The 144,179-nt window shown below is 29.3% G+C and overlaps 4 protein-coding genes across 4 annotated transcripts; 1 reads left to right on the top strand and 3 right to left on the bottom strand.

Moving 5' to 3' along the window:
- Positions 1-32,082: 32,082 nt before the first annotated feature.
- On the bottom strand, positions 32,083-42,436 carry LOC107453212 (uncharacterized). The gene is made up of 7 exons (XM_043043208.3): positions 42,297-42,436; positions 39,980-40,028; positions 39,790-39,892; positions 38,781-38,884; positions 37,397-37,482; positions 35,794-35,900; positions 32,083-33,805 (listed from the first exon to the last, which is right to left on the bottom strand). The coding sequence occupies exons 3-7, from the start codon at positions 39,797-39,799 to the stop codon at positions 32,499-32,501; spliced, it is 1,614 nt and encodes a 537-aa protein (XP_042899142.2). The 5' UTR covers positions 39,800-39,892; positions 39,980-40,028; positions 42,297-42,436; the 3' UTR covers positions 32,083-32,498.
- A 2,293-nt stretch (positions 42,437-44,729) lies between these two features.
- Positions 44,730-52,300, bottom strand: LOC147806484 (corepressor of RBPJ and splicing regulator-like). The gene is made up of 3 exons (XM_087169226.1): positions 52,114-52,300; positions 47,530-47,624; positions 44,730-45,054 (listed from the first exon to the last, which is right to left on the bottom strand). The coding sequence occupies exons 1-3, from the start codon at positions 52,183-52,185 to the stop codon at positions 44,931-44,933; spliced, it is 291 nt and encodes a 96-aa protein (XP_087025352.1). The 5' UTR covers positions 52,186-52,300; the 3' UTR covers positions 44,730-44,930.
- Positions 52,301-52,545: 245 nt separating this feature from the next.
- On the top strand, positions 52,546-58,438 carry JTBR (jumping translocation breakpoint protein JTBR). The gene is made up of 4 exons (XM_016069955.4): positions 52,546-52,746; positions 53,642-53,804; positions 56,763-56,845; positions 58,102-58,438. Exons 1-4 carry the CDS (start codon positions 52,691-52,693, stop codon positions 58,262-58,264), a joined length of 465 nt encoding a protein of 154 aa, XP_015925441.1. The 5' UTR covers positions 52,546-52,690; the 3' UTR covers positions 58,265-58,438.
- Positions 58,385-102,336, bottom strand: LOC107453196 (focadhesin). Its single transcript, XM_043043207.3, has 34 exons — positions 102,119-102,336; positions 100,257-100,328; positions 98,683-98,837; positions 96,968-97,063; positions 96,774-96,875; positions 95,447-95,606; positions 95,134-95,349; positions 94,831-94,930; positions 92,351-92,853; positions 90,282-90,386; positions 88,007-88,233; positions 84,748-84,874; positions 84,588-84,646; positions 83,520-83,736; positions 81,017-81,161; positions 79,749-79,934; positions 79,232-79,541; positions 78,955-78,996; positions 77,421-77,646; positions 75,931-76,173; positions 74,874-74,938; positions 73,523-73,667; positions 71,625-71,744; positions 70,643-70,765; positions 69,932-70,009; positions 69,632-69,797; positions 67,700-67,780; positions 66,595-66,717; positions 66,396-66,511; positions 64,323-64,472; positions 62,185-62,492; positions 59,896-60,070; positions 59,636-59,812; positions 58,385-58,566 (listed from the first exon to the last, which is right to left on the bottom strand). The coding sequence occupies exons 1-34, from the start codon at positions 102,170-102,172 to the stop codon at positions 58,417-58,419; spliced, it is 5,322 nt and encodes a 1,773-aa protein (XP_042899141.2). The 5' UTR covers positions 102,173-102,336; the 3' UTR covers positions 58,385-58,416.
- Positions 102,337-144,179: the final 41,843 nt, after the last annotated feature.

Below are 144,179 nucleotides of genomic sequence, written 5' to 3'. Positions count from 1 at the left end.
CATCATTGTCTTGTTTGGAAAATAATTAATTATCTTTTCCATCAATATTAAAAACATCTCTATTACTAAATCCGAAAGTAAATTTAGAAAGATTGCTTTTATTAGAAGTTCACACATTTGAGAGAAGAGCAGAATTTGCTTCATTGTAAAGAGTCCAAAAAAGCTTTTTATTTTAGTGTGACAAAATTATAGTTATTGTGTAACCCCATGTTTGTTTGAGTCCAGGGCTTTGTTTAATAGGTTGAGTTTTAAAAATAATATTTTTGGAACTCAAAATTATTAGACAAGCTAAATGTGATAATATGTAGAAAAATTCCCTGGTGCAGGGTTTCTTAGAATTCAAGCGAAGGATCTTCAGAAGTTGCTGAATTTATAGAAAAAGAAGTAGAAGGTGAAGCATTTTTTTGAAAAAGTAAGTAATTTTATCTTTTCCTAGCTGTATAAAGCTGTGTGTTTGCTTTATTAATGATAAATTTAAATATGCTAATTAATTTGTGATGATGATATTTTAAATTACTAAATCATTCACTAAAACGTACTTCATAACGTTTAACACTTTTTTTTGAAGGATTTGAATTTTTGACCTTCAAAATTGAGGGACGGGTAGCGAAGAATTTCGGCAATATGGACTTGAAAGTTTTTCTTGGAAATAGAGTAACTAAGCTCATCAGATGTTTTCAATTAAAAACTACCTGTGAAATCAACTTCTTGAAAACTATTAGTTTGCAGGAGGTTAAATAAGAAAAGAACATACTTGAGATCAGTTGAACAAAAATGTGTTTATTATTTTTAAAACTTATATTTATACTGCTAGATACTCGCTAAATTGTTATTAGATTCTCGCAATAAATTTTAGTTGGTAACTATTAACAGAAAGGATTAAAAAAAAAGAAAACGTCGATATTGTTACATAATATGCTGTTTGAAAAAATCTTCCAAAAGAAATGGAATTTTGAAAACAACATAAGAATGGTGTATTCATCCTCTTTTTTAGGAGAAGTGAACGACTTCTTTTCTTTTGTCACTAATTCTTTGATAGAACACAAATGTTGTTCCATTTTCATGTGCTTTTTTCATCAGAAATAGTGAAATCATAAGAAGAAATGTCGGCATCTTCTGCTCGAGTCTGTATTGCATACTGCAAAAACAAAGAGGCTAACATAAGCAATAATAATAAGGCAGCACAATCACAACGAGATAGATTAACAAAGCAGATGACATTTGTGGTCAGGCAGAGTTATTGGCAATCAGAATGGACTAAGGAATAGCAAAACTCTCTACTTATGACGACACGAAGGAACCCGTTTAAGAAAGGAAGACATTCTAAGAACGTGAAAAAGTTAGAATAATATCATCGCTCAAAGAATATCCTAAAATTTCATTAGCTCTTATATCTTTGCAAGAAAAATTTCACAGATAGAATTGTTAGCTACTACATTTTGCTAGAAATTGTGAAAACCTTTTTGATATTTTAAATAAAATGCCATTTTTATAAAAACTGATTCTTCAGTTCTAACACTCAGTACAATACTAGTCGTTTCGGCACTCTATTACAATTTGTGGTAGGTGAACTAAGTGACCCCGATATTCCTATAGTTGGCTAGGGGACATTGCCCAGCTAAAAAATTATATGAAATCAGAGTAAAAATTTCGACAATCAAAATTGAATATCTTAGTACATATTGTTATTAAAAAAATATTTCTCAAAGCATGCAGTGACCCCAAATTGCACTGTTTTTGCAACACCCAAATAGTTAATCTTTTAAGTTTGTTTTCATAAAATTGCCAACAATGTTTTTAACAAATAAATTCTGTTCTTTTTATTGTTATTCATACATATTAAGTTTATATATATATATATTTTTTTATTTTGTGAGGCAAACTAGAATTTTCTTTGTATTTGCACTGTAAATATACATTAACTAAGCAATGTTCATGTGCATAAATAAAATTTATTGCAATATTAAAGGCTAAAGCATTAGCTACAGTGTGGATTAAACAACATATAAATGTACTATCAAAAAAATAATAAGAGATACATTTTAACTATTTTCTGTGTTTGTGGAAGACTTCTGAAACTTTTGCAGCTGATGAAGGTTTAGAAATTCTGATTATTAAGAGAAGAGCAATAAGAATATTCATCTCATCTCCAAGTCAGAAAAATCGGAAATCAGGTAAGCATAGTATAGCTGAAAATAAATTTTTTTTTTTTTTTTTTTTTTTTTAGCTTTCTTTGAAAATATTTCTAGAAAACTCCCACTATTAAAAATCTTCAAAACTATTAAAAAACTTGAAAACAAAGAGTAATAGAAGGTGGTATGTTAATTTCGAAGTATCTAGAAATTTTGTACTGAAATTTGGAAATTGTGAGCAAGAATTAACAAGAGTTGTCAAAAGATAACGACGTACGCTGTACAGGGTTTATAAAATAAATACATATGCTTCTTGAAAATAAAATTTTGTAAAGCAAAGAAAACAGTTTTTGGAAGGTTTAAAGTACTACAAAGCTTCAGTCATCGAAGCATAATGTACTGAAACTTCTTAAAAGAACACTATGCCTTGGGAGAATCCTTTCATGTTTAATTCTCTTTCCCTGTATAAGTTATTTAAAGTATAGAAAATGAGAGTGAACCAAAAGCAAACCATGAATCAAATGATGAAAATATTTTTTTCCAAAATATCAAAACGCAAACAAACTATGACAGGATTACGCAGAGGAGAAGTAAGCTTGCAGTAATTTGTTTGCATTTTGAAAACGTTTTTTCAATCTTTGAAACTATTCTATTCTATTTTATGGTCTATTCTAGGTTTACCTGAGCATATAGTTTTCTAAACTTTAAATTAACATCTGAAAGTAAGAGATAAGAAGCCATTGTTTTCTACCGCGTTTCGTCATCTTAATGCGATTTCAGCTTGCAGTGTCATCTGTTGGCGATTTTGGTTTTTTAATTTCTAAATTTCAGATTTATATTCTTAGAGCTTTCGCAATAAACTTAACTGCTTGTTTCATTCGTTGTCCTTTGTTTTGGAGATTTTTCTTAAAAACCAGGCTGTCATTGTTCTGGTCTCCCTGTAATTTAAACATATTTTTTATATATGAAGTATGGATGTAAAGTGTGATTCGCGATCAATAAGCGAAACGAATATTGGGTAAAAAGGATGTCTAGTTTTTAAACCGAAGAATATTTAACTGATTGAGTGTGATTTCTATATCATAGAAACAAAAAATAAAGTTACCGCTTGAATCACGATTTCTAATAAGAGCATAAATGTATTTTTGTTCTGAAAGAAGTCAATGTAAGTTTATCGAATTTTTTTTTAAGGGTGAACGTTGTGACTGTAAGCGTCCATAGATGGAATTAAGAAAGAAAGCTCACTTTCCTCGTACACTATGAAATTTGTTTCCCACATTGCGAAATTGCTACTGTGGACGTCGCTCAAGCCTATTAACTAACTTCGATTAATTAGAGCAGGCTATATTTTAAGTTACAATATCAGCAAAGAAACGTTATTTCTCTGAATAAACATATCTTTCTTTTTCGATTAGCTTGGATTTTTGGTAGTCAAAATAGAGGAGGTGGTAGCTAAAATGTAAAGAATGTCCTAATTATTAAATCAGAGCGGTCGGACGAAAGTTTCATTCCCTTTAATATTAATTTCGCGTTTTTTCGCCTTTTCTCAGTAAGAGTCGAAGCAAAACGGAAATTTACTGTTGACAATTATAGAATTCGCTGATGCAAACGAAATTCCTCGTAAAAAAAAAAAAAAAAAAAAAAAAAATTCTTGTAATTATTATTTTGCTTACTAATGGTCGATATAATTTTGAATTGTAAAGGTTTTTCAATTGTTCTTAAATAAATCAATCAAAAAATTTTCAATTGATCTTAAGAAAATAATAATAAATAAATGTAAAAAAAATATTTTTCACGTTTAACTATCGATGTCATATTTTCCAGATTATGGAATATAACATATATACGGAATATTATTTCAATAACAAAAATCCAAATGTGTCGAGAAGAAAAACAAATTTATTCAGAGAAAGTACGTCTGGTGTGATTCTGTAACTTATTTAATAAAGAGAGCTGAAATTTATTAAAATATTGAGTTCATTCTTTTGACACATTAAGATGTAAGCACATAAATTGCAAAAAACCTGGCCATTAGCGCAAGAGTTATCCAGGACGATTTTTTTCGAATCTAATCCGCAGTGTCCTGCCACGTGCCGGTGAGATTAAATTGATGTCCTCCATTTATTTTATTTTAAAAACGTCGTTGAACAGCCTACCCAATATTGAGTTTACGATTACCAACATTGATTCCGTAGCCTTGTAATTTGGAACCCGATCCAGAAGACAAGGGAAATCCTGAATCAAGTATTGGGTGAAATTTGCTTTCGTGGAAGACTTTTTGATGGAACTAACCAGCATTTGCGTTACATGGGGAGGAAAACTTCCCACGTTTAGACTAACGGCAAAGCCATCACTCTAACCAATGATCCCTCTACCACTGAGGATATTTTACGTCAGCACTGTGGTCGGTTCGATCGAGGTGCGGAATTTCATATCGGCCCGCCACGTATAAATGTAACATGTGCCAAAAATGATCTTACAAATGGGAATATCTAGTGTTTTATAAGGATATTGAATCGGAAAAGAAAATGACAACTAACATATTACTATTTTCTTTCTCGCTTTCTTGTTTGTTTTGTTGAAATGAAGCAATCGAAATTTAGCAACTTTCCTACTAACCAAAGCACACAAATCTCTACTGGATCACCATGCTTGATTACAATGCAAGTTTGAATCGTTTTCAGACCGCTTCTAGAAATACCGACAAAAATTACTTATCGGCAATTCGAATTGCAACCACTTTCCGACTTAACTAGTGGCAAAGCTAATATTTTAGCATTACCAAAGCTACCACAACCTGTTTACACAATTTTTTAATGGTTTTGCCAAATAATCTCTAAAAGTAGCTGTATAAAATCATTTGGAATGTAATTAATTACATTATAACACTATCCCTAAATTAAAATCAAATAGAAATCATAATTAATTAGTTAGTTATAATTAATTAGATTATAACACTTTCACTAAATTATAATCTAATAGAAGTCATTATTTACTATTTATCTATATATATCCACTCCTTGAAACGCGCTTTTTATAGGTTTTACAGATAGATAAGTAAGTTGTAGCCATGATATTGTAGGCTATGTAGCATGAGAACCTTCGCATACTGCAAATTAGGCAGTTTAGATGTTCTTGTGACACTTGTACCGCAGCGCTATTTGTTTGTTCTGGATGACTTGTGGGTTGGAAATTTCAAGTTATGCTTACCCTCTTCAGAGCGTAATAGGCATGTTCATTAAAATTGAAGTCTGATGATCTGGCTGGCCAATACATTCGACGAATATCTTTACTTTTTTGGAAATTAAAGCTCTGTGTTTGAACGTGTGGTCCATTTAAATAAGATCAGAAGCAAGGATAAGAAAATCTGCAACGATGGTCGAATATTTGCTGTGATTGAATTGAATAGTATTTATCCTTTATTATTGTAGAATTGTGAAATCCAGTCGGAATAAAATTGTTTTTTAAAACAAATATACTTGGATTTGCAAAAGGTTCTTTTTTCTTCTATTTTCTTTGAAAAAAATTTAATCATAAACCTTGACCGATATATTTCTAGGTACCCAATGAACGATAATCTGTTTTCATTGCTTAATTCTGAAGCAACTTGCAATAAAAGAAATTTTAAAAAAAGGTATGTATTGGTAGTTGAAACTGTAAGAGCTTTATAGAAAATTTTCGAGATCAGTTTCTAAGGTTGCGAACAGATGACGACTTAAATAAACGTTTGAATGGGTTCAATATGCTGTTTTTACTATTTCCTGAACCAGAATGGTATAAATGATTCTTTAGAGCGTAACTCAAATTTCAATGCGGGATGGACGGAGGCTCTTAATTGTTTCGTCCTCCATTTAAATATTTTCTCCAACTTGATCTTCGGGGCGACGAACGAGGTACAACCTAAAGAGCTCTGCTTGTTTGTGTATGTACGTGGAACAAGCACTCTCCTAAACCGGTATTTGTTTACATTAAAAAAAAATTATGGCAAATGTTTATGTTTTGTATACAAACTAGTTTAACAGTTAAATTTGATAAGTCTCAAGGGGAAAATATATGAATACAATTTTGTGAATGTGATCCTTTTTTTTTTTTGTCATTGTGCCTTTATATGAACACACTACAGCAACTCGTGTAACTAATTTTGAAAATGGCGTGTAAAATTCTTACGGATATCCTTATAGTTATACTGTTCATTTTATCCCCTAATCTCTAACTGTTTTTGAATTTTTAAATCGGGTACTCTTTTGCTGTTACTGTCTAGTATTCAAGGCAAACGTTTTCCATATTCACTAACTAAGTTTGTTCTATAATCAGTGTATTCCACTTACTATGATTTCGTTAATGTAGGAATTCCTTTTCTCCAAATATAATCCTGATGCAATTTTAATGTTGTGACTTCGTATTTTTTAATTAAAAAATGGACATCAATTTATTGTTTTAATTTTTGTTATAACAGACTAACCGAAAGGAAAAAAAACAACCTATTTTTCCCTCACCTTTCAGTTGAAAGATCAAATCAATAGTGTCTTGGAATACAGAAAGATATCTATTATTGGCTTTTTATCAATTAAACTTTACCGAAAGTCGAGCCAAATCAATGACACCAACATGTCTATTTAAATAGTTGAGCAAACGATGACAACCGAAAACTCTGAAATGTTCAAATGGTATTGATTTTTATGTTAATGTGTTAGCATTTATCGAAGTGAAATATAAATAGAATTTGAATTAGTTAAGGTATATATACAGGGTGTTTATAAAGTCCCGGACCCATTTTGATGTTTAATAACTCATAAAATAGTAAAGATAGATTAAAATTAATAACATAAATGGTTAGATAGACTCAAAAAGTTTCACGACCCTTGTCAATGAACTTCCACGTGTGCCCCCTTCGTCGCAAGGAGAATATCAAGTCGATAATCAATTTCACGCCAGGTAGCGGCAAGCTTTCATGTTTCTGGCATTGTTAATCGCCATAGTGTGCGCATATGGGCGTTTGAAACCCCCCAGAAAACCGTGAGACATAAAGGGATTCCCCGAAGGTTAATGTGTGGTGTGGACTAATGCACGACCGAGTCATTGGGCCTTTCTTTTTTACAGAAAAGACGGTCTCATCAGTCGTATTTCCACAACTAGAAGAGCTTCAGTCACATGTCTTTTTGCAACAAGATGGTGCACCACCTCATTGGGGTATCATCGTTCGTAGTTCTTTCCATGACCATTTTCCAGGAAGATGGATTGGGCGAGGAGGTTCAATTCCTAGGCCACACAGATCACCTGATATAATGCCACTGGACTTTTTTCTTTGGGGATTTATAAAGGACAATGTTTACAGGAGAATCGTGTCGAACATTGATGACCTAAAAGCCAGAATTACAACCGCAATAACCTCTGTGGATGCCGACATGCTTGCCTCTACCTGGCGTGAAATTGACTATCGACTTGATATTCTCCGTTACGACGAAGGGGGCACGTGTGGAAGTTCATTGACAAGGGTCATGAAACTTTTTGAATCTATCTAACCATTTATGTTATTAATTTTAATCTATCTTTACTATTTTATGAGTTATTAAACATCAAAGTGGGTCCGGGACTTTATAAACACCCTGTATATCTGATGTAAGATGCAAATCGGCAATCAAGTGTTTCGATTGCATAGTATGAAGCAATGCACGCAACAGTACTGTTTGGGCAAAGATGAGCTGTGTCAGTGACACTCAAAATAATTTCTATATTATTGAGATACTCCTTACGGCATCCTATTCACATGAAAGAGAGGGAAAAAACACTTCAATTTCCAAATCCGGTTCGTTTTTTTGAATGGATTTTCATTTGGGGCTTCGGGCCGATGCATTTTGGAGTTGATTTTAAAATTTAAAGAAAAAAATATAGGTTTATTGTGATCACTGGTTACCCATTGGTCAAATGCTTTTTTTTTTCTGGTTTGACTCCGATAAACGCCACAACATTTCAAATCATGGGTTGTAAAAACTGTCTCAATTGATATTTTTCGTCGGATTGGTTTTCATATCCTAGCTATATACGTGTTTTAAAAAATACCTTTCCTTCTTTAGTATTCATATCTATAATAAAATCACCGTCAGGACAGTAATTATAAGTTAATAATATAAAGAATATAAAAATACTTTAAATTATTGTTATGTAAATACATTACGAATGGCTGCTGGTGAAAATAAAAAGAATTCTAAAAAAATTATCAAACAGCAGCGGTCGCCATAGCAATGCATGCAATGACGACGCATGCGCACTGTTTACTATTACTCTTGAACACAGTTGAAAAGTGTAATGACGTCGAAAAAAAGTGCGCGCCATAAAACCTAAAACAAGACCCATTTTACCAATTGGTAAAAAATAAAAACCGTGAGCCAATAAGAGTCGCATGTAATTTTGAGAAAAATATGTTTTGTAAGAAATTAAAAAGAAAAAAAAAACAAACATAGGATTTACGCACTCGAAATGTGATCCTTGAAATCATAGCCTTTAATTGTCATAACTAGTAATATTATCCACAAGTTTGAAAAAAACAAAAATTTGTTGGTTACGACAGGGTTAATTCGTGTCTTTGCCATCGCCGTGGACTTAGGAAGTCCAATCATGCTTGTAATAAATTTTGAAAAAGAGTTTATTTCCGGTAGAATGAATGCAAGACGGTTTTCTTCGAATGTATGGATATTTTATCGAAAATTGCTCTCTATTTTAGTCCTCTATCTTTTACGATTTACTGGCCGTTGTATAATTCCACACTCATAAAGATTTTTGATATTTTTATCAAATAGAAGAAAAAATATTTGAAGTAAAGATTTAAACTTCTCAAAAGTTTTTAGAGTCCGAAAGAAGTAATAATCTGAAAGTGCCAAATCAAGCAAATACGGTTAGTGGGGTAGTACATCCCATCCAAACCTTAAAAGCTTGTGTGATCGCACTATCTTGGTGCAGCATTATACCGCTACTGTTCATCAATTTTAGTTTTTTCTGCCTGAGTGCATCATTCATTTTGACCAGTTGAGAACAGAATATTTCAAAATTATCCGTGATATTATCCTTTACAAGCTGGGAAAAAAACCATTCTCTCGAAAACCTCACCAAACGTTTCCATCTTTGACGGGGCACCAAACAAACACTACTGTGCAGAATAAAACTTTTTCACGAACAAGCCTTGCTTTGCCAATCCTTTGTATGACGTCGGTCATTTATCTAGGAAAAGCATAAGTGTAGGAAATATCGGAGAATAGCGCTTTACCTGAAAATAAATCAACCGTGTAGAGCAGTGATTTCCAATTTTTTTTCCTGCTACGAAGTTCCAATTTAATAAATAAAGTTTATTAGCAGTTGTAAGCGTATTAACCAAAGAAACATTGCTAATTATTGGGAGTAAAAATTAGTTCGATCCTTTTTTTTGTGGTCAAAAATGCATTTATTTCAGAGCAAAATGAATGAACAGATTAATCAAAGTTTTGTCCATCGCTGGCTACTACTTTCCCCCTCCTCTCAGGCAATTTTCGAATTCCATCTCGAAAAAATGTCTCGTCTTTTGAGGCGATGCAAGTTAGGAGCCAATTTTCGATTACTGCGAAAGGAGCGAACCGGTGACCTGCCAAATCGTGCTGCATCCGTCAGAAGTACCAGTAATCAGAAGGAGCTATGTCCAGCGAATACGGCGGGGGAGGTAAAATATCCCACTGGAGCGTTTCCAAATTATATTTTGCGACACGAGGCCGACCGTTATCATGCAGAAGAATAACTTTGTCATGTCTTTGCTCGTATTCCAGCCGTTTCTCTCGTAATGCACGACTGAAACGAATCAATTGTAGCCTATACCGATCGCCTGTAATGGAATCGCCAAGTTGTAGCAGCTCATAGTATACAACACCATTCTTGAAACGTCGAAACCATTCCCTACTTGATTTATCAGTTGGAGCATTGTTACCATAAACTAGTATTCGATGGTCTTCAGCTTCATTTTTCTTGCAATTAAAGCAGAAACATAAATCCTCCTGCAGATGGTGCTTAGTTACCACAAAATTTGACATATTCAGCAAAGTAAAAACAGTGTTTTGGTATGAAACTGAAAACGATATAAATTGAATGTTATTGGCAGATGTCTAACCTCTCTGAGACCACCGAAACCAGCTGTCACTGAAACATTCATAACAGCCAGAGCCATCTTCTGAAAACGGACCGAAATAATTTGTACTCCCAATATTTTGAAAATATTTAATACAAAGAATTAAATTAATTATTTAATCGTTATATCATTAATATAGTCTTGTTGTTATTGTTCTCATCCCCGTGACCAGCAGAGCTAGATCAGGTTCATGAGCTCGTTCACTCTGAGAAAGTCTAGCACCAACAGGGGAGCTTGAACCAGGTCCTGCCTGATAAATCCCAGACAAGATAAAATGTAATCAGGGGAGGCCTGAGCAGCTGAACACTTAGTGCAAATTTAATATATTTATTAATAGTTTAAAGTTAGATAGTTGAATTCGCAGGTCTGGAGCGACTGACTCTCTAATTTTAGGGGATTTAGTTTACACTCTGTTGCAAGTTAAGAAAAAACCAGTATCCCTATGCGGAGAGCCTGTTTGCATCTTGGTGCACACCAAATAAATGCCAAGTTCCTAGCACGAACGTATATCAACCTCGCCAACTCTTGAAACGACAACGTTGCACAGCCTTCTTTTTGCTTGCTTGCTTAAATCATGAGAAATGAGGAAAACAAAACTTATTGAATAAAAACTATTGTATTGCTTCTAATAAAATAAGAGAGTTGTAAAATCATATTTACATAAAATAATATTAAAATAATACTTTCTGTTCGCATTTAAAGAAACGGATGAAAGAATAATAAACATTGTTTCTTGCTGACGATTTTCTTCTACTGCGAAACAAAAGTGATATGGTGAGATAAATCTCTCATTTGATTTGTTAAAGGCATGCCAGTGTACAACGCGCCATTTTTAGTAATCCAATCAAATCCAATGTCCTGACTATGTCATACAGCTGTTTCTTTTTCAAGAACAAATATTCTCCTTATATTATGTGTCGGCAAGTCTAGGATTCCAGTAAGACTACGAAACTATAACCTTTTTTCAATAATTCTATGATATATATCTTAAAAGATAGCAGGAATTATGTCTTAACTTTTAAATTGCTTTGAAAGCATAGTTGTATAATTTGATAACGATATAAAACGGAACTAAATGGAGTCGGGGATAATTACTTATTTAAACCCTATGCTGCAACGGTCTATTATAATTTTTTTTTTTTAGCTTGCAACGGTGTAGAGTTCTGTATTTGTTTTTGATGTTAGCATAAGCTGCAAATAAATAAACTGAATCATGGTTTTCGTTTGAAATGAAAAAAAATGGCTATGAGAAAAAACTTTTTTTGTCCCAATTGAATGGGAAATACTAGTGCGATTATTTTTACTTATTGATTTTTTTTTTTGACTGGCATTTCGCTTGAATAATTTCCTTAAAATAACCGAAATAGTAATAGAATAAATAACAATTTGATACGAAATAGAGTAAATAACTATTTTATATAAACATAATTACAGGTTTAAAAAACCATTGCTGGTTTGAGAAAAAAAAGAGTTCTAACTCTCGGAATCCTGCAAACCTTCCAAATGAGTGAATATAAGTGTAATAATAAAAGAAATTATAACCGAATGTGATGAACTTGAAGCCCCGAAATGTTGTGAAATTCAGTTAATGTACATGAAATAAAGTGTTTGGTTTTGAATTTCCTAAATCAAACATAAAATCCGTCAGCTATGCTTCATCTACAAAAAAAAAAAAAAATAAATAAAAAATAAATATCAATTCCAGTAAGGATAGCAAGCCTGTAATTGAAGGGTCGCTCCAAAAACGCTGTTGGTTTCTGAATAATTTTTATGTTGGTAAACAAACATGTTTTATGCCTCCTTTCAATTTCATTTTTTTTTTCAAAGTTAGTTTCAAAAATTAGATTTCTAGCTATAAATACATTTATGAAAATAAATCTATGTTAAATTAATAAATCCCTAAAATCGGTCAGACAAATGGAAATACGAACACAAATTTAGACAATTTCATTGGATTAATTTTAGTAGCTTGCCGTTGTACATTGAAAAATCGGAAGAAGGATATAAAAAAAAAGGAGTACGGGGATATGGGTCAATTTTGGTGGTTTAAAGAGATGACTTCAAATATTCTGTTTAATTATCAACATCGGCCGGGATAGCCTGGTTGGCAGGACGCTGGACTCACATTTGTGAGAGCAGCAGTTCAATTCCAGCCGACCGAAGACTCCACGTGTTGTAAATGGTGACTGGTGCACGTTAAATCTGTCGGGACATAAAGTTCTCCATGTTCCCATGACGAATCAAAACCTCTGGGGGTACTGAATTGGAGATTGATCGTTCTCTGGTTCAGACCAAAATTACGATCTGTGGATGTATGAATGGGTCCGCTCTATAAAAGAGTGTGACGTATGGGCATGGGTGCAAGTCTTCCGTCCCCAGGACGGATTTCCGTCTTTCGAAAATGTCCGCGGACGGAAGTAAGACGGAAACAAGACTGACTCGAAGACGGAAATCGGAATTTTTTTTTCTTTCTGTCCATAAAAATATTTTGTAGGTCTACGTTATTGGTCTACTTTCTTATGTCCTGTTGTTATTTTATCAAAAGACAGATGAATAAATATTTTTTGTACAGTATTTAAACTTGATGTATTATGGTAAAGCTTTCTTAGACAGTTTGCATATGTCGAGGGGGTATTGTGTATGTTAGGTATTTCAGTTAAAAAAATTTCAGTCTTGGCCTTTTTTCAAACTTGCACCCATGCGTATGGATGTGGCAGAAGTCAAATTCTTAGCCGTAAATGGCACCCCTGGATGACAATAGAGCAATCGCACCTGCCTTAATGACAGACAACAAAAACAATTATTAACATCAACGGAATCGAACACAAAAAAGTACTTTCTCTGAATAAACATCTTTTTCCTCGATTGATTTGGTTTTTTGGCTCTCAAAATATAAGCGATAGCCGTTGTCTGGGAAATATTGGCCTAATAGTTTAAGTAGTTGAAAGTTTGGACACCTTAATACTAATTTCACTTTTTGCATATTTCGCCGTAACTCGTTGTTTACATTATGCATTTTTATATGAAGAAATACAATATTTAAGCGAAAACGGTCCATTAGCCTTAGTTAAAATATTAATAAAAAAAAGCTGCATTTTTCAGCCTTCAGTTCTCAAGAACTATACGACCGATTACGCAATATTATAAACTCCTGTTTGTGAAAATTGCAACACCATGAAGGAATCATCATAATTGAAAGAAATTTAATACACTGTCGAGTGGTAGTGGTACAAATAAATGATTAAACTTTCAAAGCAAACAAACAATAACAAGAGATCGAAATCAGTATTTTGTGTAACCACCACGATCCGCAATAAGTGCTGCTACACGACGTGGCATGGAGTTAAGCAAACTTTGAATGTCTGTCTGAGGAAGAGAATTCCATACTGTTTGTATGCGTACGCAAAGTTCGTCTGTAGAAGCAACAGGGCGAGGATTACGAGCGAGACGCCGACCAACGAAATCCCACACATGTTCAATCGGCGACATATCCGGGGAATACGCCGGCCAAGGAAGAAGTTGTACCTGTCGCGATGCAAGGAAGGATTGAACAGTCCTAGCAATATGAGGGCGGGCATTGTACTGTTGAAATACAGCACCTGGCAAGGCTTGAAGGAAGGGAACAGCTTGGGGCTGTAGAACTTTACTGATGTACCGGTTGCTGTTCAGATTACCCACAATTCGTAGCAATTGAGATCGTCCATGATATGCTATGGCACCGCAGACCATAACTTCGGATGTTCGTCCACTGTGGCGTTCGATAACGCACTCCGGAAGATGGCGTTCACCGGCATAGCGTCTGACACGAATGCTGCCATCATGGTACCACAAATTGAAGCGAGATTCATCAGAAAACATGACACGCTGCCAATCAGCAAACCAGTCCCTATGCTGGTTGGCCCATTGCAGTCGCAGGCGGCGAAGGTTTAACGTGAGGGGGATCCTGTATTAGGAAGTCCTTGCGCGCAGTCCACGCTGCAGCAGACGTCTACGAATTGATGAAGCACACAATGAAACACCTGTAGCTATTGATCACCGTGCTGCCAGTTGTCTAGAGGGAGCCGTACGGTCCGTTAGCGCAACGCCGAACTGGTGTCTATCATCGCGAGCTGACGTGACATTTCGGGGTCCACTCCCGGATTTCCGAGTTGTCCGACACTCGTCCATCAACTGCTTTCAAACACGCATCATTGTGCTGCTACTGCACGATAAGATAATCCAGCTTCACGAAGGCCGATGATTCTCCCCCGTTTAAACTCCGTAAGTTGTTGAAATCTCGCTCTCTTTCGTCGAATAGGCATAAGTAATGACTAAGCTAACATTTACCACTAGCAGATGACCACCGATAACCATACTCGCTTGGCTACAGCCGTCTATTTATTCGGATCCATCCGCCGTTCAGAGGGCGCTGCTCAGCATACGCAAGCGCTACGGGTCTGAAATTCTAATCATTTGCATATCATGCTCTACTTTGCTTTTCCTGAAAATTTCAGCTCACTCGCGTAAGTCCTTCATGGTGTTGCAATTTTCACAAACATGAGTTTATTTTGTAACTTAAGTTTCAATTTAATGATTAAATAAAAATTTACATATCTTACAATTCAAAATTTTTTCGATCTTTATTAAATAAAATAATGAAAAATAATAAATATTGATTAAAATCTATTTTTAAAGTGATCATTTTTAGATAAATGAATTTTATAATTGCTTTTAAACCTTTTTCGATTTGTTTATTACCTTCCCGAAGTATCGGAATATATGGAAAAATTGAAATCGACATTAAAAGATTGAAACTTTCTAACGCTCTATAGATTAAACTATTGGGACCAAGTTTGTGTCCCTTAAATTTGTGGAAAAATTTTTTACTTGGATTTAATCTTCCGTTTTCCCTACTTTGATAGACCAAAATCCAAATACGGCTTGATTTTTCAAAGAAAATTAGTTTTTGTGTCCGATTCCGTAACTTAATTAATAGTTGGCACCTATTAATTAAAATTGTCACTTCGATGAACCATTACGATTGGCACATAGTTCGTGAAAATCCAATTATTTAAACAAAATGATTTAGGATGATGTCTTTATTTTGCCATGTGTACATGATCAGAAATTTTTCAATTCAGATTGTATCAAAATAATGTGATTTTTACAATCTTACATGCTCCCTCTCACATAACATTTCGCACGCTCACGTACGTAAGATCTGTACGTACGTAAGCGCAGTTACACGTAATAACCTCTGTTCTGTACTGAGTCAGTCTGGAATTTACAATCGCATCGCATGTGCGGATCGGATGCTGATAGAGCTTTTACGAATTCCATTGGTTGTACGCCTTTACATTATTTTTGCGCACAATTATAAATCTTATGGTTCAAAAAGTTGACCCAAATTAGGCTATTAAATTAGTGCTAACTATTAATTAAGTTACGGTATCAGACACAAAAATATACCTTTTTTGAATAAACATAACTTTTTTTTCGACGTATTTGTATTTTTGGTTATCTAGAGCCCCTGAATTAGACAGGCCGACTTATCATTTATTTTTGGAGCAAAGAGCTAACATAAGCACATAACATAACTAATACTAACATAACGTTAACTTGCGAACTTGTTTGCTCCAATATTGCTTGATAGGTCAGCTCTGAGAGTATAGGAACCTTATGGTAATCGAAATACTGGGGTATCCGTCAGTTAAGGCAGTAGCGCGGTCGAAAGTTCGTGTCCCTAAAATTCGTGGAGATACTTTTTGCTTGGATTTAATCTTTGGCAAAATTAATTTTATAATTGCGTGTTTAAACTTTTCAAATCGCTTAACAAGTTGCAAAGACAAGGCGAAATATTTAAAAGATGAAATTAAAATTAAGGAGTCCAAATTTGCAACCGCCAATTGGGTTAACACAGTGTTTCCCAAACTTATGACTTTAGTGTACCCTTTCTAAATTTTTCGTAACGCTGTGTACCACTAATAAAAAAAATGAAAGTATTTTTTACTTTAAAAAAATTTCACAAAAGTTAAAAATCACAACTGGCTGTTGATACCACTAATTATTAACTGTTAACTCTGCAAAAAAATAAGACAGTAGAAAAATGCGTAATCGTAAATTTTCATGGCCAGCTTTGTTTTTAAATAAAATTTTTTGAAATTTTCGTTTGTTGCAAGTTATTTCGTATGAGAACGCTAAACTGTTCCTGAACCTATGGGAGTCCGCGTACCACACTTTGGAAAACACTGGGTTACCATAACTATTGGAATCATATTTTCCAGACTGCAGCTACCCCCATATTTTGATATTCCAAAATTTAAATCTGTCGATAAAAATGTATGGATATTCAGAAAAAGTACATTTTGTGTTTAACCCCTTAACGATCGATTAATTTTCAAGAAAACGGTCATAAGAGTGCCTATTTTTTTTATCCCTGAAAATTGATTAGTGCTGACATTTAGTTTAAAATTACCTTTAAAATATCCTGGTACTGCCATCTGGTGTGTAAAATGAGAAATAAAATGTTTTCTGAGAAAAAGAAATGAAGTAGTTTTATTCTTATTGGCGTGTTACTACTGAGCACTCCAGCCCGGGAATATCACGGGTGCGAGAAATAGAGGGCGAAACCTCACCCCGTCATTTTCACTGGAGCGAGAAGGAAAGAAGTTAATAACGTAACTTAGTAGTACTAGTTTATTAGAACATTTGATGTTAACATTTTCAACAATTAAGATCGATTTGTAATACAAGAAAATCCCATCATTTGAACACAAGTTATATCCTTTCTGTTTCACTGTACGCATTGCATGAGGTATGAATAAAGGCTACCTAAGCTGTTGCAGCGTTGTGTTAAATATCAGTGAGTTAGTGTTACTCGATAATGACTTAGTGGTATTCTCTCTTGCACATGCTGGTTATAGTGTGTGGTATTCAAATTTGAGTTGTTTCGCATTTCATTTCACGATGGATTCCTCTGAACCATTGTAAATTTGCTGTCATCTAATTTCTTCACATAGAAGGGAAGCATGCTTAGATAGAAGGGAAGCATGATACGTGAAAGTAGTGCACAGAGAGCAGTGTCTCTAATGGTGCACTGTCTTCTAGTACTCTTACCGCTATTACAAAATTGTTGGATATTCTCCATTTAAGATGGTATAAGTTGACTGCAGTTACTTTTATAGTACAGGAAACTGCATGCTGCAGGTTATTATGAATATGAAAATTACAAGGCCTAGAGGAGCGTTCCTACTGTCTGCGATTAACGCATGCGCGAGCAGTTCATCTTACATGTAGTCTCTGTACATCCACCATTTTAAATGGCATAAGTTGAGCGCAGTTACTTTTCTGTTACTGGAAATTGTATGCAGCTGGTTATTATGAATATGAAAAGTATAAACTGCATGCAATTAACAAGCAAATAATGCGATTGACGCATGCGCGAACAGTTCATCGTACGTGTAGTCTCTAAACATTAGCACGCGTGTCTGGTGCAATAAGATGCTGTGTAAATGGTTCATAATTCAACTCACTCAAGATTTTGGGTGCAAAGCAAAGGCATAAATATACAGGGATTGGACAAAATTATGAAAACACTTCTATTTTAATTCTATGCAATTAATCTTTCTCTCAGAAGTAAATGTTTTGGAAGATTTTACATAGAAAAACTGTTGGCGCAATTTGAAAGATCGTGCTTGAAGCTTTTAGAAATGATGCTATTTTTACCCATGCAAAATTAGGAGAGGAAGTTGATAAGTTATTTCTAATATTAATACCAACAGTTTCAAAATTATTCTGTAGGATTGAAATATTTATATTCGAATGCTTTTTTATTTTTATTTTAGTGGTATTGAAAAGGAAAGTAACTTTTAACTTCATGAGCTCATTTTGGTCGATGTACCTTTCGCCTATGTAAAAGAGACACCATTTCTAAAAGTTTTGAGCATAATCTTTCGAATTGTGCAATGTAAAATTTTCCAAAACATTTGCTTCTCACAGAATTTAGACACTCATAAAAATAAAGTCAAGTAAAATCGGTAATTAAAAAAAAAAATTTTTTTTTTCAATTTAAGTTATTTTTCAAATAGAAAACTTCATATTCCTCTAAAATTTAAGTGGGGGGTTGAATAATGTGCTTTGGCCCTTCTGATATTTACTCATTCGCCAAGACAAAGTCTAGTAATTTTAGAGAAAAAAAGAGCTATTATTTCTCAACTTTGAAGCTATACACCAAGTAGGAAACTTTATTTTATTCAGAAATTAAATTAAATGGGCGAATAATGTGCTTTTTGACATTTGGAAAAGTAATGTAAAAGTAGAAAAAATATTTTATTTCTAATTTTCACTCTATTTTCCGGGTAAAAAACTGTTTTCTTCTGAAAGAGTAATGAGAGGGCGAACAAAGTGTTTCGCCCCTTCTGAAATTTCGTCATGCGCAAAAATTAAGTCAAGAAAAATTGGTAATTAAAAAAAATTTCATCTTTGAATCTATTTTCTAAATAGAAAACTGTGTTTTCTTTTGAAATAAAAGTGAGGGGGCGAAAAATCTGCTTCGCATCTTCTGAAATTTAGACATTAGCAGAATAATATCAGGTAAAGTTGGAAATTTTAATAAAAAAATTGTTTTGTTTTATAACTTCGACGCTATTTTCCAAATAGAATTTTCCTCTTAAATTATAGTGAAGAGGTAGAAAACTGTATTTTCTTCTGATATTAAGGTAAGGGGAGAGCTAAAAATGTGTTTTGTATCTCCTGAAATTTAGACATTTGCAATAATAAAATCAAGTAAAGTTGGTTATTTAAAAAGAAGAAAAAAAAAAACTTTGAAGCTATTTGCTATTTTCCTAAAAGAAAATTTTATTTTCTAAATTTTAAGAAGGCTGCCAGAGGTTCACTCAAAGCTAAAATCTATTAAATCAAAATCACAACTGTAATGCAAAATCAGTATGAAAAAAATTAGTATAAGTAATAGATAGATTTGATGTGTAAATATTTGCTGTATAGTTAAAGGCAGCAAGATTGAAAATACGTTGAAGTTACTTATATGACAGCACATAAAAGTTAACATCAACATCTTTTAGACAAAATTTAAAAAGGTAAATCATTTAAGCATATAAAATTTTGTTATCGAGAATCTACAATTTACATTAAATTATCGTATTAAAATAAGAATTCTCATTGTAACAATTGTGATTTACAATAACACGTTTTAAGTCTTATACAGTAATTAAATATGTACCACAATTGAATAAACAATGATAATAGAAATATGACTAATGCAATAACATAGCTACGTGAAATGATCACAATGATATATCCTTTGGTTTGGTTAAAAAAAAATTAAAGATTAATTTGAAACCATTCTCGATATTTCGAATGTTCCAAAACTTTTAGATAGTTGTGGAAAGTAACTTGCCTAAGTCTTTTATATTGAGAGCAGTTCAGGTGTAAGCGTTCCAATGTAAGCAGTATTGGCCTCTTTAGAAAATTCTATATTAATATTTGTTTGAAAACTATGGTTAGTCAAAAATTGATTAATGAAAAGTCTACATAAAGATGTTTCTCTGAAACTTTTTTTCCTTGTAAACGTGTGCGTAACGGCTTTTTAATTGATCGGCATCATATCAAAATTGCCATTTCTCTTTTTGAAAATCGAGTCATTTCTGTAATTAAAAAATATTTATCGCAGGCATATTTGTCCCATCTGTAGACCTCTTCATTGCCTATCGTCCCTAAATACGCTTTGGTCTTGCTTAGTTTGTCAACAGTTTGGTAATTTTCAATCAAGCAGACCACATATACCTGTTGACCTGGACATCTTAGGTCTTGAAACCCTGATAAAGCATCAGAGTTGATAATAACCTAACATCTGTTAACTTTCACCCATAATAGTGCTTGATACATTTCCCGAATTCAGCTCAGAATGAAGATGCTTCATCTGAAATAAGTTGAAAATACATCTTGTCCATCACAATATACAACAAAAGCACATCCGATTCAAGCTAGGTTCTTTTTCTGAATTTTTGAACTATCGGTATGCATTTCAATACCTAGATTTTTGGGGTTTTTAAAACCATCGTTAATTGACAAGATTTTAAAAGAATGTTTATTAGGCAGACCTGGTAGAGATTAATAAACCTCATCATGGTACTGATGAAGGAAGATCCTCGATGTTTCTGCTTCATTTCCTGGGCATTAAACCTCGGGGCTGAAGAGAATAGAAGGGCTAGTTCACTCCGCTATTAGAGCTGAAGCTACGATTTCCCTTCTCATGACGTCACTGTGTCCACAGATCTCGGAGATCGCAAGCAAAGATATTATGATAACTTTGCATCTTTCTCTTTGTAAAAATTAGTTAAGACTTTTTCTGGTGATTAGCTTTCCAACTTCACGTAATTAACAATTATTTCCGTTCATAAACATAGTTTAAAAAAACTTTCTTGCCCATTATATTAAAAAACATAAAATTTTAAACTTATAAAAATAGTTTACTAGTTGGCGAAAATGACACTATGAATACTTTATTTTAAAAAGTTCAGTTTTAACTTTAATTATTAAGAAAAATGAAAGCATATATCGACACTTTTTTATCTACATATTCTTTTATAACAATAAGTTGAGTTAAATTTAGAATCCCTGATTTTAAAATATACCGCGGTATATTTTAAAATCAGGGATTTTCATACTTAGTCATTAAGAAACATCAACCTTAAAAGCTAATTACTGAAACAAAATAATAATTTAGGTTCATAATGACATTAGAAATTTTTCAATTGTTTATAGATATTTGAATTTACGATGATATAATTCATAGATATTTAAATTTAAGAGAATATAATTTTTTAAAAAAATCATAAATATTTAGAATAACTACATTAAAAAATATGTTATGAAATCAGGAGAATTCCAACTATATACTATATATTTTATTTATACTTTTTATTTAAATTTTAATTTCCTTTGACTTTATCCAATTTTTAATTTTTTTTCCACCTGCCTTTCTTTTTGAAGTAACGAGGCGGTTTCTATTTAGATAATGAATTTTTATAAAAGTTCTTAACGACAGAATAAACGTATTGCTGTTTTATATTAACTGTGTCATTTCGGAACCCATTTTTTGCATAGCTGTTCATTTACTTTAGGGAGCACGCGGAAAATTATATTTTTTCCTTTTGTTTTTCTATCAGAATTTTTTCAAGTTGCAATCGCGCAAACTGGCATTTTGATAATAGTTTTAAATTCTTGTAAATTCACTGCAAAAACCGAGGAAAGTCATTATAGAAAATAACAAATGTCTTAGAATATCTCGCAAAAGGAAATGCTCTAATATTAGTTAGAGCCAGTCAGGCCGAACGCTCCGTTCTTGAAGTTAAAGTGCGAGCTTTGCGCCAAAGTGACGTCACTAGAGAAAATCGGCGAGATTGGCGCGGCGAGAGCTACTTCAAAGGAGTGAACCAGCCCTTCTATTCTCTTTAGCCCTGATTAAACCTAGGTAGTTGTCGGTTGACGTTATTCGATAGGCTTTTGTGATCGAAAGGACTGGAATTCTTTCGAGTGTACGGATTTGATTTACAGTTCTTACTTTCTCGTAAATCCAAATGCATTATCGTTCTTAATTTATTATTTTTGTAAATATACATACCACATCAAATTAATCTGTACAAGGTACATTCTCCCTAAGCCTGTGCTCGTTTACAAGCAACAGTGTTACAGGCAAATTAAACGCACCAAGATACACTCATGTTGAAACGTTAAGGAACAGCATTTGTAGAAGTAAATCAAGAAATAGTGAAACTGAAATTTTATGTTATAATACATCAACAAAGATGTAACAAAAATTAATGAAACGAACGCCAGATGATGATTTAATAGGCATCATTGCAGGATAACCCAAAAATCATGTGGTGGTACACATAAAGGGATTAGGATGGGCTAAAATCCCTCTAAAGCAATACAGGTCTCACAAAGAACTATTGAGGGATATTCGAGGCTAACGTATGTGTTGGGATTTCTTGGAGGCACTCTTCCTGCTTGTCATTAAAATTATGACTAATTTTGGTTTGTTTGAGCATTTAGTTGGCGCTGATTGGTTTAGCTTCTGGGAAACACCTTTTTTTAAAATTTCTTTTAGCGTTTGCTGCGTCCAGATCTAGCTAAGCATATTTTTTTCTGGTGGAAAGACTCAGAAGTGGTCTCCCATCGTAAAAATGGGTTTAATCAAAAATTCTGCGAATTGCATCGTTAAATTCGCTTTCAGAAAATTTTCGTTCTTCTGCGGTATCCTAATTGTTGGATTTGATGAAATAGAAACCAACAGAATTGTGAGATAAACGTTATTGGTGAAGCGATTTATATATTGTATTTTTATGCAAAAGTTTGTCTCGTACAATCTTTTTATCAATTTTAAAATAGCTTAGAGGCTTATCGGTGCTATGATTGGTCCATAGTGACAAGGATTCTTAAGACACGGTTCCCTGTAGAACATCGAAGTCTAGCATCACTGACTGGGTGACTTCTTCGATCAGCATTCAAAGGGGTTCGAGGGTGTAAGGTATAGGTCCTCGTTAAACTGTTCTACCGTGAAGTGCTCGACTTTGCTCGCAGGTCGTCGGACTACCGAAGCAGCAAATTGTGATGGCAATGTCTTCGGATCATCCTCAGTAATGTTTCCCAGACTGTCGCCAACTTCCCATTGTGCAGCTCTGGTGTGACTTATACCAATTACAACGAAAGTCTTCAAACAAATCCTTTTTTTTTTAATCGATTTATCAAATAAAATTTGACTTGATTTGGTTCTATTTCTTGAGTTATTTGCAAAAATTAGCTTTTTTTTTTTTAAGTGTTGGACCTATGTGTATAATTTTTAAGTAAGTAAAATTGATTCGTCTGAGGACACCGAGTCCTCGTGGGTTAAATTACTGGTTTCTAGATGATTTGAGCTGTATGCGGGACTATGAATAATTATACTGTGTTTTTTTTTCTGAATACCTCATTGTTTAAGCATGCTTGTTGTGCTTCGTGAAAGCTTTGGACTAGTAAAGTGAAAGCAGGGTAGAAATTCCCTCTGCGGAGCATCGAAATTGGGAAGGCATGTCTTCGGATCATCCTCAGGGATTTTTCCCTGACCGTCGTAAATAGCCTATTGTGCAGCTCAAGTGCGACGCAAATAAAGTACCTACCTACCGATAAAAAAGTGTCAATGGTGCTATTTCTAACCACTTAAGTGAACTATAATTTTATTATGGTCTTACAATGTTTGTAGAAGGGTGATAACATGATTAAGGTGGAAGTACGATCACCAAGAATTGATTCATATTGCTTCTATCATGTGAGATCGTTAGAAAACGGGTTAATTAGTAGGATTATGGCCGAAATTTGTCGAAGAGCAGAGTGAAATTGAAATATGCTATTAAAATATTTATTTTTAAATTCAGAGATTTAATACATACAGGGTGATTAAAATTAGACTGGCTGTACTCAGAAACTCAAGGCTCCGGTTCTGCTTAATAATCCAAGCAAAACTTCAAATAAATGTTGAATTAAAAAATAGTTCTAAATTTTGCCGATAGATGTCTAAAACCATTTGCAATTGAGTAGATCCTGCTATTTAGAAAGCGCTTGTGATTCCACAAATCAATCACCTGCAGTGAGCATACCGCTAAACACGAGGGAATGCGCATTGTTCGCAAACCCTTTTTTTTCTTAATCAGAAGAAGAGTAACAATTCTGCAGCCCTCTGTACTTATCGGCGGACTACAAAGTTAAGACTATGTCCATAATTGCAGTTGAAAGCATATGTAAGTTTGACAAAACTCTACTTATATGTTGCATCGGGAATAGGTTAGCATTGCCGGGATAGCCTGGTCGGTAGGGCGCTGGGCCCATATCCAAGAGGTCGTGGGTTCGATCCTCGCCGGCCGAAGACTCCCCGTGTAGTAAATGGTGACTGATGCACGTTAAATCTGTCGAGTCTCAAAGTCCTCCATGTTCCCACAACAAATCAATACCTCTGGGGGTACTGATCCAGGAGTTTCCTTGTCTTCTGGATTGGTTCAAAATTACAAGGCTACGGAGTTGAACGTAAGTAGTCGTAAACCCATGAAATTGGGTCGGCTGTTCAACGACGGTTATAAAAAATAGGTTAGCATATGTATAAGCCAGCAATAGTAAAAAAAAGGTGGCTAATACTAGCTCTTCGACTGCGACTGTAAGTTGTAATTCATTAACTCGAACGTTATACATTCTATGGACAACCGTGTGCATGATTTTGTGCAAAGTTCTCAAGTTGCCCTAACAAGGTGCGCTCTGAGCAACTATCGGAATCGCAAGATTGCGTGTAAAAAAAAAATTCTGCTGGTGTGTAAAAAAAAAATTCTGTTCTTGTAAAAATTTTTCAGCTGCTAACTTTCTCTATAATTCGTTGTAACGGAGAAAAGATGTTGCCAACAAGTCGTAGTAATGCCCTTCATTCGATTTCATTCGCAAAGTTTCATTTCGTTCCTTTTTGTAGTACCAACGCTATAAACCTTTGAGAATCGCCAGTTTCATTTAAACCATATTGTACTTTTAATTTTTACACTTAATAGTTTTGTCATTTTTCGTTCTTAATAGCAAAAGTCTAACGGAGAGAGTTGTAAAAAATTATATCAAAATTGTATTGGCCTTTTACATTTGAGAGTGTACTGGTGTTCCAAATTAAGATAATTTTCTTGCTTCGTCATTAATTCTAAAGCTAATGGACCGATTTAAATAAAGTTTGGTATTGTGATAGGTTAATATAATACTTAAAAAATAACCACTCAACAGTTATAATGTAAACACTTACTCATGCGTACTATCCGTCGGAGGCGATGATACACGGGCATGTTTCATGTTGGTATGAAATACGGGTTACAGAATCGAGCAAAAAATAAGTTAATTAGAAATATGGTTTCCTCCTATTTAGTTTTCAATGACAAACAGGCATCACATTGAGATTTTGTTTTGAAAACAAGGTAGTTTTGAAAATACTATGGCATTTAGTTTCACCGTATCTAAGGTCACGGTACCACTCACTCAATAACGCTGTTTTCATTCCCTTGATGGTTGTGGAAAGGACATTCTGAGTTGCAGTTGTACTTTCCAGTGTGTAAATAGAGTGCTCACCTTATACATAGAATATGCGCCAGACATACTCAGAGTATTAGTTGAAAAGAAGAAAAAAAAAGATTTAGCTGTGGCCAGTATATACGAAAATCTTTTTATTCCTGAAAATCGACGACAAGATGAGTTACAAGTTGCTACGTTTTCATTATTGTTCGCTAAAATGAACTTAGCGTAAGCAGCAGTCCTGAACAGACGAAGACCTCATACCCATATTCGCATCTATCAAAGTGTCTCTTTCAATGAAAAATATGGCATTTGACCATCCAACATGAAACATGCCCACAACATCAAAACTCTTATGTCATAATGATCCCACAGTGGACTGATTGTAGAGACAGGGTTCTGGGGTATAATAACGCAATCAATCGTCACAGACACTTGACTTAAAATCATAGTGAAAAAACAACATGGCTTAAATTATTGTAAGGAGCTATATTGTCGGTTTGAATTTCGTTTCGTTTGTCATTGTCACAAAGAGATGATAAAAACAGAGATTTGATCAAACCTCTAAAATAGATGACCAATTCACGCCATGATGTTAAAATAACTATTGTGTGGGATAATTTCCCTTCAGAAATAAGGCATCAAATCCCTTATCTCTTTTAGTGAAACGATTACATAATGTTGTTTAGATGTTATGGTCAATGTAATTAATCAGTAGTAACGCAATTCCCTTGATTAACCTGAGTATTAAAAATACTAAACAGCGATTATTATCAATCGTTGCAATCCATACACTAATATTTCATTTATCGAATGGGAGTGGAGAGCTTAGGGGGAGTGGTAACAACAGAAACATACAGCTGTGAGAGTTCTTGACTTGTTTATTTTATCTTTTAACTAAGGGATTTAATCAAAACCCTTACTTTGTTTAAGGAAATCATTCTACATAGTTGTTATTTTAACATTTTGCGACATTTTTTTAACAACCTGCCACATCAACCCGATCGACCATGCCAAATCATCACGTCGTGCAGATATAGCAAATGTGGCGAACTTATAGTGTTCAAATGACACAGCGAGGCATTATACGACGCGCATCCAGAAAGTAAGTTTCCCGATGTTTTCCCCATACGTAATTAGCCGTGTCAATTGCGAATGCGTAACAGATCTATGACGTATCAATCATATTCCAGCCGGAGAGTTCCGGCTCGTGCCAATAGCGTGGTAGCAGTGGTCCGAAATGGAAGCTCTTATTCCTTCTCCTGCTGCCACATACGGTTCGACGCACAGCAGCTGTTTTGACGGAATTTGGCTGGGAGTTGTTTGATCATCCACCCTACAGCCCTTGATCTTGCTCCCAGCGATTTTCACGTTTTCTTGCCCCTCAAGAAATTCCTGTCTTCCGGTGAGCGTTTTGGCAATAACGAAAAGCTGAAGACGTCTGTCACACGCTGGCTACATTCACAGGCGGCAGAGTTCTACGACAGAGGAATACAAAAGTTGATCCCACGGTACGAGAAGTGTCTCAATTCTGGTGGTGGCTATGTTGAAAAATAGCTGAAACATTACTGTACTTGTTGCAAATAAATATGTTCCTGAAATTGCGAGTTCTTTTTTTAAATAAATAGGGAAACTTACTTTCTGGATGCCCCTCGTATTTCGTGTGGCAGGAAAAAGTAATATTCAATACATCGTGAATGATTCGGAGGTTAGCGAGCAGAGACGGTGCCCCCAAGTACATCGTATTTCATGTCTGTAAAAGTACGTTCTAACAGAAACGGTATTCATTAAATGGAATTTATTTCCTACGTGATTTCCTCCTAATTTAGATGTGGGTTAACGCTCTGAGGTTTTTTTAAAAAAAGGAGTCAGATATGTGGACTCGATACTTTTCTAAAGACATTATGGGGATTTAAAAATGACAGGAAATGTATCAGAGCAGAAGGTATTTAAAGACCTTATCTATTTCACTGAATATGCATACTGAACTATAATTGTGAATTATGAACATAAAAAACTCCTCACTCAACTTGAATACATATTAAACATACAGTATAAACGCATTATTACAAGTAATGGGTAAGCCAATTCTCTTTTTCTTACATTAAATATCGAGTCTTTTTTAAATATAAGTAGCGTCGAGCATTTCTTGTCCTTTCTTTTCATTTAACATAACATGCATTTTGCATATTATTAATTTATAATTTGGTAATTTTCATTTGTTAATATATATTTTTATAGATTGGTTATCCTCAAAGAACAGAAGAAATTCCCCGATGTATGTCTTGGGCGGGTTTGGGCTTTAAGTAATCCTATACCTCGTGCTCAGATTATAAATCTTTGAGTTTGGATCTTTAAAAGTGAGTCCGAACTCATCTCTAACAGAGACCTATTTTGTTGTCTAGTATTATGCCCAGATGGCAAACTTATATTACAAATATACGTACAGCTCGCTCAATTTAAATTTTGACCGAAATTTGATTTCAAAATTTATATTGTTTCGACACCTCTGTTAATAATATTTCTCAATGTTAATAATAATTCTTAAAACTCAACAGATGTCGCTCTGCTCAGTAATGTAAAATCATTAATTGTAATCAGTTTCTACTATGGCACTGTATCGTGAACATCTTGCATGTTCTTGGTATTAAATATATTATGCTAAAGGCGTTTGTGATGATTTAAACTCCGACATCATCGTATTTAACAACCTCAGCATTTACTAAGGAAATAAGCTTCTAATATTTTCTATCGTTTTGATCAAATTTAAATGTGTTCATTTAAAATAAATTAATAGTTTAATGTGTCAATTTCAATCCACCTGTGTCTGTTTTTTCACCAATTCGTCTGAGATTCACGTGGTATTCCTTGCAAAAGAAGCCTGTTGTTTGCGAGGAGGGTGAATAGTAGGCAAAGAAAGAGCTATGCTAATAAAATTGCCCTTTTTCAGAAAGAAAAAGAACAGTGAAGCTAATTATTACTAATATTAAAAGTATATTGTAAAAATGTGTTATGGCATTTGTCTGTTTTCACTTGATTCCTGGAATTTTTCTCCATTCAAAATAGTAATTGCTATTAAATTTTATTTCGATCTCGGCTATTCTTTCTAGTTAAAAAAAAAGTTACAATATAATATTGTAGTGCTTCGTGCATTACGGATTGAGCCATAATCCTGTAAGTTTTAAAATTTTGCAGAGTTGTTGGATAGAGTATATTAGAGTAATGAAAGTTATCCTGGGGCAAGTTCATTGGCGATGTCTTTTCGACGGTCGATGAAAAGTTTTCAATAAATATTACAAAAATTACTGTTTCTGGCTAAAATAAAATAAATAAAAGGCACAACAGAATCAGACTGAGCCTCCTCACTGTTTTCGTTTTAGTTCAAAAATTTGCCTCATATTGAGGTGATCTCCGAAGCCAGAAAAGAGGTTCAACTGATTCTATTACGTAACGAGCTGTGCTTTGTTTATGAGGAATACTTTTTCACACGTTTCAGAACTGATCTTTGTTCGTTTTCAGAGCTAAGAATGGGGCCTGGATGCGGTAAATATTTACGTTTTTCCTTTTAACACGGTGAAGAAACTTAGCAGCTACGTCACAAAATGAAAAGTTGACTAGTTGTCCATTAAAGAACAAAATCAACCATGTAAATTTTTTACAAATAGTTTAAAAAACAAAGGGTGTGAGGAAGCGAAATATTGTCTTTTATTTTATAGTTTTCCATAAATATACTTATCGTTAATTTTCAGACACATAGTGCAAAAATATTTGGTAATTATAAAATTATTATATGTTAAGGAAATATCAAAATTGTTAAAACTTTTATGTCCCCAATTGAGGGAGAGACTTTAACGACTCGTTCTCTTTTTTGGGGATTCTCTTGGTTGTAGTTGGTAGGGATAAAAATGCAAGCTTTTATTTCTTTTAAAATTTGTTGCCTGAACTAAAAAAAAGTCAAGAATGCAATATTTATTATTTTCTTTTACTTAAGAAAATGCTTCACAGGAGAGCGGGTCCTTAAACGCATAAAATCGCGGACGGGACCCGTAGCTTAAGAAACTCTGTACTAAAGTTTCTATTTAAATCCTGCTTATGCATGTATTACCAGTAAAGATTGAACTCAATTTCTGTCAATAATAACGTTTGAGAGAAGACTTTGGCTCCATAGGTACTAAATAGTTAAATTTATATTTGTGTGAAAATTTTAGATTTCCCCAAAAAATAATTTCAGGAAGGCAGAATTTTTTGTTTTGTTCTGGTAATTGATAATTCATACCTAATACATTTTTACTTGTTGCTTTTTATATAGTTGAAATACTATTTTGAAAGTAATATTATTTCCTCGCTTTAGCTTGTTGTTATCTGCTGCTCAATTATTTCCCATTGGTTTTAATTGAAAATCCTATTCTCAAAAACTGGTTGAAGCTTAAGATTGATTACTGGTTGATATTGATTACTTCTATGTTACTTTTCTCATCTAACCAACTGTAATGAAGCAACAAGTGATTTTAGAAGTGAAAGGTAAGTGATTTTACAGATCAAGGAATTTCTTACCTGCAAACTTTTTGATCTAAATGGGGAGTAATGTTACTCGCGTCCGTAGCAATCTTTAAGCTACACGTGCTCCCTGGGTAGTGCCAAATGAGTAACAACCATCAAGTTTTGGCTTTATTTCTTTTGTTTTCATCATTTGCTGTTGGAGTTTGTATGAAGATAGTGTTTAACGCCAAAATTGCCTAAGTTAACTTTAAAGATAAAATTAATCTTATAAATAATGTGGATAGAACACCAACCACGAAGAAAAATATAGTGTTGAAGTATCAGAATGAACACATATAAAACACTAATTATTTTTGAGGTAACACAAGGTAATGAGTTAGAATAGTGAGGTTTAGCTGCTACTAGTAACAAAATATTGTACTTTTATATTGGGAGGTATTAAACTTTTTGTTTACTAAATTTGACTGAAAGTAATGCTGTCACTTTATAGGTAGTAAGAAAAATTGAACTAATGCAATGATGAATTTGGTCAAAGTTAAGTACATAGAACCATTTAAGTTCTTGCCATTTTTAATGACCAGACAAATAATGACTTACACAGAAAGTATAGCCATTTATTAGACCTAGAAGTAATCTCCATCAGCACTTAGTCCATTCTGTCAACATGTTTCCAACTGTGCAATTCCCTTGCAGTAAAACTTGGGAAGAGGGTTGGGACCCAAAGTCCATGCTCTTGGCACAAGCCAGCTTTATCCTCCAAGGATTTTTTGACAAGATGATTGTTCAGGGATTGGAAGAGGGGGTAATCTGGTGTCACAAGGTCAAGTGAATAAGGAGAATGGTGTAAAATTGCCAAACCAAGGAGTTGTATGGTATGTCTGGAGGTTGTCATGCAAGAAGAATATACTTTTGCAGTTCTGGCTACTTCTGTTACTCATGCTCCAAATACAGGTCTGTTGTGACCGTTTGGTTCATTGTTTACAGCTCATAGTGAACCACTTGATGACTAGTCTACTAGACATAAAGCATAATCTTGCGTGGATGGATAGCTGTGAGGGACTACATCCTGGGGTGACAACTAATGTTCAAAGTGTTTATTAGTGTCATACAGGACCCACTTTTCATCGTAGTATTCGTTAGATTGAATAAGAATGCTGTAAAGTGGCTAAAAATTAAAAATATACAGGCTGCCACTTGTTTCTTGTGGTCTTCTAACAACAGCACACGCAAAACTTAGTCTTAGCTAAGTGGTGCAGTATGTCTTAGCTAAGTGGTGCAGATGAAGTCTTAACTGTTTCATAAGAAACCTTAAACTGTCTTGCAAGTTCACTAGATGTTAAACTACTGTATTAATCAATGCCACCTGCAAAACTTCATTATCTAAGCTCTGCAGTTGCTCACTGCAAAGATCATACCAGAGGAACGAATCCCCTGACGCAGATATTTGAAATCAAAGCCTTAATATGTTAATTCACAGCACTATCCCCAAACACTTGAATACTCGGCAACTTAGATGCAGCCGTTATTAAGTCCACTTTGAAGTTGTAAAGAAAACAATACTGAATCAGCTCTTTTGACAATTCCATTAGTTCCATCAGTTATGATTGATGAAAGCGTGCGATGGATCTGCTTTTATAATGATCTATGTCTATGTGATACACTAATTTGCGTACTTATTCTGCTTCCTTCAATGGAAAAGCTAAAATGGCGAGAACTTTAATTGGTTATTTTGTACTTTAGCGATAAGTTTATATCATATTTAATAACAATTTAAAATTCATTGCAAAGTCAGTGAAATTTATCAGAAAAATATTATCTTTGAGGTTAATAAAACAATTACTATATTCGTATCAGACAATAAATATTTAAAGTTTTTACTTATTAAACCTGTTTTTGTAAAATATTTTATTTTAGAGAATTTTTAGCCTAAAAATATTAAAAGCAAAATGATAAACAGAAAACCAACACATTTTTTACTTAAAAAATCTATAATTGTATACATTCAACATTTAAAATCCTTTCTCTTTACATATTAATCTACATTTGGTTTACATTTTGATGAAACAATTAATTTTAAAGGCAGAAAGAATAGCATAATTTAGTTTAGAAGCAGCAAAAGGGTTAATTTTTTTTTTTTTTTTTTTTTACTACAAACAAAATTATTACCAACTTTTCTTTTCTGCCATAAAAATCCCAATTCACATATACAAATAAAGGACAAGGACAAACTAAAGTATATATTCTGTCAAATAACATTTTAATAAAATTTAGATATTATTTTTCTTTATACAAATGATATAATATATGCATTGCATCTAATTACAATACTGGAGGAATAAATCGAAATGAAACAATTTTACAATAATGCTTGTATTATAACAAAGCATAAAAATCTAAATAGATATTCATAGTTTGCAAAATATTGGTTCAAAATTACATTACACTATTAGAGTTACATTGATTTCATATCATCAGCAAACAATAACACAATTAGAGTTGCATTAGTTACTGTATAGGTGCATTTTTACAAAATGGAGGCTTCAAAGTTTGATGGATGAGCTATTCTATTACTTGCTTTGTCTTAGTTTTACATAATGGGCATATTTTTTGTCGTATTTACAGTCTCATCTAAAATAAGATAGAGTTAACTTGGATTATGTATTGTACTTTTGCTTTACAGAGGGAGACCTATCTTCTCTATGGTGATGACGAAATTCATCATGAATCTTTCCGACATATTCCTCACTAGGTAGTAAGTAATTTGTTTTAATGTGTGCTTGAGGACAAAGATGGCTGAAACTGTCAGGATGATCATATTTGACTTTTTTTACAGTACTGATGTTTGAAGTATCTTCTGATGTAGGTGTATCACGCTTTCTTTTCGGAGAGACGGCATCAGCATCATAACACATTTCCTTGTTTAAAGCTTCATATTTTTCTGATTTTTCAGAACTACAATCAAGATTTTTCCCTTCCTTTTCTGTTTGTGAGTCCCTTATTTTGTGTTTAGTCTCAATGGTTTTGTTATTACCTTGGTCCGAGGTGTTTGGTCTTGAATCACTTTTCTCTTTTTTATGTGTAATGTCTTCTTTACATAAAAAGGTTTCAGATTTTCTTTTTGGTGGAGGTAGGTCAACAATGTCACAAAATTGTCCACTCTTTGTTGACTGATATTTTTCTTCTTCAGAACTACTATTAAAATGTTTTTTCTTTTCTGTTCTTGAATCCACTGATTTTTCTTCAATTTTATGCTTATGGTTGGAAGACTCCTTCCTTGGTTCACTTACTTTTTTATGCATAATGTCTTCTTTGGAAGTATATCTATTTAGATTTAAATCCCCTTCACATGTTTCGCTGCTATATTTTTGAGATTGATGTTTGGTCCCCATGCTTTTATGCTTACTATGATCAGAAGACTCACTATTTGGTTCGTGTTTTACTTTTTTATGTTGATCGCTTTCTTCAGAAGCAGATCTTTTGTATTTTTCCTGAGGCTGATGTTTGGTCGCCGTAGTTTTATTATTTTCATGGTCAAAAGACTCTTGTTTTGGTTTATTTCTTACTTTTTTATGTTCATTGTCCTCTTTGGAGTCTTCCTTGCACATTTTCCTATTGCATTTTTCCTGAGATTGATCTTTGGTCTCAAAAAATTTATACTTATCATGGTCAGATGACTCTTGTCTTGATTCTTTTCTTTCCTTTTTATATTCATTGTCTTTTTTCAAAGCAGATTTTCCTAGATCCATATCTTCTTCAAACACTTTTTTACTGTGTTTTTTTTCTTGAGACTGATGTTCTTCTCCTTTTGATTTTTTCTTTTCAGATTTTAAATGCTCTTTGGGTTCTAAATGCTTACTTTTCTTACTGTGTCTTTTCTCACTCTCATCACTTGATGAATCACTATCTGATGAACTTGATTTTTTTGACTTTTTCTTTTTAGCCTTCTTCTCTTTTTCAGAATCTAAAAGTACATATTAAAAATTAATTATGAAAATACTTAAGTTTCTACAGATAATAAAGAATGGAAAAAAAAAGCTTTATCAAAATTTTCTTAAGAATAATTTACAAAAAACAAAAATAAGATACAGTAAAGTCCCAATGAGGTGCAAAACAAATTCAGAAAACTAAAACACTAGGTTAAAGTGCAAATTATAAGAAAATTTAAAAGTTAACAAACATAGAAGTTATATAAATACATCACAAACAATTAATTTTGTTATGAGAACTAAAGGGATTTTCTTTGAGAAAGTGCTTTATTGATTTTTGGTTTACATTACTTAATAGTTTTTCTACAGCAGTTTCTCACACTAATTTTAAGAGTAACAAAATTGCTGGTTTCGCTTCTTGTTGCTGTACAGCGCACAAAAAAGGAAATGCACTACCCTTAATAACTTTGAACCAATAATTATTAACCAATGATTGGTTCTTCATGTTCTAAGACTCATTCTTACTGTTTTGAGAAGGTGACCTTAAATATACTAATTAATTAGTGCAGATGTTTTTTTATGCATGTAAATCAGACAGAAAAACACACTTTTTCTAAATAAAAATATCTTTCTTTCTGGGGTATATGGGATATCTGGTCCTAATAATTTAGTTAGGAGAGCAATCCTAAGTTTGAACCCCTTAATGTTAACTTTACTTTTTGCCTATTTCACCATATCTCCAAAAATTTTAAAGCTAATTGAAAAATTTTCCCACACAATAGTAAAATTTATTTATCCGAAGATAATTCCATGTAAAAAATAACTTTTAATAAATATTTATTATTTTATTTATTATTATAGTCAAAATTTTTTTAAATAGGTTTTGAATTGTAAAGTATGCAATTTTTTACATCATTTTCAAGAATACAATTTTATTAGGCAAAATACAAAATTTGAGTAAAATAGTTCCAGAGAAATGGAATTTTTAAAATATAACTTTTTTTGAAATTCGATTTCTTAGAAACTATTACATCGATTTCACTCAAATTTTGCATTTTGCAGTGTAAAATTATATAATCTTATATAATTGTAGTGTAAAAAATTGCATACTTTACAATTAAAAATTTTTTTGACTTATATTCACTAAAACTTTTTTTTGAATGGAATTATCTTTGGATAAATGAATTTTATACTTGCGGGCAAAACTTTTTGGATTTGCTTAAAAAGTTCTCGGGATGTAGCAAAATATGCAAAAAGTAACATTAAGGAGTCCAAACTTTGCACCACTCTCCTGAACAAACTATTGGGACCATATTTCCCTGATTGCGGTAACCCCCATATTTTGGGGGTCAGAAAACCGAATCTGTCGAAAAAAAGGTATGTTTATTTAGAGAAAGTACATTTTTGTGTCTGATTTCGTAATTTAAAATATCGTCTGCGCTAATTAATTAGCATGTTTGAGGTCATCCCTTCAAACCATTAAGAATGAGTCCCAGAACATGAAGATTTGATCATTAGACCAAAAGTTATTTAGGGTGGTCCGTTTTTTATTTTGCACACTCTACATTATATTCAATAGCAATTTTGATAACTTTTAGTCCATCAATCATTCCCTGATTTGGTCATCATCACGTGTGATTCCAGGTAGGGTAATATGAATAGAGATTTACCTTGACCTTCAATGTTGCAATACATTACTTTTAAAAGAAAAACGGTCGAAAGGTGTGTGATACAAAAAAAGTAAAGGAGTAGTGTTTAAGGATTTTGTTTTTAATTTTTTTAGTACTTTTAAAAATAGAAAATGGAGAACATAAAGTTCAATAAATATTTGATAACTTTGTTAAAGCAGAGGCTCAGCTAATCAGATAAGAGTTTTACTGTATATACTATATTAAATTCACACAACTATTATACATTAAAATTTTTTTTTAGTTATTATAAGGAAGCATGATTACTAAAATCCTAACAAAGAAACACAAAAAGAGCAAATTACACACAAAAAAAGTAAATTCAAATATTTTACCAGACGAAAAAGATGTCCTTGATTTTGATTTTTTAGTCTTTTTACTTTTCTTCTTTTTCTTACAATTGGAACTTCTTTCTTGCTTTTTCGATAACTTTTTTAGTTTTCTAAAAAATAAAGTAAATCTTAAGCATATTTCAGTCTAGAAAAAGAAATTTTTTTTTGCTAACTTTTTTAAACTAAAACACAAGTAAGCATTTTGTAATAAACATTGAGAAATCATACACTTGAAAAATTAATTATTTTAATTTATTCATTTTTTTTTTTGAAATATTCAATTGTTAACCCTCAGAATGGTTACACAAATAAATCATTACAAAAATACTTTTTCATATTTTTATCAACAGAAAACTAATGAATAATTTGGATTTTAAATGGTATTTTTTAATGCTGCAGCATTTTATTTTCAAGAAAAAGGAAAATCGACAAAAATGTATAACTATTTTTGTGTTGGAAAAAAAGGTTCTTTATAAGGATTTTATCAAGTGACACTTAAATACATGACAATTATACTTAATGTTATATTAATAATACATGCCAAATATAATTTTGAAGCCAATTACTTCAAAAAATATCAGTTAATAGTGAATCAAATTAAGAAAAGCTATAAATGTCAGATGCCAATGAAAAAACTCTGAGTTTCAATAATAGATAGTTTTAATTTTATTTTATAACCATCGTTTGAACAGCTGACCCAATTTTATGGGTTTACGACTACTGATGTCCAACTCATAACCTTGTAATTTTGAACCCAATCCAGAAGACAAGGGAACTCCTGGATCGAGTATTTTCCCTTGTGGAGGACTTTTTGATGGAGCTAACCTGCATTCGCTTTAAATGGAGAGGAAGACCACGAGAACCTCCCACGGTTAGCCTGACGGCAAGGGGACTCTAACCTATGATCCGCCTACCACTGAGGATATTTCACGTCAGCACTGTGGTCAGTGCAAACCGAATGCGGAATTCGTATCGACTGGGATTCGAACCCGGTTCGCCTCATTGGAAGGCGAACGCTCTATCTCCTGAGCCATCGCGACTCAATAATAGTTGGTTGTAGTTAAGTCCCAACATTGTAATTTTCAAATCAACCTTCCTTTTAATTTATGAGTTGATGCTTGCAGTGATTACTATTTCCAGCCTACAGATGTATAGACTTATATTTAAACCACAACAAAAATATATTTGATGGAAATCTTGCTTTGAATTAAAGAACAGTTTTGCTTTATATTTTTTTACTTAATGCATTTTTTTTTTTGTTAGTCTGATTTGTTTCATAGACCTTTTCCTTTTTGGTTTAAGGGTGGGGAAACATGTCTTATTGCATACTCTTTCTACTACACCTCTAAATAACACATTAATATTTTGCTTACTGCTAGTACAACAGATGAACTAAAATGGCATACTAAGTAAAAAATGTATATCTGACTGAAATATATAACTTTTCTATTAAAATTTAACTATTTCATATAATAAAAGTATATAATTAGAAAGTTAGTTAGCCTATTTATTAGATAGAAATATAGAATTTTTATTATTAAAAATGTATGAATAAGTATACAGGAGTAATGGGACTAAATAGAAAATATATCTTTAAGGCACCTACTTTAACAGTCTCTTCTTTTCTGCAGAAGAAAGGGACTTTAAGAAATCAATTTCAGGATCACTTTCCTCATCACTGGGAATAAATTGCTATGACAGTTTAAAACAAATTTAGAATCTTAAAATATTAATATACTTGAAAGGGATAAAAAATACAAAATATTGTTCGTGGAAGAGTAAATATACAAATATAAATAAAAATATTTAAAAATTAATATTCACAACTTGGTAACAATACATTTTAGACTTTTACAAATTAAGATTATATATATATTTTTTAAACATGGAATCAGAAGCATCTTAAAATGCTAAATCATATTCAAAATGTTTTATTATGTTAAAAATATGTATTTTTTTACCGAACTCTGGTTCTTGGAAACTTTACTTTTATTTGTATTTAGAAACCAACGGAGTGGATAAAGTGTTACAAACTACTCTGCATTAATGAAGTTAAGAGAAAACTGAGATTTAACAAATCCTTATTTTTTGTATATTTTTTTTTTAAAAAAGAAAAAAAACCATACTAATTTGTTTTTGTAGGTTAGTGTTGACCACAGCCTGAGCTATAAATTTTTTGCAAATAACTCTGTTGCTAACTCTGTTGTAAGCGAAAAAAGTTTTCTTAATCTAAATTCATTTTTTTAATTATGACAAATATGGTGACTGACTTTTTTACTTGATAAAGTCAGGTATGAAGTCAGGTATACAGAAAAGAGAGACATTTATATATTACTTCTTTCAAATAATTTAGATGTGTATTTCTAATAATTTTAACACCATATATCTTTTGCAGCTAACTACGTTGTAATAAATTAAGTCTGTTGTTGATTTGTAAGCGAGATAAGTTTGCTTGATCTAAATCCATTTTTTTTAAACAAAGACAAATACCTTTTTGTTTAATAAGTCAGATATAATTTTACAGGAAAGAAAACATTAAGATATTACTTCTTTCAATAATTTAGATGCCATAAAATTTTTGTAGCTTATTATAGTGTAATGAACTCTGTTGTTGATTTGCAAGCTAGATAAGTATTCTTGATCTAAATTCATTTTGTTTTAATCTGGCAAATAGAATTATGGTCTTTTTACTTGACAAGTCAGTCAGGTTTATTTTTACAGAAAAGGAGAACATTAATATTACATCTTTCAAATAGCTTTGATGTGTTAGTTTGCTTTTGTGAAACAGTTTTAGCCTATGTACCAGCATATTGTTTAACAAGGACTACTATGTTTTGGTATCTAGTAAGTAAGTGCAGTGAGAATGTATCAGAATAATTTAATAGGAGCTACAAATGTTGATCCAGCAGTGGTTGAAAAGCAATAGTGTACAAGAATGGTAAATCCCTAGCACTTAAACAAAATACAAATATATGTTTTACATCATTTACCTGATTAGCAGCAGCAGGATTTAATTGATGACCAAGAACATTTTCTTTTAAACCAAAACCATCTTCTCTCATTTGTTTCATAAGTTCCATTGGATCCATAGATGCTAAAATTAAAGGTTAGATGGCTCATAAAAATTTTCTTTATTTACATTTCTTTATCTTAAGCAAATTTTAATATTTTGATAACTGAGAAAATATCAAATAATGCATATATTAAAAAAATTAAAATTGAAGGTGAAAAAAAAAATGAAAACTGCACAGCTCTCAAAAAAATCAACATGCATAACAGAATTATGCAACAACTTTTTGACTAATCACAAAGCGTGAAAAATTTTGTGGAATAAAAAGAAATTGATTGCTATATTTAGTTTTCCGGCATTCCAGCACATATTTTTTATAATTTATATACTATAATATTATAAATATAAAATAACATTAACATCTAAGAAGCATATTTGTAAAAAGTTAATACGTATAACATGTTATATCACATGAGCATGGCAAAATATTGTATTTATTATTTATACAACTAAAATATAAATAAAATAAAGAACACAAAGTTTAAAGGGAAAGAAAGATGTTTTTTTTTAATACAAATTATGACCTTTTTTTCTTATCTAAATTTAAATTCTTTAATTTTTATACAATTTCCTAAAGTGTTTTAGAGATTTCATTTCCTCCATTAAATTCGCTGGTCCTTAAATAAAATTTTCTCCAGAAACAAAACTTTTTTTTGTGTAGAGAATTTTTTGTCAGTGTGCCAGAATGCCTACATTGATCTGAGCCATTAACAATTTAGTTGTTTTAGAGCAGTGAAAGGCGGTTTTTGATTTATATGTATTGATGTATGTTATACCAGCTTATTTAAGTTTTTATCTAAAGTGTAAGATTTACCAATACCAATTTTACATGTTATTTCAGTTTATCAACTTTTGAATAAAATAAAATAATGATTTGCCACATAAAATCTAATTGTTTTGTTGTTAATATTTGATAATGACAAACATACTTGTAGGCATTGAGGATGTACTGGCTTGATTGTAAAGAGGACATTCCTTGTCTGTGTTGATATGTCCCCACTTGTGGCATTTTATGCATCGAACATTTCTCACCTATGTTAAGAGGAAAAAACTGCTGTGTATAAAGTGATAAAAAATGTACAAAATTTAACTACAATTATTTCAGATGAGAGTGCTTACAGGAATGCCGAAAGGTTGATCTTTGATATCTTCATTGCCTTTAGCATAACTAAAATGTGAAAAGAAAATAAACAAATGTAGACAAACAATTTTAGTTTATTTTATACATATGCATAATTAATAAAATATATTAAACATACATTTGTTTTCAAATTAAAAATAAAATTTACGGAATTAAAATTGTGTAGATATATTAGATATAATAATATTATACACCTTTCTTTTTTTAAAATTTCTCTTCAAAAACAACACTTTTAACATTATTTAAAAATCTCCATCATAAATATCTAAAGTTGCGATTTATATGCATTTTTTTATAATAAATACATATAAGGAAAAAGGTTTAATTTAAAATTATACTTTGGTGATGATGCTAAAACAGTTATTTGCTGCAATCTTTATTTCATATCAATCTCATTGCATGTAATTAAACAATTTTTGTATAGAAATAAATATTTGATAACTGAATGTACACTAGTTTACAATGTTAAAAAAGTGGACAAGAGTCATCAAAAGTTATTTTTAGTGACTTCTTTAAAAGTTTAGTTTTATAAAAATCGATTTAAATATAACACTGGAAATTTATACAATTATTAAATATATACTTGTGAGTATATATATACAGTGAAACCTGTGTATAACGATACAGTCTATAACGATAAACCTGTCTATAGCGATATTTCCTTGAGGTCCCGGTGAAATTCCTATTAACTCAATGTATTTTTAACCTGTTTATAGCGATAACCACTTTTCAGTGAAACATGTCTACAACGATAATTTTTCCTCTTTTGATAGTTGATAGTTCCATTCCGATTTTTCTACCGTTGGAAAACGACTCCCCATCGAGCTTAAATGTGAGATAACAAAATGTTTTTTTTTTATCTCCTTTGTATGTAATATTCTTCCGTTGTTTCTGAGAAAAAATGCCACTTTTAGGGGAAATTAGAGCAGTAGAAATGGGTGAAGGGGTATTGTAGGAGGGAGCTTCGTCAGAAATGCTGATGAAACTGGCTTATTTTATCAGCTCATGCCAGATAAAACAATGGCATTTAAGGGAGAAAATTGTAAAGGTGTAATTGTAAGGCGGTAAAAAATCAAAACAGAGGTTAACTGTTCTACTTTGTGCAAACAGTACTGGAACAGAAAAACTGAAGCCGTTCGTTATAGGCAAATTCGCTAAACCTAGATGTTTTAAGAATGTGAAAAGTTTACCAGTTGACTACAAGGCAAACAAAAGAGCCTGGATGACAGAAGAAATATTTAACAACTGGCTGCTTGATGTGGATAAGGAGATGAAAAGAAAGAAGAAGAAAATAGCTCTCTTAGTTGACAACTACACTCCTCACAACAATCCTCCAAGTTTGAAAAATATAAAATTGTTTTATTTTCCCCCAAATTGCACGTCGATTCTACAGCCATTAGATTTGGGAATAATAAAATGTTTCAAAGGATACTATCGAACAAGATTAATTCAGAACGTTGTTTATAATCTGGATAATAAACTCCCAAATCCTTATGCAGTTGATGTGAAAAATGCATGTGATTGGATTTCCGGAGGGTGGAATTCATTGACACAATCCACCATCCAAAATTGTTGGAAGAAAGCTTCTTTCTTTGAGGATAAAAGCAACGGAAACACAGAAACTGAGCTTACTGAAATCACTGATGAAAAAGAAAAATGTGTGGCAGGCTTAAATTCGATTGTCAGTGATTTCCAAAGATCATCTAATACATCATTTCTATTTAGATAATGATGTGTTGGTTTTCAGTGGTGCAAGTGATGAAGAGATTTTAGCAGAAGTTATCCCGGGTGATCAAAGTGATGAGGAAGAAGCAGCTGACTGTTCTCAAAACAGGACTCAAATTTCTCCTGAGAATGCCATATTGCTAATTAACACTTTGCAAGATTTTGTTGCAACATTATCAAATGTAACTGATGTTCATTTGAATTCATTAGATGGACTGAAATGTATGAGCATGGAAATGGCAATTGCTTCCAAAAATAACCAAACAAAACTAACCGATTATTTTTCTAAATAATTTCTGTTTTGATTCATAAAATTGTAAGTAAATTTTTCTTGTGTGCTGTTTCATAATTCTAAGTAAAATTTTCATTTGGAGCCTATAAAAAAAGTTTAATTTATCATAAGTTTTAAACGTATACTTTTAAATTTCAAACCTGTCTATAACGATAACCTGCCTATAAGAATATTTTATTTAGGTCCCTACAGTATCGTTATAGACAGGTTTTACTGTATATATAATACCACTGATTTGTTATTTATGTGTCTAGCAATTATTATAAATACAGTCTTACTCTTCTCTGGGAGCATTATATTTTCTTTGCCACTCAAATTTAAATTCTGGTTCATCATCTTCTTTCTAGAATTAAATAATATTAATTTATTACACTTAAAAGTTAGTTTTTCTTTGGAAGTGGAACATTGGCACTAAAACACTAAATACTGCCAAAACTTCTTGTGCTTGAGAAGGAAAGAGATAGTGCCTACCATCTTATATACCCACGTAAATCATTTTAATCTTAGTTATAACAATTGGTCAGTTTTAATACAACACATAACTCAGGATTGATAGAATATTTGCACAATTCAAATAAATTTTAATTACAATTTACTGAATAAAATCTTGCATCCATTAGAAAATTTTTTTTTAAAATGAATGCATTGCCTGTCTTTAGATAACATCTTATCTTGTTTGTTTATTTTTTGATTTTTAAATCAAATTTATGGCTTATACACATAATAATCAACAACAAAAAACAATACAGCATCAATGTCTTTGCAAGTTACTAAAAAAATATCTTTAATCTAATATCTTTAAAAAATATCAAATAATCCAAATATAATATGTACAAGAATAGTTTGTCCCAAATGACCAAAATTATAATTAAAATTATATCAAGTCTATGAGCTTCTTAAAAGTTTAAGAAAAGAAGAGTTTCTGAAAAAACATCATCCAAGGTAAAATAGAGACGTTTTTTAAATTTGAATAACAAATCTTGAATAGAATACAAATTCATACCAAAATAGATTAGAATACATTTAAAGGAGAAACTAACAATAAAATATATTACTTTTAAGCATAATTTTGTTTTCATGCAAAACTATACAAAGAAATCTATTCAAAATGAATATAGCAATTACAAACAGATTATAGCAGAATCTTGATATAACAAGTAAGGCATATTATGACAAACTTCATCACTTTAAAAATGCTAATATTAAAGATGCAAGAATTGCATGTTTATAACAAAATAAAAATTACTGGTCTTTTACTAATGCAATATTTCTCTATAGAAATGCATTTATATACTGTTTAAGCAAACAATATTATAGGCAAAAGAGCAAAACAGAAGACATAGTAATTTATATGTGTTTCAATTATAAATAAATAAAAAAAAAATGAAAACAATCATCACCTCATTCCTAAAACCTTAATCCTTTATGTTTACAAATTATACATGTATGGCCAGCTGCCAGCCGAGTTATCTTCCTTCTAACAAATTAATAATGTAATTGATCCATTATTTCTTGGAAATCTGCTACACTCTTCAAAAGATTATGATTTTTGAAGACCAAACATTTACACTACCCCTTTCCCGTATTTCTTGTCCTCACAACTTTTTATTAAAATCAATGATGACGTCAAGAGCTATTGCATTTTGTTTCCCCCTTATCTTTGCCAACTTTGTAGTCATAAAACTTGTTCCCAAGAAAAAGAAAAAAATTAAGGAGAGAATTGAATGTGATTAAACAATTTTATAATTTCTCAGATGTTCCTGTCATAGAAATTAACTGTATTTCATCAAGTAGAGAGTTATATAATCCAGTCTATTTTCTGTAGACAAAAGCAAGTTACTCTAGATATGTATTTTAAGCTGTTTACAATAAAAGAGAAAGAGGTAAATTTGTTTTTGCCTATTTCATCATTTAGTTATTTTTATTTTAAAATTAAATAATGTGCATTATAAAAACAAGTTCACTATAACAACAATTCCATCTTCTGCTGAAAATTTTTATAACAAACTGTATTTAATTGAAAAGAATTTATTGTTAATAATAACACAAGACATAGAAGGAGGTTTAAAATTTTCGAATAATTTTTTATGAGACTCCCCAGTTTTTCTTGTGTTACTGTGACTATGGCAACACAGGCAAATCTAATCGGTAGTTCATTTTATGCCATACATTTTAAAGCATAGCTGGAGCCAGCAATGCAAACACATTAAAAATGTGCATTTTGAGTTTGGAATTAGTAATTTCAAAACAGAAAATGTATATTTCAAACTAAATTTTGAAACTCTTTCCACATTTTATTTTATTCTTATCAAATAATCCCATTCAATTAAATAATTATTGCCTTTTGTAGTTGCTATTTTCATTTTGAATCAACCTCTAAATATTCAACTTTGTTTTAAGGTATTGTACCGCAATAATTTTAACTATGGCAATGCACATATTTTAAACTGCAGCTGAATCTAATCCTTAATCAGTCTTAAAATAATGTTGAGTAAAATCTTCGTTTATATTTACAATACTTATAACTAATGTATTGCAATATCTTTGAAGTTGAGTAAAATTTAAAGACTAATTTAAAAATATTTCTTACAAAAAAAAAATTAAAAATATGACACAGTTTATCAATTATTTAAAATTAGGAAACAGTCATATAAATATATTAAAAGCAAACATAAAATCTTGAGTAGCAGTAAAGATAAATAAGTACATACCTGGCGTTCTATATCACCACAGCATGGAAAAAAGGCAAGATAAAACATGAAAAAAAGAAAGCAAAAATAAGCATAATGAAAATATATGGAATCAAAAATTGAAATCATGTATATAATAATTCAAATAGAAAAAACTTATTGAAATGAGCCAAACAGAATTTATCATACATTTCAATAGTTTTTTCTCCTCTTGAAAAGTTACTATACAGAAATAAAGAAAACCCATAAAAAGAATTTTTTAAACTTGCCTCTTTTAGCTCCTGGTGGTGCTTCATACATAAAGTTCAATTCAAGTTTATCCTTGCTTTCACAACTTACCAAAGCCCTTTAAATACAAGAAGAAAAAATTAGAAATGTGTAAAATTATGAATAATTGAATAAAAATGAAATTAAAATATGGATTATGCGAGACCACCAAATCAAGACTATCAAATTCAAATCATAATCATTTGAAAACTTGATGTAGGATATATGCATTTGATGCAAAAGTTCAGGTAATTTTACAAATTTACAATGTGCTGCATAGAATAATTTTAAGATACTTTTTGTAGCATAGATAAACTTTCTAATTGTTAAAATTTTTAATTTATTAACTCATAAAAAAACACATTATAATATTAGGTTTTTAGGTAAAGACTCTTTTTTATTATTTAGTTTCAGGTAATTATTGAAATTTATTAGGTGTTGCATAGAATAACTTCAAGATACTTTTTATAGTACAGATATACTTCCTAATTGTTAAAATTTTAATTTATTAACACATTATAACATTAAGTTTTACTATTTACGAAATAATAAATATGCAAAACTGTAATTGATGGAATAAAAATGAAATCAAAACACAAGACCACCCTGCCAACCAAATTCAAATTATTATCATTTAAAAAAGTTATGTAGGATATATGTATTTGATAAAAATGTTCAGTTATATTTTACAAATTTAATTTTTAATGTATTAATTCACTAAAAATCGAATTATAAAATTAGGTTTTACTATTTACGTGAAATATTAATGAGCAAAAAAAATTTTTTTTAGTTCCTTAAGAAAGTCATTAAATCCATTTTTCACTTGTTAAATGTGGCATATTACAGCCTGGAAATCAATACTATTATTTAAATTAGATTGCAATAAAATACTATTCAAATTTTTTTTTTTTTTAATATTTGATATTTCTCTCTTGAAAATAGTTTCTTCCATTTCTTTCACTAGAGTTCCAAGAAACCAATTTCTTCCAGGGTAGTTTTTTCCACTTTGGCAAAGACTTACAATTTTTGGTTCATACCAAGGAAATAAGGTGGTCCTTATAAATTTACAGATGCACTTCATGCCTTCAGAATGTAATTTTCTTTTTGGGGAAACAGAGCAAATTGGGAAAGTGATTGACACAACATTGGATGAAGGTTAAGAAAATTTTTAAGTCTAAAATTTTTAAATGAAAAAAAAATTAAATCTAGTTCTTAATCTTAAAAAAATTTTTTTTTCTCTCCACAAAATAGGATCAGGTAAAAATCAGAATAAATCAATATAAACCTCTTAACCTGCTGACTGTTTAGTAAATGGGCAAAATTGGGAGAATGTTTTTCCCTAATACACTGATTCCCTATCTCATAACATGAAAAAACTGGTCTTTTCACGTGCAAAACCGCCAGTGAGTTAAGAAATTAAAATAACTAAAAATCTCACTTTTCTTTTAAAGAATAAAGAGCTTTTCATCATTGATAAATACATATATAAGTCAATTATCTAGTATTAAATTAAAGATTAATATAAATAAACTAAATTAAACGTTGTTTCTTTTTTCACTCATTCAGTTTTTAATGACCTCATAGCTTTAAAAACACACACAAAATAACTTTAACAGTTAACATATAGGTTTGATAGATGTAACCACGCATTAAGAAAGATGAGGAAAAAATACTTTGTCTAGGCTTCTGTTACAAACTTTTTATTTTATTATTATTAATTTTTATTTTGTTCTATCTCTTTCCATTTTAATTTATAACCATCGTTAAACAGAAGAACCAATTTTTGGGTTTATGACTACTAATGTTCAACACTATAGCCTTGTAATTTGGCACCCAATCCAGAAGGCAAGGGAACTCCTGGATCAAGTATCAGGAGAAATGTGCCTTTCTGGAGAACTTTTTGATGGAATTAATCTGCATTTGCGTTACATGTAGGGAAAACCCATGAAAACCTCATACGGTAAGCCTGATGGCAAGGGGACTCTAACCCATGATACGTCTATCTCTGAGGATATTACACCAGCACTGTGGTTAATGTGATCCGGGTGCAGAATTCGTATTGATCAGCCATCGCAGGGATTTAAACCTGGTTCACATCTTTTGAAGGCGAACGCTCTAACCCCTAAGCCATCCTGCTCTTCCTCATTCCATTGAAATATTTTTTGAAAAGACATAAATCTGTAAAAAAATTGAAGACTTCCACTCTTGATTAATCAATCAAAATGCAACGAGAATGGCCTCTTAGTGTAACAAGTGGAGTAATTCGAATTTATTTAAGCAGGACTAACAGCATTAAGAAATTATAAATGAAGAACAATTTTGCAAGATATTATTTTAATGTTAAAAGATAAATTTTTATTGGATGACAAAATTAATTAGCTATATGGAAATGATCTTAAATAAAATTGAATGTATATTTTTTTTATTCATATTTATAAAAAAATACTATGCATTACACTATAAAGGTATGGAATGTGAAATATCCTATAAATTAAAAAATAAATAAAGATCTCTAAACAAATTAAATAATGGATATATCACACAGTTTGCAGACCTGTTGTTATATAAATCTTGTTCCTTTTCATACTGAGCTTTCAATTCGTCTTGCTTCCTCTTTTCATTTTCTGTTTTTTGCTCTGCCATCCATGCCTAAGTAATTATGAAATATTAAACCAAAATGGCATATATTTTCAAAGGATTAAAATTTAAATTGAGCTAATAAAAGTAACACTTTAAAATTAATCAGATATAATAAGTAAATTATTAAAAACTAGTCAAGGAAATAAAATAAAAATAGAGACATAATTAATCATAATAAATGTCTATAAGACATGTTAATTTTGTGTTACTTCCATGAAGCCAATACAGATTATAGATCAGCAGTCATTCCGCTAGACTTTGGAAACTACGGGTCCTAACGATCCAGGGTGTTAAAAGTCCATTTTTATTTAAAGGTATCCATATTTAAAATAATATAAATTTCTCATTTAAATTTTTCAGTGACGACAATCTGTACTTTAATCACCATAATTGTTTTAAATTTCGTGATTACAATACAGATGTTCTGTTTCTTGCATCAGTATTTATCTCTTTTGTATTGATCTTTTTTGTTTATACTTTTTTTCTAGTAATAAAATGTGTTTTTCTTTTCTTTTAAAACTTACATTTGAAATGTTCAAATATTAAATCAGCTGACGCCCATTTATTTTGCAAAAGGTTTCATAAGTTTTTTCGCACCCCCACAAAAATTTATAAAGTATTTGGCATACTATTTATATTTATAAATTTTTTTAAATGACAAAAAGTACCACTAGCTGTTAAATACCTCGGGCAAGTTTCTTTTCTGTCATTGGGAACATGTTATTAGAAGTCAAACAACATAACTATTCAAATCATGCACAATATTTGCATTATCATTACTTTTATAATAATGATTCAATTTATATCATGTACAAAAAATAAAGCTAAAATTATTAACTGATTTTTGAAAAAAACATGCTTCTATTTGTACCCTTAGATCATTATTACTTGATATATTATAATTATTCAGTTTATATTAAAGATAATAACAATGAGTTGTTAATCATTATCAATCTAAATATTGATTTTAATTGTTTTATGATATAATTTAGGCAGATTTTTTAGCTTAGGTAAAACTAAAGTAATAGCCAATAACTGTCTAATCTCAACTGGAGAAATTCTTTCATTTCCAATATTTGAAAAAGCTGAGATGTACAGTGCACAAAATAAAAAATGGACAGACCTTAATAACTTTTGATCTACTGATTGGATGTTCATGTTTTGTTAGTTACAGAAATGCTAAAAAGGATTTTAAATCAAAAGTGTCAGTCCAATTTACTCTGTAATAAATTGGTTTTACAAATAATATCTGCAATAAAAATAGTTTTTAGTTTTCGTGGGTTGTAATCAATCACAGGTTGAGAAATATATCGCCGACATTTCTTGATCAAGTATAAATTCTAATAAAAAGAGAAGTAAGCAAGTTGAAGGGCATGCACTTGCTGACAATACTTAATACTTTTTTATTAATAAACGCTCAATACTAACCCATTAACGCCCAAATTAATTCTACTTAATATATTTCAATGAATCTTTCAAATCCTATTTATTATGACCTAAATAGAGTATAAACCTTAAAATTTGTGCATATTTTGCATTACTTTTTAAATTACAGCCCGTCCTCATTTGAGGACACTGGGCATTCTAGGGAAAAAATGATTTTTCTTGATATAACATGCAAATATTGTAGTTAGTTCTTATTTTAAAAGTCTATTTAATTTTTTTTTGGTACAGAATAAGTATAAATTGTAGTATTACTGAAAACTAAATTAAATATTAGACTTCTGATAACATTATTATTATTATTTTTTAATTTTGGATTTACAAAAAAGGAACAAAATGAAAAGAGCCAATTTCAGTAAATAAATAATACCACGTAATTTCACTTTATGTATATTTATTTAGTAGAGTATTATTAAACTACTTAAGTACATATATTGTTGTTGTTGTTCATTTACGTCGCACTGGAGCTGCGCAATGGGCTATTGGCGACGGTCTGGGAAACATCCCTGAGGATGATCCGAAGACATGCCATCACAATTTTGATCCTCTGCAGAGGGGTTGGCACCTCCGCTTCGGTAGCCCGACGAACTGCACGCGAAGTCGAGCACTTTACGGTAGCACAGTTTAACGAGGACCAACACCGCACACCCTCGGTCCCAACGCAGATGGATCCAAGTGGGTCACCCACCCACACACTGATCGCAGTCAGTGATGCTTGACTTCGGTGATCTGATGGGAACCGTGTCTTAACGATCAGTTCACTGCGGGACTCTACTTAATTATATAAAATAATTAAAAATACGTAAAATATTCAGTACATGAAAGCATATAAAATATGCACTGAAGAATATACCACTTAGTTGTTCAATTTATTATGAAACTTTGGAAAAGAAAACATGCATGATGTTACGTTGCATTTCTGATAAAATGTTCGTGGTTTTGATGTTCAGTTTTTCATCTGACAACGTCTTTGCTTCTCCCTTTTTGCTATTGTATGTCCAATAGGATCGTACTTCAGTAGTAGAGGTTGATTTTATCATTTGATTATCTACTCGATCTAAATGTCCTTTTTTCAAATATGATACGACAATCATACCTTGAACATACTTTATTGAAATCTGCTTCTTACTCTCTTTTTTGTTAAGAGCTTTTTACAAAATGTAAGCATTCACTATCTACATGTCTATCATTCTTGTAAATAAACACCAATTCCCTTTTCGCCCCTTATTGATTCAGTGTGCTTTTCTAGGAAACAGGTATGTTGATCCCTATCCCCCATGAAAGTGTTGTACTCACGTATGATTTTTTATTGCGGTACAGGCACTCTTTCCTTTCGTACTTTCCACCATCTCATTGTTTGCCCCCCACAGAATTTATTTATTCGAAATTCATTGCAATTGTAATTGATTTATGGTCATTCCATCCAAATCCTAGTCATTAACCTCAGGAAATCATTGAAATGTAACTGCCTAAATTTGTTTGAGAACAAATATTCCTGAGCTATTGTAAGAAATCCTATCTTATTGTAAGAAATTTACGGGATATAGTACCTATTGGATTGAATTTTTGGAAAAGAAATATGAAGATCTAAAAAACACGTACAAGGTAAAATAATCTCCTAAAATAAATGAAATAATGTTAAAAAAATGTCTGCAAATTCTGAAATTCACTTACTCAATCAAAATACAAACACGTATGGGTAAATAAATGAATTAAAACAAATTCTGGAAAATTCTTTAAAATTTGCCGGTAACGCCCAGTGTCCTCAATCGAGGACAGTAAAATATAATGTTATATAAAAAGAAAAGAAACTGTAAAAAACAAATTTATTTAGCGTTATATTTTGAAATATACTCTTAAGAGAAAAACTGCAATAAATAAAATAATTTGCCTTTATTTTATTTGATATGACTGCATAAAAAGAAAAGTCTTGTGTGAGGCTAGAAAAATCTCAAAATGGCGGTCCAAATAACAAACCAAATATTGCAGCATATTTATTAAAAATATTGCAGGTGTGTTGATAGTGCTGCCAACTATCTTCCCAGAAAAGAAAAATTATTTTTGAAATAAAAATAAAAATTTTGCATAATGTTTTATTGACTGTCCTCATGAGGACAGTGGGCGTTAATGGGTTAACTCCATAAATGCTTATTTCTGCAAAATTACAAAGAATTAACACAATACAGTTCCACCAGTGTTCATTGGTGTGCAATACTTCCTTGGTAATAATATTTAGTGCTTCTGATTTATGACTAAAATAAAAGAGTTAATGGAGATTTAATGTTGTTAATGTCATTTTTCTATTTCTTCGTAGATAAATAATGAAAACATATGAATAATAATTCACACATTTTCATTAACATGCATTTGAAAGAGGTGTTTGGGTGTGCAGTTTGTGCAATATGTGTGGCATGGCATATAAATGTGTGATATACATACATTTCGACTCTGGGTAGTAGTATTTACTATAAATTTATTTTTATGATTTTAAATACTGATGGAAAAATCAGCAAAAAATTACACACCCACTTTTAGAAGAATTTGATTTTTAATCATCCAGAATTTATAAGCATCAGCATATTTAGAAGTGTATATTTACACTTAGTTTATCCCTACAATAACTTTTCCCTTAAGCTGCAATTGCTTGGTAAATTAAAAAAAAAATTATATTGATAAATCCTTTTTTCAAAATAACAAACATGATACACAATAGTATGCTTTTGACAACATTTTTGTAAAAAAATATTAAGCATTCTTTTAAAATTTATAATTGAATTCTTAGAAAACAGAAAAAAAAAGTCTAATTATTCAGACTTTCCATCTGACCCACTTGAACATTTGGATTAAAGTCTAAATACAGAAAAGAAAAATTTGGAACATTTCCTTTAAGATACTAATAATTATTTTCAGTATAATGTCTTTTTATCAGCGCTAACTCTAGATATTATAAAATCTCAATAAAATTATAGTTCATCAGAATATGATTTTGACGAAATCCAATTCTTTAGGGTAAAAATAAAAATGTAATTATACTTTTTTCTTAAATTATACTCACTCTTTTTATATTTGCCTTCGATCCAGGGTGAAAAGGTTTTTTACACATATAATTATTATAACCTTTACCCATTTTGATATGTAATAAAATTAATTTATTAAAATTTAGTTCACTGACATTTATTCGTCTTGTTTATAAGGCGAAATGTTATTTATTTATTATTTGTTATTTTATCTGGTTAAAGTTGAAGTAGTTAAAAATTTTCCTCAATGAAATAAAATTTCACGGTAGCCTATTCGTTACGATGAGTATTTTCTTATTATTATATTTTCGTACTATAATTAAAATAAATATGACCTATTATTACGTATTAAATTGTAAATATTCAATTTAATGCACTATAATGTCATTTAGGAAAAATATAGATTTAGAGCTTAGCAATGTTTCAACAAGACAAAACTAATTACAAAACTAAAACTGGCAGACGATTTCTATTGTTTGTATTAAGACTGAGTTGTTATGGAGAAGTGACATTCAAATGCTCTAAACTAAATTATTTTTAATTTTAACTTCCGACGAGATTTGATGGTCCTTTATATTTATTTCACAATTTTGAGTATCGAATCTGTATAAAATTATGATTGAATTCTGTACTTTTCGCCGTATGGTTATTTTTATCGTGTGTTTAGCTTTGTAAGTTCAGGATTTGACAACTTTCATTAGTTAATTTGATTTGTTTTTCAATTAATTAAAATTTTTGTAGCATTATTAATTTGGAAGTTTTATTTTCTTTTACTGATAAGAATAATGAATGCAATGATGACTAAATGACTTGGACGAACCAGTTAAAAAATATATTTTAATAAGAAGAAATGATAGGAAATAGAGCAATAATGTTTTTTTCCTTAAAAAAAAAATTCTGCGCAGTACAGTTTTTTTTCTTTTCTGAGCCATCCTTTAACATGTTTGAATGTTTTTTTAAAAAAAATTATGTGAAGGGAAAAGTGATCCTGCACACTGTTATTATCCTTGTATTATGCTATTCGATTTGTTTGCTTGATTAAATAATAATTCTATATTCTAAATATAATTCTTTGATTAATAATTAATTCTATATAAGATTTCTGTGTCTGCGCCAAACAACCTCAATTAGGCAATTTCTAGGCCTTGGGTGCGTGAAGCTAAAAAAAGCATTAAATTGCGATTTAAAATATTAAGTATTTTTTAATATGGAAAGATTTCTGTATCATCTCTCTGCTGCAAAATAATTGCCAAGTTTGGGCGACTTACAGGCAATGGCTGTGTGAAACTATTAAAATAAATAAAAATCACAGAAGGGAACTAACTTGAAGGGTGTAACAAGGAACCATCTCTGGGGAAACCTTTGTATTTTTCTATAAACCTCTAGAGGTCTCTAAAATTTTTTGCAGGTTTAAAGTCTCTTTGGCGATAGATTCTCAGCTTTGTTCAGTGCTTCACTTAAAAATTTTAATGTTAATAAAATGATGCTTTTGTATGATTAATTATTTTAATTGGCTGCAATAATATTGTTTAAATATTAAACTTTATTTTTAACTATGTATTTTAGTTCATCATTGGTTGTGTTAGCTGTTGAAAGTTATTTAACTCCTACAAATGAGAAGTATCCTCAGAATAACAGTCTTAGTGAGAACATATCTGGTGCTCCTTGTTGGCAAATTGAAGATTACTTTATAAAGCAACACTGTGCTCCATGTTCTGATTTTGAAAAGGTAATGGGTTTTATTGAGCTATATTATTATTAAATTGTGAAATTTAAAAATATTTCTTTTCCAAAAATGTTATTATATAAATTTCTCATGCGTTATTTTGTAAACATAACCTATAAATTCTGTTTTTTTTTTTGTTGTTGAGAAGTTGGGAAAAACAATTATAATTTGCAAAAGTCATGAAAATTTCTTGACTTAAAAATCAAAATACATAATAAGCTTATTTATAAGTCAAAAATTAAATTCAGTTTTTAAAAAGAATCTTTGATTATCATTACACCTTTTTAAATTTTCATAATATAATCGTATTTACGATGAGAGTGATTTTTATTATATTTTACTCATTATCGAGTTAGAAGTATTTCCTTTTTAAAAATTGTTAGAAGTTGACAGATAAATTATGTTCTATTTTAAGCATAAGCTATAAATTCTGTTATTCTTTTTTTTTAAAATGATAAGTGGGAGAAAATAATAATAATTTGCAGAAGTTATGAAAAATTCTTAGTTTAAAAACCAAAAGACACAATCAGTGACAAGAGATTATCTTATTTATTAGTCAAAAATTAAATTCAGTTTTTAAAAATTATCTTTGATTATAGCTAAGATATGTAAAAATTTCATAATACAGTGTAACGTCCCATATCCGGACGTCCCTTTTCCGGAAGGGTCGATTTCCCGGACACTTTTTAACAATCAAAATAAACAAACATTTCTTCATCTTTCCCTCTCCTTTAAAAAAAAAAAAAACGAAGTCTTTTGACAGGTTTTTCCCCTTCTCAGCTTCTAGAGATCTATGCATTGAACCCATAAATCAACAGAAGATCTACTAAGACCATGACGCTCCTCCTCTGGAATGCAGGAAACGGGGGGGGGGGGGGTTGTTTTCAAAAGAGCACAACTGAGTCCCCTCCCTCCCCCTTCTTTCTATGCAGCTGGCTAGTAAAAGAGGCATTTCCTGGAACCTTTTTGAATGTTAAACTGGAGGGGGAATCCCCTTTAGTCACACAAGAAAAATAAAGAGAACCCAATTAGCATGCCACGCCTTTATGCTTGATTGATAGCCAATGATGGGAGAGAAAATAAGAATTTGTCACTACCCCGCCCTCAACTTGAATGACAAGTAAGGAGGAAAAGAATTTTTCTTCTCCACCTACCCACCTTATTGAATGACGGGAATTTCCCTTTCTTGCTTGAATCATTCTAGTTCAAAATGGTGGAGAGAGCAATTAATATTTTCATAACTGGGAATTTTTTTCGTTTTCTATATTTATTTTTAGAATAGCAATAATTATTTTTTTTCCTAATATTTTGTTTATGATTGATTAGATATCATTCTTATACTAAAACATTATTGCCCGAAAAATAATGTTTATTTATTTTCTGCTTCTTAGATTCAGATCATTTTAAGCTTTGTTTACCTTGGAAGTCAATTATACGGAAAAATCAAATATACGGACTTCGGAAAGTCCCGCCGATTCCGGATACGCGACTTTCCACTGTATTCAGATTTAAAACAAGGAGAGGGATTTTATTATTTTTTACTCATTATTAAGTTAGAAGTATTATTTTTAATAATATAAACGTTATCTTGAAAGTTAAAATTTCAGAAAAAAGTTGATTTAACAGTTGAATAAGACGAAGAGACTATAACACTATGCATATAGTAATAACTGAACTCTTGATTAAAAGCGACAAGTTCTACGGTATTAACAAAATACAACTGTTTTTAGTTTAACTATTTTACTTTCTGAGAATCTTAAATTATGTTTAAAAGATTTTGCTTAAAATAATCAGTGAGGTTAGCTTAGTACATTATTCAAAAACACTTCAAAAAATATTTTTATAAACTTGTGTGGGACAAAACAAATGTGTTGATTTTTCTTCTTTCTTTTTTTTAAAAATCAATTTTAGATTAAATTTCAGATAAATTTTAATTTATGTAAATCTTTTTTAAGCATTATTTCTTCTAATATATTTCGCGAATTGGCTTTGTAAATAGTTTCTAAATATTTATTATTAATAAATTATTTGATATGAATATTTAAAATTTTTATTTAACCAATGATGTTTTATATGCTGCAACTAATTGATCTTCGTATGCGTTGTACAATTTCTGAAACTTTAAAATTCTATTTTTTATCACTTGATTTTAAACATGCCAACCTCTAGTAGTTAGATCTTACAAAGTTCTTATCAGTTTCTCAGAACTGATTCTGTCCCAAGAAAGTGTAAATCTTTGCATAGCATTTGTTTTAAATATTTCTTATGAGTTTTATTGATTAATCTAAATCATGGTGCGTAGCATTTTTAAAAAGTACTTAAAGGTGCTTATTTTCGATTTTTAAAAGCCCTTAAAGGTGCTTTTTTCATTGGGTGTTTTTAAAAAGTGCTTAATTTTCCCTTTTCGAAAATGAGATTTTTTCTTTACCTTATCGATTTTCATCCTCTATTATGCAATAGCGTGCTTTTCACATTGTTCTATTCAACGTTTTAACAATTCATTCAACCACAATCTATTTTGGTGCACCATTGGTCCATAGCGTATGAAAGCGCCAATTATTTTACAAGTTTGATGAAATACTTGGAAGTCCGCATATGCGTCTACTGAGTTGGTTTGGTAAGATTATTGCATTCTTAAGCGCAACTCTGCTGCATTTTGTAAGATAGTCTTATTTTCCACCCTCTGATATTGAACCAAAAAATCTCTCAAGCATTTTATAATGGCTAATATAATCAAGAAAAAGAGTTCTTTGTCAGAAGCTAGTTATTTTATCATGATCATGTAAAGTCTTTGAAAATTATTTTGCATTTTGTTAATGTATATTGTGCTTAAAAAGTTTTTTGAGTGCTTAAAAGGTACTTATAAGTTGCTTATTTTTTGTTAAAAGATTTGGTTACAAACCGTGTAAATTTTATCGTTAAATTCATTCATCAAAATAATCAATAACTTTCATTTTTTAGGTGAGCAGACATCTACCAGCTTGTGTTTCAACTGGTTACAAAGAAATGGTTTCTTGTAAAGTATCTGGAGATGTTTATAGGAGGTACATGTCCCTTTAAAAAAAAAAAAAAAACTTTCTAGTCTTATATTTTTAATGCTTCTCTTTCAAAATTTAAAATTATGTTAATAAAAAATTATCAATTTGCATACTATTAAGGTTACTGTGGAAACAATATTTTGAAGCTATAAACTAATATTTTTAATAAGTCATTTCTCTGTTGATCTCTTATTGATATTTTTATCACAATCTTTAAAACAGACTTGTCAAAATTAATGCATTGATGATTAACATGAATTTGAACAAGTTATTTTTTTTAACATTTAAATTGTTGTGTATGGGATATTTGAAAAATATTCATTTCGCAGATGACAATGAATTAAATAATGAATTTAGTATTATAGATTAAAAAAAAAAGAAAGTACAAACTTACATTTTGTAATTTTTTTAAGAAAAAAATACAGAGTTTTAAAAATATAATTATATGACATTGAAACTTTAACTCATTACAAACTAGAAAAAATTTGCAAAAAAGCTAGGTAATTTTGAAACTGAAATAACTTTTTTTAAAAATTATTATTTTTATTGTATCCATCACAATAAAATTGTTTCAAATCAAACTAAGTTAAAGAATAATGAGAATTGTGAAAAATTATTATACAGTTACACTGGTAACTACACATATATCTATTTTAGAAGAATAAATAAAAAAATTAGATGGTGAAAACATGCTTATGCTAAGTGGCTATGCGTTATTTATTGCTATAAAAAAGGATTAAAAAGATAGACATTGACGTGCCTGTTGTTGATATTTCTAATATTTACGAAACCTGAGCCTCTCTGGACTTGTGATAAATCAGGCCCATGTGAATGGAGTTCACCCAAACCACTTGTGAGATTTATGTGTTGTATATATATAGTAAAAAAATTCTGATTTAAAAAAACTATGTGTATACTTAAAAAAGTGATCAACAAGACAATATGAATTTACATTCGAAATCAACACATCATAATTAAAAACAAAGTAGAAATGTTGCAATTTATGCTGAAAAATCTTAGATGTTTACAATAGAAATTGCTGTGAGTCAAGCACGTAAAAAAATGATTACTCAATTGTGTAATTTGTTAATCATATTTTTTATTATACCAAAATAAATAAGATTTTAACAAACTATAGTTTTTAGAATATTTATATCAGTTTATTTATATTAATTACCCTTATTCAGTGGCGTATGCACTTACAATGTATATTAAACAGAAAATTGATTTTAGAGCATTTTTGTTTGTTTGTTTCTTTATAGTTGTGACAAAGTACTATGGTTAGAAGAAAGGAATTTTTTCATTTTTGAAAGCTGCATGGTTTGCTTAAGTATAGTTAGTGCTGCTGTAACTTCTTTTCGCCAAAAGCAGCTAGACCAACGTATGATGATGAGAATACAACAGCAAATATCTGCGGGTGTTTGAAGTTATGAGATACCAAACGTATTCGTTGATAGCTTCAACTGCTTGAGTCAATTAAACATGAGTGAGATAAATGTCATATTCATCTGTGATGTATTTTTATATGTATCAAAGCTAAACAAATTTTTGTAAAATACATTTATTTAAATTATTTATTAATAAATATTATTGATCACATTTGTCCATACTTCATTTTTCTGAAATTCTTTTAAACTTCTCATAGAGCAAAGGCTTAATTTAATGTAGTGTTTGTCATTTTCATCCATATGTTGACTCTGTAGCAACATCATAAACCAATCTATTAGCTGAAAAAAGAATTTAAAATGTTATACCATTTTGTTACTAAAGAGTATTTAGAAACAATTACTAAATAAGTTTAATGTGTTTAGAGTTAAAAACCTTTCTAAGCTAGAGCTGTAAATTACATGAATCAAATTTGCACCAATTTCATTGAAAAATTTAAAACATTACAAAATTACCAAAGATTTGATAATGTAATAGATGTTTATAATCATTCATAACGGTTTTATAATTTAAAAAAATTTATAAATCTTTATAGATAATTGATATTTATATTGGCAACTTTTATAAAGATTTATATGTATTTTTCATGTTAATTTTACTTACAAACTTTGAATAGAATTTGTACAAATTTAGCAGGTTTGCAAAATTGTCCAGTTATAATAATAATAATAATCTAAAGTTATTGTTTTATTTTTTATTAAATAGGTATTATAAAGGAAGTTCTTTTAAAAAATATAAACTAAATCACATTTTATATTTTTAAAAAGGATAAACTTTGCTTACATTATTTCCAGTGACAAATTTCCATATCTTCCATAAACATTTGAACAACTTATAGTATTAGTAAATATTAGATTAAAATGTGAAAATTATGTAACGCTTTCACATGCATGCTTGGGGAAAGTTTTGAAAAACAGGAATTAGAAATTAATCAGAAAAAAAGCTGAAAGCAGCTATAATACACCATTCACAAAAATTATTATATAATGAAATCAGTGTTATTAGCTAGATCTGGTGAAACAAAGAAAATCACCAAGGTGCATAGAGATTTCGGACTCCTATTTACTTGAAAGTAAACTCTAAGAAAAGGGAAGTTTTGGAAATAAAGTGCATAATTTTATTTTTACTATTTAATTAAATTAACAAAATTATATTGTATTAAAAATATATTTAAACCAAAATATATTTAATTATACAAATACACTCTGTAATAAAAAAAACGCCTACTTGATTAGATTTTTATTACCCAGGCATGGCAAATATATTTTAAAACCCAGTAAAATGTAAGAATCCTATATCTCAATACATATATAAAGGAATTTCTTAAAAAACCAAAGGAAATTAACCAACCTTATCTACAACACTGAGCCATTTTTCTTTCCCACAGAGCTTTGTAATGGCAATAGGAAGATTTTCTATGAGCTGATGATGAGTTAAATTAGCTACTGGTAACAAGCTATAGCAACATTCCAGTCCAGAACAACCAATTATTGTAGCTACACAAACATCATTTAAAAATCTAAATACCTAAAAATAAGACACATTGAATTTTTTCTCCTTATTAAGCATATGTAATTAATTCTTGTAAACAACTGAAAGTAAAATCTTACTTCTCCAACGGTAAGAAGTTGAAATTGAGATTTTGCCTCATTCAAGACATTAACCCAACCTATTGTCTCCATCAACCAAGAAATGCATTTTTCTGGCACATTAATTTCACTCTCTTCATTACAGATACCAGACAGGAAACAATTGCATACGGCAGAACAAATGTATTCTTTATCTCTACAATAAAATTAAATGACAACTTATCTTATACAAAAAAACAAATACATACTTAACAATAAAGTACTGTATAAGATAATAATAAGAAAAACATATATACGATTTATCAAAATTTTAAACTTATTTAAAACAGTTATAATGCAGATAAATTTAACTGTTTGTATCGAAAAAGGCATGGCACCATTTTAACTATATATTGCTTTAAAATGTGAGAAATATTATAAAATATATATTTTATAACACCTTTCTTTAAACTTACATTCTTCTACTGAAATTCTGAAATTCTGTACTGAAATTCAGTACTTACTAAATATTAGATCTCAGTATAGTAGATCCAAATTAGTGAAACAAGATGTACCAGATTGTTAAACACCGAAAGCAGAGAATTAGTTGAAGTTTTTTATAATGTATAGAAGAAAAATGTTTTTTAAATATTATCTTTTCCTTGGTTATATTAAAAAAAAAGTTTTTTTTTTCATAACTTATTATAAATTTTGTTATCAAGATTTGAATGAGATTTTAAAAATTTCTTCACAACTAGCATAGATCTGAATTTCAGGTAAAATTTCAATAAATTATTTTAATATTTCATTAACACTTTTTAATTGTCATTTTAATTAGAAATTATTCACTGGCTTATATAAGAAATGATTTGAAAATATTATATGAAATTGGAACTTTTCAATGATAAGAAAAATCAATTGAAATGTTCAGTCAAAACTAACTTTTGCCACTACATTGTATTTTTACTTGTTTACATTTTTTAGATATATATAAAAAAATTCCACATAAAATGAGGTCACAAGTTTAAGACAAAATTTTTGGATGCAGAAGATATAAATCATTTAAGTTTATTCACTCAAAATATAAATTATAAAATTTTTGTTTTTCATACATATGAAAGTCTTTTAGTGGGAAAAAGTTAATAGCAACATTTTGAAAAATAAAATAATATTTTAGTTTTACTTAATGACGCAACAAAATTTATTTGACTAGTTTGCTAGGGCCTTAAATTTTACAGATCTCAGTGGATGAAGGCACCAAGTGACAATCGTTCATTGTTTTTTGAATCAGGGTTCTTGATTTTTTTTCTTCTTATTTCCTTTAAAAATTAAAAAAAAATCTGATTTATTATATTACAATCAAATTTTCTTGATTTAAATCATTTGTCTTTAAATTTTTCTTCAATGATAATTTAAGTACTTTAGTTTATAATAATTAAATTTTATAAACGTAATTATAATTGAACTATTATTAAAATTTAATCAACAAAACATTTCAACCTATATAACAACATAAAAATGTTTAATACATACGCATTATACAAATGTATTAAAAATGGAATAGAAATGGAATATTAAAAAAGGAATATAATTAACTACTGAAAAATAGGCTAAAAACCAAATTAAGAAAATTACTTTCACCCATATTTTTTTATCCATTAAAGATAAAAATCGATATTCTATAACTCTAATAAATTTTAATTTAGTTCCAGAAAAAAATGTCAGTTATAAGTTTTATTTTCATTTAGCTCCTAGATAATATTCATTCTGAAAATTTCACAAGAATTAAAAGATTTTTAAAATGTCATTTCAAAAGTGCTGTAATTTATTTTCCACTATGTTACTAATGCAAGTTTTCGAATCAAAATTTATTGACGAAACAATATATTTACATTAAATTTTAAAACTGAGAATATCAATATATCAATGCACAAATATACAAATAATCTTACATAAAATCTTTAAAACATTTCAAATCAATTATTTCCTTTAAAAAAATCATTTGATTTAAATCATGATTTAACTTGTGGTTTAAATCAATGAACCTTGTTCGGAATGGAAGAATATTTTAAGTGCATTTGGCAACCAACAATTAACCTCTTTTTTGACAACAAATTAATATGCTACGAGTATAAATGGTATGACCGGGAACAGTTTAAATGAATTTAATTATTTGAATTTTTTCCCAATTGTTCGTGGATTAGGAAGTAAATAGTTCATAATTAATTAAATGTTATCTTATGTTGTCAATGTATAAACTTTATTGCTAACTTAAGCTTTTGATTTATTAAAATGTGCCTTAGAACCAACCATACAGCTCTTCATATTTACCTTAAAGAAGCATGTTTTCCTTCTTCAATACAAGGCCTAAGAGAAGAGAGAGGCTTTTTTCCACATCTTACAAGATAGCACCAAATAAAGGTAAGTGAAACAATATCACTGTTATTTTTAGTAACACATAATGAATTCTCTAAGTGCTTTGCAGGTAAACATAACAGTACAGAACATATCCAAGAAATGTGCTCACATAACAGGGAAAAGTTTTTTTTCAGATGTTTAAAGACTGAAACAAATGCATTTTGCAGAATTTTTATAGATTGTTGTTTTAAATTCTTTACTTTAAATGATTCCATGATTCCCTGCAAGGAAAAAATTAAAAAAAAAAAGAATATTAGAGAAAATTCCAAAAAGCATAAGATATAATGAAAAACTAAATATGGGTATGAGTTGCTTTTTGATTTATATGTGGCAATTATAAATGCATACACTAATTGAAACTTCAATAGCTCATTAGAATGAAAAAAAATTGAGTAAAATCAGTTGTTATAGTTTCTAATCCTAATTGGTACGTTAAAAAGAAAATAAATCCTTCTTTATAGTAGCCAAATAAGAAAGTAGATGTTCAGGAATGAATTGAAGGATGTTGTATTTCCTACTGTTGGGGAAAATCTAATTTCTATATTCAAATAAATCTAAGACATTTCAAGCGACTTCTTTGGAGTCTCGGAAAAACAGAGGGCTAGCCTTAACAAGTCCCAAAATTAGGAGCCACAATAATTAAAATAATTTCTTATTGTGTGATAAATATGATACAGAACTGCCCGAATGAAATTCTCATAATTTATTTAAATGAAACTTGAAAAAACAATCAGGACTATAATTCTTTATCCAAATTAGTATATAAGTGATTTTATGATAGAATTTAATTTTTGATGAATTAAATGGTAAATACGGATTTTTTAGCTGAACATTTGTTTGAATCAATTGAAAATTGAGAAGTTATTGTGTGTGTGATAGTGAAAAATATTGTTTAGAGAAAACACTGTTTAAAGTTTATTTTTTTCTCATTTGCAGGAGTTTAAACTTTTACTGCAATTTCTTTAAATATGTACAATGTCAAATTATTTCTGCATATATCTACAGAGCAATTATACAAAGAAATTATATTCACATTGATGTAAAAAATAAGCAATATTCACATCAATTTCAAAGTAAAATAATTATATTAATAAATACAAAAGCAGTTTGACATAAAAAAAATTTAATTACTATAATAATTAACAGTGCATTATTTTGGGAGTATTATAAATTTGCAATTAATAATGAGGATTGGTTTTTACTGAATTAAAAACTAAATACACAACACAAAATTAAAGAGTCAATTTATACACAAAACTTAAGTTATTTTTTTTCATACAAATAATCATAAAACTCTTGATCATAAACTGACATTTCAGTTATAGTTATGGACCAAGCATTTCGTATTTGCATAGTTTATATTAAATTTTCTTTTTAGTCTTTTTCTTTTTAGAATTTTAATTGAATAACAAGGTGTGAATTTTTTCCAGCAGGAAAAACTATAGGTAAAAGTAGGTCCTTAGAGGTCACAAATGTTCAGTTAGTTTTATGTAGTAAGACAACATGAGTAAAGATCTCGAAGTAGGCAAGAGAAAAAATCGGGGCAAAATTTTACAAAAAAATTAGGACAGACACAACATTTATATACCAGTCTACTTTTAAAAACAGCAAATCACAAACTAAAAAAAAAGGTTAATTTACTCTACTTAAGTATAATAAAGGCAAATTTCATCACAAAATAGAAATTTTTAATTCCAGTTACTTTGTACAAAACATAAAAGTTTTAACAGTTTACGAAATAATAAAAAAAAATATGTATAAAAAATCCAGGTCTTTCAATTCTTCGACTCAAATATTTTAAGATCTGTATCAGTTTTCACATAAAAAAAAAGAATAACAAGACAAAAAGCTAAAAAATCAAGACAACTAAGATGAAACAAAAAAATCTTTTAAAAACAAAATGAAATCATTAAAATTTATTTTTGAATAAGGAATTCAAAATAACTTTGAATCAATAAAATAATTAATTAAAATATAATTTCAAACTAATCAAAAATTTTACTTTATGAATAAATGTTTTAGCATTTGAAAAAATATGCCAAAATTTTTACCTGCATCAAGAGTTTTCCATCAGATTTAAAATTTTCGTCATGTTTTGTAACATAAAATATAATTGCTGGGAAAAATATTTGTAGTTTGGCATCTGGTAAAGCTGTAATTAAATCTGGAATGCTTTCTAGAAGAATTTTCCAGCAGTTTCCCTATTGAAATAAATATTAATTTCATTGAATATTAATTTTAAATATTTTCACAAATTGTAAATGCAGTGCTGTTTAATTGTTTGCAAAAATGCTTTGTAACACTCAGTAACACTCTAAAAAAAACAACATTAAAATAAAGGTGCTAAAATATAGAAATGATCAACATGTGCAAGGACTTTAATCTTGCGAATTTATAAGAATAATGAGTTCTTTTATGTGGCTAACTTAATCCTAAGAACTGCTCTTAAAGATTCGTATACGTTTTCAATAACTTAAATAGGTTATTCATTTTAATTAACTTTAAATTAATTAATAATTCAAAATATTTTCTGAGGCATTTTTTTTCTTTTGGTGAATGTTATAACTATAATGTTAAAACTATACTTAACGTTAGTGTTATAACTATGCTTACTTAAAACTATGTATATGCAGTATATACAATATTTTAAATTAAGATATATTATGTAGAGTAATGGTCGTCATTACGAGAAGTAGTTTTAAACATCAGGTCCTTTAATTTTGTTACTATTTATAACAGAAAAAAAACTTTACATATTCTCGGCCATTTTAAAAATCATCATTAACCATCTAACATTTAAAAAATTATGTAAAACTCATAAATCACCCTTGGGAGAAATTTAAGGAGCTGGTATGGATATTAGAATATAGAAAGTTAAACGGTGATTATTAATGAGGTATGGGATGAATTAGAAATGGCAATGAGGTTTTGAAACAAAAAATAAACAGAGTTGCCTGTTCACAGCCTTAACTCTATTTTTTTAAAAATAAAATATGTAGTCAAGCCATTTCCGTTCCTGAGTTTTTAATAAAGAACGCCATTTGTTAATATTTTAGAGAGCCGTAAATATTATTAATAAATGTAACACTAACCATTTTCTTAAATTATTTTAATTTTTTTAAAATTTTAATACTTCTCTCAGCTTTTGTTAGTGAAAATATTTACTCCTAAAAGTATGATTTAGAATTTAATTTGATTTCATTTAGCTACTGCAATAAGTTTTCTTCTTCCTGAGGCTATTTTCAAGCTAGATTCTTTGCTTATTGCGTACAAAAAAGAAAATATAGATAAAAACAATAAAATAAAACTTATACATTCATTGCAATTTCACTTGAGTACGCCATACAGTGGAAGAAAACTTTCATCGCAAATTCTCTTTCTCTTTCATTAATAATTTAAAAGAAAGAAAGAGTAAGTTCAGGCAAACCTAGAGTAAGTCATAAAGTTTAAGTTGTTGAAAAAGAAAAGACTTCAAAATATTAAAATGCAAACAAATTATTAGAAGTGAAGTTCACCATTGCGTAATACTAAAGTTATCTTCTCATAATTTATTTTCATTTGTATATTTTAAAATTTTTTTCAGTGTTTGATATTTCATGGTTTACTCCAGGTTTGTCTGAACCCTTTTTTTTGCCACACTTTAAATTAGAAATGAAGGAAGAAGATAATTTGTGAGGAAAGTTTTCATCTGCTCTATGGCGTCTTCTTAACACAGCAAATTTGACATGCAAACTAAACTTTTTTTTATAGGTAAAAATACAGTATATATCCATTTGTAACTCTAAAACTTGTGAAATCTAAGTTTAGTTAAAAGATTTAAGGTAATACACTACATTAAATTTTAATGTCAAATTATAATTTTCATAAGTTCACCTTAAAAAATACAAGATTTAAAAATACAAATACATTGCCTTCTGAAAGAACTATAATTGAAATTGAACTATAATTAAAATTGAAACAATATTTGCACTTGGATCTTAACTGCATGTATATAACAAACACATATCTATACACATATTTTTACAAGCTTATAAACACATCATTCAAAATATAATTGAGGCTTTTTTTCATCAGAACATGATAAACTTGTTTTAAATTAGGTAAATAAACATAATATTACTTACATGTAACGAATGTATAAGAGGAGGGCTACAATATGAGGCAAGTAGATTAGCTGCATGAGCTGAACTTTTGGATTGGTAGATCAAAACACTTAATACAGTTTCGACAATTGCGTGATCTAAATACAATTATCAAATAACGATAAGTTTAAGACAGAAAAGATACATTAATTACATTGAAAAACCTTGTTACTTGTAATACCTTCTTTGTTTATCAATAATGGAGATAACACAAGCATCCAATTCAGAGGGGGTAAAGGTCTGGAAAATTCCTTTTTTAACGATCTTAAGCAGGTTAACTGGTGGCATTCGCTCACGTGCTCCTCTAAAATTTGCAAAATAAATAATCATTGATAAAAAAATAACCAGATTTTATGGAATATATTTACGATAAAATAATTAGGATCATAGGTTGATTGTTGAAACAACAGTAGAGATAATCTCATATTTAAGAATTAATCATTTGTTTAATCTATTTAGCCTCATCTCTTTCACTCAACTCATAAAATAAGAGAAACTTGATTGTAAAATCATTAAACTGTTCTTATTTAACTATAAAATGTTCTAAACCTTGAGAGGTCACATAAATTCCAGGTGACTACCAGAACTGAATGATTTGACATTTTAGTCTGCATCACACAAGGAAAATCAGAAAGAGTGAGGGTCGTGCCACCTCATTTCAACTCTTCATTCACATATGTGTAAATTAGTTATGTTCAAAAGATGGAATTGAGCCCTCAAGTTAACTAATAGGGATTGAGTTGATAATGGGTTTCAATGGCAGGTGACTTTACTACACCAAATTCAAATGATATTTCAGAATGTAGGTAAGTTGATCTAATAATAGCAAACTAAGTTTGATAAAAAAAAAATACAGATATATTAGGGCAGACTAAGGTTGTGGGACCACAGTTTACTAAAAGGCTAACTTCCTTTAGGGTTACCACAACAGGAAATTAACATTATCTAATCCAACAATATATTAAAATTTTAATCTAAAAGCACGTATAATGTTTTAAAAACAGATATCACAGACAAAATATTGAGAATTAAAAAAAAAAAAAATAAAATTTAAAAAAAAATGATGAATTTTTAGATTAGAAATTTTATTTATGTTCACCATGATAATACAAAGCACATTTATCTTTTGAGAAAAGATAATATTAATATCCCTGCCAAACTAAATGGATATTTAAAAAAACCTTAATTGTAAAAAAAGGCATTATATATTTTGACAGCTAATTTTATTTATAATCACCATAATAATATAAATAATAATAAAAAAATAGCAGAAAACCTTTATTTACCATCAGAAGCATTGTCAATAATTGTTTTCATTAGAAATTTTAAAGTACTTTTTTCATTCAAATAGTGGTAGCTTGATGGAACTGAAAAAGAAAAAGAGTGGTTATTTAACTGATTAAAAGGCATAAACAAATCTTTAAATCTTTCCCTAATAATTGCAGAGTATTGAACAACAATGAAGAAAAAAAGCTTCTTTAATAGTTATATTTTTGATTATTTCGTGATCAATAAATAAATCTAATTTTTAGTCTTCGTGTTGATAGTATCAGATTCCTTTTTATAGCAAAAATTGCTTTTTAATTTTTTTGTGTAGCATCAATAATATAAAACATTACAGGACCATAAAAAATGCTTTTAATATGAATTTAAATGAAACAGACATTATTTAATATATATATATATATATATATATATATATATATATATATATATATATAGAGAGAGAGAGAGAGAGAGAGAGATACAAGGCCTGTGCTAAGCATTTGCCCCCTTGCCAAATGCGATAAAATAGTAAATTTGGCGAATAAAATTTTTGAAAGTAGGATGATTAATTTCAGTGGAAAGAAAAAAATGTATTTAACTCGATCCTCAAAATTTATTTTTCTCAGCAAATCAGAATTTTTTTTTCGATTACAGTAATTTTAGGCAGATGAGCCGTATAACCAATTAGAATTAGGTCAAAATAATATAAGTCTGAAATAAACTACCGTGAAATAGTTTCCTGTGGGAAAAAATTAATCATAAAAAATTGCTAAGATTTACATTTGGTGAAGACTTTTGAAAATTGGAGAATACTTTTGATGTTTGGCTAATAATTCAAAATACTTAGCGAGGGCCCTGTTTATACATATATATTTCTGTGAATTCTGGAACATTGCATACTGCCATAGACTTATATATGAGTGAGGTTGTTTTAGTAAAACAATAACATAGTTTTAAAACAAAGTTTCTAAAAAAATGTTGTTAATGCTCTTAAACTTTATTTTTGTAAAAAAACACTGAAACACTTGGAATAAATATATAACTATGCTTTATTACCATATAAGACAAAGAGAGAAAAGGTTCTAGCTAATGATGTGCTACATTATATTTGAAATAATCTTGAATAGATCTAACAGCTTGAAAATAGATCTACTTTTAGTTGAAAATGCATGCATTTTGCAGGATTAAAAAATTACTTTAGTCATTTAAAACAAAAAAGATAAATAAAAAAGTTTTACATGCAAATATGTCATGGTTCATTTGAAAATTATTGCTGATATTTATTTATAAAAAAGAATAATATACAACTACAATTTTACTATCGTCAACAGCAACTTTTAGGAAAAATGTAATATTTATTAAACTTTTAAGAAGGAAACTGAATGATTACTAATTTCCTATCTCCTGATGATGGTCTCATAAAGGAGTGAACTATTTTAGGCTGCAGTTCAGGCATCATGGTATAAAGAAAATTGCAGCCTAAAATTGCAATGAATTTAACAAAAATGTTTCAGTAAAAGTTTTTTTTTCTTTGTACAATTAAAAACATTTGTGTTTTTTGTTTGGAAATCTGAAAATAATGTTTTTTAAGCGATTGTATTCAATTTTGGAAGACATGCAAAATGATGTATACGAATGCATAAAATATTAGAATTGTCTGATTAAACATTTAATACTATAATACTATTTATATAACAAAACTGTTTTAGATAGAATAATAATAATACTGTGTAAAGAATAATACTATCTAATAAAGCTGTTTTTCATGAAACTATGCAGCATATATTTTTTTGTAGCTCATTGTCAAAAAATTTTAAACAATATTTTACAAATTAACTAATTAGGAATAACATTTCTCTAAACACAAACATTTTTCAGCAAAAAGCATCTTAATATTTCAAACAACAGTAGAAAAAACAAACAAAACTACATGATTATTCTAAGGTACAAACCAGACTCTTCAGACTCTTGATTGAAAGAATGAACTGAAAACAATCGTCCAACCTCCCAAGAGCAAACAGTTTGAAGTCCTGTATCTCTTGTAGCATTTAGAAGTTGAAACATTAATGATATCAAATCATTCATCATATTATTGACATTACTTATTTTGCTTTTAGCCTGAAAATAAATTAAATAGAAATTTCTCAAACAGTAATATAATTTTCTAAGAATTTTATGAAAATTAAGGGAAAAAAATTTTACATTTGGAAGTGTTATTTTTTTAAAACTAATAAATAATAGCTGCAAATTACCAACAGAAGTCCTCTACCACAAGAATATAGAGCGCACAATCCATTTAATGCAGCTATTCGATGAAGTGTCTGCTTTTTCTATTCAAATAGATGAAATATTTAACATATTAGTATAATTTTCAACATTATACAAAAATAAGGAGCAAATTATTTAACAAAATGCAACAAAAATGTGCATAATTCAAAGTAAATGGGCTTAAATCTACTTCAAAAAAATTAATAAAAGAAATTTTATTTTGGCACAGGTATTATTATCATTCATTTTAAGTTTTCTAGAATTATTATTGAGTAGGAGATGAAATTACAATCAAATCATGATTAAATACATGAAAAACACTGCAAAATTATGACTTAACAAATTTGTTATAAAAATGTAACAAATTTCAACAATTTACTACCTCATATTATTTGTAATGGGCAACCTAGTCAAGAAAAACTAAATATTAAGGAATTTCTAAATAACAATGCCTTATAAATATTATATAAATATATATAATATTTATAAATGCCCAGATATAAGTGACTATGGCAAAAACATAGCAAACAATAGTAATTTGCTCCTACCTATAGCAGTCATTAGTAAAATATTTAATTTTAAACCAGATTTATTGTGAGGAATGTTACTCTTTATTATGAACTAGTTTTATTTTGTAAATTATTATAAAGCTTAAGATAGGTTTCGATTACATACATGAAAAATTGTAACTTTACCTCAGAAGATAGGGTATTAAACCAGTCCTTCTGTAATTTCTCTTTCAAATTCTGCCCTAAGGAACATCCAAATCTTTCCAAAGCTTCAATTAGAATTCCTAAAGCCACAGATGTACCAGAACACTAAGAAATGTTAAAAAAATACTATATATTATCAATATTATACATTTGCTAAAACAAGTTAAAAAAAACTTTTCTTCTAACAGAAATTGGAAAAAAATAAAAAAATTGGAAACAGAATTTAAACAAATATATATTTTCGGAAATATACAATTTGTCAACTAAAGAGACTTTCATTCTTTACAACAAATGTTATGTAGATCTCTATTATTAAAAAAAAATTTTTTTTAATAAAAAATCACTGTTATTAATTATCAATGAAATTTATAGATAAAAAACCAAATTATTATACACTATTTTCTGATATCAGTGATAATACACAATAGTAGTTACAATTTTAAGACCTAAAAATAAGATGAATTGACTTTTTTCAACATGGCTCTTGCAAGGTTAAATTTTTTCACCTTTGCTTTTTTAAACTTCAAAACTTTCATGAAGTTTTGGAACACAGTTTAACGATCAGTCAACACAAGAAAAAACCAATTCGGTAAATTGTCGATGTTGAAATAAAAAATTCTAAACAACGTAAACTTTTACGTCTGAAATTTTTTCTTGCTGTCAATACGTATACTTTTCGAAATCAGCTTTTCTTTGCAATATTTAGATGTTTTACAATGGATAATTTTAGTACATAATAAGTAACTGAAACTAAATTTGCATTTTTTTCTTTAAATAAAACTGCATAAAAATTATAGTGCAAATTTATTTATTAGTACTTATAATCAGCATTTTAAATATTATACAAATGTAATTTAACTTTAAATAGTGCTATAATGCTTGAATTATCACGTTTATTATAAACATGACATGTATATAAAAATAATGACTGGTTTTCTTTAGATAAAGAGTAAGACCATCAGACCTGTGGTAAATCAGCCTGTTTATCTTCAAACCATTTGGCCAGAGATTCAATAGATTCTACATTCATGCAACTTCCATCTGCAGCAGCTATCATCATGGCTGATACACAGATGCTCAGTGACTTAAAAAGAATAAAAAAAGTTCATGTTATATAAAGTTCTCTTCTAAAGCATTATAATTTAAAAAAAGATTGTAGACTTCAAAGCAATATGCTCATCAGTCCTATGTAATTGACAGTTAATACTGATTTATTTTCATAAAACCTATAAATAGAGCCATTAATAAACCTGTTCTTTGAATTTTCAAAAAGTTTTTCTCATTTTTTATCAAAAAATATTTTGAAAATTACACAATCCGTATAGGCAAATGCTATTAATTTTTATCTTATTAATTTTACATACACTTTGAAAAAGAAGAGTAAACTATGATATCTAGATTTGGAAATACAGAGTTTTGATAATGCAAAAAAAAAATCTCTCTAGCTGCAACTTTGCAGATACAAAATGTGTGTAACTTAGAAACTTAAAAACTATATTTACAGTATTTTTTGAGAAAATTAAATTTTTGTTGTGGTTTTGACCTTTAAAAATTGATCTAGAAATAAAAGCTCATAAAAACTAATAAGTTTACAATCTTATGATTTATCCTTGATGAAAAAGAATGAAACAGTAAAATCAAATTATAGTTAATTAGTAAATACAAAGCATAATACAAAAATTATCACTTTTTAATATGCCATTTAAGACAGTTACAAAATATTTTATGTTCCCGAAAAAAAAAACATATTTTCAAATGGATTTGGAAGTACAAATTAAAAGGTAGAATTAAGCAAAGAAATATGTTTTTTCGACAACTTCTATTTTCAAATATCAAATAGTTTTTTAATTAATTTATCTTGTATTAATTTTTTCATTTCTACAAAACAAGTTTTAATATTCACAAAATAGAAAGATGTGTAGGAAAGAAGTGCTAAATATTGCTGCATTTTAGTAATATTAAAAAAACTAAAAACTTATTTTTTTAAACAGATACAACAAAATTTTAAACTAATAAAAATAAAATACCCTTAATACCAAATGTTAAAAAAAATTATTTTATGAATTAACCCTAGAACAGAAAAAATGTTAAAAGAAGTTTTAAAATTTCTTATTATGAAAAATACAATATGTACCTAATTAGTTATCCAGAACATACTAAAATTTTTTGCATGCGTAACGAACTTTTGTAAATGTAACAAAATTGCAAGGGATTAAATATTTGAAAGTTACATATTTAATTAGAGTAAAGATTTTTTTTTAAAAATGGAAACAGAGAATCACTGTCAAGAAGACACAGAATGCATTTTTACAGAGGAAGACCTAAAAATCATAATTTATTTTAATTTTACAATTTGTACAAGATAGATGGAAACATTTAACAAAATTTTGTCACAGTCTCAATAAATAATAAAAAAATCCTCTTACCTTAGCTTTGCCTATTTATTTCACTGGTCTTATTTCAAATATAGTTTTAAAATATTTTTGATGAGTAACATATAATAAATTTAGATGAAGCGTAGTGAATTTTTTTAATTTAAAAAATAAACAATTATGACAATGTTCAAAATTCACTGTAATTGCTTAAAACTTTTAAGATTGAGATGCTAAGAAAAAAATTAGAACGATTTGTTAGTTAATTACTAATGATACATAGAGAGAATACAAGATCGTGATAAGTTTTGAAAGAAATGTAAACCTTCAAATGTATTTAAATAGTCTAATATTTGTCAAAAACTTAAAATCAATACAAATTTATAAAACTGTTATTGTAAATTGATACATTGTTTATGAGCAGATACTTTTTTTTAAAAACAAAAATGTTATAGTTAATGATATTTATGATTAAAATAAATCATATTACTTCATAACTCATTGATGATACTTCTTCTTCCATAAGCTTCTCATGAAAAATGTTACAAGTGGTTGAGATCCAATCTTTATAATCTTCACTGGACACTTGGCTCAAAGCAGCAATTGAGAGTGTCAAACTTAGAAGAATACTTACTCTAAAAATATTTAAAAATCGAATAAGTTATTGAAATAACATTTAAATTGGGTGCTAAAATAGTAAATTTGAGCAAATAGTAAATTTGAACTATAAAAGCCTCTGCAATATAAATTGAATTTGAGCAGCTGAAATTGAAACTTATTTTTTCAAAAATGTTATGAAGTAAGGGAAAAAAGCCTTGTAGAAAACTAAAAATGACTGCAGTTGTTTAGCCATAAGTATTATCAGAGAAGTTTAAATTTAAACAAAAAAATTTAATAAAGAGCTAGAAAGAAAAAACTTTTCCATAATATTTTTCGAGTTTCATGCAGAAATCTAAATTCCATCATCAAACTATCTAAGAGCTGATTAGAATATAGGCGATCGCAATGCTCGAATACGCCATCTGGGGAGAAGAACAGTTCCATGCATTTGACCTTTCCCTCTCCTCCTCTCTTCAGTTGTTTAGAAATGTACTATGATGTTTTTCCTTTTCTTAATATTTTTCGTATTTAATTGTTAAAAGTATTTTTTAAAATTTCCATGAAGCTTTCTTTTAGAATTATGTTTAATGTAATTTTCAGTTCCATATAGTTTCCTAACTTAAAAGATTTTAAACTTTTTGAAAATCGAGACAGAAACTAACGTACTTCATTCTTCTATGACTCTCCACACACTAATGAACAAAAAAACTTTTAAAATGTCAAAAATTTTATGAATAGGTTACTAAGACTTCTTTAGATTTGTGCAACGCTTCCTAAAGTTTCTAAATTATAAACTAGTACTTAGCATGAAAAATTATTTACGAAGTTGAAATCGCACACAGTTAATTTGGAAATGTTTTTTTTTTTTAAATTAAGAATTTCAGTCAGTGAAGAAAAATTTCCCATCAATGATTCACAATTTATGTTTGAAATAAATCTAAATAGCAGATTAAATTTGTGGCATAAACTGTTTCTTAAAATGGAAATATTTAAAAAATTTATTAAAAAATATATACTTTAAATATATAATTAGTATAATAGTTTTTTAATGAGTTTTATTATTGGATATACATAATGACCTTTATTGTTTGCTAAGTACTTTTCCATAGCAAACATATAAAAGAAAATATATGGGTTGATAATGACCATATTATATTATTATACCGCCATTAATAAATACACACAGAGGAACTAAAGATTTCGAATGGCATTAAACACTAATAATGATAGTAATAACTTACGAAGAAGTTTCCTCATTGGAATAGAGATTGAAAAGTCTTTTAGTTGTAATGAGCAACAATTGGGACTGAAAAAATAAACAGGATTTTAATATTCTCAGTTATCAAATAAAATGAAAAATTAAGAGAATTGTTATTTTAGTCAGTTAAACTTTTCTAAAAAATTGATTGTAATTTAACATTGATTGAAAATAAATTTTTAATATTCATAATACATATAAAGAAAACTTAGATTTTTTTAAACTAAAGATATGCAGACATGATTTGAGAATGCATTTAACCAAACTATTACTGATAGGAAAGATACAATAGTTTTCAAAAATACGAAACTTGAGACTAAAGGGAAAGAGAAAGGTCGGACGTCCAAGCGAAAGATCATGCTTGCCACTCAAAACTGGAAAAACAATTCCCTGTGTTTTTCGTGTATATTATACAGAACATATTAAGAGGAAAAACACAACCACTCTTGTATGAACAGTATTGGGCTAACTATACTAGTTATAATTGCTGAAAAATTTAGAGAAAAAAGGGATAGCTCAACATACTAAAAACAAATAATGCTACAGTAAATGTACTAATCTAATATAGCTGAAATATCATTCTTAAATATCCCATAGATTGCACTTCGAGTAATTAACATTGTTTTAAAAATGAAAATTAGAAACAAAATTTCCTGTTATTTTAGGTGATTTTTAAATTCTCTGTATTTTGCAGGTTTTCCATATTTTCCCTGAGGAGTGACGACCCTGAAGATGGCTAGATGAGGTAGAGGGAGATCTAAAATAGATGAAAATGAATAATTGAAAAGTAAAGGCCAAGGAAAGGAAAAAGTGGAGATGTATGGTAAAGAAGGACAAGGCCCTTCATGGACTGTAGAGTCAAGGAGTAATTAAGAAACTTGGAATTAACTGTAGAGGTAGGAAAAAGAAGATATTCTTTGATTAAATTTTTTTTGTCATTACATAATTTACATTCAAGTAAGAGTTTTATTTGAAAGTAAAAGTTTTGTAAATTAGAAATATTTATTCAAAAATATATTACAGAAGTTAAAACAACTTACTTGTTTTTCACCACTGTCTGGAAATCCAACATCACATAAAGCTTTGACAAGCATTCCTAATCCAAGACCAGAATAAAAATTCAAAACCGGTGAATTGTGTGTTAGATTATCGATCAAATCTTGTATAAGAGAAGACAAATCATTGTTGTAATGATGAATTAGAACAGGACAAAGGTGGCATAATGATGCACAGCTACAACCCTTGATTAAGTATCCTGAACTGGAATTGGGTCGAGATAAATGCTAATAAAAATATTTTAAAATCACAATTTTGAAAAATACATTTTATTAAAAAAGGATAAATGCAAAATTATAAGTGATTTAAGATAATGGTAATATTTATTTCGAAAATATGAATTAATAAAATTTTCATTTACAGCTATTTTAATAAAATATAAATAGATTAAATTGAAAATTATAATTATTTAAAGTGAAGGTAATTTAATTTAATATTGATTTTATAAAACTTCTACTTTCAGTTAAATAGCTTTATTTTTTTTTTATAAAAACATATAAGTAATTTAAATAGAATATTATGAAAGTTTTTATTATTTATAGAATATTAATTTAATAAAATTTCTACTTATAACTATTTAGTTTTTTAAAAATTTATAAATAGATTAAATGGAAAATCATTAGCAATTTAAAATGAAGGTAAGTTTTATTTATAAGATATTAAATTAATAAAATTCCCATTTAAAGTTAATAAGTTTTTTATTGTAAGCTTATTAAAAACAAAGTAGATAAAATAGAAAATATAAATTATTTAAAATGAATATAATTTTTTATTTATTAAACATTAATTTAATCCACTTATAGTTTGTTTTTAAAAACATTTAAATAAATTAAATACAAAATTATTAATGTTTTAAAGTGGGGGTATTTTTTATTTATAAAATATAAATATAACCAACCTTTTCCCTATAATTAGATTGTTTATTAAGAACTCATAAATATAAAAATAGAAATTTATGAGTGATTTAAAGTGAAGGTAATTTTTATTAATATGATATTAATTTAATAAAAGTCCCACTTTTACAACAATGGTTTTTTAATGTCAGCTTTTTAAAAACATTTAGAAAATGTTAAGTGATTTAAAATGAGTGTATAAGTTAGTTAACTTCTTAAAAAATTTAAATAAATTAAATACAAAATTCACGTTTTAAAGTAGAGATAATAAGTACTAAATAGAAAATTATAATTTATTTAAAGTTAAGATAATTTTGTATTTATAAAATATTAGAATGAATAAAAATTCTACATATAAAATATTAATGAAAATTCCCCTTATAGTTAGTTTAAAAAACATAAAAATAGATTAAAGAGAAAATTATAAATGTTTTAAGGAGGAGGAAATTTCTATTTATAAAATATTAATATAACCAAACTTCTACTAATTTATGGAAAAAGATATAAATATATTTAATAGAAAATTATAAGTCATTTTAAGTGAAGGTAATTTTTATTGATAAAATATTACTTTCACTTACAGTTAACAACCAACTATGAACTTTTCCTTTAGGTTGATAATCATTTTTCATGGCGCAAAGAATTGTTTCTGCACATTCAGCAATAAAAATGTCATGCTTGCTGAAATTTTCTAATTCATCACATAATGTTTTAGAAGCATCATCAAGGCTTGAATGGTACTTGATGAGAGCACGAACTAGACCAGCAATGGCATAGATTGCATTTGCATGGGAAGTAGGAGCATTTCTAAATAAGTTAGAAAAAAGTTCAATAAATGACAAATCAAACACTTTTATAATAAGATATATTTTAGAATAAATATTTGGACATAATTTATCTAATTGGATTGGTTCAGGTTCTTTTAACTAAATTACGTGACGTAACAAGAAATGTAATCACTTGGGCACCAGATGGCCACAGAAAGAAAAGATGCCTAAAAATGATCTTTAGTTGGATGATTTTGTTAGAAAGAGACACTTTAGAGTGATCCTAATAGGGACTGGCTGGTAAAGCACCCTATGATCAAAGAGGTTTACACAAGAAACTTGAGGCCTCATTTATTATAGAGGCATATAGAGTTGCAAAGCAAGACAAGGCAATAATTCATTCAGAAATCAAAACTTAAAAATGGTACATTTTGCATTGCATTGATAAATGATTAGTAATCACTGCAAATTTATTATAAGAGTTAAGTTTTCAATAATATATAACTTATATATAAGCAGAAACTAAACCACGTTTCAGTAACAAAATTCTGAACAGTGAATTACATATATGATGAAGTCTATATTGCTCATGCAAAATATATCAAAATATATGAATAAATTGAGTTTGATGATAAGTAACAAACAAAGTAGGGAACGCATAGAAAATCAAATGTACGATTATAATTTTAAGGCCTTTTAAATTGAAATTCCTGAAATCATTAAACAATCAACTAAAATGAGATGAAACATAATTCAAAAACAAGCAAGTCACAGCATTAACAAAGTAAGTAACAAAAATAAGCAATAATGAACAATCATAATAAAAAAATATGAAATAAAATGAAGAAATAAACTAATCACGGTAAACTTAAAAATAAAAACTTTAACAAGTAAATGTTGAATTAGGAAGTTAGGCAATTAAAAAAATAGTCATAGCAGTCAAGTCAATTTAAAAATTAAACTATCTCCAAGGCAATTGTCAAGGTATGTTAAGATAAATACAAATTTACCTGAACACTTTTCTAAAGCAAATATAAAAATTAGTGCATTCTAGAATGAGTCTGTTATGATTAAAAGCACACAGAACAAATTTTAAATAAATAAATAAATATTTTCTTGAAAAATTTCTGTCATTTAGTATATTTTTATTTGGAATTTCGTTTTATTAAATTATATGAATAAACTTATTTAAGAGTGAAAAAATAACACCTTTTAAAATTGGACAAATCCTAACAAGTTCCTAAAATAATTTTAAGTTCCTAAAATAAACATAACTCCAATGCCATCATAAAGAGTAAAAATGTTTTAAAAATATACACTTGAGAGAAAATTTAAATAATTTGCTTACTTCACACAAGTTTTTATGAGGTTCAAAATGCGGTCACGAACCCTAAAAATGTAAACAAAAATTTAATTTTTGGAATACAGTAATTGTATAAAATATAGTTTCTAAAATAAATGAAAAATTAAATTACACAAATATTTAGAACAATTTTTACAATTTAATATATTAGCATAAATGAAGCGAAATGTGGGAGATAATTTTTACATTTAAAAACATACTATTAAATGCACAATATTAAAATCTTTCACAGAAAAGTCCTTTAAAATGAAAAGCATCATACCATAACCATGCTGTTTTGCATTGAAAATTGAATTCTTCAGGAGTCACAGTTATGTGTCCCAGATTCCGCTGTAATTCTAATTCTGTTTTGCGAGCTTCTTCAGAAGCAAAAAATGCTCGTTCCATAAATGACCCCCATGCTCCGGGCAAGAGAATTGATCTTTGCCATTCTGTTGCATCAATATTAACTTCATTTAAAAGAATTGAAAGAACTTGTTCATAAAGTCGAGATTGGCCAGCGATAGATCGTTTCATGGGTTCTCCATCTTTGCTAAATTCAATGGGCGGTACATAACAGAGAAGAACTCCCACTAGAATAGAAACAATAACAATTAGCTAGAAAATTATTTTCTTAAAATATGGAATGAAAACAAAGTAAGTATAATTTTTTAAGAGCAAAAAAAAATATTGTCCTCAGATTTCATTAGCTCATACAGATCAATCATACAAATCTTAAGTAATCAAACAATAAAATTACTCAATCTCTAACTAATATAAGAATAAAAAATTGAGATTACGAGCAATATTTTTCTGCAAAGCAGGTGATTTTCTAGCTTCAAAAAGAGTGCATAAAAATTTTGGTACTTTCATCAAAATTTCATTAGTGTTCTGATTTTTTTGAAGATGCTTTCTTTGACTATAAACACTTCTTGGTAGGGCTGAAACTTCTTGCTGAATGACAGAACTCAAGAAATCAGAATAGCCTAAAAATAATAATAAAAAATATCTAAGTTTAAGGATACAAACATTTTCATGATGACTAAGTTGCATATAAAAACTAGAAATGAAAAAAAAAAATTAAAAATAAAAATGTTCTCAGATATTTTTAATCAATAAATTACAATATACTCTTTTTCAGCAAGTTTATATAAGACTAACAATAATAGAGTCAAAATTCTTTTAAAATAGTTCTAATTAATAATTCAGAATATACTCTTTTAAACAAGTTTAAATGGCACCATAAGTAATCGAGTCAAAATTCTTTTAAGATATTTCTTCTTGACAAATAACAATATAGTTGTTTTTAATGAGTTTAAATGAGACAAGTACTCTAGCCAAGATTCTTCTAAGATATTTCTTGATAATAAATTACAACAGATTCCGCTTTAGCAGTTTGAAAGAGAATAAAAGAAATTTATAAAAAAAAAATATTTGGTTAACCCCTTTTAGGCCAAGCATAGATGTTTTATAAAATGTGGTATTGTTTTAATCAAAATATGCTCACATTACATTCATTAAAAAAAAATCGAGTATGAAAAATTATATTTTATTTCAGAAATAAAATGGTGTGGATAGGCAATCAGTGAACTAACCATTTAGTTGAAAGCTAGTTTCTTTATAAAATTTATTTTTCTTATTTACTGACTTACAACTTTAAGCCATCATAAAAACATATGATAAAACTCAAAAGGACTAATTATACATTTTCAAAAAATTTCCTTTGTCAATAACCGTTTTAAGTTAAAAAACTTTAATAGTTTCAAAATTTCTCAACAGAAAGTGTTTACTTCAATTGAATTACTAATAATTTATGAATGTCTTCAGAACCCTTGACGATAGCAGAAAAATAAAATTAGTGAAAAATATATTTCACAGTGTTAATAAAAAACATTTATTGAAATGGTGTATTTGAGCACTTTTGGCCGAAAATGGGTTAAGCAAAGAATTGACTAAATTTAGAGGGATTGAAGCATAGCGGTTTTATAGAATAAGATTTCTAACAATATCAATTATAATATAAATTATCTTTTAAATGGACAAATGAAACAAATTTTATATTATGTACCTTCAAGCACTATTTCACAGTCAATGCTTTTCATTAAATCAATAAAAGCATAGCCAGGTATGTAAGTGAGAACATCTTCTGGTGATTTACTCATATCAAAAGGAGTGGCTTTCATTGAAGCAGGTAATGCAAGGTTAACTTTGGCCTACAAGAATTACAACATTAAAAAAAAACTTTAAAAATATTCTTTTAAATAAAAAAAGATAAAATTTTTAATATAATGATGTAAAACCTATAAAAAAGTTGGTAGTAATATTTATTTTTAAACTAAAGACTATAATTTGCATCTAGTTAACTTTGGTAAAATGTTGATACTGGAACGAATAAGTTCCATATTCAGATGCATGGCGCTCAAAGGCTAACCCAATCTTATATTCTTAGGACCCAAGATGCCTACCAATCCTCTTATGTGTGTCTGTCGCAGTGCATCTATGGCAAATATATTTCACATATTGGTTGGCAGAACATTAGAACTCAAATTAATGTTGCAGATTTAGACATTTTTTAAAAATTTCTAATGAAGAAATTAAAGGATGACTACAGTAAAAGAATAGCAGGAAAAAAAAAAAGAGAAATAATCCGTAGCAAATTGTCAATGAATTCAAAAGGCTGTCATGGGAAGCTCCATAACATTTTGTCACCATACAACACATTATAAATAACTGAGTTCTTCTTGATTGATAGAGTATAAAGTAATTGCGCTAATTGAATGTTAATTGTCTAGTCATAAGAATATCTTCTAATTTTGTGTATTATTGAGACCTAATAATAAATGTGACACTGGCCCCACATGAACACTTCACAAGAGAACGCTTAGTCAAAGCATGGCAATGAAATAGAAGGTCATCCATGACCAAGTCAGATTATGAGTCTACATCAGAGAGGACTACTATGTTGAGATGGTGTGTTTCAAGAGAAATTCATGGCTATGTCTTACAGCTGTATATAACAGCAGATAATTTGCCTTTCTAAGGCATTATTTATTAGGAATATTTATTATTAGGGATATTTATTATTGGAAATAAAATATATGATTTTCAATTCACTATTTTTGTGTAACTTTGTCACATGGAAAATATTAAAGTTTACATTTTTTTTATAACTTCACATTGTTCTCTAATAGTGAAATTATGTTTCTTATTATATTACTTAACTGCTAAACAAGCATATAAAATGTCATCTGAATTTGATTTGAAGTAGGTTTGTCTTAATTTGTAACATAATTTTTTATAGTAGCAGGTAAAGGTATATTTTATTTTTAGAGTATAACATAGGGATTAAAAAATATATAAGGAAGTAAAAATTAAATCAATGAGATGAAAAATTTAAATATACACATAAAATTATTTACTTCGCAGGTAAGATTTTTTATGCTTGTCGGAACAGTATGCATGCTTCAAGCATTGAAATTTTATTTTACCATTATCTAGCAAAGTGAGTATAGTTAGAAAATCACAATGAAAAATACAATATGTTTTAATAATAATAAATAGGTATGTTTTATTTTTAGAGTATAACATAGGGTTTAAAAATATATAAGGAAGTAAAAATTAAATCAATAAGATGAAAAATTTAAATATACACATAAAATTATTTACTTCACAGGTAAGATTTTTTATGCTTGTCGGAGCAGTATGCATGCTTCAAGCATTGAAATTTTATTTTACCATTATCTAGCAAAGTGAGTATAGTTAGAAAATCACAATGAAAAATGCAATATGCTTTAATAATAATAAATAGGTATGTTTTATTTTTAGAGTATAACATAGGGTTTAAAAAATATATAAGGAAGTAAAAATTAAATCAATAAGATGAAAAATTTAAATATACACATAAAATTATTTACTTCGCAGGTAAGATTTTTTATGCTTGTCGGAGCAGTATGCATGCTTCAAGTATTGAAATTTTATTTTACCATTATCTAGCAAAGTGAGTATTATTAGAAAATCACAATGAAAAACACAATATGTTTTAACAATAATAAATAACATAATTTTTTAATAATAATTTCATCAGAAAGAAAATATTTTAAATTTTTTTTTCAAAATTTCTTAACGTAACTTATTAAAAAACAACTAAAAATATAATGAAACATATATAAATAATTTTAATACAGACACCGAGCAATAATTTTTTGATTCAGAATACATGCTTAACTATTTGTAACAAATGAAAGAACATTAAAAATAAATGATGAATTACTTTTTTATTTTATAGATGCTTTAAAAATGTTTTTGAGCATAAAATCTTAAATATATGGTGTAAAATTCAAAATAAGAATGAGAGAGGTAGTTAAATACATCTAAAACATAAATAATAAAACTTACATACATACATAACATAATATAAACATACATAATAGATATGAACATAAATAATGAAACATAATAAACATAAATTTAAATAAATAAACAAGTTTTTCTTTAATCTAATCTAGTGCAAACCTACTAAAATTTTAATAATACATATAAGTTTGGTTATCAATAAAATATCATCAACTTACAGCAGTTGGAAGTTGCTTAAGTTCATGACAGTCGATAGAAAATTTAGCCAATGTTTTGTAAGCTACACTCTCAGCATCAGGCGGTAATACTCCAGAGGAAATTTGTTTCCAGATTTTTGATACAATGTCTTTCATAAATGTGTCAAACTCAGGAGAACTCACTTGTAACTCAGGAATAAGAGAGAGTAGTTCAAACATTTTACAAATTACAGGAATTCTGCAATTAAAAATAATCAAGCAATCAATCTAAATTACCACTAGATCTTTCATAGCCTTAGAGATGAAACTTCTGACAAAAATGCAAATTAAAAGTTTACAAATATTTCTTTATCATTACAGAGCTAAATAATAAGTATTTTTCAAAACAAATAATTTATACATCATGTTTCCATGCAGTTTCAGTTTAATGTATTGAAACAATTTATTGTGCAATTAAATGTATGTATATAAAACTTAATTAAAATAAATAGTGCAAAAAGATGGAATTAGGATAAAACTCTATAGAAGATGACAGTTATTATTAAATTAAAATTATTTTTTAGAAATAACTAAAAATTGATTTAAAACATTTAATTATTAATTAATTTACTCTGAGTACTAGTCTCAGCTTTTTCCAAACTTTAAACAGCAGGTTTACTTGCACCAAAAAATTTCGTTTTCTTCATGTTACTCACCAAAAAAGTTGTTAGTAGCAAAATATTTTTGAACAATTTTGCTTGGCCAATTACTTGGAAAATAAAACATATTAATAATATTTCATTATTAATAAATCAAAAAATATATAAAAATGAAATTTTACTTTCAGAAAGTATATTCAAAACAGTTTTAATTCAGTAGATATTAACAGCATAAGTTTTGGTATAATTTTGTACCAATATAAGAGAAGAAGTTTTGATACAAATAAACAAAAATGAAGTGAACAAAATGTACAAAAAATTACGAACATTCATGAACACAAATATAACATTTATATCAAGAGCCATAAATATATAATAATTATATATAAACAGATATTTTTAAAATTATATATATATGAAATTGAGGTAAATTGAAAAGAAAAATATGTACCTTTTATCCTTACTCAATCTGGGACCTAATAATTTCCAAGTGGATCTCAAATCTATAATCTATTAGAGCGAAATAAAATATTATTAAAATCAATGAGAAAACCTTATTTTTACAATAGAGATGTCAATCTTTATTAAATGAATGCAAAAATGATACTAACTTCTGTTTTGCAAAGGTTAATGACCCCATCTAGAGCTAAACAGGCAGCAGGTGAACTTGTATCATCATTAGATTCATTAAATATTTTAGAAAGAATCCCTAAAAAATCACTTCCATGTTTTTCTGGGCTGTTAAACAAATAATAAGAACTAAATTTATACAAAAAATAAGTTTGAAAAATATATATACCCAATTTGATAAAAACACAGTACTTTAATGAGTTTTAATAGAAATGTATCATAACTTGAAATTGATACACAGAAACAATTTAACAATGAAACTAAAAATTGAAGTACAACAGTCTAAAAATCATTTTGAAGCATGTTTTAGTAAAACATGTTATTACATTACAGCTGGTTTTACCCAATTACTATAGGGACAACAGATTTGAAATTTAGCAGTTAGAAATGGACAGTTTATCAAAAAATAAAAACATATTATGTGTTTATTATTATGTCTCATTTATGATAGAAAAAGAAATATGGGGTTATTTCTCTGTTATCCATTTTCCAAAACTTGTTTACAAATCATAAAAACAGGCTCGTCAATTTCATTTAATGTAGTTTATATAAATGCAGGGTAGGTATATAAAAAATTAGAAATGATCTCAAGAAATATATACACTGAATCAAAAAAGAAAAATAGACGTATTCAATATTCAATGACACCCATCCCCCCTGGAGGTGGGATGGGAGACAACTTTGAAAACGTAAATATAAATTCGTTTTTTTATTGGGGATTCAGACTTTCCAGAAAAATTTAACCTTATTTGTCTTGTAGTCAAAGTAACAGATGTTTAAAATAATTCAGGGTTTACACTTAATTTCAGAAGAAAAAAATTCCCTGACTTTTCCAGGTATATCAAGAAAAATTCAATGAAAATTGAGACCATATTTTATATATACTATATAATTTTTAATCAGAAAACTTTGATTTTTATTTGTAATGTCAAACATTAGATTTTGTGGAAAAAAAACATTGAAATAGGATGACAGCATAAAATTGTCACTAAAATGTGATAATTTTTTAAACAAATATCTGTAATAGATGTGAGAATTATTTAACTCTACATTTAATTACTGATTGATGCTACTGACGATTCTGAGACTGGTTTTTCTTCAAGTAGGATAAAGGAATTTTACAGGTTTCTGTAAAAAAATACAGTTTTCCCTAACTATTTCCTGCTTTTTAAGAGTCAAAATGAAATTCCCTGAAAATTCCAGATTCTCCCTGACCCCTGGAAGCTTCGTAACTATATTTTGAGATCTATCTCATTAAAAATAAATGAAAATGTTCTGATAATTTCCTGCAAATATTTAAAAAAAAAAAAATCAATGAAAAAAACTTTAAACATTTCTATTTTTATATTCCTAATCTGATGAGTCTCAAGATTCGAGATTCAAATTAAAAATAAATAAATGATAACAAAAATGTTTTGGTATGTTTCTTCAAATAATTTCTTTTCAAAAAGTTGATAAAAGTTTAATGTGTTTGCTTCTTTGTTTAATAATTCAAAGGAATATTATCAAACAATAATTAAAGTTGAATTGCAAATTGTGCAAATTATGAAATATAATTCTCAATTTTGATTTCATTCTATGTATTACTCAGTATTAGCTGCGCTAAAAAATACAGATGATATTTTGCAGGTCAATCTGTTAACAACCAGAAACAAAACCACTTAATTAACATTTTTCATAATATATAAGCAATTCTATATAACATTTTAATTAAATTAAGCTGTAAAGTGATATGTTGAATTTGTATTTGTATGTACACTTACAAATTTTACAAATTGAGTTGCTTCCATCAAAATTAGTATTAAGAAAAGTACTTTGGTGATTACGTACATCCAAAACTTTAATGCATGGTTATAGAAGTGATTCACAACAAAATTAATAAAAATTCAAAATAGACCAAAAAATATTGTTTATTTATTGTTATTTGTAAAGGGCAATGAAAATAAAGCCAGCAGTTATTAAAAAAAAAGAAAAAGAAGGGAAACTACTATGGTGTAAAGTATTGTGAAGCACAACTGTTCTGTCTCTGATAGTGGCTTACCTTGGATGCTATACATTATATATATATATATATATATATATATATATATATATATATATATATATATATATATATATATATATATATATATATATATATACAGTGGAGCATCGTTTATACGACGCCGAAGGGACCACCGAAAAACGTCGTATAAACGATAACGTCGGATTATCGATTTTTACTTCTAAAACTGAAACTAACTCTGTTTTCAGTTAATTTTAATGTTTAACGTGTTGATTTACATAAATTTCTAAATTAGACAAAGCAAAACAAACAAATAACCAAAGGAGAAAAATTGCAGTGAGCCATTTGAATGTATGTTACCTTTAATTATATTTTCTTGCTATTATTCTCTACAATGCTTTGAATAGCGAGTTGAAGTTACTGCTTTCTATGATGCAATTTTAAATTTATAATCACGGCCAAATCTGATGGCTGAAGCGCACTTGTGCAATTTGCAGGAAAAAAGAGAGCTCTTACATTTTCCAAAATAATTAGTATCGATGGGTGCGCTGGACATTGGTCGATGAATAGCAAAATTTTTCGTTTTTTCCTCTTCATAACATTGTCTAGTTTTTTCAGTCATCTAGTAAAAATTACGGTCGTCATCCAAGCATTCTTGTTGACACCCTTTTCTGTATCATTCATGTTGGCAAATTCCGCCCTTTTTTAAAATACACAAGAAAAAATAAAGAACAAAATCTAAAAATCGACGTATAACCGATTCTGTGCGTCGTATAAACGATATATTTTTACATTAAAATGAATAGGAATGATTTGGGACCACACTAAAACGTCGTATAAATGTAAACGTCGTATAAGTGATCGTCGTATAAACGATGCTCCACTGTATATATATATATATATATATATATATATGTATGTATCTAGGACTTATGAATTTAATTTATACAATCATAATTAATTGCTAGAAGCACAGAATGTAATTCTAAAATTTTACATGAAAATAGATACCAACAATTAATAGTAAGCATTTACAGCAGAATTATAAAAGTTTAACATATTTGATAGAACCTTCCAAAATGTGAATTTTATTGCGTTTATGAAATACTAGTTATAAAGTATAATATTACATAAAAAATATTGATGTTAAAATATAAAGAAATATATTTTAAAAGTAGCCTGAATGATTCGCTCAAACACTTATGGGCAGCTATAAGAATTATACAATATCTTACGCTATTAAGCAAATTTCTCTGATTGCTGCTGCTTGAGATATTACAACTTCACTAATGTTTAAATCTTTAGAAATAGATTTACTGCTCTCTAATAATCTCTTGTGAAGATAAGAAAAGACACGATCATGTTTTTTCCAAAGTTCTAGCATTAAATGGATAGAAATGGCTTTCAACTCGGGCTCATTAGACATGCTACTGAGGATGCTGATAACAGGAGGAATAGCATACTGTAAAAGACACAACACAATTAATTTATTTTAATTCAAAATTATATGAATTAAATATCATGCTTATCAATTTAATATTATTCTTTAAATGAATATTATGCTTCAATAGAATATTATGCTTCAATTGAATATTTCTCTTCATTTTAATATTATTTTTCAATTGAATATTCTTCAATTGAACATTATGCTTTATTAAAGTATCCTGTATTAATTAAATTTTAAAATTATTTCTCGAATCACAAAGGCAAGACTCTCAAAGTAAATTTAGTTATGGAATCTAGAATTTTTGAAAAATTGACAATTGTGATTAAAAGTTTTACTTTCAGTAATTCCCTGATTTATTAAGGTCAGGTTATTCATTAAAGCTATAAATTTGATTGTGATATTTATTAGTGATACAATAATTGCGTTTAATCTGATGACTTAGTAAATTTATTGGTTATTACATTTAATCACCAGTATTTACATTATATTGATAAATAATTATGACTAATTTGGTTACATAGAATTTTGGTTTTTAGTATTTTATTAAATTCTAAAGTAGCGAAATATACAGGCCAGTGACACCATTTGGCCAAGAATAATTAAGTACAAATCTAAAGAATTATGGTGTCAGTTTTCAAAGTTTGGTCCAGGTTCTTTAGATCGTGCGGTTTGAAACTTGAACTATGAGATGTATAAGGATAGTTCATACAATGTTGCTCCTCCAGCTCTATCCTGCCCATTTCGCTTTCAGCAGGATGTATGCTCCTTTCACACATCCAGTATATCCAATACAACATTTAAGAGAAATCTGTAGAATAGTCCTAAGTTATCTAATCTTAATCTGTCATTTGCTTAAAATTTGATTCATAACAATAGCACTACTTAGTTTCCCTTTTTATAAACTAGTGTTCAACATTGTTTGGCATAAATTTCTTTAATTTTTTTAAATTTAATTTACACAGAACAATTTGAGTTCCTTCCTTTGAGTTCTGCTAAAATTTGATTCATAACAATAGCACTACTTAGTTTCTCTTTTTATAAACTAGTATTCAACATTGTTTGGCATAAATTTCTTTAATTTTTTTAAAATTTAATTTACACAGAACAATTTAAGTTCCTTCGAGAATAAGTTGGAACAGTTGTTATGCACTGTTAGTATGCAAGTTTATTATAATCATCTCAACTTAATTGCACATCGGAATCAAATTTATTAATACCTTACTATTTTGTATGAAACCAATGTTAAAGTTCCATGTTTAAACCATAAATTATGGTTGACAGTCCTTGCTTAGTTGCTTAAAGAGGAGAAAAATTACTATTATTTTTTCAAACGAAATGATGTCCTGTTAGAATGGAATTTTCGTTTTTTAATTAAGAAGATGAGAATATATTTTTAATCACTTTAATAGGGACTTCCTACCCATTTTCTGCTCCAAACAGGTATCAGAGGGTAGTTTAAAAACTAATCAAATCCTGTTAATGAGGTTGTTTCTTTTACCCCTTTTTGACACACTCACACACCATTTAGAATATGGAAAGGTAAAAAGTTGAGAATTAAGTTAAACGTGTGTCAGAAGTCTTCAACTACTGATTTATTTGGAAGGAAATAAATAACTTTATAGTACGCTTTTCATCATTTATATTTTATGATATTAACACCAACAGCCATAATTATAATTGTTTATTGATCATTAAAACAAGTTTATCCCGTCAAAATATCATACTATGTTCTACATAACACTTCAAAGTAAATTACAATTTGTAAAAACATACTATTAAGATTCATAACTGGACTCAAATAATGAATGAATTATTTGAATATAGTTGGTTGGAGCTAGTGGTATTCCTTTAAGCAAGGCTGACAGTATATTAAGCTCATTAAATGTTTTTATTAAAAGGATTTCATTCAAAAAATATATTTTAAACTTTCAACAAAGAAATTTTTAAAAAGTACTTTTAAAAACTTATGATGATCTTTTAATAAAAATAATCTTTTTTTGATTAATGTGAAAAAATAAGATGACAATCTTAATTAAAAATTCTCATATGATTAAGTAACTCACTTTATGAGTAGCAGATTTTGGTAAAAAGGTAAGAATAAGGAACTTTGATTCAGGCAACCCCAGCAGATTTTGCTTGTATAAAAGAAGAGAAAATATTCTCGTTGACTGAAAGAAAAAAGAACAAATATTAATTTATATAAAAATTAAAACATAAAATTAGTGACTTCAATAATAAACAGTGACAGTGAATGGTGAGATAAAAAACTGGCATTAAATGGAATGTTGGCAAAGGAAAAAATAAAACAATATGAATCATAGATTATTTTAATGATTTAAATGAAAAGGGTACAATGCTAATCTAAGTAAAACTAAAAAATAAAATTTTAATCATAATGTATCAGCTGCATCTGTTTGATTTTGTTTTTATAGCAGCTAATTTAAATTAATAGTGCTAAAATCTTTTTACAGTTTACACAGTATGCTGTTACTTTAAATAAAATTGTAATTTTTATTTGATGGCACTGTCACAATCCTAATGATATAAAATAAGTAGGATTGCAAATATATTTATTTTATTAAAAGTATCTGCTAATACAAATTGAATAATATTTTATGAGCTTATTGTTTCCACCACTGCATCTTATTTTAATTTCAGGAAAAATTTTTAATCAATGTTTATAAAAGGAACCATTCCAATGGCTTTTCATTGCAAATTCTCTAAAGACAATAACTTACTATAATACTTAGTACAATAGAACTTCTTTATCTAACTGCATCTCTTACGCAAAGTTATTATTTTTTTCAAAAATTGTTTCTAACATATTCTTTCGAAATTATTTATATGATGACTCAGCTCTACAAGGTTTAAATCATTTCCCACATTCAGTAAGTAATCTAAATAATATTCAAGGAACATCAGGTAATAATGTAAAAATTAAAACCTTTTTTGCCATTTAAAGAAATTCCTATATTACTAAATGCCATAAGTCCGATAGAATTCTTAGTGGTATTAGCTTATTTACGTTGCAGAAGAGCTGCACTACGGGTTATTGGCGACGGTCTGGGAAACATCTCTGAGGATGATTCGAAGGCAGCATTTTAGGAGCCAGCATGTTATGGGAAAGTAGCTTAATAGCTTCCTGTTTATACGAAATATTATGTTAAGACAATTATTATTTTTAATTAAATATAGCCTGAAAACAATGGTCTGAAGATGGTATACAATTTGAATACACAGACAAATAAAATCCAATATTCTACTTAGTTTTGAAGACAAACATTGAATGTCGTTTTGTTCAAAATCTTTATATTGATGAGCACAGAGGTTTTCAAGAATGCTTTAAATTCATGTTATGCGCAGAAAAATCTCTCCCTTCCTTACAAAATACTCAAATTTTTCCGGTCTTTCTCAAAAGAAAAAAAAAAAAGGTCAAATTTTACTAAAATATTAGGGGTCAGCTATGCTCCTTTAGGCATAGTAGTAAGCAGAATTTATTAAGCTTGGTCATAAGTATTGAACCTAGCGTCATAAGCATTTGGTCCCTCAATTGTCTCAGTGGTAAAAAAAAAAGACTGTTTTGCAATGGGGTTTTCGTAAACGGAAATACTATTGGCACTGTTTGACTTACCAAGAACTGACCATTTTCTGTGATTAACAACTTATAAAATTTTGGCTAATAGGTAAATTACGTTTGGTATTTTAGTACTTGTTTGTTTTTTCAAGTGTAGTTTCACTATTCCAGGATCCACTTTTATAAAAAGGGAACGTCATGTTATACTAATTATCAGAGAAAATTAAATCATATAATTAGAACAATGAATCTTCATTCCAAAGATTTTGATTATCTGAATCAGTTTCAATTTCAGTTAAAGACATTTAGGATATTACAAAATGGCTAAAAACATAAAAGATAATAGAAAAAAAATGTACAAAATAAAATATCAAAACATTTCACAGATAAAAATTATTGAAAATATCAATTAGTAACTTTATAATCATGACATTTATTGTTACAAATCCTATTGACTGGCATGGCAGTGTTTCGTGGGTATGAGTAACCTAGGAGGAAACATTTTATCCCTAAATTCACACGTTTAAAAAATAGAAATTTTATTACAGTGATACATACCAAGTAATTATTTTTTGAAAGAATAAATTCAAAAGTATCCAAGCAGCTACTCAGATATTCTACACGATCAGGACAGCTGAGAAATAAAGCAGACACAATGCCAAACACAACCTCCAAATTTTCCGAAGAACTACAGTCTTTTACATACGTATTGACAGCTTTCATCCAATTCATTTTTGAATTCCAATCACACTTGTCCAACTTATTTGCAAAATCAACACATTGAAATGAAGTTGTGGCACAAAAAGTAAAAGTGTTTAGAAAGATATTGTTTCTTTTTTCCTTATTGTCACCATCCAGTAAATCTTCCTTTTCTTGCAAACTTTCCGCGGTTTGATGATTTAAAAAATAGGTTTCCAATTTATCAAGGAGCTGAGATAAATTTGATTTAGTTCCTTCATTGAATGATACAATGGATGGTTCAGGTAAAAGTTGAATAATTTGAAAAGCTAAGAATGAAGCCACTGTTGGAGATATGGGTTGTAAATCTAGCAGAGTTATAGCTAAAATGATGAATTAAATTCAAAATTATTATGTGCATAGTATACAGAAGGCAGAAATAGTTCAGAATTTACACAAACAAAATTTAAAACACAATTTTAAAAATGTACTTGTTATGTTGCTCCCTATTGTTAAAAGAACTGGACTTGGTTTACAAGAAATTAAATTTCTATTAATAAATAAAATATGGAATAGAAAAAAATTTCTTTAATTACAAATAAAAAAAAAACAAAGTATAAATTGCTTTGTTTTTAGTAATTAAGCTTTAAAATTTAATCAAGCAAACACGGAGGCCAATAACTATTTGAGTATTAAAGTTTTAGTAAACTTACAACAAAATCTTTAATGAAAACGACATTATTTGTTTCATTAATATATAATAAATTAAAAAAATAAAAGAAAGAAAAGTGTATTAAAAATAAAAAGTTATAAAATAAATTGAAAAAAAAATGTTTCAAACAGATAATTAGTTAGTTTTATAACTTAATATCTTTTATTTCAAGAAAATAAAATTTTAGACAATATTAAAGATAGTAAATTAAACTTAATAGTTTTATTTCATTATCTATATTCATAAATACGAAAAAATCAAAGGTATTAATTTCTTTATATGAAGCTTATACAGAATTAAAAAAAGAAAATAAAAGGAAAAAAACAATAAAAATGAAAATATAAAAAGCAGTACATAATGTTAAATTAAAATAAGTTACAAAAAAGCAACTTGTGTGTTTTTAAAGTGTGTTTGCTAGTGTGTTTTTAAATTGAATTTTATGTTTTTCAAAATTTTATATAAAGCTTAATAAAAAAAATGCCCTTATGGAATCAAACATAGTATTTAGGCAAACATTTTATTAATTTCCATTGGACAACCAACATGAAATATGTTATTTAATCTTTTTTACTTATAATGAATTAAATTAGACATTTTTTATCTATTTTTTATTCATAAATGAACCACATAGTAAATTCAGACATTTGAAGTTTAATTTTAAACCACATTATTTTACATGCAGAATAAATGGAAATTAATAATTCTAATATTACAATATTTTTGTTTCACACTTGCTCTTCAATTTCAGTTAGAATTGTGCTATACAAGACATAAACCTAGCAAATTTTCCAAGTAAAGGCAAAATTGATATTTTTTAAAAGGAACTTTTTATAGGTACAATTATAATTAAAAGCAAATTATAGTGGACATTTTTGTCGATGCATGCCTAATTTTCAAAATATTTTCTGGAACGTCAAAAATAATATAAAAATTTATAACTACATTCAATTCTTTTTTATTCTTTTCTAAAAAAAGGGAGTTCACATTTTGAACATTCAAAAGCTGTTTTTTGTTTCTCACTTTATGACAATTTCGCATCCAAAACTTTTTCCAAAGTATTAAAGAAAACTAAATACTTAATTCTTTTTACAAATAGATATAAAATGATTTTTTATTAATTTTTAAATTAGAAGTAACGTTTCAAAAATTTTCAATTTTTGTTCATGAAAAGAATGTAAAATGTCATAACATAACCAAAACTTTTCAAGCTTCCTCTTAAAAAAAAAAAAATCAACTTATCGATTAGATATTATGCTTAGGAGAGAAATTTTGTTTTGAAAATAATTTTTTTTTTCCAAATTGGAGTCATAGAAAAATAATGTTAAAACTTCCTTTGCCTAGTATTTGATTAGGATCTTAAAATAATTTGAGCAATTGAAAAGTCAAGTTATAGATATTTGGGTAATAGCAGACTAACTGTTAATAAAAGTCTTTGATACAACTACCACATCAAAGGTTAATGCAATATCTTAGACATTATTAAATTGATATGGTTCAAACAGCAATGAAGTTATATTTTAACCATTTAAAATGGCTTTAGCAATTTAATTAGTAAAAAGAAAAAAAAAACAATTGACTCTTGCAAGAGCAAGCAAATTTATCTCTTTCAATCAACGACATTATTTTAAATATAAATAGAGTATTTTACCAATGGAAACAAGTTTCTCCATGTGAAGAGTAGTTGCAGATTTGAGGGCAAATGATATCATAATCAGATAAACATTAACAAAGGAAGACATCTGTGAGATCTAAAGGAAAAACTATATTAGAAAAAAAAATATTGAATATTAAATGCAAAAAAAGTGATAAAAAATCCAAAATTAAAAAAAAAAAAAAATTATGTAAAATGGACAATTTTCTAAAAATATAATTTATTAATAAAACAGAAAAATAAGAAAAATAAATAAAATTAATACTAAAAAGGATTTTTAAAAATTAAAATTAGACTCACTTGAATTAATGAAGAACTTAAGTTGCAAGCTAATTCCAATAATCTTGAAGGGTCATGACCAAGCACCAAACATCTTTCAGATAAGGACAATGAAGCTAGCAAAAAAAGCTCAGAGATATAATATTTGTCATTCTCAGAGAAATTTGAGCTATAAAAAGCTTGTCTTGCTTTTAAAGTAAACATTGAAGCCTCTGACACATGTTCATAAGTCTCAATCTGAAAACATATAAAATTAAGTAATTGCAGACTTAATTTATTAATTATTTTATAATTAAATAAATTTTATTACTTTTAGTTAGAAAAATATTATCACCTGCAAATAAGGTATAAAACGCAAAACATAAAAAGCAGCTTTCGGCTCCTCTTTAATTATATCAATGAGGGCCTCTAAAGTCAAAACCTTTGAATAATTATTCTTCTGAGATGGATTGTATAAGAGATAATCAATTACAGGTTCCATTGCTTTCAAACCCCTGGCGGAATAAAAGATAAGGAGATACACTTAATTTAACATTAAAATTTGTGAAAATGAAAACTATAGGTAGTAATTTATGGATTATTAAAAATTTATTTATCAACAAATTTAAACATCATTTGAATAAGATATTGTGTGACATTATTAAAATTTATTCTGATGCTCCAATATATATATATATATATATACAGGTGGTTATCAAAATAATGGAAACACTTGTGAATAAAAGCGACATTTGAGAATTCGCTTCATAAGCATTAAAATATAATCTCACATATCAGTTTTTTTTAAAATAAAAAGTAAATGTATTAGGTGGTATGAGAGAGCTTTAGCAGAGTTGTCTACGTTTTGATTTTCTGTCAGAAGCGTAAAATGTCAGACCTCACAGATTTTCAGAGTCGCCAAATTGTAGGAGCCCGACTAGTTGGAACAACAGTGACCGAAACATCCCAGCTATTAGGCGTTTCTAGAGGTACGGTGTCTAAAGTCATGACAGCATACACACAGCGCGGAAAGACAAGCTCAGCAAAGCAAAATAGTGGACGGAAGGAGAAAGAGATCGACGGGTAGTGAAGCGGATTGTAATGTCTAAAAAGAAAACAACTGCAGCCAAAGTGACCGCAGAGCTCAATCAGCGTCTGGATTCTCCAGTGTCAACAATTACAGTTAGGAGATACCTTCATAAAGAAAACATTTACAGCAGAACACCTTCATAATCTAGGGTGTTTCCATTAAAAACTAATAAAAATTAAAAACTATTAAACAATTAACTACAAAACAATTAAAAACTATTTAAAAAATTAATATTTGACACTTAACTTTATAGCATATGATGAAGAAACAATAAAAAATAGTAAATGTTATAATGTAATTTCTCTGTCAAACATATTGTTCAATATTTAATGATTATAACTGTTAACATGTACAAAAGTGAAAAATTGAACAAGTTTATTTATATTATAAAAATGTATAGATCAACAACAACAACATCAACAACATCAACATATATTAGAAAAAAAGTTGTTTAAATTATATTTATCAGTTTATAAATATAATATTCCTTAAACACTGTCTAAAATGTTTCATTAATTGTTCAATAACATCAAAATAAATAAAACTATACAAAATAAATAAAGCTAAAACATTTAAATAAAACTATAGTTACACAATATTTTGTTGAGCAACAGCATCGGCAATATTTTTGAGAATTAAAGGTAAGTAATCTTCATTGTTTTGCAAAATAGTTATTAGAGGATGTTTTGGATGACTGTAAAAGAAAATTAAGAGAAAAAATAATTATAAATGTTTACAAACAAATTAACTCAATCATTATAATTCATCAATTGAAATTTTACTTACTGCAAGGAATATAGACTGGTAAGAGTATTATCCTGTTTTTTCTTATGTTGATGAATCAGGATTTTAGAAATACCTTTAACTAGAGCAGGAGCATTACTGTAAGAAGTAATAAAAACATATATCAATCAGGTTTAAGTTGTACAGTTACAATTAAAAGATATATTGGTCGAGCAAGAAACATAGCACCATTTTAAGTCTAATTTTTCCAATACATTAAGCGGATGATTATTAATTCTAAATAATCACCAAAGCAGTTTTCTTTAGTTTTTTTTAAAAATTTAATGTACAGTTAAAACAATATTTTTTTTGGTGTTCTGATTAACAATCTCTTTTGAAAACCGATAATACACAACTAGTCAACTATTCATTTTATGTGGTAGCTAAGTTAACTGTTAATTCAGCTTATAGCGAAAATGTAAATATTGTCTCGTCTTAGCACTTAATACAAACAAAACCGGGTTCTAAATCGAGTAAAGAGTTTTTTTTCTTCCTAAAACCTAAGCAAAGTAGAGCTAATTACTTAATAGAAATTGGTAAGCTGCTTTCCTATTGTTGGAAATCCCCTCAAGAAGAGGCAAATATTTAAATTAAAAACTACACAGGTAAGAAGAACTCCCTCATTCCAGTTGTGTATTTACAGTTACAACACTAACATCCTACACATTTTTCTTTCTTAAAGGACAACAATGCCTTTATTTAACACTTGACGCAGAATTATTAAATACATTTTTTATTATTTTATATTAATTTAGGCCAAAATAAGTGAAAAATATTACATCTAGCATTTTAATAATTTATGGTTATGTAATATAGCATGAAACACCAATGATTTTTTCTGCATTGAAGGTAAAAATGTTCAAACACAGCTTACTTCCAAACAATAATTTTTCGAATTTGCAGTTCCTTAGAACTAAGAAAAAAAGTTATTTATCCTTGAAATTTTCTTAATTTATAAAATCATTTATTGATACATTTTTGAATATGAGCGAAAATAACTTTTTTATATTTTATATTTTAGAACAAATATAATTCTGATAATCTAACAGTTTTGGTAACTATTTGACTATTTTTATAATTAAAAATAAAAAAATATATTTTTGCTTGTAAATAGAGCACCAAAAAATATATATATTCATATACATAAGAGGGACACCAGTGTACCATCTGCGTCAAAGGGTTAATGACAAAAATTTTTTAATCAATAAGCACAGCTTATTCCCCAAATATTCCAGGATTAACAAATTCATTTTTAGAGTTTTAACTAGCTCATTATTACAGTTGTCAGAATCAACAATTTTTAATTATAATTTTCTTTTTAAATAAAGTTAATTTTTATATCAGAGATCCCTATAATGCAGTAGTATCATCAGGTGTGGGCTTAATGTAAGGGACCATTTGTACGTGGAAGAAAGTTCAGAAAAAATAGAAGCTCCATGAGTTTGCCTAAATCGAATATAAAGAGAATGGTCTCTACACATACATAGTTGAAAATATAAATCTTGTAGAAGTTTACTTGTACTTGCTCAGAAAGTAGAATATCTTTGCTGTTAGAATCAGTACTAAACTGAATTTTTAGTATAGAATCTTTTATTTTTAAAACCTTCTATTTATTAAATTCTAAAACAATTCCCAGTATTTCTGATTATAAAAAATAATGCAAATTATAAATAAATTGCATAAAAGTTAAAAAAAAAAAAAGTCTCAAAACATATTACCCAGTAGAAGAAATGCTACCAAGAAACTTGTTGACAGCATAGCTGACATCTATGACTTTATTCACAACAAGGTAAACTAAACCCTGAATAACAAAATCAGCAGTTGATGGAGAATCACAAAGGCAAGACTCCCAAAGTAAATTTAGCTCTGGAATCTGAAAATTTTTGAAAAATTGACAATTGTAATTAAAGGTTCTACTTTTAGTAATTCTAAGTAATTCCCTGATTTATTAATGTCAGGTTATTCATCAAAGCTGCACATTTTATAATGATATTTATTATTGATAAAATAATTCGGATTCACCTGGTGATTTAGAAAATGTATCAGTTATTAGATTTGATCACCAGTATTTACATTATAATGATAAATAATTAAAAATCATTCACTTTGACTAATTTGGTTAGATGCTCATTGTAAAGTGAGTAACCTGTAAAGTGAATGTAATGAATATCTTGACTGATTGGGCCAATAGAAATATTTTATTATTGGCATCAAATTCTATCTTTTTTCGATATAGTAAAAAAAAAAAAAAAAAAAAAAAAAAAAAAAAAAAAAAAAAAAACAATAACTAAGCATTTTAGTAAAAAAAAAAAAGCATAATTTTTTTAAATATTATATATATATAGGAAGAACTATTTTATGCACATCTACACAGCAATGAAAAAAACAAACAAACAAAACAAACCATATAATTATATACTATCCACATAATTATCCAAGCTAACAAATTAAAGGGTTAAACTAATTCAGTCTGATTCCATTACTCCAATTTTAAGCTTATAAACGCTACTAATAATGCATCAAACATGACTAGAACATTGTGTATTGGAAAATACTTGAAAGAAAAAAAAAGGTCACAAAATTGAGAAAAAAATGTTTTTAACTTACTTTTACTTCCTCTGTTTTAGATTACTTAACTTTTCATTCTTTCTATATATTTTTTAAAAGTATTACAATGTTGCTAAATACTACACATATATAAAGTATTCGTTAACTGATTAAAAATAACCAAAAAAAAATTTCAATTTCATTTTGAGTTGCGACTATGTTTGATAATACTATCATGTTTTATTCATTCTATAGAAATCTCTAAGATACAAAATACTGACAGATAAAAGAATTTTAAAAACAATTAAGAATACACATCAGAGAAATTCTTTTTTTTCTTCAATAACACAGATTTAAATTAAGTTTATATTGAAATCTCTTATGGAGAGAATACGCAGATTCAAAAAAAAGAAAAAAATGATTTTAATACTTTTTTTAGTTAAAATAGATATTTTTTTATTGTTCAATTTTTGTACATTTAAACATGTAAAGTAAAGTAAAAAATGTAATGTAAGTCATCTTTTAGTCAAGATAGAGAGAATACCTGATGATCTACATATTTAATTAAATTAATAGAAAGTTTTATTGATGAAATTTTGACAGCATAAACTATATGTTTTACTTATTTATGCATAAATTATTAAAGTTATTCCAGATGTAAAAGAGGTTTTCTTAAATATGAAAAAGTATACCAAATAAAGAATATTTATTGAAACAACAAGAATATAATTAATTTTTATCTTACTTGCTTTGATGAGGCTGTAACTAATTCGCCTTTGGTCTTCTTCTTAACAATCTGAACTAATTTTTGAACACACTAAAAAATATATGCATTTTATTAAGAAGAAAAAAAAAATAAAGTTTATAATTTATGTTTTTTTTCCTTCATATAACTGTCAGGGGTGATTGTGAGCCCCAGTCAAAATTCCGGAAAATTTCGTGAGTAAAAAAAAAAAATAAATAAATGAAAAAAAGTTTAAACTGAAAAATTAGAAAAAAAATTTAAACAAGGTTTTTTCCTTTTTCTCAATATTTCCTAGTTTACTTAAAATATATTTAAAATTTTACACATACCTATGATGACCTGGAGAAGCAATTGAAATTTACAAATATGTCTCTCTTTCTTGAGTTTATGATTATAATAACTATTTACTGATAAAAAATGAATATTAATCTTGAATATAAGCTTATAAAGTAGCTCTCTTATAAACAAATAAAATAAACTGCGTTTTTAAGTTCCATTTTTGAAAATTTGATTTCCGAAATCTTTTGTGATCACCGATTTTTTTAAACATCTGAACCTTCGATCTCCGGAAACTTCCGGATCACAATTAGTGAAAAATCCGGAAATCCGGATTTTTTCCGGAGCACAATCAGCCCTGAACTGTAAGATTTGTAACTTCAAAATTTTTTCTTCATAACTTTCATAACATACTTTACAACATATATACCTACCAATCTTGAAAAAACAAAAACATATATGTTGTTGATGAGTAACAAAAGAAAACAGACTAAAAAAACCTACGTAATCAACAGAATGACAACCATATATTCTCTGGGAAGTTCACCACTAATCATAAGTTTGGAAAATAATCATAAATAGAAAATATCTATCAAATGAAAGATATATTGTCTTGAGAGTTGACTTAGAATTGTAATCCGTGAATTTGCTTAAGCCTTCAAATAAATGGTTATTTTTGTAATTTTTCCACTTATGTGCATCTTCCCATTTTGTGGTTAATTTTTAAAATAATATATATGATTATCTATCTGTTGATGACATGGTTTCTCTACTCAGATTTTTGTTGTTGTTGCCATCTAGACATTAGCAGTTTATCATGGCAGTTCTAATTTGCAATTATTAATTTAAATTTGACGTCTAACTCCTTTTTTTCTTTAACTTCTTAAATTGTTTTATTTTCCCAAGCAAAGTTCATAAGATTAATTTTTTGTTCTTGCACTGGTTCTATTATTATAATTCTAATTACACAAAGAACTTGGTATTGTTTATGAGTCAAAATTTTAATTCCGGTACATATATACAAACGACTGCAGGTGGAATTAGACTATGCAAGTTTTACAATACTTATCATTAAATTATGAATTAAGGCTTAAAAAAAAGAAACCTAAAAGCCTTATACTTTTTATGTACCATTAGAAATTAGAATAATATGGATTGAAATAATTATTTTGATTAAAATTGCTTTTGAAACAATCCTATGTGCGATAAAAGAAAATTTTCAAGTATTCTGTAAACTTATATTACTTTGTCTTGTTTTAGCTTTAATAGATTTTTCCCAATTCTTAACCATATGTAAAGTCCATGAACTACGCAATACAGACAAAACTTTTTGTAGCTTAAATGGTTCATAAAATAAAACTATACAGTGTTTCTCAACAAAACTTTTATTTATGTTTGCAATACTGCATGTGAGTTCTTCAGTCAACCTAACAAATAAGTTTTTTTTAATGGTATAAGTAAAAATGCAGAAAATGAAGCGTGCATTCATTATTAAACAAATTTATGAGGAGTGCAAATGTATTGCCTTTTGACAATCGATGTAAAACTTTATTATTGAACAAAATAAACAGAAAATAAACGCATACTCGGGTGCGAATGGTGATATCATCGTATTTTAATCGCTGTTTGAAGTCTTCCATTTTAAAATATTCACAATTTCAAAGCAATATAACAGATTGTTAATTATGAAATGTGCCAAGTTGGCAGGTATACTGCTATTCAAACAAACATCACCGGTTTCATCTCCTTCTGTAAAGTGTCAACAATCTTTGTTTACGTTTTCAGTTGTCTATGTTTGTTCACCAATATGACCGCTGACTAAATATCATTTCGTCATTTTTAAAAATCTCAGGAACCATTCCCGCTCACTGCAATTCGCACGTGCAATTAAGCATTGATGTGATTCAAGCGTTGGCCCGCAGTTAAATAATCACACGAGCATGTACGTTCGTATGCAGTGAAAACGCTAGCTAAATTGAAATCTTTCCTAAAATTTTCTGAGTGAAAATTTGTCTCGCAGTGGACTGATCGTTAAGACACGGTTCTCAGCAGATCACCGCAGTCAAGTATTACTGTTTGCTATCAGGTTGAGGGTGGGTGACCACTTGGATCAGTCTGCGTAGGGTCCGAGGGTGTGCGGTATTGTTCCTCATTAAACTGTTCTGCCGTAAAGTGCTCGTCTTCACGTGCAGGTCGTTGGGCTACCGAAGCAGGGGTGCCATCCCCTCTGTAGAAGATCGAAATTGTGATGGCATGTCTTCGGATCATCCTCAGGAATGTTTCCCTGACCGTCGCCAATAGCCCATTGTGCAGATCTAGTGTGACGTAAATGAACTACAATTACTACTACAACAGCTGAATGAAAATTTCCGGAAGATAGCTTTCGTTACTTCAGATATTTTTTGCTACTAGTTTAAATTAAAAAAGTGGGGGAGGTGCTAAATTTTTTAATGGTGTTACTTTTTAACTCATAAATTAAAATAAAAATGGTAATTAATTCAAGAGAATAGTAATAGAGAATAGTGAAATTAAAATCGTTCAAGAGAAATAATAGAGAGAATAGTAATAGAGAATAAAAATAATCATCATTAAAATAATAATTTAATTAATAATTTAATATTATTATTATTATTATTATTATTAATAATAATTAAATAATAATTTAACTAATTAGTAATTTTAATAATAATTATTAATAAATTAAGATAATAAATTTAATAATATTAATTAATTAAATAATAATAAATTATAATTAAATTGAATTATAATTCATTAGAAATAATAAATACTAGAGAATAATGATAACAATATTTTTAAAATTGTTTATTTATTTATTTATTTTTAATTATTTATTTTTGCATGACTAATTATTTTTTAATTTTTTTTAATTTGGAAGCATTTGTGTGCAAATAAATATAGTGAAGATGTTTTTCAAAGTTCGTCATTTGCAGGATAAATGCTGTGGATAGTCAGAGAGACAGACAATTTTTTTTTTTTTTTTAAATAATTTTATATTGCGGAACATTTTTTAAAGCAGTTTCACTTAAAAACGTGCGCGACAAACATTGTAATATTTAGCATTTTTGAGACTGCAGTTATAACACGAAAAATGGTAGCGCTTTCTCCAAAAAAGAATGCAAAATGAAGAGTAGGTAAATTTTTAACTCCTTAAAAATTTCAAAGATATTAAAAAGTTGTTTTTAAATTTTACTACCAAACAGAATAGTAATCTAGAGAATAGTGATGGAGAATATTAAAAATAAAATCTTTCAAAAGAAATAATCAAGTGAATAGTAATTGAGAAAAATAATAATTATTATTAAAATAATTAATAATAATTTTAATAATAAGTATTAATAAATTGAGAGAATTAATTTAATAATCTTAATTAATTAAATAATAATAAATATAATTAATTAAATAATAATAAATTATAATTAATCAATAGTAAATTATAATTAATTAATTAAATAATAATAAATTATAATTAATTAATTAAATAATAATAGATTATAATTAAACTGAATAATAATTAATTAGTAAAAATAAATATTAATAACAGTATTTTTTTTAAATTTTTTGCATGACCAAATATTTTTTATTTTTTTTACTTTGGAAGCATTTGTGTGCAAATATTGTGAAGAAGTTTTTGAAAGATTTGCAGGATAAATGCCGTGGATAGTGAGAGAGAGAGAAAAAAACTTTTTTTAAAAAAGTAATTTTATATTGCAGAACATTTTTTAAACCTGTTTTAATTGAAAAAACGTGGGTGACAAACATTGTAATGTTCATCATTTTTGAGACTTAAGTTTTAACACAAAAGATGGTTACGCATTTTTCAAAAAAGATTGCAATGTGAAGAGTAGGTTAATTTTTAACTCTTTAAAATTTTCAATGATATTATGGAATGAAGTTGCTTTTATTGCTTTTAAGTTTTACTACAAAATTAAATTACAGATTTACAGGTGGGAAATTCGATCATGCTACTTATTTTTAAACTACTCGAATGGTTCCTAAATGAATTCCTTTTTCCAGAGAAAAAAACTAATTTCACGTTGCACATAAAAAAAATCCTGATATCCCGATGGTGCAGTGTTTACTTAAAAGGTCGCTGGTCCGAAACTGAAGAAAATTTGCTTCAGAAAAATTATTTGCTTATTAATTTGAAATAATTTGTTATTTTTCCCTGTTTCTTTATTTTTTTATAATAGATAGCAATATTTATTAATTTTTCGTATTCTTTTATCATTTATATTTATTTTTCAAAAGAGCCTATTTTTTTTATTATTATTTACATTTTCTTCGTCAATATTCTTTATTATAATGTTTTGTTTTATAATGTTTTTTTTTAATAGCTATTGCGCACTCTCCCCTGCTCTCTATAAGTCGCTAACACTCGAATTTGCTTGCGCAGTTCTTTCCTCATGAATTCCTTTCCAGGGGAAAAAAAACACGCTGAACATGTTTCACTCGTTCGTCTCATTTATTCAAAAATTAAAATAATAGTAGCATGCTAGCAATTCAAAATAAACATAATTTCATATACGTGTCTAAAACCAAAAAAGTCGAATTTTCGACTTCTTTCGATATATGTTGAGACCGTGGTCACCTGGCTAGGTATCGATAGAGTGCCTAGAGTAAAAGAGTGTGGACAAGGGAGAAACGATTCCTGATTGGTGGAAAGAAAAACTTTACCGCCGGAGACGAGAGTGGAAAATTCGCCATTGGAATTACACGGAGTGAAAATTATCTGACTCAAAAAATTTATGTTTTGTATTAATAAATGCATGTAATAAGTTCATTACTTACTTTTTTTCAATGAGAAACTTCACAGTTACAGTAATGTTAAAATTATGGCTGAAAATTTGGATAGTTGTTAGTTATTCGAATTAATCCTTATTATCACTTACTTGCGTGCATATAAAGTTATGTTTATCTCATTGTAAAGAGAGCAAGGTGATGAAATAACTAATGGTTAGATAAGAATAAATGTATTTACTTTTAATACACATAATTTCTATCTAAATTACTTATAAATTTTAAGATTTGAGCATCTTTTCATCAAAACTTCAGAAGTTCAGAGTTTGGCGATATTACTTTGACAAGTTGGCGAGTTACAATGTTCACGTTACAATGTTACAATGCGCGTTACAAAGTAGCATTTGTTTACTTTTCGTTACCAACTGTATAATATGCTAGTTTGTTTTAAATTTCAACTAATAATGGAAATTTTTGTTCACAATTTGTTGAAATAAACAATACCTTTTCAGGTGAATATGCGATAATTTTTTCCTGAAAAAGTAATAAATAATAATAAATTATATAATTTTTTATTAATTATTATTTCTGAAATAAATGGCATAATCATTATTAATTTTTACATTTTATTTAAGGCATTTATTTAAAGCTGAAGTCTTTTCATAAGTCTTTTTTTTCTCTTCATTGACGTTAATTTTTTTTAACAATTTCAGATGCTAGACAATGTTTCTTAAAAAATCTGTAATATCATGTGCTTTCCAATCTTAAAGTTTATATTATTGATACTTTAGTATATAGGGCGCTTTTTCATTACACGACACGATACCGACAAAATCGGACGACAAATATGTGAACGACAATGTTGTTGCCGGATCGCTCAAGCAATTGTTTTTTCACTTGTCCGATATCGTTCGTCCGAGAAGTAGAAATTCTTGTTCATTCAATGTTTTGAGCTTAAGTGAGCAGTTGCTTGTGTTCTGTTGTGATTTTTTTCTGCGAACTTTAAATATGCCGGGTGATAATCGTCGTCTCAAACTTCTTACTTTATTTTAGAAGAAAAAAACTAGCAGTGCAGAAACGTTTTTGGGTGCACGAAATGGTACTTACATATTAACGCCACCGCAGCTACAGATTTGGCGGTTAAGTGCCGTCAATCTGTACCTAAAATTTTTGCGACAAATCATGAAATAAAACACTCTATTTAATATCTAAAAATTCGAAACACTTTATTTAAAATCAAAGTAGTCAATCGGATTTCGGTGGAAAATGGGCCGATATAGAGTTTAACATATATTCAAAACAGTCTCTTTTCTTTCACCAGATGTTGTCGCCATATGAACTCTGATAAATCTTATACTATAATACGAGGAATGGTTGCCAAGTCGAAAATCGCCCCAGAATTAATAAACTCCGGTAAACTTGGGGGTCTGGGGTTTTTGGCCACGAGGAATCGATTGGTGCCGGTTTTGAAGCGCTACGGTCGAGCAGTTCGGAGTTACAGATAGGATATTTTCAAACTTTATTAGTTCGCCATAATGGCTATAGATACTTTTCTCCACTCTTATAAATGTATGATAATGCGAACCTTACAATTGAAATATTAATTTTCGACAACTTAAACAAATAATATACGAAGGAATTAATAATTTAATTGTAAGGTTCGCATTATTTTACATTTATCGAAGTGGAGAAAAGTTTAACTTTTGTGTTAAAATCACCGTCAACAAAGTCCGACACTTCAACATTCGTCAGATTTCAAGCTGCATTTTCAACATGCAGAACGCACCTCTACATGAAATTCTTCAAGGAGCCGGGATTTTGGAACAACAAGCGATCAACTCAATTCTACCCGCAAATGGACAACTAGAAGATACCGTCATTGTCAGAATGCTTCTCCATTACGCCGAACAAGCTTACCCAACCGACAAAGTTGCTGTACTTCACCCTGAATTTGTCGCACGCTTCTACGTTACAACAGCGGATGGCGCTTATGAAGGAATGGCTCTTCTCAACGATATCAGCGACCAGAACAAGGCTTCCAACTATCTATAAGGCGTTCAACAAGGATTCGACGTGCTACTCATTCCCATTCACAAGAGAGCTCAAATGGATAGAGGCGAGCACTGGATGCTAGGAATTTACGAAGCAAGCTATGGAGAACGTCAACTATTAGTCTGCGATCCAGTCGACAACCCGCTGCCCATCGATGCTTTTTTGAGAAAAATACTGCGACACGTTTTGAATACCGTTGTTACGAATGAAAAGCTGAAAGGATGCATCGTGAAACCTCGCAACGCTTACAACCACCAAGATGATGCGTCTTCCTGCGGAGTTTACATCGTCTTTTATGCTCGACAATACCTCTCTCATCGACGCCTTTTCCTGGACAAGAATTTTCAAGAAGCGGATGAACGGAAGCAAATTTACGAATTCGTTGTGAACAGTGTCTTTAATTGTATAATTTTTTGTTATCAATTACATTTTATTTCCTATGACTTTTCAAACTTTACCTTTGTATAGAATAGTTCCCTTTCCAAACTTTGTTTAGATAGTTTACAATGGTGCACTTTAACCGGTTATCTTTTCACCAATGGTTTCACAAATTTTCTTATGGCATGTATTGTTTTGATAAATCACAATTGAAAATTTAAATCTTCGAGTTAGCTTCGATACCTGTTTTCTCCGAGCGGAGCTCGGTCACCCGCTGGTAAGATTGCAAATGATGTCTCGCTGTCCCCCTATGTCTTTTGTTCCTCCATTTAGCACTGCCCCGCCTTATTCTCTCAACTGTTTGTGTATTATGAACTCCGGTATCAGGATTTTTAAAATGTATACAAATACCTACTTGCTAAGGTATTTGTATTTATGATAAACCTTAGCAAGTAGGAATCCTTCTAATCTGTTTGTTTCATAACCTGTCCAACTGTCTGAATAAATTGTGCTACCATCTAACCCCCACTTGCTGATCACACTGTCTTAAATTACATTACCAAAACGTATGTTTAACAAAATAAAGTTTCATGTCATGGGAATTGGTACATTTTCGTTTTTTTTTGGTAAAATATTTCGCTACTGAAAACATAAAATTGCATCTTGTTCTGTTTTTGGCAAATCCCGAAGATGTATTTTCGTAGCACTAAAAAATGGCGTCAGAAATCAGCAATCAAGGCAACAAAGAATTCAAAAGATAATTGCGTGCGAAAACGGGGTTGCTGTGTGCGAACAACAGGATTGCTCTTTATTGGCGCATTAGCACAACTTCTGCAACAACGTAAGTACCCACGAAATAAATGAGGCAAGACATGTTGAAGAAGATTTTTATGTACTTTTCCATAAACTACAAGAAGTCCCAAATAATTTTTTTAATTACGTCCGAATGAGAGAAACTAAGAACAAATTGATGTTAATGAGGAATAATTTTTATATGGCTTTTGAGTTGGCGTCTGCTCTTTAATTTATGTCTGTAATCACTTAACATTACTTAAATTCTTTAATTGTTTTAAAGTATTAACTTTTTTTTAATCGAATTAAAATATTAGTTTCATTTAGAATGATCTTTTTAGATAATTTTTTAAATGAGTTTTATCAAATTTATCTTATGAAGTCGCTCTATCATGTTTCAAAATTTTTTTTTTCCAGTTGAATCAGGGAACAGACTTTTTATTATTCAATCAACCAGAATCCAGTAGTTAGATCGAGTTCTATTTGAAATACATAAGGGTCTTTATTTGCCTTCTTATCAAACTAATACTGTTATAAAAAATATTATCTCTTCATTAAAGCATATAATGAATTTATAAAAATTTTCAATACAACTTTTATGATTGCTTAAGTCTTTCGACCTCATTATAATGTAAAAAATGCTACATCATGAAATTAAAAATTTATAATCAGACATGAAAATAAATTATATAAAACTTTTATTTTTAAATTTTACATTTGATATGATCAAATAAGCGATTAAAAATTATTAAAAGAATAAAATAATGATATCAAAAGAGGAGATGAAACAGGAAAGATACACAACATCTAATAAAATCGCCACGATTTGAAGAGAAATTTGCCTGCCTTACCGACATTCGATTCCGAAAAACGATATCGCCTTGTCGGATACGACATAATCGTTATCGTATCTGTGAGTGAAAAAGCGCTCCGTTGCTGACCATGTATTTTACTTGACCCTATGTCGTTCGCCGACAATCGGATCCGCTTTGTCGTTATCGTGTCGTGTAATGAAAAAGCGCCCTTAGAATAACAGAACCTTCAGAATAACACCAAATGAGCGATTGGCGCCAATTTCGGTGTATCATCTGGCAACCCCCTTGGACAAAAATATGACGGCAGCGCATGCGCTCTTGGATATTGTCATCACTCTTTTTCAATACAGGCACTAGGTATCGAGAATCAAGTCATTTCATCCATGTCATTTTCGCGGTTTTGCATAGAGCTCACGATTTAAGCTTTTATGCCTTTTTGAGCAACCTAACATTTGTCTATAATTTTGGGACTAGGTGTGAGAGTTAAGTGCCTTATAACGATATATCTGACCAAGTTATATAAAAGCCAACCAATATTATATATTATTGTGCTACCCCTAATTTGTCTAAAATTTTGAAGCTTGGTGCGGAAGTTTAGTACGCTATAACAACATATCTGACTTAGTTTTGAAATTATAGTTCAATATTAAGAGATTATATGTATAGTTGGATCTTGTGCCTTCCATTCTAAAGGGAATATTGATATTATTCCCAAACTAATTAGTTTAAAATTTTGAGGTTTGGATGTAATTTATTTATATTGAAATAATAATTGGGGTAAAGATTAATAAAAAATCAAAATATAGGCTTTTAAGTAAATGCAGTTAAAAGAAATGAAAAATAAAAATAAAAGAGGGAAAAAGGACTGTCATTGCAGCTAGGCACTGTTGTGTCGGATTTAATTCCTCTATAATTCTGTCGTTTGGCTTCGTGTTTACTTACTCAGAAAAAATAAATAAAAATAAGTTTGAAAACAAAAGTTTAATATAAAAATCTAAAATCAAAATATAGGCCTATATGTATAAGCAGAGAATACGAGAAATCTTCAACAAGTTTTTGTACTGTCTTTAAGAAGAGGATTTTTGAGAGTAATAAATCAAAATATTATATATTAATTGCCATGGAAATTTTATTTATTCCGTAAAAAAAAGAAAGAACCGATGGCTAATAGATTTCAGCTTTATTTACATACGATTGGAAAGACCTATAATTCAATCTCTTGGTATTAGCCATGTGGAGCTTCATACCATACCAAGGGACCATGATCATTCAGCTGCTTCACAAAAAAAGAGATTCTAAGTGATTTTCGCTGTTTTGCAGAGAGAGCACATGGAACCATAATATTTCTCCTTGTGCAGCTCCTATTTCATTTATAATTATGCTGATAGGTGTGACAGTTTATTACGTTATAGCCACGTATCTGACCAAGTTTCGAAATTATTGGTTAATATTAAGAGAAGATAATGGCCACTTCTTATATTTAGAACATGTGGGAATTGAGGGAATATAAACACAAAACAATAAGACCCGTGAGTGACAGAACTAATTTTTCCATAATTTAGCAGCATGGCCTTGTATGTACCTAAATTAGAATAATAAATTGGGTAATGTTTAAAAATTATAGATTTATATAAAAGGCCATGTACACACAGAAAAGACAAACATACGAAAAAAAAATATGAATATTGCAATTACTCTTTCTTGAGCCCAAACTAGTTTGTCTAGCAATATTGCAGCCTTTCTTCGCGTTCATTTGTATTGAAATAATAATTGATTTAACAAAGTTTTAAAATTATAGGTTAGTAAAAAAACAAAATATGGGCCTTTAAATACATACAACTAATAATTAGGAAAAAAAAACTTGACATTACAATTAGGTCATCCTGTGCCCGATTTAATTCGTCTATAATTTTGGGGTTAGGCTTCATGCTTATTGATTTTGAAAAAATAAATAGAACATTCAAAAGTTTTTGGTTAACATAAAAGCAAAATGTAGGCCTTTGTGTAGATGCAATCAATGCAAAGAATCTTCAGAAATTTTTTATACTGCCCGACGTTTTCTTTATAAAGGAAATATTGTGACTTGTAAATTAAAGTATTTTGCTTAAATTACTATAGAGTAAAAAAAGATTTTCAATTCTTATATAAAAGGAAAAAGAATGTTTGAAGATAATTAGTTTTTTAATTTATATTTGATGAGACAGATGACTGAGGAATTCTATCTCGCGTTTTGGGGATTAGCAGGTTTGCGCTTTATTCCATACTACGGGATCATGGCCAGCATGCTCCTTTACAAGAATCAGGCTTTTAAGTCACTTTCTCGATTTTCATACTGGCACAAAATGGAATTATATTCTACATTATGATGTGGCCCGTAATTCATCTATAATTTTGCGGCTAGGTGTGAGGGTTAAAGGAGTTGTAAAAATATATATCTGACCGAGTTTCAAAATTAAGACTGAGAGAAGATATAAACCGTTTTATGTATAAATAGAAGTGCTATATTATTTTATTATTAAGGGAATACTGACATTTACAATTAGGTTCTCTTCTGCCTGAACTATTTCGTCCACAATTTTAGCCTCATGTTTATTTTGAAATAATAAATTTGGCAAAGTTTGAAAAATATAAATTATTATGAAATCAGAATATAAGCCTCCAGGAGCATGCAGAAAAAACACATACTAAAAAAAAAAAGAAGCGATTAACATTAAAATTAGACCTTCTTTTGCTTGAACTAATTGCCTATAATATTACAGCTTGGCCTTGAAAAATGAATTATAGGTTAATTATTGTTGTTAAATTGTATTATTGTTGAATTGTATTTCAACAGCAAATTTAATGGGGCGAGGTTTGAAAATTATAGGTTAATGCCATATGCAGAAAACCTAAGAAATCTTCAGAAATTTTTCATATTGTTTCGACGCTTTCTTTATAAAGGGAAATATTGAGTGAGATAAAATGTTTCATTAAAATTACCATGTTGTAAGAAAGGTAAAGAAAGAAAAAAGATGTTCAATTTTGTAATAAAAAGATAGTTAATAAACACCCTTTTATTTACATTCGATACCTAGACTGCCTCTGGATTCGAGCTCGCTCTCCTTAAATTAACAGTCTTGGTGTGCAGACCGGCCTTTGTAGGGGGCAGGGAACTGTCCTTGCACCAGAAGGGTTCTGGGTTCGAATCCCGGGCAAAGCACGGATGTTCTTTCTTTCTCCGTACTATCTGTCCTTACTGTGGGAACGAAGTTGGCCCACCTAATATGGTGGCCGTGAAGGAGAGGCCAACAAAATCGCCCTGTACATGCCTGAATTGACGGATGTTAACACAGGTGGGCATTAGAAAAAAAAACAGTCTTGTTGTGGTACTTTCATACGATATAACCATAGTTCTGACTGAGTTTAAATATTATAAGTTAATATTAAGAGAAGAAGAAGGTCTTAATGTATGTTTGGAACATTTCCTATATCATACTAAAGGGAATCTTTAAATGTAACTGTTAGTTCCCTTTGTGCCGGATCTCTTTCATCGATAATTTTGCGGCTAGGCTTCGTGTTTACGCATATTGAAATTATAAACGGGTAAAAGCGTGAAAGTTATAGGTTAATGTAAAAGCAAAATATAGTTCTTTGGGTCTATGCAGAGAACAGAAGAAATCTTCAGCAATTTTTCATAATGTCTCAACGTTTTCTTTTTGAAAGAGAATATTCAGAGCTTTAGTTTGAAATATATATATTTTTAATATTACTGTACTGTAAAATATTGATTTTTTAATTCTGTAAGGAAAAAATTTAATTCAATTACGAAATTTAGTACAATTAATGCATATAGCGATAGAAGTAACCGATGCAAATTACAAGCTCATTGTTATATTTTTTGTCATAGGGTGTTCAAAAATGCTTGTTTTTGTCCAAAAATGAGTGTTTAATTTCTTGTTCATCCGTCAAACTTCTGCAAGCTCTAAAATTTATTGATAAGTAGGAGAAAACGCATGATTTAAACATAAAATGATCCTCGCTTATAAAATAATCCCTAAATATTCCTTGAAAAATTTAAAAAAAAATGTCATTCAAAAATAGAAAGTGTCTCTATCATTATTATAGGGTAGTATATAACTATATCTGTCTGTCTGTCTGTCTGTCTGTCTGTCTATCTATCTATCTATCTATCTTATCTATCTATCTTATCTATCTATCTATCTATCTTATCTATCTATCTTATCTATCTATCTATCTATCTATCTATCTATCTATCTATCTATCTATCTATCTATCTATCTATCTTATCTATCTATCTATCTATCTATCTATCTATCTATCTATCTATCTATCTATCTATCTATCTATCTATCTATCTATCTATCTATCTATCTATCTATCTATCTATCTATCTATCTATCTATCTATCTATCTATCTATCTATCTATCTATCTGTCTGTCTGTCTGTCTGTCTGTCTGTCTGTCTGTCTGTCTGTCTGTCTGTCTGTCTGTCTGTCTATCTATCTATCTATCTATCTATCTATCTATCTATCTATATGTAATATAGAACGTCTCAAATGAATCTTTTTATATTAAATCATAGCTTAAAATAGATTTATCTTATTAATTTTAAAACATTGAAAGTCACTCTTTCTCAACGAGCCGTAAAAGTTCAAGTTGCCAATTAAAAGATTATTTTCTGAAGTTAATGGCCAATTATTCTTAGAAACATACTTATTAAGAAAATTCCAATTAGTCGAAATGGCGTCATGTTTTTCAACAAATTATGTATCTCTAAATTTTCCCCTTTGAATGACGTGCAGTTAACCAATTCAATAATCAATTCTTGCAACCAATTAATTCCTTTTCAGAACCTCTAGGTAAATGATGGAGGACCATCCAAACTGCGTGACTTTTTCATGTTTTCATGATTAAATAAATCTGTGCCAAATCCCAACATTCCTATTATGGGAAAACATCAATGCAAAATGGTAAAAAATCCGACATAAGCTGTTAAATAAACTTGATCTAAAATATTAAGATGTCTATTTATTTGAATTAGCCTTATTCTCTAAGAAACTACAGCTTTTGATAACATTTTATTTCATAAATATAAATTTTCGCTGAGTAAATTAATTTTTGTAGAAAGTTGATGGGTAGAGCCATTTGACGGTACCTTCCAAATTTAAGAACAGCAGAATATTTTTAAAATGAAGATAAGAGAAAAAAAATGTGCCAAAAACAGTAAAAATCACAAAATTTCGACCACATAAATTGTTGACGGTAGGAATTGAAAGAGCTTATACCAGCTTATTTACTTGAATTAACATAGAGTAACTTAGACATTCTATCTTTGCTTCCATACAATTGAGAGCGTTTCTCATTAAGCATAGAATGTTTTGAGCCAACTATAATTTAATGCTTTTCAAATGCGCGAGGCTGAAATTATGTCTTTGAATTTAACATTTACATTTCAGAGAAACGATGCGAAGGATTACAATGAAGGAATAATAGTGTTGTTATACATCGTAATTGAAGTGAGCTTCCGTAGCTAAAACATCAATTTTAAGTATTGAAAATTGATAATAAAATACTCTCGCTAATAGAATGCAATTGATTCTTTACCCTGTACAGATATAGAGTGTCCAAAAAGTAAGGAAACGGTAAAAAATCTCGAGAAATAGATCTGATATCTCGTGAAGCTTTTAAAGAAAACGTGTTGTTTTTGAGAATTTTAAGCTGGCACATTTTTCAAGTATAAAGATGAAATCAAATTCGAAATTATTTTAAGGGAGGTAACGTAAATGCGGAAAATGTAGAGAGTTTCAAATTGAATGAATTTTACAGGGTGTCTAAAAAGTATGGAAGTGATACAATATCTCAAGAAACACGAGTCAGTGGAAAAATCGCAAAATACGCGTGTGAAATATTTCAATCAATGCATTTAATGATATCAAACTTGACACCTTGACAAAACTTTTTTTTTCTTCTCGAAATAACTACATTTTAATCATTTTGTACCCTTGCGATTCCAGCACCATCTGGGAAATAAAAGGAAATAAACTGTGGAGCAAATTAGAGTGCTGTTATTTCGAAAAATCTGAAAGAAAGCTTTCTATTTAGCATGTTGAAGTCCCCCCCTCTCATTTCTAAGGGATGAAGTTAGAATTCGAGTTTAATTTTGTTGAATGCATCTTTTTAAAAAAATTGTCTGATGAGTACTTTTAGATATACTTGTCTCCTTCCATACTTTTTGGACACCCTGTATATAAAAGTATACTTAACATCAGTTAATATCAACTATTTTTAAATAATAAAATTATTGTACTATGATTATTTCATTGACATTACTATTTTGAAAATGTTCTCCCCTTATATTATAAATTATCAATACAAATTTTAGTTAAAAATAAATTAATAAAATTATATATTAATATAGTATAATTATAATATAAATATATTATATTAATATAATTATAGATATAAATATATTATATTAATATAATTATAGATATAAATATATTAATTAATAATTAATAACATAAAATTATAAATTTTTTACTGATTAAGCGGTTTATTGTTTTGCTGTCACATGCGTACACATTGTTAAAATTTTCAATAACCCCATTGCTTTATGTCGTGGAATTTCGTTGCTACAGGGTGTGTAGTTGGACTTAATGGTTGAACTAAAAAAAGGTCCTACAGCGTTAAATAACGTGATCTGTTCAGAAAATCGTATCCAAAAAGAGGGAAAATTACACGAAAAGGGAATGACTCTATAATGATCGAAATGTTTCTCTGCAATGAAAGCGCACTTTACTTTCATGTGGTGCTCCATATTTTAACTGGCAAACTATTTGACAGTCTCATTTTTTCGTTCGCAAAGTGACGCAAAATTCAAATTTTACGTGAATTTTGGAGCACAATTAATTTATCAGGAATAATTTGAAGAGTGTGTAACGAAACTGTCATTGCAATTAATATTTTGTGTACAAAACTACACTGCAGTTACAATTTTTATTACAAGTTATTAATTAAGTCAATATTAGTTACAAATATTAACATAAAATGCATTGGGTCAAGCGTTTTTTAATTCAAATAATGACTGCCGCAATTGGATCTAGACTGATGTAAAGAATCCTGCGGTAGACGAAATCATTGGTTACAGTTACATTACTTAGGGCTGATTAAGTTTTTCTGTTAGGATATGAATGTATCAGGAAAAATACTGTACCGAAGCCATGCTTGTGCCAATGTTCAACTCAGACGTTTTTAATTTAGAGTTTTTGATATTAAATATCACTGATATTGAATATCATAGACATTTAATACGTTTTAATATTAAGAGATTGAGAGGAGGAGGAATGAGGGGGAGAATATAAATCTATAATCTTGTTTTCATTTAATACTCTTTCGTGCAATTTCATTAAAGCTGAGAAGCTTCGTTCCAATTTAATAAAATTCGAAAAACTTCTGTTTGGCATTTAAAATTAACAATTCATTTTCACTTTCATTTCTTTTAAAATTTTAATAATTTTAATTTCCATCTTCAGAATTGAAGAAACTAAATTAACTCAGCAAAATTAAACTATCGCTTAGTTTTTTTTTGTACACATTGTATTGAAATAATAATTTTGACAGCTCTCCGACATTCATATCGTATTCGACACAATAATTTATCGACAAACAACCATAAAATAGGCGGTAAAAATTACATTTGATTAAAAGCTAGTTCTTTTATAATTATATTGCCGACATGGGAATAATTAAAAGGATGTCTCGGCGAAGCTTAACGGGAAAATTTATGTGCAGTAATTTGATTTTGTGAAACTGGCTGAAACAGGTACTTTAATTCCCTCTTGTGACGTTATTTTAATTTTTACTGCACACTTTCTGAAGATCGTTACGTCCTGAAATGAGGAGATTTAAAATAAATATCATGTTTTTTTGCCCCCTCTCATGTAACCAAAAGACTCATAAAATATTATCTTATCGCACCTATGAAGGATTGAAGTGTGAAACAATCAACATAACGAGGCGTAGCACTCGTAAATATTTTTGGAAAAGTTGATGACTGGATATATTTTGACTCAAAAAATTTTTTTTTCTCCGAAAGGGTAGTAATTCTTATCAGACATAAAGATTTTCCGTGAATTGGATTGCTCTTCTTTTCGGTTTAATAAATGATTGGTGCTGTTATTTAGGTGGAAATGTATCTAGTGAATAGATGTAGAGTAGCTAGTCATAAAAATATTTGATTAAGTTGAAAGGAGCTGAATTTGTAAATACAAATTCAATGAAGGGATATTTTTGAATGCAGCGTGTTGGAAATTTTCTTTTGAGAAATACTCGTGAAGCAATGATTAAATATTTCGTTAATAAACAAACGTTGATGAAGCTATGCTTCTGAATGAGGTAAATATAATTACTAAAGCTTCTAATAAATGTTCGATGCTAAATTTTTATCTCCTTATCTTTTTCTCATAGCTTTCTTACTCCTATCGTTTCCTGCTCCTATAGTTTCATACTCTTTTCATATTCTTTACTCTTATAGTTTCCTAATGGTCTCCTAATAGTTTCCGCATACTTTTCGCTAAACTTATGCTGAGTTTTACAGAAATGCGAATAAATTCTGATAACTAAATAACTACACAGGGAAGATTATAATTATTATTTTAGTTTTCAATAAGCAATCTTTAAATTTGTCTCTATATTGAAACTTTAAGCGGTAATATATTTAACTAATTTCTCAAGTATTTATTTGAAGCATTTTCTTAAAAATGAGAATATGAAAGCAAATAACTTTTGAGAACTAAATCAGAGAAAATAGAGTGGAGAAATATCCATGGAGAGTATAGAATGCTTAAAAGTATTCAATTTTGAATCATTTATAATTTCTGGAAACGAAGAAAAAAAAACATTATTGCCGTGTTATTAGGGAACCTTCATTTATTTGTGAGCCATGCAAAATGCTTTTTATTTTTGCTGAAGCAGCTCTCAATATCTTCCCTCAAGACGTGGATAATTATGAGCTTTAAAACATAAATCTATGATTTTCTGTTTGTCTTAAAAAGCAAAAACAAGGTCTTATAGTGATAAATTACATGTTCCGAAAGGCTGATGAAATTATACCAGGAAATGACGGAACAATGCTCAAATTGTTACGCAACAATAAAATCGTGTTGCTGCTTCACTCAGAACTTCATCTTTGTTATAAAATTAAGAGTTTGTGAGTGTCTTTGTGCACCTTTTAAAATTCCATAGCTGCTTTTCAGGTCCTGAAATTTGCGAGTAGTGATTGTTATCCCCAACTCTGAAACTCATACAAAAATTTCAATTAGCTTGTTTGAGATAGATGTGTGAAAAATGACTTTTTTTTAAAAAAATTTTTAAAAATTAGAGTAACACACATTATTGGGTACAAATGCAGATGACTCTGTTTTTCATTTACATAACAATTTAACAATCTGAAAAATTGAAATCTGAAGAAGACACGAAGAGATGACAAGAAAAAAAAAAAAAAAGACTTGAAAGAAGACCTAAATGGAAAAAAAAATGAAGAATGCAACGAAGTTTTGATTTATTTGAGATTCTTTGTAATTTCAAACGTTTGACTTCATTTTGAATTTGTATTTGAGTAACTCAAAGTTTTTAGTTGCTTTATGAAAAAATAGAAAAGTTAATGTTTTTGCTCTTACTTGTTAGTTTATTTTTTTTAAAAAATCACTTTCAATTGATAGTTATGACATATCTCAAAAATTGTTTTTCATGTTTTGTGTAATGATGTTTTTTCTTCTTTATTATGTTGAGGATAACTTTTTTGTTGTCTTCGAAGAATGCTACCACTACTACCAATAAAAAAAATAAAATAGAATGGTGAAATCTTCCAGAATTTGTTGACTCACTTAAGTCTTTTTCAAGATAGTTTTGAATATTTCTTTAGTGTCTTTATATGACACGGAATTTAAGGTTTTGTTTAATAAATATGTAAAACAATCAATACGTTTTTACAGAGAATTCGAGAAAATCCCTTTTAAAGATATTTCTATTCAAATGAAATGCATAAAATTTATTGATAACAGAGGAAAATTAGAAAAACACTAAAGAGCATTTTTCGCTTCCGGGGATAGTTATTATTAAGGAGCACTAAAATTATAGAATGCGCAGGCAAGAAAATTTAAATTTGTCTTTCTTACTTTTACATGCATTTCTTATGAAACAAATAAGATAGCTATGTTCTGTTTTCTATATACCTCATTCGAAAACAAACTTTTTTTTTTTTTTTTTTTTAAATTTTGAGAGATTTTCTTTAATGAGTCGGTTTGAGCCTGGAGGCTCAGTAGGATAGAACACTCACCTCCCAATGTAGGTGACTCAGGCTCCCAACGTTAGCTGATTGACGCAAATTCTGCACTCGGCTGCTGCTGGCCAAATTCTGCTGACATATAATGTCCTCGTAAATGGATCATGGGTTCCATCAAAAAGTTTTGCACGAAGGCAAAATTCTGCCAATACTTGATGCAGGAGCTCTCTTGTCTTCTAGATTGGGTTCAAAATAACAAGGTTACAGACTTGAACATTGGCAGTCGTAAACTCAAAATTGGGACAGTTGTTCAATGACAGTTATAAAATAAAATAAAATTGGCATTCATTAATACGCGGGGGCTCAGGGGATAGAGCATTCGTCTGCCAATGAGATGAGTCTGGTTCGAATCCCAGCGGTGACTTGCTGATAGGAATTCTGCTCACAGTTTGCACCGACAGCAGTATTGACGTAAAATACCCTCACTGGTAGACGGATCATGGGTTAGAATATTCCTATCACCGTTCTGATCGTGGGAGATTTTCGTGGTTTTCCTCTCTATGTAACGCTGATGCAGGTTAGTTCACTCAACAAGTCCTCTACAAAGGCCAGTTTGTCCCAATGGTTGATCCAGGGGTTTCCTTGTCTTCTGGGTTGGCTTCAAAATTGCAGGGCTACGGAGTTGAGCATTGATAGTGGTCAGAATTGGGTCGGCTGTTCTATACCGGTTGTATATATATAAAAAGTATAGTGCGTGGAGTCCCTCAGCGCGGAAGAAGTTAAACTTCGCAACTTGCGACGTTAATTGTAGAAGAATCAGAAGTCATAGAAGGATCACCAGTTCTATTCAACGACTCTTTTTCCTGCTCCGCTCGCTTCCGTGCTCTTTAATAACGGTAATATTGTGAATTTTTCCCTCGTGGACCTCTTGAACCAGTGGAAGTGCTTGTGGTTGCCTCATCGTCTCGCCCAGGAAAATGTATTTGTATTAATAATGTATGTGAATGCGTCATAATGTAATTTCAGAAGAGAAAACCTAATAATCAGTTGATATTCACAAGAGACGCACCTTGACATAACCTTAAATCCGTCGCATTGTCCGTGGGATTGTTTATCTCATTTTTTACAATTGTTATCCACTAAATTTGAAAATAAAAAATACTACCCTATTAAATTATATGTGTATCAAAACAAACTAAAAAAGTATTTATAGAAAAACAATATTTTTATTATTTTTATGCTAGTGAGAACCAAAACAAAATGGAAATGAATGAGGGAAAACTGGATCCTACCACGTGATTTCCCGGCCAATAAAAATATAGCGTTAAACATTTAACGCAACCCTGTTGGAGGTCGCATAAGAAGTATAACTTCAAAAAGTACTACGGTTTCTCCTAAGTCTTCCACTAAAGTTATTTAGGCTTTACAGCGCATGTGCGAAAATGTTCAAGCAAATCATAGAATCACTAAAGTGGAAAGTAAAGCAGCGTGAGACAAACGCTATGCAAAATCTCTCTTATTTTTATGTTATTCGCTTATGAAATATCAAACTTATGCACAGTTTGATATTTTACAGTATGTTGAAGCAGAATATTTGCTGCCACCATAACAGGATGTTAAAATTTAACCCATTATCGTCTTTCTTAAATTTTATGACACGACAGTAAGGTTCAACTAGAATGGAAGAATATTATAATTTAACACTTAAAAGCTCTTGCAAATTTATATCCTATTGTGGTTTAAGATTTAGCATATTTTTTTGAGAGTTTAGTTTAACAATACCGTGGAATGCTTTAACAGTTTTGGAAAAATCGCATCAAAGAAGACATATTAGTGACTCAAAATTAAATTTAGAAAGATAATTTTGAATCATCCTCTAAAATTGAAAAACTTGAGTATGTACAGAGGCATTTGGTAAAGCGTTTATAAACTTGGAGGGGAAGTAGCGGCTAGGCGCTGGGTTTTTTCTTCTAAAGTTGTTGTGCCTTTGAGCTGTTTCTTTTTACTTAAATTATCTGAAGTTCATGTTAGTTTGGTGTTTTCCTATAACAATTGGATAAATTGTTATAGGAAATTGTTTTCCTATAACAATAAAACTTCCATTCGAGTATTTGCAAACTAACTGCTTCAACTTAAGTTTTTTGAAGACGCTGGTTTACTTTATCTGTACTGAATCATCCTCTATAAAAATTTTTTCTACGTTCTATGCTATAATTTTTTCGCTTGATGCCAGCAATTTTTTTTAAAAATTTCTAAATCTTATTAAAATTTTTCGAAAACAGTTCCTGAGTTCCTAGTGACAAGCCAGATATTAAATAAAGATTATCATTTGACGGCTATACGGCGTTTGCTTAAAGTGATTCTTCGAAACAGCCTTAAATAGGGCGTGAGAAGTCATTGGTTTTGCATCATGATAATGCAACTTCCCACAGTTAAAATTTTTCAAATTTTTGGTAAAATTTCGACCAATACTTTCCCACAAGTTCCATATTCCTTTGCTATGGTACTACTTAACTTTTTTTGGTTTTCACGGTTGAAAAAAATTGCTATTTCGCAGTCATCAGTTTGAGTTTATTAAATGGATAAAAGAGAAGTCTCAAGGGCATTCATAAAGCGATATCTGTTTGTTTAATGATTTGGAACATGTTTTGATGATTGAGAAAAAATGCTGTTAGTCATGCAAACGAGTCCGAATGGAGTATTTTGAAAAAAGATTAAATAAGTTTCACTGTAAAAAATGTATACAAACGTTTTTGACGAAACCGTCCACCGTTCCTTCTAACCAAAACACCGTTTCCTGGCATATGCCCCGAGTAATCTTTTGTCAAAGTAACTTCTTCGAGGAAATTAATTTCGTCTAAAGTAAAGAAATGTTTAGTCAAAAATAATCAAATATATTCAATTTTTAACAACAAAAAAAAGAAAAAAAGTAGTAGTACTTGTAGTGCCTAACGTATTTAATTTTTCTAATAATCACTTTATCGCGGGCAACGTATAGCTGGATCAATGTCATCTTAACAACACAAGAAGGAACAACACAACATAGAAAAGAACGATAAATTACACGCATGCCTGAGGCTAGATTCGAAATTGGGATCTTCCAGGTTAGAGGGACCAATTCCTTATACACACAGTCGAATTATTTCGAAACTTTATTTTCAATCGTCTAGTCTTTATCCAAGTTTCATCATTCTAGTTAACAATTTATCATAATGCGCTATGATGAAGTTTCAAATCAAGACAACATTTTCGTCGTATATTTGAGATTTCGCTTTTCGCTGCAAATCACGTGATTTCTTGACGAAAATATTTTCAAAACTAAAATGAAATACAGCTCAAGGATTGCTGAAGCGTCAAAAGTGAGAATTTTCTTTCTGAGAGTGTTTCACGAATAGAGTGATATATTTTGTTTCATATCATCTCATTTCGAGTTCTTTTCAGTTACATATGTTTTTTTTTAAAAAAAATTAATGACGGACACTTGGGTCTATACCCACTGGCCACAGAAATGCTACTCTCTTATCGTTACCCAGTGAACACCTATGGCTAAGCCACGGCGGTGGAGTAGCGTCGCCCACGTCATACAACCACAAACCCGTTTATAGGGTGGGTTACATTCACACAAAAGAAAGGACATATAACACAGAGAGAGAGAGAGAGAGAGAGAGAAAGTTACATCCATGCCCAGAGTGGGATTCGAACCAGCAGCTATTGGCTTCTCAGTCAGGCACGCTAACCGCTCGGCCACCTGGCCGGAGCAGAAGTACATGTAGAGGGAAGATTTTTTTCCTTGGCTCAGTGACAATTCAGACCTTATGGCAATATAAGAATAATTTCAAATTCTAATAATGACTTAAAACTAAAGAGAACATCACAAGAACAGTTAATACCCGATGGATTGCTTTGGTGATAGAAAGAAAAATTTATTACTTAAAAACAAATTTTTTCTTCGTTTAAAATACATATCAAAGCTATGTATGATATGTACATATCAAGTTCTAAAATTCCATGTTGACTCACCACTGAAAAACTGGATGAAAACATCATACAACTTTTGTTAAAAGTAAGATAAATTTACTGTATTATGATGTTTATACGGACAAAAACTCAATACATATAAGTTATATCATTTTAACAAATTAAAAATTTTACACCATTTTTGAATTAAATGAATTTTTATTTTAATGGAGTTTTACTTTTAATTTTATAAAAAATAATTTCTCTTCATTAACATTAGAATTACATTATTGGTGTCTATGACGGTGCCTAATAATCGAGTTAAACAAGAAAATGAAGAATTGGCCACAGTAAACTTCATTTTTCATAAAAGTAAAATCAGCACTTCATCATTGCCTTAAATTTTAATCAAATATCTTGGGCTCTATACTCTATTATTCACTTAATATACATTCTTTTCTTTAAAAAGCATAAAGAAGAAAACCATTTTCTTTTATCTACACTCTATAACAAAAAAATCGACGCACCAAGAAGCAATCATCCGATTGCTTTGATCGAGCCAGATTACATGGCTCGATCAGGCTGGAATGATGCCGACTGGAGACGTATAGTTTTTAACGACGGACCCCGCTTCCAACTGCGTCCTGACGATCACCGAAGACGTGTTTGGAGACACACAGGGCAGAGGGGGGATCCTGCCTTCACTTTTGCATGCCACACCGGCCCTCAACAAGGCATTATGGTCTGGGGTGCCATTTCCTTTGACAGCCGGATCCCTTTGGTCGCCATTAGAGGTACACTTACTGCACAGCGGTACGTCAACGACATCCTAAGACCTGTTTTGCTACCGTTCCTTTTGCAGCGCCCTGGGCTGGTTTTTCAGCAGGACAATGCCAGACCACATACGGCACGCGTTGCTATGAACTGTCTGCAAGCTTATCAAACTCTTCCTTGGCCTGCCAGATCACCAGATCTCGCTCCCATCGAGCATGTCTGGGATATGATGGGAAGGCGATTGCATCTGGCACGGAATGTTGATGACCTCGTTCAACAATTGGATCGAATTTGGCAGGAAATACCGCAAGAGACCATCCGGGAGCTTTATCGGTCTATGCCACGCCGTGTGGCAGCTTGTATCCAGGCTAGAGGTGGGTCAACACCTTATTGAACTTGTTACTGAAACTCTGCAATAAAATATTCAATTGTTCTGAAATTTTAATCATTTACTATTCTGTACATTGTCTTCCTATCCACCAATTTTCGTTTTAATCGGACAACTCCTTCTTGGTGCGTCGAGTTTTTTGTTATAGAGTGTATTTGGTTTTTATAATTAAATACTCTGATAATAACATAATTAATATCTTAATTATAAGTTATTAAATTATTTGCATCAAACAATAGTTTTAATATGAATGAGTTTACGCAACTCCACAATTGCAGCATTTAATGAACACAAAAATACATAAAAGTCTGGGATAATGGAAAAATTAACTTCGTAATGCAGCTTAATTAGGCTGTCATGCATTCGATTATTAAATAAATTGAAGTGTAATTGACTTAAGAAGCTTCTTAAAGAAAAATTTCCTTTTAAAAATAGAAAAAAAGGAATATTTTCTCAAGTAAATATTGCTGGGCGCATTAGTGTACATTTAATAAAATCTTATTGTGCGAAATAATCATGTTTGAGAAAATAGTCTATCCAATCTCCAATCCAAAAATCTATTAAGAAAATAGTCTACTGTTAAGTTCAGGTTACATAAGTTACTGTACATAAGTTAACGCATTTAACTATAAGTATTTACGTTAATATACTATATTATAATTTAAAAATAATAAATGTCATAATGTATAATATTTTCACTTTTGTATTACAGTAAGTATACATATTAGTATACATTATTTTAATTTATCACGCTAAATTATCTCTTTATATAGGACCACTCTATAAACAGTTAATTTCTTTTAGATTAGTTAGTCAGTTTTCTATATAACTAAGTTTGTTTACAAAGCAAGATATTTATATTAATGGAATATTACTAGAATAAATATTTTTCTTCTTTTAAAAAGCATTTTTTTACGGAGAGTTTCATAGAAATGCAAATTGTGTTTAGGAGAAAAAATTAGTTTAAATTTTTTAGAATCTGCATATTTTTAATATTTTTTTTGTGACTGCAACATTTTCAGCATCTTATTTACAGAAATAATAATGCACTCTATGAATAAAATAACTATGTTTATTTAGCCTATATTTCGTCTGAAAAATATAAACTATTTTAAGTGATTAAAGATTTTGTATTAAAATTCAAACATGAATTATAAATTAAAAAATTAAAGTAAGTTGGTATTTAAAGACAAAAAAAGAAGGAAATTTAATTACACAATTTTACATAACATAAATTTTATCCAAAGGAATCTTAGAAATTTTTTTGTCTAAATGCATATTAACTAAGCTACTCAAATGCTATAAGGAATCAAATTTTTAAAAAAATATATTGTTCTTAATTGTGAATTATTCAAACTGAACTTTTATTTTTAATTTACTGAAATATAATCCTTATTTTATTTAAAAAAAATCTAATTTTTAAATTGATTTAACTATAGATACATTGTAGTTACACTGATGTTATATCAAACTGAGCATCAAAATTTTAATGTTAACAAAACGAAGTTCCACTCAAAATTATGAATATTGTATATAAGTTTGAATAATTAATTTTTATTGTGTTCAAAGTTAAATTTTCTTTTAAAAATAGCATAATAGATACATTTTAGTTATTGACCGGTTTTTTTCAAAATATTTCCGATTTTTATCTATAAAAAGCGTTAGTGTATTTTATTGCACACATTATAAAGTTATCATTCAGTAAAATTATTTGCAAAATATCCTTATGGTCTTACGTTTAGATAGAGCAACTAAAGAATATTTACTTTTTGCTATCAAAACAAAAGTTTTTTGGGGAACTATTCCAAAGTCATATCATTTGTTTGTATTAAAAGTATTTAATTACCGAGTTAATAGAATTACATATTACTGCATGACTTTCTTTAATGAAATTTAGATATGAGTCAGTGAATTTACTACCAATTTTTCCAGCATTCCTTACTCTAACAATACTTTTAAACTTAAATTAGATATGCTGATAGCTTTTTAGTTTTTCTGTGAGATGCAGTGTTACTTTTTTTTCCAAAAATTCCTTTTAATCCAAGAAGAAACTTTTAATGAATCAGTAAAAGTTTTCATACAGGTTGCATTAATGTGAATCTACTAAGCTATTAACTTCGTCTTCTACCAGCACCACACTGTTAGAAACTTCTGGGAAAAATGGTTTAATAATAATTTGATTTAATTTTTATTTTATATTCAAACAAAACAGACAAATAACCATAAAAAGATGAAATTCAAACTGTTAAATGGGAGAAAAACCGTTTATTAACTGCTTTCACCTAATACGGTTAAACAACCAGAAACTTATCGCAACAACTAGACCCATCTACTGAAGCTACTTTATTCCTAGCAGATGGGTTCATATTATAGCCGAGATGGCTAATTTGTCCATCTCATGACAGACAGAATGAGGGTTCGAGTCTCAGCTTTGACAACACAATACTTACTCCGTTCCAGTGATCTACACTCTCCAACTTGTGACCCTAGGCCAGTGGTCGGCAAACTTATTAGCCAAAGAGCCAAATATGAACATTACAACAATTTTAAAGAAAAATTGGGAGTCAAATTTGCTTGTTTAGTAAACTTTTATTACACTAAATAAGTAGTACACTAAATAAAACTAAATTTCATACAAGCCAACAATGTGCTTGCATCTCCTTGGAAAGTCTGAGTAAGTCAGGTTTGCATGTTGTAGATTTTAATTTTAGGCATGATTCCAAGTTATCATCAATAAGGCGACTTCTCAGTTTACTCTTGGTAATGTTCATGCTTGAAAAAGATTGTTCGCATATACATGTAGAACCGAAAAGAGAAAGAACAGCAAACGCAAGCTTTTTCAGCTGATCGTAAGAGTCAGGAATACTATTCCAAGCGTTGAAAAGGATTATGTCTTCCTTCTTCAGGCCATTCAAAGTAGACCACTTGTGTTGTGAACTAAGATCAAATTTTTTCTTCTCCAATATTTCCAATTCAACACAAAGACGCTCGAATTTAGAGCGCCACATCTTTTTGTTTTTTAAATCCAGCAATTGTATTTCAAAGTTACCAATGTCAATTTCAAAAGGAGAAAATGTCAACTTGGTTATCGCAGCATTAAGAGGATTTTTGAGAAATCCTTAAGTTGCTCTGCTGTTTTTAAATTCCTGAAACCTACTGAGAAATGCTTCACTCATATTTAAAATTATTGTTTTAAAATTTTGTTTATCAATAGAGGAATTATTTCCTTGGCGATGCTTCGGCAGGATCGAAGGTTGTCCAAGTTTTTTTTAATGAAAATATTATTGTGCCTTCTGTGGATATTTGTGCCAGAGCCGCACTTATGGAGCCAAAGAGCCACATGCGGCTCTGGAGCCGTACTTTGCCGACTACTGCCCTAGGCCATTAGAATACGATCTTTACATACGCATTCACACGTAGATGACAGCGCACTATAAAGCTGCTCAAATGCTGCTAGTATATTGCTAGTTGCAAATGTTTAAAAAATCCAATAGTTTTGCATGCATGGTTTGTTAACCATACTAGTTTTAAACGGTTTCAAAACAGAAAAGATAAAAAAATGTTTTTTACCTTAAACTTTACGATTAATTGGATGGACTACCTGTTATTTTATTAATTTTGGAATAAAAATTCTAACAGTGCACAGCCGATTGCCGGATTTAGCTGTCTCAAACAGCTTTTTCCATCTCGATCTATCAAATGCGAATGCTTTCCTTCTATTTACCACTATATTACTCAGCTACTTTTCCACATCATCTAACTATCTAAGTACGAAGTCTACCTTTTTTAATTTTTCCCTCTTGCCTGTGGAAAATTTTTTTTTCCTGACTTGGTTATTGTTGTTATAAGTCCAAGTCAAACTATATATAAGCCAAGCCATCTTATCTGCTAGATTTTAGTTACCTTAACTAAGCTTAGAGTTGCTATTCTCTATACTTTTATTATCCTTAACCGAACCAAAAATTCTTCTTAGCATCTTTCGTTCGCAAATAAGTAATATATTTTCTTCTGATTTATTCCTCGTTCAGCACTCGCTTATATAGAATTATTGGATTATGTAGATGTAACTTTATTTCCTAACATCAGTAGTACGATTTGAACTGTCCTTTCAATAAAAAGTAACATTTATAGGGAATATTTATTATATTAATATCTATTTAAGTGTCCCAAGCACTTATATTGATCGACAATTTCGAAAACACAATTTTTTTTATTATTTTCAGGGACAGTGAATCTTGAGTTTTTCTTGTTACTGCCATGGATTTAATTTATTCATTATTGACTATTAAGCGAGGACATTTTTCTCCAGACATAAGGTCTTTGAAAGCTTTAATTAAGACTTTCGTAGTTCTAATACTAATATTATCATTGACTTTTGGAAGATGGTATTTTTTGTTGGAATACCTGAATCTCTTATTGAATTTTCTAATGCAATATTGAGGCGTCCGACTGGTTTCGACACATTTTTTTTAAAAAAAAGCTCAAATTAAATTTTAATTATATGATTGGTGAACAGGGAATCTGAAATTAAAAATTTGTAAAATATTTTTCAAAATAAGGGCAAATTTGAATTTAAAAACAACAATTTTTTCAAGTCACGCTAACAGCTCTACAACAAAACGTAAAGTATAAATTTTAAAATAAATGTTTTTCTAGATCAATAATGCGATTACCTGGTTTTTAAAGTAATATCTTAAAAAAACGACAACACCAATGAAATTGTTCCATATCGAATTTTTGAAGAAAAATTTTAAACAGCTTACAGCTTTCCAAAAATACAACTTACAGCTTTATAAAAATAACAATTTCAAACTTGGATCTAAGCTTTTAGTTCAAAACATTGTTAATATTATACACAATCGACATTCAAAAATTTGAAAAATTCGGTGATAAATATTTTTTTTTGTAATATATGTTAGCGTAAAGAAATTTTCTCCTAATCAACGTCCTTCAGAAAATACATTTAAAATGCAAGAAAAATCTGAAATGTAAGAAAATTTATCAACAAAAAAATTAATAATTCGAAAATTAATATCTAATAATGAATTTTATTTGTCTTACAAATTTAAGATTATTTTATTTTTTAAGAATTATTCAAATAAATAATAGTTCAAATACTCAAAGCTAAACAAAAAAATATTAATAGTCTTGTTTTTCTGAGCTTAGTTCTGGTTTCAGTTTCATGTATCAGCATACGAAAGAAACTACTGTAAATTTCTAAAAGTCGGAGATAAAAATTTTAAAAACATTTCAGAAAGCTAATGAACTTAAAGTTTATGTTTAAATAATAAAAAAAGAATTTTTTTTTGAAATTGCTGATTTTTACCCAGTTGTCGAATACTTTTATAAGACAGTAAGTTAAGGAATTGACCGGTTTTAATCCTTTTCTAAAAAAAGAAAGGTTCTGAAAATCCTGTTCCCCTTAATCTGTGAGGGTCGTTTTTGTTAATTGTATTTTTTTAATACTAAGAATTATGCTGTAGTAGGCAGTCTTAAAATCTACTAAGAGATGGTATGTATCGACACCACATTCTTCCATATCTGGTTTGTGACTGATCTTCCTTTTTGAAAACCACATTGATGTTTTCCTACTATTTTATTTGTAAAAGGCAGTGATCGTTTTTCCAGAATTTGTGAAATTTTTTTTATATGGTGTGTTCAATAGAGTGATTCTTTGACAATTGTTACAGTCCAAAATTTTTTTTGGTAACATATTCCTAGGGCATATTGAACCTTCCTCTCATTTAATGGGCTTTTGTTCTATAAACCAAACACAAGTCACGATGTTCTGCATTTTGTTTCTTGATTTCGACTCGCAAACTTCTAGACTAAATTTGATACCACCAGTTCGGGTGAACTGTTGTTATTTAGACTTTTAATTTTCCTCTATACCTTTTCCGGTGACGAACATGTTTTGTCGTGTCTTGCTGGTTGGTTGGGGGGCCTGAGGCCGAGATGGCCCTTTACCCCTTCATCATGAGATGAGGATCGATGAGGTGGAACACTGAGGTCAGGAGCATAAAGCTAAAGATGAGATGAGGGGTGACGAACTGGTTTGTTCTTCGTTTTCATATGTGTTAGAAGGGTTTCCGGTAATTCTCCGTAATTCATCTATTCCATTAAATGACGTCTTCAAGTGCTTTCTCCCAGTTTTGACACTGACAAGTTTACCATTTTTATTGCGTGGGAATTATATGTGTGAGTTTTAGTACAGAATTCATTCGGGAATTATTTTCGGAACTTTTTTTTGGATTATTGGCCTGCATGCTGCACGCACGATGCTTCTTTCTTGCTATTAATTTACATTACACATCAAATCAACTTAATAGTTTATTCTTGGTAAGTTCTGGGTGTGTTTCACTAGCTGATTCATTGAAGATTTGCTTAAGGTTTTCCCAAGTGTGGTTTTCATCATGAAACTTACACTGGGGAATTTTTTTTCCTTTTTTTTTCCACAGCATGAGTTTTTTGAACAAATCTCAGATACTTTCATATCACCGTTTTCAAATCTGCAATCAATTTCTCTCTTCAAATTATATATACAAATATTTTTTTAAAAAAAGGACATTTTTAGTCTATTTTTGCTGAAATGTAACAATAAAGGTTATTTGAAACAAGTTTAAAAGCGTTATATGAAGCAGGGGGTGGCATAAATGATGAGACAAACTTCTAGGAGAAGTTAGGGCTCATCATTAGGATTAAAATTGTATACGAAGCCATGCCGGGAAATATCATCATACGTCACTAGAGGCGCTTTCCTATTATGAGCTGTTTCTTCGTGTGCTTCAGAGCAGTTCATAATAGGGAAAGTTCCCAGACGCATACGATGTCTTTTCAGGCCATGGATTTCTATTCGATTTTAAGTCTGATGGTGTGCCCTAGCTTCTCCAGAAGTTTTTCTCCCCTTGTTATTTATAATATGTTTTCTGTCCCCTCGTTATTTATCATGATTTAGGCCCCCTGCTGCATATAACGTTTTAAAATTTGTACAGTTTGACAAAAAATAGACTGAAAAGGTCATTTAAAAAAATCTGTAGCTCTAAGAGCTAAACTAATTTCATATTTGAATTTCATACACCCGAATTAAGCAATATCGGGCATTTGTGTAAGAGCAATAAAGAATTTATTCCCCAGTGTTATCCGTGTACTAAAGTTTCATGGATTTTAATATTGCAATTCAACAAAAATTCGTTTTTTCAAAGCTATTACTTTCTATTTTTGAAAATAAAAATATAACTAGTGTTAGGTTAATTGTTACTCTCTATTTTTTAATAAAAACCTTTATTCTATCTCTAAATTTTGATAAGAAGAGATGAAGATTGGAGTCTACAGTTACTCATCTTATGTTACTAAACGTATAAGCGAGTTTATACAGAATCTATTTCCGAAGCTTTTACGTCTGCAACTTCCCATTTATCTTCCTTTTTTTATTAAAACTTTTATCAACTCTATGTACTAAAGTTTGATATAATCATTTTCGGGGTAAGTCATAGAGGAGCAACTATATATAGTTGCTCCTCTATGCCTATTCACACCCAACAGGTATCCTTTATGCTTGTTCTCTCAATTATTTTGTCTAAATTCTTAAAAGTGTCTTAGAAATAGTTTAAAAATGTTAACAGATGTTAAAGTTAAATGTTAAAGGTGATACACCTTTTACATAAGCTTATTTTATGAAATACATTTAGAAATACTTATTATATTGGCTTGTGAATGACAAAATCTAATGGCAAAAATTATGTGCCATTGAGTCTAATGTGTTCAAAATATTTAATAATTTTAATACTCTGATGTCATTCTATTTATTATAAAGGTGTTTCAATAGAACTTATTTTTCTGTAAAAATTTTGGATGAGTTGGTGTCTTAAATCCATCTTGACTCCTGAACACGTACGGGACTTGGGTGTCCCTCTTATATATTTTTTGCCTGACGCTCTATTTAGAAGCAAAAAAATATTTTTGTACTTTTTAATTGTTAAAAACAGTCTAAGAGTTAATAAAAAAATCTGTTAGATTATCGGGATTATATTAGTACCAAAATATAAAATCCAAAAAAGTAGTCTGAAAAAAAAAGTTTTTATCATTCATATTTAAAAATGTATCTACAATTGATTTTGTGAATTAAAGAAATTTCAATGAGGAACAATTGTTTCTCTTAGATCTAAATAACTGCAAATATGGAAACATTTAAAAAATTATTGTTTGGAAGAGAGCCGGGTTCGGAAAATTTTACCTTTAATGCAGAAAAAGACATCGTTTCATGCTGTGCAACTATAAATTATTAAAATGCCAAATATATTATTTTTTCAATTATCCTGACATAAATTAATGCAAAATAACTAAAAAAGTACGAAAAATAGTTTTATTAAGAATTCCACGGCAAGGGTTCATATCTAAATTCAAAAACTAAAGTGTTGCCAAGTTTAATATGAACTAAGCAAACTTGACTCTCAAGAAAATTTTCTCAATATTTTAAATACCGAAATTAAAAACTGAAGACATTCATTTTTCGAGAAAACTAAAATGCCGGTAATAATTTTAGAATTGATTACCGATTTTGTATTCCGTTTGAAAAATGAGGGACAAAATCGCTTTTATTTTATTAAAGGAAAATTCTAGCCTCAAAACCAGACTAAAGATGTATATTATCTTCCCCCTTCTCCGATACAGATTTTTTTTCACATGCCTCCCCATCCATTTCTTAAAAGATGATTTACGATAACTTCCCGACACAGATCCCGTAAATAAACCTTTGCTGTCGCCTTCGTCGGAGTTGATGTCATCAGGTCCTTCACCGAATATATCGCGAACATTTTTTTCGATCGAAAAAAAGAACTTTTGTACTTGGAGATATATCGTCCGATAGGTTTTTGATGCTGTGGCGCCGTCCTTAGAATATGCTGGGAATTGACCTGTGTAGTTGATAAAGGCTTTTCATACGGTACATTTCTTTAATTTTTTTCTTCTTCTTTTCATTCTCGAGGAGCTTATTTCATTTTTGGCGAATCTTCAATCTTTTTTTGGCGAAGCTTTTCATTTTTTAAGTATGTTATACAATTTTTTTTTCTCTTTCTCTATAGATCTTTGGAATTTTTTTTAGAAATTTTTTTCTTCTTATGATATGATTGAGAAGTATATGTTTATCATGTCTTGAGAAAGATTTCTGAGATTTCATCTGCGAGGAGTTTCATTTCGATGTATTTTTATCACATGAAATTTAGTGTAAGAAGATTGAAATTCTTAATTCGTCTTTATTTATTTAAATTTTTAAATTGAATCATGAAAAATTCTGCAATAACATTAGCTTAAGAGTGATATGAAATAATATTTTCCTTAAAAACCACAATCTTGGGTTTTATTTGTACCATAATAAAAAATTGTAATATCTGAAAAATACGTATATATTTTCCGAAATTAGTAGTAGTATAATAACAATTTGTTTTGTATGTATGATAAAGTAAAGCAGGGTTACATGGAGGTATATATTGCATTGTATAATGGAACTTTAAAAATTTTTTTAAAGAAAAATATTATGCTTCGCTTTTATTAACGCGCATTCGATTTTGTGAGCTAAGAATTTGTAGAATATACATCCGATTATAGTTTATCGTCAATCGAAATTTTGATCACCTTCTGACTAGGTAGAGCCCTAAAATCTTAACTTAAAGCTCCACGTCTGATGATAGTGCAAATTTCTACCGTTTCTTGAACACTAAAACTAATTTTTTTTGTGTCATTATCAGCATTCATTATCGTCATTCAAATGCACGTGATTCTGATTTTTAAAAGTGATTTACGATAATGTTGCGATACAGATTTAGTTATAAAATTTTTGCGATCGCCTTCATAAGAGTCGATGTCTTCAGTTGTTTCACTATATTAAATAACACGAATTTTTTTTTGATAGACATATTTTGAGAGATTTAGCGCACTATTGGCTTTTTGACGTTACTTCGCAGTGCGGTCGAAACTCAGGAAAAGTTGGACAAAACTCAAAAAATAAAATCTCCCATAAATGCGAATCATTGATGCGTTTTAGGCAACAAAAATATTAAGAATTATATGAAATAATTCATTCACGCGAAATTCTAATTATTGAAATTAGAATATTGCGTGAGTGAATCATCAATACAAAGGATTGAAGTGGATTGTATTATCAATACAAAGTGGATTGAAGTTTTTGGCTTCTGAAATGTGACTCTTTGTCTTACACTTCGATCAGGTGCTACTTCAGAAATAATTATATTCCATTATTGTTATGAATTTTTCATGTTTTCTGATGCTTAAAAATTATTTTTCTACGTTGTCTCAGTATATAATTATCATACAACAGGATTATATGCAAAATTGAATATTTCATGTAACTTTAATTGTAATTCATTACATTTACATTGTGATTTATGAAAAGGATATTCCTCGTTTATTACAAAGAAACAAAAGAATGTCGAGCTGTTAATTTTTGTTTTCTCTAGTTCTATACGAACCATTAGTTTCTACACGAACCATTCTTTAGTTTCTTTATAATCGGCGAGGGAAACACTCCTTTTCATAAATAATAATGAAGCTGTAAAATTTCATGAAATATCCAAATTTGTCTAAATGCTTTAAGCTACGGTAATATACTATTTATTTACAGGATCAACGTGCACACTTAGTAATTGTTTTAAAAAAAACATGAGAAGTCTATAATAATACCGAAAATATATTTAGTAATATCTGATAGAAGGGTATAACAAAGAGTCACATTCCCAAAAGCGGAAAACCTCTAACCATTTATAATAATATAATAATAATAATATAATAATAATAATAATATAATAATAATATAATAATAATAGTAATATAATAATAATAATATAATAATAATAATACAATAATAATAGTAATATAATAATAATAATATAATAATAATAATATAATAATAATATAATAATAATAGAATAATAATATAATAATAATATAATAATTATAATAATAATAATAATAATTAGAGTATTATGTTAATGAATTATTTTATATTATTCTTTATACTTTTGTTGTGGAAAAGTATTAATGATAAAAACTTATGAGCAATTTAATTTTTTGAGTTTCTACCACTGTGCGTCGCAATTCTAATGCTATGAATTGTGAATTCGCTGTGTTGTTGTGCTGTGTTGTCGATAACGGCTCATAATACCTAAAATTTTCAAAAATTTTTTTCCATTTCATTCTCTACTAGTTTATCTAATTCTTGGCAAACATTTCTTTTTTTTTAATATTCAAACTTTTGTTTTTATTTTTTATAAAAATGCTGTACATTATTCCTCATTTTAAAGACTTTTTGAAATTCTATTTAGAAAAAAAAGAAGATTTTTTATATGATTGAGAAGTATATATTTATCTTTTCTTTAGAAGGATTTTTGAGATTTCATCTACGAAGTGCTTTCATTTCGATTTATTTTTAAACGACAAAAGTTTAATCTAAACGCATTGGACTTCGTACGACTTTTTAAAAAAAATTCGTTTATCATGAAATGAAAAGTTTAATTTTAATAATGAATATTTAATGATTTCAAAAGCTTCAGAATGGTGTTTAGTAATACGTTTCTTCGATTTTCCAAATAAATATCTGGTTTTCTTTTAAATTTAGTTCGAAGTACGATGTCTGGATATAATTCATATAATTATGAAATTTCAAGGAAAAATTATTATTCATTTGTAGAGTTTGTTTTGTAGGGGTTGCCTTTAATATTCGTAAAGGCTACTTTAGTTTTAATGCTTTTTATTTCTACAAGAAAAGTATTTTTCAAATTTACAATTAAATTATTTTGATAAATTTTTATTTTTATTAAAAAATTTCTAAAATCAAATTTGACATGAAAACTATATTTAAATAGCAATTTTTGCTGGTTGTAAATATACTTTGTAATATTATGTAAATATTTTCTTAAAACGCTGTAGAATTGTAAAAAATAAGCTACGGTTTGCACATAATGATATTTTTGGGAAATAAATATGGTTTGCAAAATCTTTTTCTGGGTTTCGGAATTATAATTGAGCAAAAACGGTATGTCGGCTAAGAAAATAGAGCTTATTGTATACTTATTCTGTTATAAATTTTTTCTTTTAGAAGAAAATCAGCAGTTTGTCTAAAACACCAAATACATCACGGGTATTTTAGGATCAAAAATAAAAAAATGTTTTGCACCAGGAAATATATTGTCTGATAGTTCGATGTTTTGGCTCGAAGCCAAAGAATATGTGCTGGAAATTGACCTGAATCGTTCTTAAAGACATTTCATACTGTACATCTCCTTAATTTCCTTTTCCCCCCATTTATTTCAGGAGGAGCTTACTTAATTTTTAGTGAATTTTTCACAGATTATTTTATTAAAAAATTCCTTCCTACTCAAGAATATTCTCGGAAACTTTCATTTATAAAAGTAAATTTTTTTTTTTTTCTAGTTTTATTGAGCGGTAATGTTTATGCTGCTTTGAGTAAAATTTCAGGCATTTTATCCACCGAGAATTTTTAATTAAATTTTTTTCCCAACGAAAAAAAAATTTATCTATGTTCTTTGAACGCTTTACTTTAAATTTATTTTATTTTGTTTATAATAAAACGAAATTATTCATTTGAATTTCGAAATATTTTATGATTTCTGTAGACTTGTAGAAAAATTGTTTTTTGTATAGTGTCGTAGATTTTCATAGATGTTAATCTGTAGATTGTGGTTAAGTGACTCTTCGAGTTTTGTTTGAATCAAATGTTTGATTGTTATTTAATCCATGTTATAAAATCATAGCATCTGAATAATGTATATGTTTGTGAAATGCCAAAGGTCACAATTGTTCTTATTTTATTTGTGACATGGTCTAGTGTACTCTATAACGGCATATATCATGCGATTTTAAAGCAATGGAGGCCAACTTTTCTAGGATCTCAGACTGTTGAATCAGATTTTGGTCTTTCACAAGAATTAGTGTGGGATAGATTTAACATTCCGGTGAAAGAGCGTTCTCAGAATCGATCTTTTCGATGATTTGAAAAATTCATAGGGACCCAATTTAAAGAAACAGGGTGTTTAAATTTAACTAAATCCGTATTATCAAATGGTTTCGGAAGTGTTTTCAGTGAAAAACACCTCGATTTTCTCGTTGGCAATAAGACGTTTCTGGGATTTGTGCTGTTATATACCGGGAATTTTGGAAATTTACAATGTATCTATTTGGAAACAATGCTAGATTTATTCATATAAGACTAATAGTAACCGACCTACCCCCGAAGGAGTTTGCAAATAAGGGTTTCGCCCGTTGTCACGTGAACTACAGAAAATCAAAACTAAAAAGATTGATACACATAGGAAAAATCCCAAAATCGAAAAGGTGATAAAAATAAAACAGAAAAAAAATTAAAAGTGCTCAAAACATCTAAGTGAGTAAAATTAACCAACAATAAAAGTGTCAAAAATACAGGTAAAAACAGATAACAGTAGGATCAGGTAAAATATCAAATGGTAAAAATATGAAAAATCACATTAAATACAAATAAGACTAAAATAAGATTAATAGAATAATGAAAATAGTCTACTGAAAGTTCAAGTGTCCCCCTTTCAAGGCCAAGTGCCACTAAGATTAAAAATGTTCTAAGGTAAACCCAAGTTTCTCTAAAAAGGATAAACACTCAAAGATGACACCAGGTAAGACAGAGGGTGCTGAAGTTCACCAAGATCAAGATTTCATTTCGAATGTCCTATGTATAATGAAGATGTCATTTCAAGGGGAGAACAAAGTCAAGGGAACGGTAAGTGCCGAGGTAAAATACTAGAAGCAAATATAAAAATCAGTAAACCAAAAGTTTAAAAAAAAAAACCCAGATAAAATTAGTCAGGTGTACTCTCAGGGGCAAGCAGATCATCCAGGGTATATTTAAGAATTTCAATGATTTTCCCCCTGCAGTCAATATCAGCATAAAGTTGATGCTGAGTATATTGGTCCCATTTTCTGCCACGGATTGTCCGGAATTCAGGACAAAATTTTATGAGATGACAAAATCTTGTACTCTCCCACAAAATTTACAAGTTGCTCGTTTATTCATATAATTCGTTTATTCATATTAAAAAATTTACTTAAATTTTTTTTTTTAACAACATATATTTCCCTCCTATTTATTTTCAAATTGCTTTCCGAGATTTAACATTTATGCTAAAAACATAATTCTATCTATATGCTAAAAACATAGCGAAAAACATAATTTTATCTACAATACTAAAAGTATAACTAAAAACACAATGATGTTCATGCTAAAAATATGATTTCAGCTCATATTGTTTTAATACAAGGACTATCAATTTAGAGAAAACTATAATTAACTATTATTATTAATTAAAAGCTTTGGAGAATGAATTGGACATTTTCTTTAAATTACTCCTTATTTTTTATTTACTTTAAAATAACATCATCAATGAAATAAAAAATAACAATTAGCAATTCCCTCTTTAAGTTTAACTTAAAATTAATCCAAAATTTTTAATATTCTAAAATAATTATGTATTACTCCGTAATAAATGATAGATTTAATTTAACGACTATATATTTAGAAACTTTGCTTACATTTTATATCAAAATTAATTCAAGTTCAGAAAAATCACCCTTCTAAATTTACTAAGTGTCATGTAATTTAAGTTCTTAGCTCTGAGATAATGATTCATAAACCTAAAGGGATAGAGGGAAAAAAAATAATAGTTTTAGTAAATCACCAAAAAAGAAAAATGCAAGCATTTCCCTCCAATTTACTTTCACATTGCTTTCCATGATCAACATTAGAATTCTGATCGACATCACCTCGGGACAAGACGTCAAAGATGTACCCTGTATTCATTTATTTACACCAGGGGGTATGTAACTAAGGAAGGGGTGGAAAATAGATAATATTACATGCGCTTAGACGTCAAACTTTCATCGAATGTAAATAAATAAAAAAAAAAGAACTTTAGCGTCCATTACTCTGCAGTGCCGGAAATTTGAAATCTCCTTTGCTTTTTCATTAAAAAATCAATCTTTTAGACTTACGTTTATCCCAATAGTTCGGTGCTAAAGCGTGTGATTCTGGCGGATGAAGAAGAAAAAGTAAGGAAGTGCACTTAATATCTTGATCAATTCTTCACATTCTTCATCCAATTAAGTCAAATGGAAAATACTTTGGCTTAGAACTCGTAGGTGTAAAGTGAGGATATATTTAAAAAAATTCATTATTTCAAAGTATAAGAACAATTTGCGTAGAAATAGGAGTATAATCCTTTTCAGAAAAGTCCATAGTCGCTTAGAGCGTAATAAAGAATTTATATTGAATGGAATATAATTTGGGAGCATTTTTGCAATTCTCAAAAGATTTCAAAGAAAATTTTGAGAGCTGTTCTCTGAAGTGAGTTTAGATTTTATTTCCTTTCTTAATGTAGAAATCCGTGAAATAATGTAAGTACCTGAGCACTAGAATTGATTCTACGCCTGATAAGTTAGAACAATAGAGGGAATATTTTGTTTTGCTCATTTTGTTTTATAATCGCATTTTATAAATTTATACTGCTGAATGAGATGAAATGATTTTATGATAGATAAAGAGATTTTCTTTTCAAAAAGATTTTGAGGCTTAGCTCTATGACTTATTTTGAAGTTAAAACAATGAAAAGGATTTATTCAAACAATGGAAATGATTGTTATTTACTGAGTTTCATAATTAGAGTAGAAAAGAGTTAACTAAGACAGTATCCACTGTGTTTTAGGAGTAATAAAGTTTTTTTTAAAACTAAATGTTAATTAAAAATTTACAAACAACATTGAATACTTATATCAAAATAAATATTGAGTCAGTGTGTTTTAAGAATTAAAGAAAGTTCAAACCAACAGAACATATAAAATTCTAAAGTTCCTTCAAGAAATCTAAAATGTTTAAAAGAGAAAATATGAAGCTAGAGGAAATATCAAATTATAAGTAGGATTTTCAAAATAGAGCGAAATAATTTTGAAAACTAAGTTTTTCAAGTAAGATTTCGAATTGAATTTATTTCCCTTTTTTATGCGTAGCGTATAAATTCATCTTTCACTGTGTATTGTTTCTGCACCTGCTTATTATGCATACTAAGTCACATGGTTTTAGCTCGGCCTATTGGAGGTTTTGTCATACCTCTTGCAAGAGTAAAGCTCAAATTCCTTCGAAATCCTTCGTTGAAAACGGCTAGAGAATAGACAGAGTTAACCCTCTGTTGATCTTTACCCGAAGATATACTGGTCCTCCTGTTACATACGGTTTAACTCTGTGTGCTGAATGCGGGTGTTAGTTGTAGAGCAAGAGCATAAGCAAGCAATATATCACAGCAATCGCTTAAGCCTTTTCACAACTTAAACAAATCAATTGAAAAATACTTAGTATCAAATTCAAGTTATCTTTTCTACTACAAAGTTTGCAATGACATAAAATTACGAAAAGTAGTTCTTTTATACAAAGCTGACACTGTGTTACAACAATTCAACAATAGATGTGCTTAGTGATTTCTCTCTTAATAATGGGAAATAATGCAAGCAATCCCATTTTTATATTAAATAAATGTACTTTTATGCAAATATAGCAAATATATTTCGTATACATCTATTTCGGGAAAAAAGAGCAATTAGAGATGTTTAGCTGTGACTCGAGAAAATATGTAATTTAAACTATTGTAATATGTACCTAACATTCTAATTTATGTACTGTTTAATAATCGGCTTTAAAGTTTTCCCCAAAATGGTTAAATATCCTAATTTTTTATAAAAGAAAATTATTTAATTAGTAAGGGCTTTTGTTAAGAAATGAGTATAGTATTTAGGTCATGGTTGAGATGTGTTTTATCAAGTAAACCATGAAATGTGTCTTATTTAGTTTATCTAGTGGTGCCATCTCTCTTGAGAGATGGGAAATACTATATTTTTATGTGTTAAGCAGTTTGTGATGCAGCCATCTATGCATGAATCAGAGTTTTTTAATCCAATAGTACAAGTTGCGTTTTTCGGATTAATTAATAATAGACGTTGATTGATTAAATGAAACTAAATACATATTTAATAGAGGCGATGTGTATTTATTATTACGTAAAATAGTTCAGATATTGACCTATCGAAAAATAATGAAATATAAAATAAAAAGATTCTCTTTGGGCGATTTTCACACAGCCATGAAAAACAGGTCTTTTTGCCAGAGTGAAGCAGAAATTAGTACCCTAGTAAGATGTGTGATTACCTCGGACTGCTGCTGTCCTCTAAACTATCATAGTGTCCTTGTGGGATATTGTCCCACTCTACTCTAAAGGCGGTCTTCAGCTTTTTCACGGTTTGAAAAGAGCGTTTCTCTGTGAAACATGTCTGTCAGGGGCATTCTAAGCATACTCTATAGGATTTAGGTTCGAGGAATGCCCAAGTCATTGCATACTGTCAAAATCTTTACTCTGTAGTGTACCTTTTACCAAATTGTACCTGTGTGGCCGTTCATTTTCGCTTATGAACAGAAAGTCTAAACCTACTTCATCCCTAAAAAGACAAGCCTGATCCAGAATAATCAATGCCACCTCGATCAAAGATGTGAAGCAGCATGATATCTGCCTATACCGGCACGTCTGAGCTATACCGATCACGTTCATGAATATATCGTTGTGCACAACCACACTAACTGGTGGCCAGTCATAGTGATCACTAGACATAGTGAATCGGAATTCGTCAGAGAACATCACTCTGGACCACTTCTGGTTACTCCAATCAATATGTTCCTTTGTTCCTTACACCAACAAAATCTTGCTTGACGATGGCGTAGTTATAGCGAGATGCATCCAACAGGTTTTTTTGCATGCAAAGCAACTTGAGTCCCACAGCGTAAAGACGCTGTTCTCAGTAGACTACCGAAGTCAAGCATCACTGACTGCGGTCAGTAAGCGGTTGTGTGACCACTCTGTACAGCCTGCGTTGGGACGGAGGGTGAGCGGTATCGGTCCTCGTTAAACTCTTCTACAGTTAAGTGCTCGACTTCGCGCGCAGGTCATCGGGTAACCAAAACAGAGGAGCCATTCTCTCTGCAGATTATCTAAATTGAGATGACATATCTTCGGATCATCCTCGGGGATGTTTCAGAGACAATCGCCAATAGCCCATTGTGCAGCTCTAGTGTGATGTAAATAAAGTAATTACCAAACCAACTTGATTTTATCTCCGTAAAATGGTTTAGGGAGGAACATGTGTACCGGTAGTGGTTGCAAGTAGCGACATTTCTGTTCCTCTTCTTTTCTGGGATAAATATCATTCCTCTTGAGGTGTGGTGTTCCTACAATGATCAGCGACGTGCTTTTGCACAGCCTTTCTCTCTTTAGTGGTCTTTTTTAAAAGGGTCTCAGGGATGTTAAGCATTATTTAAAAGCAAAATATACTACGGTTTTATCATTTTTCGACAGGTCACTGTAAGTTAAAAAATATCCTTAGAGTTCCAATTTTTTAAACGCATATATACATATGTTTATAGTTAACAAGCATATTTGCATTTTTGAAAATTTCTCAAAATTAATTATTTTGTAGGGTTTTAAAAAGTTTGAAAATATCTGATTTTTTTCAAAATTGAATGCCATTGCGCGCACAGTGACAAACACAAGAATCATGAAATATGTTTGAAACAACTTGAAATAGAAAAATAAATATCCCCTCTACAGATTAAAGTAATTGTGACATTAGGTCACAGCCTATTTATAAATATCCTGTTTTTTTTAATCAATAATACTAATTCTTTTGACTTAATTTATAATTTTGTAATACATTTTTTTATTTCATCATCTTTCTTTAGCCCCTTAAGCGGTAGCGCAATTTGGACATTCTCCCCCTAAAATTCCTTACCAGCTCCTTAAAGAGCCCCTTTCTTTCGAGAAGTTTCCACCCTTTTTTTCTGAGAATTCGCAGGGGTTGTCGGCATCTTTCATCTCCGCGTGTATGTTGTGTTTCTCAACCGTAACTTTTAACGTATAATCAATTTTTCGTCTCAACTCGTGATTTTTAGATAATTTAACTTTAACTTGCACAACATGCACTACAACTTCAACCATTAAGTTTTCGTTTCTTATAAAAAGAGCGCGCGAAAGATGACGATGGCATTCGAAATTCGAGAGTATCATACTCCACGTCGCGCTGTTGCGTGATTTATTTTATCCTGTCCTCGTTAGGAGGGGAGGATGGCGTCTCCTTCGCCATTTTTCTTGTATAGTTTCTGATGAGATGAACCTTTTCTTCAGCCATAGAAAAAATTCCACTGACTGCCTGTTTTGCTAATATAGTGGCTTCAATATGCCTTCCAATCAAAATTTCCGAATTTTTGATAGCAGATCATAAAAATCTTATTCATAAGAACAAAAATGTTATCTTCAATTTTGAGAGAACTGTTGCGATGGATGATTTCTTATCAAGAATCC

This window comes from Parasteatoda tepidariorum, chromosome 8 (genome assembly GCF_982258835.1).
Source record: "Parasteatoda tepidariorum strain Cologne lab strain chromosome 8, Ptep-v5.0, whole genome shotgun sequence".
NCBI classification, from domain to species: Eukaryota; Metazoa; Arthropoda; class Arachnida; order Araneae; family Theridiidae; genus Parasteatoda; species Parasteatoda tepidariorum.
Note: the sequence above shows the minus strand (reverse complement) of the source record. Positions and strands in the feature narration are given on the sequence as shown.

Coding starts and splice junctions, on each gene's coding strand:
- JTBR (XM_016069955.4), top strand. CDS start 52,691: ATGATTGAATTCTGTACTTTTCGCCGTATGGTTATTTTTATCGTGTGT. Junction 53,805..56,762: donor CATGTTCTGATTTTGAAAAG/GTAATGGGTTTT, acceptor TTCATTTTTTAG/GTGAGCAGACATCTACCAGC. Junction 56,846..58,101: donor TCTGGAGATGTTTATAGGAG/GTACATGTCCCT, acceptor GTTTCTTTATAG/TTGTGACAAAGTACTATGGT.
- LOC107453196 (XM_043043207.3), bottom strand. CDS start 102,172: ATGGAAGACTTCAAACAGCGATTAAAATACGATGATATCACCATTCGC. Junction 100,329..102,118: donor ATATCACCATTCGCACCCGA/GTATGCGTTTAT, acceptor TATATTTTTTAG/TGTGTTCAAAAATTAGTTCA. Junction 96,876..96,967: donor ACCAGTCTATATTCCTTGCA/GTAAGTAAAATT, acceptor TTTCTTTTACAG/TCATCCAAAACATCCTCTAA.
- LOC147806484 (XM_087169226.1), bottom strand. CDS start 52,185: ATGGGTAAAGGTTATAATAATTATATGTGTAAAAAACCTTTTCACCCT. Junction 47,625..52,113: donor CGAAGGCAAATATAAAAAGA/GTGAGTATAATT, acceptor ATAATTACTTAG/GCATGGATGGCAGAGCAAAA. Junction 45,055..47,529: donor CAAGATTTATATAACAACAG/GTCTGCAAACTG, acceptor TTGTATTTAAAG/GGCTTTGGTAAGTTGTGAAA.
- LOC107453212 (XM_043043208.3), bottom strand. Junction 35,901..37,396: donor GAAAAGAAGAGACTGTTAAA/GTAGGTGCCTTA, acceptor TTTATTTTTTAG/AAAACTAAAAAAGTTATCGA. Junction 33,806..35,793: donor AAGGACATCTTTTTCGTCTG/GTAAAATATTTG, acceptor ATGTACTTTTAG/ATTCTGAAAAAGAGAAGAAG.